This window comes from Bubalus kerabau, chromosome 19 (genome assembly GCF_029407905.1).
Source record: "Bubalus kerabau isolate K-KA32 ecotype Philippines breed swamp buffalo chromosome 19, PCC_UOA_SB_1v2, whole genome shotgun sequence".
Taxonomy (NCBI): Eukaryota; Metazoa; Chordata; class Mammalia; order Artiodactyla; family Bovidae; genus Bubalus; species Bubalus kerabau.
The window spans coordinates 34,418,031-34,537,500 of record NC_073642.1 but is presented as its reverse complement, the minus strand read 5'-3'; the positions used below and the strand labels follow the sequence as shown (position 1 = coordinate 34,537,500).

Genomic DNA, 119,470 nt, shown 5'->3' with positions numbered 1-119,470 from the left:
AGGAAGAAGCCAGGCGAGTTCTCAGTGGATGGGGCTGGTCTTAGTGATCTCTGACCCCTTCCCCCATCCTGGCCCCCCGTCTGGTGGATAATGGGTGCTCAGGGTTTGTTGAATCACACTGAACACATCAGTGCACAGCTGTGAGCCGAGGTCAGCCTCCTTCCCAATGTGACCCCTCTTCCCTGAGAGCAGAGCGAGCTGGGGAAGTGAAGTGAGTCAGTGGAGAAAGCAAGTGATAGGATATTGACCAGCCTGGGTCTCCTGCCAGACCTTACGCTCGAGAAGGTTACACGGGTGCTTTCTAACTCTGGGAGGCCTCAGCCTGCTGCGGCCGGGCTGGGAGGGTGGCCAAGCCTCATAGGGGGTGACAGAAATGCCCAAGGGCTTGACCGGGCCTGCCGTCTCCCTTGTCCCCAGCAGAGGACAGAGCAGAGGCCTCGGCGGCAGCACTGAACCTAACCACAAGCAGCATTGGGAGCATCAGCATGTCTGTGGACATCGATGGTACCACTTATGCAGGTAAGGGAGGTGCAGGCTGGCAGCCAGTCTCGGTGCGGCTCCCTGCAAGGCCCCCTCGCCCCACTCCTGTCTGAACACCTTCTCAGGGGGCCTTCCTTTCATGTTGTCTCAAAGTTCTAAAGGTAAAGTAGTTCTGAATGAGGAGGACTGAGGACTGCCAACAGGATGGCAGGTCCCCCTCCACCTGTGACGGAGTCATAGAGACCCCTTGTCTAACCCTTTTTTGACCAATGGTTGGCTCGCTCATTAAAAGAAAGTCATTGAATGTAAGGAATCATAATCAGCTCCATCCATGTCTTTAATATTGTATTGTAAACTAAATCGGGGTTTCCCAATGGCACTAGTGGTAAAGAACCCTCCTGCCAATGCAGGAGACATAAGAAACATCAGTTCGATCCCTGGGTCGGGAAGATCCCCTGGAGGAGGGCATGGCTGTCTGCTCCAGTAATCTTGCCTGGAGAATCCCTTGGACAGAGGAGCCTGGTGGGCTACACAGTCCATAGGGTCACCAAGAGTCAGACACCACTGAAGCGACTTAGCACACATGCATGCATAAGTTAAATGTGTCCACCATTACAGTCTTCCTAAGCACAGGTCTCCTTTCTTTGACGGGTTCATCTCTAATCTTCCTAAACATGGTCTAGGAACACTTCCCTTAGAGCCTTTGGGGCCTTTCAGCAAATTGACTGCCTGCCTCAGCAACTTAGACACACCTGCTGGCAGGGCAGTGTCAGCACCAAGCGCACCACCCCGCCTGGAGCCTCACCCAGAGTTAGGCAGCAGTGAGATGGTGAGGGACTGAACCCCTGCACCTGTCTCTGCTCTCGCCATCTGCTCACACTGCCTTCTCCCCTCCCCCGCTCACTCAGGTGTGCTGTTTGCCCAGAAACCTGCAGTCCACCTCATCACAGGATCTGCCCCCCAGAGCATCAGCAGCAGCTCCAGCAGCAGCAGCAGTTCTCACTGCTCACCAAGTCCTACCTCATCCCGGGGCACCCCCAGTGCAGAGCCCTCCACCAGCTGGTCCCTCTGAGGGGCAGGACCCAGCTCCGCACTCCCCACTCTTCCTTCGAGAGTGGCGGAAGTTGATGCACAGAATTTACCTCATCTCACGGAGCCCACATCAGACACCATTTGGCCAGATGTTGAGAGTTTGGACGTGTCCGTCTGCCCAGGCTCCATCAGGTCCTGCTGTACTCTAGAGGCAGGGAGAGGCTGGAGGGGCCTGACCGGGCAGTGTTGTCCAATCAGGGATTGTCCTGGAGAACTGGGTGGGGTCTGTGGGCGTCCAGCTTCCTCCAGGGCTCCCAGGCCCCCTCCCATCCCGGGCACAGTGTATCGACAATCTGTAAGCTGACACAGGGCTGGAGGCTCTCCACACCCTTTCCCCTTTAATTTATTTCTCTTCCCCTGCCTTCTGCTGTGACTCCAGGGTCACTGGTGTCTCCCTGCTCAGCTCCCCAATCTTTAACTCCCAGGTGGGGCTGCTTGGAGCCAAGAGCACACCTCTGCGGCCCTTCTCTGCTGAGCATGGGATGGGGTCCTCCCAGTCCACCTTGCCTATACCATGTTTGGTTCCCGGAGTGTGGGTCCCTCAAATTCATGTCTTGAAGCAGTCCTCAGGGCCCCATATCCCTTTTTAATGGTTCCGAGCAAGGGCTGATAAGGGCAGTCCTCAGGACCCAGGGCCTGCTGGGGATCTGCCAGGGGAGAGGCAGTGCCCCAGGGGCGGCTCTATCAGGCCCTGGCACCCACTCCACTGGCCCTTGTCTGACCCACCCAGACCTCAGGCCCCTGCCCCGCCCCCGCCACCCTCCATTGGTCCCTGTTGGCCAGCTCTCCCAGGAAACAGCCCGCTTGTCCCTCAGGCCCCGCCTCTTCTCGGCGGGGGGCCATCTCAGCCCCTCCATCCCCAAACCTGCCAGTGTCAGGTTCATTGAAATACCTCAGATTTGTAATTGTTGATGTTTGACTCTTCAGGAAGTATTTGCATCTCTGAAATCTTTTTTATATGTGTTTGCTGACTTTTGTGGGTTTTTTTTACTTTAAAATTTTTATTGTTACTGTAGCACCAAAGAAATGAAAGCAGATGTCCCCCAAAGCCGAGCAAATGGTTTGGTACCCCAGCCCCTCTGGCCCTTCCCTAAGATCCCCCAGTGAGGAGGAGGGGGAGGCGGCAGGAGAGATGACTCAGGGATCACAGCGGCGGGAGGAGGTGGAACGGAGGGACCCCTCACGCAGGTTGGGTCCTGAAACCACACTGGTTGTCAGGATGGCCCTTGACCCATTTCCCACCAGAGCGGGGCAGTCCCTCACCGGGCTAGGGGCAGGGCATCTCCCCTTCACTCAGCGTTCCCACCTCAGGGCAGGTGCAGACCATGGAGGCCATGAAGCCTGCAGGGGTCAAGCTGCCCCAGAGGGTGAGGAGATGCTGAGAGAGCTCTGTTCTTCCTCTTGGACACTGGGGTGAAACAGGCTGCTCCTGTGTCATAAAGAAGAGGTGATTCTCACACACGGCTCACCTCTCAGTCAAGTTCGCTCTGCAGTGTTCACTAGAACCCCGCCCACTGTGACATTATCCGGCGGTAGCGGTGGGAGGCTGAGGTGGACCCAAGCCCACACAAGCCCCACGCTCAGTCTGGCTAGGAAAGGGAAATCAGACACGAGCACAGAACACATACCTCAGCCCAGTGAACTGCAGCGCCACCAACTCCATCTCCTTTCTCTCCCCTAGCCCCCAACACCGTCACACACACGCGCGCACACACACACACACAGCCCCATCCGCTGGGGGCTGACCCTCTCCTGGCCTCACCAGGCCGGCACAGGGCTGGGCAGAGAGGGGCATCTGGTGTCTGTGTCAGGGAGGAGCCTGGTTGGCTGGTGCTGGGCCCACTTGAAGGCATCACAGACATTTGGCCAGTGTGTCTTTCTCAGGACTTTGGTCACGAAGGATGGACCCTTGCCACCCGGAGGACACAGGGACCATGTGCTGTGTCTTCCTGGTTGTTGGATCCTCTCCTTTCCCCGGGCAGCTTGCCCAGCCTCACCCTGTCATCAAGGCCTTGCTGCCCTGAGGGGCAGCAGCAGGGTCTCAACCTGAAAGCCAGAGGGTAGGCATGCCGGCCAGTGCCCCCAGAATGAGGCCCTGGGCCAAGAAGAGCTCTCCGGACGGTGCAGCCCTGAGGTCACATGGCAGCCATTGACTGGGGCACTCGGTCCCCTCCCCTTCCCCATCTTGTATTTAACCAGGAAAAAAATGTGATAGCACATGGGTAGCCTAGGCAGTGGATGAATACCTCAGAAGTCCTCTTGCAGCAAGTGTCTGTATATGTTGTGGTTATTTTCTATCTTACATGTTCTCGAATGTTTATATTTCAATAAACCTCTACCTCTTCACACAAGCAGGACACAGGTGCTTTGGCTCTTTTATTTGACAGTAACAGGAAGAGGGCAAGGGACTTCCAAATAAAAGGGGCTAAATAAACTATTCCTCTGATCCCTTGATTTTTCCTAAACTTTCTCTTCACTGCTCACTCACTGTTTCCCCAAAGCACTTACTCTCAGCCTGTCTTCTGTATTAGCTGGGTGCCTCTGATACTGCATGACCACCCGCACTGACCCCTGCATCACATCAAGGTCCCAGCAGACACAGGGCCACGAGCAAGCCCTCTTTCAACTCCTGCTAAGTACAGTCCCCACACTTAGAGAGCTCACACTCTTGTCTGGAAGGCACACACGACTCTCGACAAAACATGGTTGGAACCCATGGGCAGATAAATGCTGGAGCAGCTCACTAGGGAATCCCTGGAAGGCTTCCTCAGATCAGATCAGATCAGATCAGTAGCTCAGTCGTGTCCGACTCTCTGCGACCCCATGAATTGCAACACCACAGGACATTTCAGCAGGAAGAATGAAGTTGCAAACAAGACATGAGGAAAAGTGGACGAACTGACCCATGTGGTATCAAAGGATCTGGCATTGGGGAACTGGATAGTACTGGTAGACAAAAGTGTGGCTGGGGCCAGGATGGAGCCCAGGCTGAGGGATTTGGGCACTGTCCTCAGCATCAGGACACTACTGCCATGTTTTGAGGAGGGCATAGGCTTAGAGGCGTTTCTAGAAGGGTGACCTGGAACTGGGAGACATTGTAGATGTGGACACCCTGGGACACTGCCACTGAAACTTAGGCCTAGACCCAGGCTGCTCAGCATTTTTCTCTACCGCAGTGCACATCCTATGGGCACAACACTAAGAGAACAGGCAGAGAGGACTAACAACACTAAGAGAAACGGGCAGAGAGGTAAAGCACTGGGCAGGTTTGTGATTGTCCTCCTCCATCCATAACAGACACCTCGCCTGTCTGAGACCTTTCTCTGCCATTTTGAAGTGCTGGAAAATGAGAGTGACATTGGGACAGTCTCGAACCTCTCTCTGATATTTAAAAAAAATTTTTTGAAAGAAATAACCAACCCTTTAGTACTTTACTTATTTACCCATAATTGGGATAACACGTCACAACTTCCAGTGACACATCACAGGGCTGCCACGTGGAGGAGATTCAGCGGGCCTGTTACAGGAGGAGGCCACCAGATGAGAAGCAGCATGGTCCAAAGACATTGAAATAGAAACAGCATGGAGTGAATGTGAGGTGACATTGAGGGAGAAGTGGCAGCTGAATAAGGGTCCAGTGAGAAATGGAGAATCTGGGAAGAACAAGGCACCAGGCCTGCAGTTCCATTCCACTCTCAATTAACAGGGGGGGGGGGGGGGAAATATATATATATATAGAGAGAGAGAGAGAGAGAGAGAATATCTAAGACCTTGAGAAAAGAAGAGTTCTTCAAACTAGACCCTCCAAAAAAAAAGTTCATCAAAAGATACCAAAAAATAAAAAACTGGCAGGAGATACTTGCAATACAGAACTGACAAAGGAGTAGTGGTCAGAATTTTTTTAAAATGTTTAAGATAAAAGCAGTCTTAAGATCAAACCAGTCAATCCTAAAGGAAATCAGGCCCTTATTAAGTCAGAAAAACACTAATACAGTATATCAATGCATATATATGGAATTTACAAAGACGGGAACGATGACCCTATATGCGAGACAGCGAAAGAGACACAGATGTAAAGAACAGACTTTTGGACTCTGTGGGAGAAGGTGAGGGTGGGATGATTTGAGAGAATAGCATTGAAACATGTATATTATCATATGTGAAATAGATCGCCAGTTCGGGTTCAATGCATCAAACAGGGTGCTCAGGGCGGGTGCACTGGGATGACCCTGAGGGTTGGGATGGGGAGGGAGGGTCAAGATGGGGAACACATGTACATCCATGGCTGATTCATGTGAATGTATGGTAAAAACCACCACAACATTGTAAAGTAATTAGCCTCCAATTAAAAAAAGAAATCAGGCCTGAATATTCATTGGAAGGACTGATGCTAAAGCTAAAACTCCCAATACTTTGGCCACCTGATGCGAAGAACTAACTCACTGGAAAAGACCCTGATGCTGGGAAAGATTGAAGGCAGGAGGAGAAGAGGATGACAGAGGATGAGGTGGTTGGATGGCATCACCGACTGGATGGAGATGAGTTTGAGCAAGCTTTGGGTGTTGGTGATAGACAGTGAAGCCTGGTGTGCTGCAGTCCATGGGGTTGCAAAGAGTCAGATACGACTGAGCAACTGAACTGAACTAAAGACAAAAGCAAAAAAGAAAAATTGAGCAGATGGGGCAAAGTCATAAACAGATGTTCTGCAGAAGGGGAAATAAAATGACTGGACATCAGTGATCAGGGAAACATACAGAAAAAACATTCACTGTCATCAGATTGTCACAAGCTGTAGTCTTAAAATACCAGGCCTTGTATTCCCTGATGGTCCAGTGGTCCAAAAGAAGGGACATTTGATCCCTGGTCTAGGAAGAGTACACACACTAAGGAACAAATAGACCTTTGCACCACAACTATGGAGCCCTTACGCTATGGAGTGTGAGCACTGCAACAAGAAAAGTCACCGCAGGAGTGGCCTCTGATCGCGGCAACTAGAGAAAGCCCGCCAGCAGCAATGAAGACCTAGTATGGCCAAAAAAAATACACCAGGCCAAGATGGAGAGCTATGGGAGCTCTCAGACTGCTGAGGGGAGTGTAAATCAGCCTAACTCTGAAAGACACTTTGGCTTTTCCTAGCAAAGTGGAACATGAACATGGCGTGGGGCCCAGCAATTCTGCTACCAGATTTGTACCCCAGAGGAAATCTGCACGTGTGCCCCAGAACGTGGGATGTGTGTAGCTGGCAGTGATAAGGAGGCTGTAAAAGTCCCAATTACTGAACGGTGTGGGCCAGGTGTGCTTTTAAGTTCTTTGCAGGAATTAGCTCGTTTGCTCCTCTACACGTATATGAGACGGGAGGTACGGAGAGGCTGAGTAACTAGCAATGAGGTCCCAGAGCGGAGAGAGGAGCAGTCAGTGGTAACGGAACCCAGGGTCTGTGCCCTAACCACAAGCAAGGCAAAGCACTCTGTACTCAAGTGTCTCATGTAACACTAAACCCACAGACGTGTGAGGCAGTGACTTTGTTCATTCTGCGGATGAAGAAACTAAAGGGCAGAAATGTGCACGAGGTCACATGTAGTGAACGGCAGACTGGGAACAGACTCTTAACGCAGTTGTCCCACCTCTCCCTCATGTGCATTTTTCACTTAGGGCCGGGGTAACCCAGCGCGGTGATGAGAAGGAAGCAGACCGTAGAGAGTGGGTCTGATTATCGCTCTGGCCCAATCGTCCCCACGCCGCGCACAGCAGGGAATCACCTGAGGGACTCCAGCATCCCGGGGACCAGCTTTCCCGGCCACTAGCCGCAGCCTCCCTCACCTCATTGGCCAGGGCTGGGTATGTGCCTTCCGCGCAGCCAATGGGGCGAGGGGGCGGGGCGACTGGGAAAGTCGCTCGGCGAGAGGAGGGAAGTCCCCCAGCGCAGACTGCGTCTCCTCCCGCGTCCCTGAGAAATGGAGTGCAAGTTACTGCCCGCAGAGAAGGAGGAGTTGGTGGCCTGGGGCTTCTGGAAGAGAAGGTTTGTAACCACCGCCGGAAGGAAGGGGAGAGGGAACCGACCAGACCAGCAGGACTGGGAAGCGTGGGGCCACCCGTCTGCGCTTGGAGACGGTGAGTACAAAGCCCCGCAGCAGCCGGGACACAGGGACACACAAGAAGGCCAAGGGTGGTGGGGTGGTCTGTGCCGAGGGAACAAGCCGGAGCCGGGTCTAAGATAAGCCAGTGGAGGGCAATGCTCGGCCTCCAGGGAGGACCTTTGGGACAGGGGGCAGTCCTCTGGTTTGGAGGCATTGACGGTGTTTTCCCTGGTAAGGGATCCAAAAAGGTCCATGTGAGCAGAAAGGATGGGTATTTACTGTCCGACTCCAGAATGTGTGGAGGAGCCCTAGGGCAGTGGGACCTCAGGCTGGCCCCAGGAAGGGTCTGGAACCCAGAAGCACTGCCCATGGAAGGTATTTTTGCCCTCCCAAAGACCAGCCCAACCTGCTGCCTGAGCTACAGAGCAAAACGAGAGGACCAAACCAAAGGTCAAGTTTATGTCTTCTGCATGCATGAGACCCCCTGGTGTGTGTTCTTAGTCGCTAAGTCTGTCAACTCTGCGACCCCATGGACTGTAGCCCACCAGGCTCCTCTGTTCATGGGGATTCTCCAGGCAAGAATACTGGAGTGGGTTGCCATGCCCTCCTGCAGGGGATCTTCCCAACCCAGGGATGGAACCCGGATCTCCCACATTGCAGGCGGATTCTTTACCATCTGAACCACTAAGGAAGCCCGAGACCCCTTGGGCTGAAGCAAAATCTCTCTGTCCCAGTTTAACTTTCTGGGACTTGTCAGCTCCATTTGCTCTTACTGAAATCCAGCTTTTTCCACAGAGAAAAGCAGGGTCCCCAGTTTAGTTTTATGTGTCCAGTCTTCAGCCTTGGATGGATTACTGTTTTGTCCCAAGTCAGGCGGCCCTAGGAAGGAGACCGTTGATTCAGTTGGGTTCGGTATCCAGTGCTGGATCTCTCAATGGAGAATTTGACAGCCCCCACAGTGGCCTGTTTATGTCAGGGATGGCAGAGAACATTTTGCAGAGGACGATGCTGGGGTAACAACCCCAGAGATGTTCTGTCCTGTCACCCTGCCAGAGTCCCTCTCAGCAAAACCCTGCTTCACTTAAGGCAGTTGATGGGGTTGGAGTGTTCAGTGACGGCATCGAGGAAGATTCTGGGGGCATGTGGCCCAGCTGACAGAGCTCTTTGAGAGAAGGAAGAATATAAGAAGGTAGGGAGGGAAGTTCAGAAAAAGAAAAAACAGCCAGATGACCTCGAGGGGGATGTAATCCTGAGCGGTCTGGCCCGTGGGCATTGAAGGTGGCCCTGCTCTCAAGCTCAGAATAGACAGTGTGAAATAAGAAACCACCCTTCCGGGACAGGTTAGGGAACCAGGGGGCTGACCTGCTGTTTTGCTGTGTGACCTCAGGCAAGTTACTGCCCTTCTCTGGGCAGTTCCTTGTCTGTGAAATGGACACTGTAGAGCACAAGTAAATGAAAACTCACTGTGAAAAGTCAAAAGCCCAGTGCCAAGGCAGTGAGTTAGAGGGTCCTAGCTGGCACAGGGGCAATCAGTGAGCCACCAAAGCCCCACAAGGATCCCAGCATCCCCACTGGCCACTCCCTGCCCAGCTCTACTCTGAGCCACAGGGTCCCTTTGGGAAAGGGCCAGGCAGTCCCACCCACAAAGAGTCAGGAACCTTATGCCACATGAGCACTGCAAGCCCCATGGCAGGTAGGGGACAAAGACAGCCTCTGACTGTAGCTACCTACAATAGACTGACAGAGAGCTTGTCCTTGGGAGCTAAAGGCATAGCCACAGGGTCCTCCCCTCTCCCCAAGAGTCCTTGTCCCCGCTCCTTGGTTTCCTGAGGCCTGTCAGTCCAGATCCTCTGTGCTAGGACTGCCCGGCTTACTGGGGCTGGGCCGGGGGCTGACCTCAATCGTGTGCTGTAGGGCGAGGCTGTGAACCTGTTCCCTGGTGGCTCTGGGCCTCAGTCTCCGCACTACTTTTCTTCCCCAGCCTGGGCACTGGCCCTGGCCGCCAGCTTTTCTGAGATACTCCTCTCCTCTGTGGTTCCAGGGCTGTGGCTGAGGTCTGGGAGTGGATAAGGCAGAGGCTTCCCCCGACAGAGGGCACAGGGGCAGGGCAGGTACCAGGTATGAAGGCCAGGCAGCTGAGGAAGCCAGGTGAACTAGCCAAGGCCCACACTGGAAGGACCCTTCAGGCCCCTGATTCTCCCTCCAGTTTGCAGATGGAGAGACAAGGGCAGAGAGAGAAACTGGGCCTGGATCGCACAGAGAGGTAGGGAGTGCCCCTCTGGAGAATCCCCAAATGATGCCTTCAGCTGAGAGCTGGCTGGAGGTGCCTGTCTTCCCAGCACTGGAGCCCTTGATGCTCGGAGCTGCATCAGCTCCTGTTTCCTGAGGACACAGTTCCCAGCCTGAGGGTCCACTGATGGACCTGCCCTGCTTTGCTCAGGATCCCCAGAGAGCAGCTGAGGCAAAGGACGGGAGCCTTCACCCAGCTCCTCCACGCAGAGTCATAAGGATGAGGCCCGATCACTGTTAGTGCGGTATCCAAGCATGAACAGTACGTAAGCTCCAGGCTGTGAACATGCTACATTGTCTGTCATTGGTGGCTGCTCATTATATCCGATTGTTTCCTGAACTTAATAAGAAGTGGGAACAATGCCTTGTTGGTGGGACAATGGATAGATTATGTGGCTAAAGCCCCCCTACACAGTTGATCTTGGGTCTGTCTCTGGTTTTATGACCTTAATACTGATACCCAAACTGGACCCCAGGTATAAAGAAGCTCAGGGGCACCAGAAATAGGCACGGTGCCCCAGGTCTTGTGTGATCCTAATATCTTCCTTTGAAGTAGGTACTATCAGTATCCCCATTTTGCAGATGAAGAAACAGAGGTTTAGAGAAGGCAGACTTGTTCATGCTAACCTAGTCAGTTGGTGGTGGTCAGTTTTCTTCCCCTCCAAATTTTTCAGTGACTAAAAATTTCCCTGAATCCAAAAATATTGATGGGTGATACTCCCTCAGTGCTTCCTGTATGACTGATTCCACCCCACCGGAGAGCTGCCTGAGGGCAAGCCCAAGTCCCTAATCCCCTTCAGTCTCCATATCCTTCCCCGTCTCCCCGCATGCAGTCCCTATGCACCAGGTCGGGCCCACAGAGCCTTGACCCTGAGGCATTTGCTTTGTGCCAGTGAGGACTGAGTGCCTGGTCCCCACCCAGGGCCACCCCAAGATGGAGCAAGGGCCCCAAGGCTCAGATCTTGGCCCTCACTGGAGACATCCTGATTCTGATGCACAAGCCTTCTTCTCGCCACCTCCAGAGATCACCCTACCTTCACCTCCCGGGTGGCCTTGGCCTCTTTCCCAGACCCTCTGTTTCCTGGGCACAAGGACCCAGGGTTGTCTTAGAGGGCCTGGCCCACACCATTGCATCCTCTGTCTGGGAGGCCCTACTTCCAGCCCCATCCCCAGCCTGAGGGAGGGCAGCCAGGACCAGCCAGGCCAGCCGTCACCTTCTGTGAGGGTGGGTGGGGGCCTGCTCCCAAGCTCTCCTCTCTGTCTCTGGGGGGGCCCACCCTGGACACTCCTTGGGTTCCATTGTGGGCCTCGGCTCTGGCAGCACCTGGGGCCTGGTGGGGACGGCAGGACCCTGGCCCCTTGCCCTCATCCCATTCTGAACCTCATTAACCCAACCAAGGCCAGTGGGCCACTCCACTGGGAAGCAGGCCATAAAGAGTTGGAGAGAGCATGACCGAGGGACAGCAACCCAATGGTAAACCACATAGGGTCATGGTATCACCAAAGGCCAGAACCCCTGAGTCCTGCCAGCCCACTCCCAGTGCACAGATGGGGACCTGAGTCCAGAGTCAGCAGAGGGATTGTCCAAGGCCAGCAGGCCACAACCCATCTCTGTGTTCTTGAAAGCCTGCTGCCAAGAGACCCAGGGAGGATTCCACAATGGCCTGCCCCACAGACAGTGGACTGGAGGCTGAGGGGAGCGGGCTTTGCTGGTGCCCACTCAGTAAATGCCAGTCTGGTCCCCAAAGAGAAGCCAAGCTGGGCCCAGACCTCCAACAGGCCTGGAGCCCACCTTGCCTGCACAGACTCTGGGAGGTTGCCTGGGTTCTCTGCTGGGTGGGGCCTGCGCCTGTGGGAAGGGGGCATGTGCGGAAGACTCGGGAACACCTGGGTTGCTGGCCTCCCTTCTTGGCCGGCCGCACTGTCCCGGTTCTCACATTCCCGTCCTCAGGTGTGGGCAGACCTAGGTCATGCTCACCTGAGGGCACGGACCCTTGCCCCTAGTAGCTCTCATTGCAGCTTCCAGGGCCAGCTAGACCCGGAGTCCCGCTCCTGCCCCCAGTCATCCCATTCAGCCTGGAGTGCGAAGCCCTTGTCCATTTGTGAGCAGAAGGGCTGCCTCAGCCCAGGAGGTTCCACACCCTGGACCTGAGCCCCTAGCTCTACAGAGGCCCAGACAGGGAGTTTGGGACCTATTATACAGACAGAAAATCTGAGGCCCCGTGAGGGGAAGGGGTTAGTCCCTATGACAGAGCTGGGGCTGCTTGCTTTTTTGTACCAGGTCCCTGGTTTCTGGCTTGGGGAAGACTCTAGGGTCTTCAGGAAGGGCTTCTTGGGAGTCCTGACTCCAGATGGGCCCCTCTTCCCCTGACCCTGGACAGCTCCCAGTTCCTTCCATTTTCCACCTGGATCCTGGCAGCCCTCTGGTTGTTTTTCTTCTCCAAAGCCTGCATCTTGCTCCTGTCACTAACCAGGGCCAGGCAAGGAAGGACAGATTGCAGCCCCATCTGAGAGGAACCTCACCCCCATCCTTTAATGCCAACAGACACCCCCACACAGGCTCCTCCATCTGGGCAGGGCCTGGCATGCAGAGAGAAGCCCAATTTCCAACCTGGACCCCAATCTGCCTCCCCCACCCCTATGTGGATGAGGTGTCTGGGGGCTCACTAAGTGGCCCCTCCTGGGGACATGCCAGCCTCTGCAGCTGTGTCAGTGTCCTGGAATTAAAGGAGGGGAAAAACAAGACTAAGAACATCTGGGTCCCCAAGATCCCAAGTCACATCCAACCCACCCAGCAAGAAGACAGCAGGGGGACTTCCCTGGTGGTCCAGGGCGAAGACTCCGAACTCCCAGTGCACAGGGCCCAGATTCCATCCCTGGTCAGGGGGCTGGATCTCACTGCTGCAACTAAGACCCAGCACAGCCAAATAAGCAATTTTTTTTTTTAAACAAAAGGAAGAAGAAGAATGAAAAAGATTTTAAAAAGAAGGTAGCAGGAAGCACATTAGAAGGTGTCATGGGTTGAACTGTGCCCCCCGAAAGAAAAAGGTGTTTGCATTCTAACCCCCAGTGCCCCAGAGTGGGACTTCAGTTGGAGTTGGGGTCTGTATGGAAGTAAATTAAAAATGAGCTCACTAGAGTGGGCCCTGTGCTGTGCTCAGATACTCAGTCGTGTCTGACTCTTTGCAACCCCATGGACTGTAAGCCAAAGAGGTTCCTCTGTCTATGGGATTTCCAGGCAAGAATGCTGGAGTGGGTTGCCATTTCCTCTCCAGGGGATCTTCCTGACCTAGGGATCCAACCCTATAAATAGGGGAAATCTGAAAACACGGGTGCAGAGAGAGTGCCTTGTTCACATGAAGGCAGAGGCTGGGGTGATGCCTCTATGAGCTAGAGTCTCAAAGATTGTCAGCATCCATCAGGAGCTGGGGGAGAAGTGGGAACAGAGGGCCCCTCACAGCCTCAGAAGGAACCAACCCTGCTGACACCTTGATCTCAGACTCCAGCCTCCAGCACTAAGACAGCAAGTTTCTGTAGGTTAAGTCCCACCTTGTACTGGGTTATGGCAGCTCTTGGGGCTTCCCCCGGGGTTCAACAGTAAAGAATTTGCCTACCATGCAGTAACCACAGGAGGTGCTAGTTTGATCCCTGGGTCGGGAAGATCCCCTGGAGGAGGACGTGGCAACCCACTCCAGTATTCTTGCCTGGAGAATCCCATAGACAGAGGAGCCTGGCGGGTTATAGTTCATAGGGTCACAAAGAGTCAGGCACAACTGAAGCAACTTAGGAGGGAGGGTGGCAGCCCTAACAGGCTAACGCAGAGGGTATGTAAGATCAAAGCCCCATGGCAGCTCTTTGGCCCTAAAGGGACCCTGATTCAGAAGGGGGACTTCTGCCTCTAAGCGGCCAGGCCTGCAGGAGCGTGAAGTAACGCTAGTAGTAGTGAAGTGTAACAATAGCAGCTAACATATTAGGACCATGTGCCACGTGTCCAGCACAGCACCGAGCCTTTTACAGGCTTGTCCAGTTTAACCCTCACAGCCAGCTGCTGAGGGAGGAAACTATTACTCTTCTTGATTTTTACAGATGAGGCCCAAAGAGGCTTCCCTGGTAGCTCAGTTGGTAAAGAATCCCGCCTGCAATGCGGGAGACCTGGGTTCGATCCCTGGGTTGGGAAGATCCCCTGAAGAAGGGAAAGGCTACCCACTCCAGTATTCTGGCCTGGAGAATTCCATGGACTATAGTCCATGGGGTCATAAAGACTCAGACACAACTGAGCGACTTTCACTTCACTTCACTTCCCAGAGAGGTGGCGTACACAATGTGGGCACACAATAGTGTAATGTGGGGTCAGGATTTAATGAGCTAGTGGTCAGGTTCCATAGCCCACAGTCTTTTTTTTTTTTTTTTTTGCCTAATTGGGCTTTTATTGTTGTGGTGCACGGATTTAGTCGCCCTGTGGCATGTGGCGTCATAGTTCCCTGACCAGGGATCGAACCCGTGTCCCCTGCATTGGAAGGTGGATTCTTAAGCTCTATTTGGGGGATGGTGAAGCCCACAGAATCCTGGGATTGAAAAGGAAGACAGACTGAGGTAGAGACTCTGAGAAGAGGAGGGTGGAAGGAGCCTGAGGTGGGGGGTGGGACTAGAGCTGGAGAGTGCTGGAGGCCCCAGGCGCCCCTTGCGCCCCCTGCAGCCAGCCGCTGGAGCAGCGGCAGCCCCTGTCCAGCTGCTGCCCCTCTCCCTGCTGTGCTTGGCCCATTGGCTGCTCCACACAGGACCCCAAGATGCAGGACCAACTTCTAAGTCACCCCCTCTGCACAAGCACAGGGCCTGGGGCTCACATTCACTCACAGGTGAGTCATTGGAGGGGCTCCCAGGGACTGGAGAGAGGGGGATATCACAGGACATAGGCACGAGGCTGGGAGACCCTCGCGCTGGGGCCCACATCTACACTGGTTACAGGCCATCCGCATAGTGTTTGCACGTGGCTCCTCAGGGTCCGTCTCCTTCCTTCCCAGAGCCTGAATCTGCCCACAGGGCCCAGCCCTTGGTCACTGTGTTCTCTTGGACATGGGCCACCACACGCCCCATAAAGAGGAGAGTCCCTCCAGGCCCCCACGGAGACCTCTCTGGCCTTCAGTAATCTGGGCTGAGAAACAGACAAAAGCAGAGATTTTTTTTTTTTGTACACACGTGCGGAGGCAGAACTGGTACTGCAAAATTCCTTCCTTTAGCCCTCCCAGAGCCCAGCTCTGGACCCCAGTTTGAGATCCACTGATTTAGACCAACTCCACCTTCTCTGGGGCTTCCCTGGTGGCTCAGACGGTAAAGAATCTGCCTGCAGTGCGGGATACCTGGGTTCGATCCCTGAGTTGGGAAGATCCCCCAGAAGAGGGCATGGCAACCCACTCCAGTATTCTTTTCTGGAGAATCTCCATGGACAGAGGAACCTGGCGGGCTACAGTCCACGGGGTTGCAAAGAGTCAGACACGACTGAATGACTAAGCACAGCACACAGCACAGCCACCTTCTCTGGGGCCTGAGGCCAGCTCAGCGCTGCGGCTGAGACCCCCTGTCCCTCTGCTTCAGTCACAGCAGTCGAGCGACTCTGGTCAGGGTCCTGTTGCACAGCACACATCCCATCCGGGTCCTTACAGTGCTCCACCCCGTGGCTCTCAGCCGTCTCCTCAACGTCTGTCTCTATTGCTCTGTGTCTGTGTGTGCGCACATCTGGGACGATGTGCATGTGTCTCTGGGTGAGTGTCTGAGGTGTGTCTTGGTATGTGCACGTGTCCCACTGTCTGTCCGCCTGTGCACGTGTGCATTTGGCCAGGAGACTAAGGGAGGATGCTGGTCAGGAAGAGGCCCCCTCCAGGAGGAGCTGGAGTGGAAGTCAGGTGGACAGAGCCTGGGACCCCCAGGAGGAGCTGGAGTGGAAGTCAAGTGGACAGGGCCTGGGACCCCCAAGCCCATGCTCTGGCCCCGCCCCACCTTCACAGCAACTCCTCACTCCACTTTTCATCTGGATCAGGGACTATTCACAACACGCCCAGCTCCATGTCTCTCCTCTCTGGGCCTTTTCAATAGTTCTTCCTTCTTGTTGAAATGCTCTTAAAAAGATAAAAAGGTTTCTGGCCATGCTTCATAGCATGTGGGCTCTTAGTTCCCCAACCAAGGGTCAAACCCACGCCCCCTGGATTGCACTCAGAGTCTTAACCTCTGGACTACCCTTTGAAGTCCTGAAATGCCCTTTTTTCTTTTGCTCCTTGAAGATGCCTAGTCATCCCTCAGTGAAGATTTTGAAGCCCAGAAGCCCCTTCTCTGGGGAAGACTTTGCTGTCTGCCGCCCCACCCGCAGCTCTCAGAGTGCCTCTCCCCTCATCAGGCACGTTAAATTCTAACTGCCTGCCTGATGTGTGCCCCCTCCCATACCACAAGCTTTGGGGGGCAGGGAGTGGTCTGCTCTGACTTCGATTCTTCTGTGTATGAGAGAGGGCACGTATGTAGTGCGTGGTTAGTGCATGCACGCTGCATGAGAGAGCAGAGAATGGCAGAGCACGAGCGTGACGAGGAAGAGACAGAGGGAAAGAAGTGGAGGACAAAGCCAGGGGCATCCTGAGAAGGGGGAAGAGATTCATCATGCCAGGGGAGAGACAGGACGGTGGAGATGAGAATGGAGAGGGAGAGGAAAGGGGTGGACAGATTGCATGGACCCGGGGAGGCCAGACCTTATTCTGCCTCTGAAGCCTCTCGGTTCTTCCTCTGTAAATTTCAGGGCCGCTGCTCTGTGCTGCCAGCATGCCCTCCAGTACTCAGCCACCTTCTCGTGAAGCCTGGGATGTGATTCTTCCTCCTGCAACTCTTTCCTGAGGGCACAGGTACCTGCTAGACCTGGAGTGTGCTGGTAGTAGGGATGGGGCGTTCTGGGCGCCGCATGGACCTCAGATCACCTCGTTTTCACCTATGTTCAGTGATTGCTGTCCCAGTTGCATGGATGTTCTCACTATGTTCTGATGGCGGGGATGGGGAGTGGGGCAGACAGCTCCATGACGCCTCCCCGCACACATGAAGCCCTCTGTCCTGAGCACTTCCACTCCCAAGCATCCTGACTTGAGCTCAGCAGCTAAGGTTACCTCACCTCCCTCTGGCCTAGCCCTAGGTTGGCAGGTGGGGCTCAGCCATGAGGAGGGGATCCAGGACTTGTTGGCACTGACAGGTTTCCCACATGCTCCCAAGAATGATCCAGAATGTGGTATCCAGGAGTATTAATACCTGGGAAAGGGCATCTGGCCTTGGCCACATGATTTGGGGTTTGGGACTCTAGTCTCCTCTCCTTTACCTGTGGTGACAGAGGCTGGCCCACCTCCTGCCCACAGGCCATCCCACCAGTGTGAGAACAGCACCCCCTTCCCCAGCCCAGCTTGGACACTGAGGGGTGGGCCAGCCTCCTGGCCCAGGGCTGCCCCCAGTGCGGCTAGCAGCAGCAACTTCTCCCCAAGCAGCCAGACATGCTCTGCTTCCAGGGCCACACAAGGCTGTCTTTTCACCTCGCAGCTGCTCTAAGCAGGCTCCTAGATGTTGGTGGCCCTGGCCCAGTTCCTCTGAGAGTCTCTTGTTCACCTGTGTAGACCCCCACTCTGCCCTGAGTCATGATTCAGCCTCAGGGCCGGTGAGGGGCTCCCCTGCCTGGGATCTGTCTGCTCAGGCTAGCCCTTGGGCCTTTACCCCTTCAGCTCCCTCCTCCTGGGTTCCTGACCTCCACATCCTCTGAGACTCAACCCTTCCAGGGCCCTCCTCTGACCATCACAGCCCACAGAGGCTTCTCAGAACTCCAGGCTTCGACTCTGGACCAAATGATTTAAGGCTGGACAGTTCCTCGATGCCCACCAGCAGAGGGTGCTGTTTCAGTGGACCTACAATGTGAAAAAGACCAGGAGCTGACTGTGGCTCAGATCATGAACTCCTTATTACCAAATTCAGACTTAAATTGAAGAAAGTAGGGAAAACCACTAGACCATTCAGGTATGACCTAAATCAAATCCCTTATGATTATACAGTGGAAGTGAGAAATAGATTTAAGGGCCTAGATCTGATAGATAGAGTGCCTGATGAACTATGGACTGAGGTTCGTGACATTGTACAGGAGACAGGGATCAAGACCATCCCCATGGAAAAGAAATGCAAAAAAGCAAAATGGCTGTCTGGGGAGGCCTTACAAATAGCTGTGAAAAGAAGAGAAGTGAAAAGCAAAGGAGAAAAGGAAAGATATAAACATCTGAATGCAGAGTTCCAAAAAATAGCAAGAAGAGATAAGAAAGCCTTCCTCAGCGATCAATGCAAAGAAATAGAGGAAAACAACAGAATGGGAAAGACTAGAGATCTCTTCAAGAAAATTAGAGATACCAAGGGAACATTTCATGCAAAGATGGGCTCGATAAAGGACAGAAATGGTATGGACCTAACAGAAGCAGAAGATATTAAGAAGAGGTGGCAAGAATACACAGAAGAACTGTACAAAAAAGATCTTCACAACCCAGATAATCACGATGGTGTGATCACTCACCTAGAGCCAGACGTCCTGGAATGTGAAGTCAAGTGGGCCTTAGAAAGCATCACTACGAACAAAGCTAGTGGAGGTGATGGAATTCAAGTTGAGCTACTTCAAATCCGGAAAGATGATGCTGTGAAAGTGCTGCACTCAATATGCCAGCACATTTGGAAAACTCAGCAGTGGCCACAGGACTGGAAAAGGTCAGTTTTCATTCCAAGCCCAAAGAAAGGCAATGCCAAAGAATGCTCAAACTACCGCACAATTGCACTCATCTCACACGCTAGTAAAGTAATGCTCAAAATTCTCCAAGCCAGGTTTCAGCAATATGTGAACCGTGAACTTCCTGATGTTCAAGCTGGTTTTAGAAAAGGCAGAGGAACCAGAGATCAAATTGCCAACATCCGCTGGATCATCGAAAAAGCAAGAGAGTTCCAGAAAAACATCTATTTCTGCTTTATTGACTATGCCAAAGCCTTTGACTGTGTGGATCACAATAGACTGTGGAAAATTCTGAAAGAGATGGGAATACCAGACCACCTGACCTGCCTCTTGAGAAATCTGTATGCAGGTCAGGAAGCAACAGTTAGAACTGGACATGGAACAACAGACTGGTTCCAAATAGGAAAAGGAGTACATCAAGGCTGTATATTGTCACCCTGCTTATTTAACTTCTGTGCAGAGTACATCATGAGAAACACTGGACTGGAAGAAACAGAAGCTGGAATCAAGATTGCTGGGAGAAATATCAATAACCTCAGATATGCAGATGACACCACCCTTATGGCAGAAAGTGAAGAGGAACTAAAAAGTCTCTTGATGAAAGTGAAAGAGGAGAGTGAAAAAGTTGGCTTAAAGCTCAACATTCAGAAAACGAAGATCATGGCATCCGGTCCCATCACTTCATGGGAAATAGACGGGGAAACAGTGGAAACAGTGTCAAACTTTATTTTTTGGGGCTCCTAAATCACTGCAGGTGGTGACTGCAGCCATGAAATTAAAAGACGCTTACTTCTTGGAAGGAAAGTTATGACCAACCTAGATAGCATATTCAAAAGCAGAGACATTACTTTGACAACAAAGGTCTGTCTAGTCAAGGCTATGGTTTTTCCTATGGTCATGTATGGATGTGAGAGTTGGACTGTGAAGAAGGCTGAGCGCCGAAGAATTGATGCTTTTGAACTGTGGTGTTGGAGAAGACTCTTGAGAGTCCCTTGGACTGCAAGGAGATCCAACCTGTCCATTCTGAAGGAGATCAGCCCTGGGATTTCTTTGGAAGGAATGATGCTAAAGCTGAAACTCCAGTACTTTGGCCACCTCGTGCGAAGAGTTGACTCATTGGAAAAGACTCTGATGCTGGGAAGGATTGGGGGCAGGAGGAGAAGGGGACGACAGAGGATGAGATGGCTGGATGGCATCACCGACTCGATGGATGTGAGTCTGAGTGAACTCCGGGAGTTGGTGATGGACAGGGAGGCCTGGCGTGCTGCGAATCATGGGGTCGGAAAGAGTCGGACAGGACTGAGCGACTGAACTGAACTGAACTGAACAATGTGAATGGTGCTCACCAGAGTAGAGCTGTGTGGGGACCCTGCTCCAAGCTATCCCTCCTGATCATTCTTTTCCATCGTGTCCTTAGGGCCCCTCAACCTCAGGATCCCCAAAGACAGGGCCCAGGCCCCCCTGCTTCTCTGCCTCAGCACAGGTGGGCACAGCCTGGCTGAGTTAGTATCTGGATTCCCTGCAGGGCTGACAAGTTCCCTGTTGTGGCCCCCCAGGGTGAGCATCAACAGCGGCTTCTGCAGGAAAGTTGAGCCCATGCAGACATCTCAGCTGCCCCCATCAAGACTCTGTCTGGGCCCTGAGGCCATCCCACCATGGCTCCTGGCCTAGTACCAGCATCTCCTGCAGGTACACTCAGTCTAGGGGCCCCTCCCAGTCTTCAGACCCACTGTTAGGACCCTGAACAAGCTCTTCCCTGCCCTCTCGACTGTTTTCCCATCTGAACCTGGAGAGGAGTCACGTCTTCCCAAATGTAGGGAGAGGGTGTCCAGCATCTCCTGTACCGCCCTCCTTCCCTAGCTACTGCTCCAAGAATGAAGACCTGGGAATGAAGTAGAGGGAGGGCTGAAGGTGTAGGAGGGCTAGTGTTCAGGGCCATACCAGGCTCCCACTTGAAGGGGGCCTCTGGTCATCACTACCTCAGGGGCCCCCAGGGCCAGGGGACTGTTGGCTCATCCAACAGTCGGGCTCATCCGGTCCAGACACAGCTGGGCCTTTTCCACTTCTGTCTGCAGTAGCAGGAAAGTGGGAACAAAAGGGACTCTGCCCATCCTCTGCCACTCCACCCTCTGCCATCTCCTGGCACCATCACTTGTCTTCTGTGTCCTTGTCTGGCCTCCTCCACTCCTCTGTCCCTGTGATTCCTACAGCTGGTGCCTCTCCTGCTCCAGGCCACAGAGCATTCCACCTGCTGGGTTGGTGGGGGAGTGGAGGGGAAGGGCTGAAGGCAGCACCAACCCCTGGAGAGGGCAGGTTCAGCCTCACCACACACATCCCCCACCCCCGGCAGGGCAGTGTCTGTAGCCCCTGATAAAGCAGGCCCTGCTTACCCCACCAGCTGCGATAAGCCTAGCTGAGGGCCCAGTAGGGACCTGTGCCCTGAGGCTCTGAGGAGCTGCCCAACCGTTGTCACTGCCAGCTCCAGATGTGAAACCCTCCACCTCCATTTGGACTCAAGACACATCCCCTTCTCCACCCGGCTCCTCATGGTTCTGGAGCTCCAGCAAAAATACAGGGGATGCTGTTGTGGGATGCTGGAGAGTTGACAGGCAGGTCAACTGGGTCCCCAGGGTCCCTCCTGGTCTGGTAGGGAGCCATGGCTCTAGAAGGGTCAGTTGTGGGCTGAGACCCCCAGACCACTAGAGGCTTAGGTACCTAGGCCATTGTAGGTGGCTCCCATGGGGCAGGGATGCTGGATATCTCCCCTAGAAGCCTCAGTTTGCATAACCCTCTCTCCCTCCCTGGGGATTGAAGCTTCACCAGGGGTGCCTGGGCTTCTGGGGAAACCCTCCTGTCCACTGAGCTAAAACCAACTACCTCCCTCCCTCTTACTCTCCTCGGGAGGGGAGGGGCAGAGGTTCCCCAGTCCATCCTTTGCATCTGTCTGCTGCTCCCAGCCTCAGCAGGCAATGCACCAGACACCTCCGAGGGGTCTGTTCACAGATGACACATTCAACATGGTAGCCCTGCTGAGGACACCATTTTCCTCTGTCTCCTTTGGACGCCCTAGACCCTGACAAGATTTCTTCCTGAGAATATGACATCAGATGTGGGCCCCAGCCCTGAGCATTCTGGGGTTTTCAGTCTAGTAAGGGGAGTTTGTTTGCTCAGGCGAGCTTGGGGCTCTGGACCAGCAAGGAGGATCAGGGGGAGACGACCAGAGTTTTACCTTCTGCTTCAGAGCCAGCAGCTCACTGGGCCCTGCTGAGTCCCAGCTCACATTCCCAGCTCTGCAGCACCTGTGCTTGCTCAGACGGGCTTCCAGTGCTGCCCGTGGGCAGCCAGCTAGCTTGGCCCACTGCCACCTGCTCTCTGCCAACCACACCTTTCTCTGCCTCCAGGCTTGCTCAGGGGCCCTGTCTGAGCACCTGCCAGGAAAAGAGCAGCCAGGCTTCGGCAGGGGCGCCAGAGACTGCCAAGCCCACCTCCCATACATTCACTTGCATCCTTCAGTGGGGCTCAGTGGCAAGCACACTCCAGTGGCCAGGGGCGATGGGTGTGATGGGGACAGCAGGCAAGGCCAGGCATCAGTTCATGGGGTTCTGCTTACGTGGGTCCTAACAGCAGGACAGAGGGGAGGCCCTTCCTCAGATGTGGAAACTGAGGCCCTGGGGCTGAGCAGGCACTTAAACCCTTCAACCCCAACCTTTCACCCAGTATGCTCCCTGGTGATTCAGATTTCAAATAAACACCAGCCTCAACCTCCTGAACAGTTTCTCAGTTCCAACAGATTCCATGATCTGTGAGTGCTGACTATGGCCTGGCCAATGCTGAACAACTGCGGGTTCATTTGATCCTCCCGGGTTTGGGGTGGGGGGGTGGAAGTTCAGAGTTTGGGATTCATTTGCCCAAGGGCACACAGACAGTCAGTCAGTCCACTGTGACCTGGACCCACGTTCCCCCACTCTGCTGCTCTCCTTCCTAGTGTGGGAGTATAGCAGTGGCAGGGGGCAAGGGAACATTTGGGGAGATGCTATATTTTAGCTCTGATATAGGGGGTCAGAAGCCCTCAGTTCAAGTCCCTGCTTCAGCACCTCTCTGGCTTTCATGGCTTCAACTGTAAGATGGGGGCCTTACCCACAACTGACCTGCCTACTTCTCCCATACATTCCCAACCTGCCCTCGCTCTGGATGTACCTCCACCCACCAGGCCCTCTCCCTTCTAGACTCCTTGACTCTCCTCTCCCAACTTCAGGCTTAGGTTCCTATAGCTCCCTCCTCAGCTGTCCCCCTCGGGTTCACCATCACACAAATCATCTTCAAAATGGACCATGAGGACCAGCTCCTGCCCCCACCTCCCCCTGGCACAGCACCCATAACTCCACCCTGGCTGGGTGCTCTGTCTTTCCCACTTAGAGGCAGGGACTCTCTATGGGCAGCCCCCAGCCCTTACTGAGACCTTGAGCTTGCCTGGCTTGGTTTGAGGGTGAGACTGAGGATTTATCACAGTGGGGAGTGGCACGGGCCAGACTGTTGAGCTTGTGTGGCCAGCGCAGAGAAAAGCATGGCCACCAATGGCTGTGGGAGCAGACAGAAGGGCGCTTGACCCTCCCTGGGAACTCCCAGGAAGGCTTTCCCGAGGTGACCCTTGGGCTAAGGCCTGAAGGTGAATTAACTGTCCTGGAAAGGGCAAAGATGGATGTGGCAGACAGAGCAAGAACAGCAGGACAAGGAGGGGATCAGAAAAGCTGGGGTCTGGAGAGAGAGGTAAGCTGAGCCAAGAGCCCAGAGGGGCACAGGGGAGATGAGAGGGGCTGGAGTTGCTGTGGGGCTCAGGTGGCTAGTGGCAGAGTGCGGGGCAGAGGCATGTCCTTGGTGTGGCACAGAAAAGACTTGGCCGGGCACATGGGCTGAGGCTCGAGAAAGAGCTTGGACGTAAGGGGTGGAGGATGTGGAGTGAATCGTCTCTGCAGGTGGCCCAGGCCCTGAGCTTCTCAGCCATCCATTGCCAAGGTCTCAGCCATCCAGCACTGGAGGAATAAGGGGTGTGGGTGGGTGAACCAGGGGTGAAGGAGTTGCCCATACTTTATTTTTTCCAAGTGCCTGATACTCTGCCTCTCTTTCCTCTAGGTGCGAGTTCTTTTAGGAACAAAGAAACAAAAGAATGAGGCTCTAAGGTAGAATTTCAGGCAGGACAGCTGCTGGACTTAAGATTTTCAAGAGGGAGTGACTCCATGGACTAGCCCACCAGGCTCCTCTGTCCATGGGATTTTTCAGGCAAGAATACTGGAGTCGGTTGCCATTTCCTTCTCCAGGGGATCTTCCCGACCCAGGGATTGAACCCATGTTTCCTGCGTCTCCTGCGTTGGCAGGCAGATTCTTTACCACTGAGTCACCTGGGAAGCCCTCCTTTAAGTTCATTGCCTTCAATACTGCTAACAGAAAGCCACATTCTGTTTGGCTGGGGGAGAATGGACACATGTATACATGGCTGAATCCCTTGTTGTTCACCTGAAAGTGGCACAGCACTGTTCATTGGCTATACACCAATACAAAAGAAAAAGTTAAAAAATAAATTATAATGCCAACCCTCTCCAAAAGTATAACCAGAAATTGAAAAGAGAAAAGAATTTTCTTATTTTTTAATTCTTTGGTTGCGCTGGGGTCTTGGTTGCTGCATTTGGGCTTTCTCTAGTTGTGGTGAGTGGGGGCTGCTCTTCCTTGGGGTGCACGGTCTTCTCATTGCTTGGCTTCTCTTGCAGAGCAAAGGCTCTAGGTGCCCAGGTTTCCGTAGTTGCAGTTCTGGGGTTCTAGAGATCTGGCTCTAGCTCCAAGACATGTGGAATCTTCCTGGACCAGGGATTGAACCTATGTCCCCTGCATTGGCAGACGGATTCTTATCCACCCTGCCACCAGGGAGGTCCTCTATTTTACTTTTGAAAAAGAAAGCTCTGCCTTTTTCCTGGGTTCTCCATGGTAGGAGGGCTAGTGGGAAGAGGGCCCGACTTACCACTCAGAGCCTGGGCTAGGGACAGGAACCTCTCTGAGCTGCTCCTCCCTCAGTTGCCAATGTGATCCCGGCTTCCAGGAACCACAGGATCTGCGGGCAACACGAAGAGGTGGGAGGAGATACCAGAGTCCTCCCACCGCGACTGAGTGGATGAAACCCCTAGATGAAACCTGGCTGTTGTGGCCACAGGCCATGGGCCAAGCTTCGAGGCCCAGGCAAGAATGGCAATTCGTACTCCTAAAAGAGCAGGATCTAGGGGCGCAGGCTTCCGGGCTCTCGGGCACCAACTGCACACTAGAAGCGGTTCCTGAATTTCTATAGTGGGGAGTTGGGTGCATTTGGTTGGAGGGGGACCGGGAGCCGGTTTCAGACTGCAGTAGTGTAGCAAGCACCCCGTTTTTGCTTAACTTCGGTTGTTTACTTCCAGTAGGGATGGTGGAACTAGTGGAGAGTTTGGGGGTACTAAGCACTCGCTCAAGCCACGCCGTCAGACGCCAGTTTAAAGAAGAGCCAGAGGTTAGCCACTGGAGAGCTCCTTACTCCGAGGGGGCGGTTCCGCTCCTACCCTTGGTTGGCGGGGAGGCTAAACCTCGCGTCAGGGGCGTGCCCAGCTCTCATTGGGGCGGGACCGGGATTGGGCCAGGGAAAGGCTGGCAGGTACCCGGCTTCCGCGGTGTGGTCTGCCGGGGAGGGGCGGGGTCTGCAGGGATGCTCTGTCCCTGGCGTGGCGCGGGGACAATTAGATGCCGCTTCGCTTAGCGACGCCAGCGAGAGCCCGAGGGCGGGGAGTGCACGCTTGCAAACCCAAAGACCCGACCTCACTTTTGTCTTCTGGAAAACAGGGCCTCGTTAACCCGCCCTGGCCGAGAGCGGAACTGTAGGTGGGCAGGGCTTTGGTGAGCCGCGGTAGAGAGGTTCACCGAGACTCTCCTGGCGAAACTGCAGCCCAGTCTGGCCGCGGCGGGGCGCAGGGCTTTTCTTTCGTGGGGGTGGGGTGGGGGGAGCTTATGAACTGAGAAACAATGCTGGTCCACTTACTGCCATCCTCCAAGGATGCTCTAGGAAAAGGACACACACACCACCACCCCCTTTCTTCCAGACCCCGTCCTATCAGAGACCCCGCGTACAAGACTGTCCGGTACCAGCTCAAACTGCTGTGCACCTGCACTGGGGTTTGGGTGTGCCGCCATGGCTTAAAAAAAATAAAAAACCTGCACAAAGAATAAGGTCTCATTTGCTTCTTCCACATAACCGGTAGTTGGGACCGTCTGCTCGAGTCTCCGTGATCTTTAGCGCCCTCCTGGGCCCCGGAGCCAGGCGTTGCGCTCAAGCCCCGCCTGGTTTTCACGGAGGCGACAGCGAAACAATGCCCTCCTCCCGGCGCGCAGGAAGGGACAGACGGGCACGGGCGAGGTTGGGGCTCCACCTTTGGGCTCTCCGCGCCGTCCGCCGCGGGTCGGGCCCCCGTCGCGTCTTTAAGGCCTACGTGCGACGCGACACGGTGGGAGGGCGGACCGCGGTCAAGGACTTCCCCTCGACCCTACAGGAACCAGGTTCTGTCGCTGCCCCACGGAGCCGTACAGAGAAGACAGGTCCTCCAGAGCCTTCGAGTCGGGGGTTAGAGCGGCCTGGGGGCTGAGCCAGGTCTACCCGGGCTGAGGACGGCTGCGTCACGCGAGGGGCGGGGCTGCCACGGGCGGAGGCCGGAGCCGGAAGCGGAAGAGGCGCTCCGAGCGGGGAGTGGGGCCTAGCAGCAGCCTGAGCCTGGGAGACCGTGAGTGTGGGGCCCGGGCCCGCGACGGGAGCAGTGGCGGGCGGTGAGTCGGCGGGGAGGGCGCGCTAGGTGTGGGTCCCGGGGCTTTTGGTTCGGTCTCGGGCTACCCCCTTTCGTTTTCTTCTCGGCCTACCTCAGGCCGCGGCCCCGACCTCTCACCCCTGACCCGCCGCTTCTTCCCCAGAGGGCGATTACCACAGACCCCGACCGCTCGCTCCCGCGTGTCGACGTCCGAGCATGAGAGGCCTCTGAGGCCCCTGCAGAGATCCGTCCAGTTTTGGCCCTGTAGCCTGCCCGCGGAATGGGGTCGGGGCCCTACCTGGGATACCCTGGAGGGGCTTTCAGACCCTCCCCTTCCCCGGCTCGAGGCTTAGTTCTCAGACACCTTCCCCGCGCGGCTTGGAGTTTGATTCCGGCCCAAGCTGGCCTGCCTCCCCCGCCCCCCCACCCGCCCACCCCAGGTCTCCCCTCGCCTCCACTGGCGGCGGTTACGGGGGACGGGGCTCTGAGATCTCTGGGACCCGAGCGACAGGAAGGGACGCGAGCGAGGGCCGCAGGCCCCCTGCTTGTTTTGTTGTGATGGATCCGCTCCAGCCCTGAGGAGGGGCCAGGCCAAGCTGACAGTACAAATGCCCGGGCTGCTCCTCGCTCCGGGAGTCTCTGTGCTTTAGTTCCGGGTGCGGGTGTCCTGGCGTGGGGGCTGGGGTGGGAATCGCCTGAGCCAGGGCTCCGTCGAAGCGGAGTTGGCAGCCTTCCAGCTTCCCTCCTCCATGCCCTTGAAAAGGAGGAGCGTTTCACCCGGTGGTGGCGGCTTGCAAGGTGGCAGGTTTGAGGTTGCCGTGGTGGGGCAGCGTCAGCCAAAAATAACCGTGGGGCGCGGGGTGGCAGGGACCCGGGAGGGCAGCCGCTGACCTGGCTGGCTGCTCTTGTCAGCCCAGTTCTCTGGCCGGGAGCAGCAAATGAGATGTAAGCCTGTGCTCAGAAAAAAGCTGGCATCCTCTGCCTGGTTTTCTTCGCATTACCTTTTTCTTCATTGTGCAGAGCAGAGCCTTCCAGAGCATAATTGTGGCCCTTACCTTCTTTTAACAACCTGTTTGCAGAGGTCTAAGAATTAGAGATAATTGATGAGAAATGGGCCCTAGAGCCCTAGCTGGAAATAATGAGCATCTGGTATTTCCAATATTTCAGCTGCCTAGAATGTGTTAAAGGGAGTTATATTCTCTATGATTGCCTTGTGTGTGGTGTTTTATATAGCTCTTATACTTGTCCTCTCCTTTGCCAAGTTGGCCGGGAGGTCGTGTTATCTCCATTTTCCAGATACGGTAACCAAGGCCCAGAGTGACTTGTAAAAGGTTAAGAGACCAGTAAGCACCAGCACTGGGATTTTGTTCAGGGTTTTCTACCCAGAGCTCTCTCCCCCCTGGTTCCTTGGAAGGGACTTTTAAAATGTCCTTAGGTGGCGCTAATGGTAAAGAACCTGCCTGCCAATGCAGGAGATGTAAGAGATGCAGGTTCCATCCCTGGGTCGAGAGGATCCCCTGGAGGAGGGCATGGCAACCACTCCAGTATTCTTGCCTGGAGAATCCCGTGGACAGAACAGCCTGGCAAGCTACAGCCCATAGGGTCACAGAGTCAGACATGACTGAATTGACTTAGCATGCACACATGCAATGCTCTTAAGGCATTTAACACAGACCCAGAGGTGTTACCCGGAACCTTTTTAATGTTGTTAGTGAAAAGCTGCCTTCAGTACATCTTGTGAACCCAGACCTGTGCTAGGCATTTGACCTTAAGGCGTGTACTAGGCATGTTACTTACAAGATGGCATAATTTAATTCTCACAGAGCTATCCCCGTGTTGCAAGAGGAAGCTGAAGGTTGGAGTTGTTTAATAACTTGCCTAAAGGCACAAGCTGGAAATGGCAGTGCCAGGATTCAGATCGACTTCTCTCTGACTTTGAAGCTGTGCTGTTTCCATTAACAGGACCATGTCTGTACATGAATCTTGTAGGTCCCAGGAGGAAGTCTTTGGCCTGTTGTGAGCTAGACCAGGTCTTCCAGGTCTGATGCTTTGCCCAGTGCGGATGGCCTTTGTTCTGGTCACTGGAGCATCTTCCGTGTCACTTAGTGAGATGTGAGATACTGCCTTCATTCCATTACTTGGGGACCTAACCCAGCCATAATGGCAGGGAAACAGTGAAACATTAATCTGCTCATCACCAAAACAGAACTGCAGTCTGAGCTCTTGAGCTGTTACAAAATATTTATCCCCAAGGGTTGCTGGGGCCTAGACTTTCAGGTAGAGGGCAGAAGACAGCCGCTAGCCGGGAGACTGAGGGCAGTGACTTTCTTGGGGTCCCAGGAAAGCTCCCAGGTGTTTTGTCAGATATGCTTTGGTGACCTGCTCATTCAAGGAGAGCTGTTTCATCCTTTTCTTCTCCATACAGACCCTTCTCATGAGATGGGGCAGCCTCAATGGATTTGTCAAAAATGTGCTTCATCAGGCAAGCCCAGGACTGACCACCGTAGGTTGGCTATGGCCAAGTGAAGGATTGGGAGGGAGGCCAGCTATAGTCTCTGACCGAGCCCTCCCAAGGAGGCAGTGTCAGGTTTTGGGGTATGGGTGGAACAGGGAGCTGGCCTCACATAGCACATGGCTGAACCAACCTGGCAATTTCCTGTGGTGAACGTAAATTCCCACTGAACTAGGAATAGTGAGGTGGGGCCCTTTTGGCCTGCCTCTGTGAACACAGAGCCTGCCAGACAGACAGCCTTCTGGCTCCTTCTGAGATGGGCACAGAAGAGGGTACTGGAGCAGGGGATTTAGAAGAGGGAACAATAATGGTCCTGTTGGGGGTGAGGCACTGCCTGGGCATGGCACCAGTGGCAGGTGGTCTAAGGGTGTAAAACAGGCCTCAGGCAACTAACTTGGTTGCTCTGAAGATGCCTGGCATCTTTACTGATTCTGAGACTGAATTTAGACCAACAAAGGCTGGATAAACCCCCATGTCTGCTTGACCAGACCCTCAAGTGTGCTCGGGAATGTTTTGGGGCCCCTCTTTGTCCGAGGGCTAGTCTGCTCATTTCTGCCTGTGGCTCCTCACACTGATTTGTGGTCCTTACTCCGTTGAGTGGGGTACAATTCAGGGCCTCAGCCAGGCAACTTGGCTTCTGAAACTCGAGGTCTTTTACCCCTTGCTCCTGTGTGTTGGCTCCCTGCCAGCAGCCTTTTGACTCTGACCTCTGGCTCAACAGAACAGGCCCTTCCTAGGACCCTACAGACGAGCAGGAGGGAGCTGAGCACAAGAGGCTCCCTTTCTTCCTGGGGGTCTTCCGTGGTGGTGCTCACCAGCCCCTTCATGCGTTCGGCCTCAACACCGGTCCTGGCTCACCTGGTTCCCTGAGTGCTCAGGCCACCAGGCCAAAGCTGTGCTGGGGAGGCAGCTCTTTGTTTGTTCACCAGCAGAGAAGGGTGTTACCCATTGTCTGCTGTTTGACCAGTGTGACCTCAGAGTTCTTCATCACTTCATAAACCCCTGGGAGGGGCTGCCCCCAAACAGAACAATGGGCCTCTTCTTCAGGAGCACCGAGGCAGCCCAGTGGCTGGCTGCATGTTCAGCAGGGCTTTCTGTTTCTGTGGCCTAGATGCATCACTGTAAGCGATACCGCTCCCCTGAGCCAGACCCGTACCTGAGCTACCGATGGAAGAGGAGGCGGTCTTACAGTCGGGAGCATGAAGGGAGATTGCGATACCCGTCTCGAAGGGAGCCACCGCCACGGAGATCTCGGTCTAGAAGGTGAGAGGGAGTTAGGTGGGAAGGGAGGACCCCTTCCACCTTGGGCTGGGGAGATGGTCTGGAGGCTTGTGGCGCCTGGGCCTGTTCAGGCAGCTGCGCCTCTGCCTGGCTGCGCCTGGGTCACCACCCTGTCCTCTCCTGCCTCCTCCTCTGATCTCAGCTGCATCCCCTGGCCTCCGTTCACCACCTCCTGCCCCTTCTTTCTCTGTCCTTGAGTCTTTCTTCTCCTAACATGCTCCCCCGCTTTGTAGGCCAGCATCTCCCCTGCTAACCTCTGAGCCTTCCTCAGTGTGGGTTAAGAACATAATCTCAGCCCTTTCCAGAGGTTGGTCTCTGGTCTTATCTCAGCCCCTAGGCCTAACTTACAGCCTTAGCAGGCCACCGAGAGCTCTGTGATAGGGGAGCGCTCAGAGGCCCTCTGCCACGCCCACCTCCCGTGCTCTGCCTCCTGCGGCCCCGGAAGGATGCCGTCAGGACCACCGGTCTGGAGACTGGGGTTCACATACCGGTGCTACCCTCCCCACCTCCCGTAGTCCGGATACCTCTGCTCCAACAGACGACCCTTGTGAGCCCTTTGCAAGGACCCCACCATACAAGTCTTGCCTGGCAGCAGGAGCCTGCTTGGGGGGAGGAAATTCTGACCAGTGACTTTTGGCAGCCATGACCGCTTGCCCTACCAGAGGAGATACCGGGAGCACCGTGACAGCGACACTTACCGGTGTGAAGACCGGAGCCCATCCTTTGGGGAGGACTACTACGGATCTTCACGTTGCCATCATCGCCGGCGATCACGGGAGAGGGAGCCATACCGGACCCGCAAGCACGCCCACCACTGCCACAAACGCCGCACCAGGTCTTGTAGCAGCGCCTCCTCGGTGAGTGGTGGCCGAGTGTGCTGGCTGGGGCTTGAAGGCCTCGTCTCTTTCTAGCCTTCTCTCAGGTGGCTGGTCTGGGTGAGTACTGCCAGCCGTACGCACGCGCATTTGGTGTGTGTGTGTGTGTGTGTGTGTGTGTGTGTGTGTATGTGTTGTCTGGTCCAGTTGCAGGGCTGAGCAGGGGCCCAGTTCCTCTGTCTTCTGGCCCACTGGAAATGGCAACTTAGGGGTTCTGGTTCCGGCGCTGGCTGGCCTCTGGCCTCCCTGTCTCCACACTGCTCCAGGCACAGGCCATGTGTGTGAGTGGCCAGGGACACTTCTTCAGGATCCTTAATAGGGTTGCTGGTATGTGGTCTGGAGCTGTTTGACCTGGTCCTTCCCACCCAGAGATTGCCCCGCCACACAGCTGAGTGCTCTGACTGGTGTGGACTGCATCCACTTCTGCAGTCTCCTCTCTACACCCCTCACCAGAGGCCTGGAGGCTGGAGTGCCCATGGGTGGGGGGGCGGGGTCCGTCCGTCAATGAGCTTGGACTGGGACCTGCCCTCTGACCTTCAGGCACACCCTCTTCAGTCTAGCCTCTTCATGTGAGGGGCAGTCAAGGTGAGGGGCATGAGCTGCCTGTGGGGTGGGGCATGTGAAGAAGTGGCAGAAAGGCCCCCAGCTCCAGGCCGTGTCCAGTTGCAGGTCACATGCCCAGAGCAGGGCCTGGAAGCATTCTTCTTGTGGAGTGTTGTACAGATCTCTGCTGAGACCAGGAACCTGCTCTGCGCTCAGCTCTCTGGGAAGGAAGGCCAGTTGTGTGTCTCGGAGGGTATATGCTGTCTTCTCTTCCCTTCCCAGCCCTCTGCCCTCCCTCCATGGCTCCCGGCCACGAGGCCCCAGGGAGTAGTGGTGCTGCAGTGGAGGGGGGCCAGGTGTCTCTCTGCCGAGTTTTCCTGTGACTTCTCTGAGTGGCCGTGGGTTGAGGGTTGACCGGGCACGCGGCATGGCCTGGTGCCCTCTCTGCACACTGCCACAGGTGTGTGGCTCTGCTTCTTCTCTTTTTGGTGCCCTTTGTTGTCATGAGGCTCAGGTTGGGTCTGGCCTGTGAGTCGCCTCAGTGCCAAGGCCAGGGCAGGAGCTGGCTTGGGGCCTGTGTGGGCCGTTGTGGTGGTAGGCCTTGGAGAGTCGACCGGCCCAGAGGATCCAGCGCTCCTTCTCTGCTCGAGGCTGGTGGTGCAAGGGCTGCCGACGGAAGGCTGGTTCTGCTGGTGATGCTGAGTCTGGCCACAGATGCTGTCTAGGGGCAGGTGGCAGCTGTCGGGCATGTGCAGGACTGCGTGGGCAGACAGACTGGGCATTCTGCAGCTGAACCAGAGTGGCCTCTGACCATTCTGGATGATCTGACCTAGGCTCGGCCCGCCGTCTTCTTGTACCCTTCTCACTGCGTCTTCACCCTGGCTGAAGCCGACATGGGAGGGTCGGGAGGGGGAGACTCAGTGGAGGAGGGAGTCAGGCCTGCGACTCTCCACGTGGCCCAGCCCCTTAGCAGCAGAGGCTGGGCGTCTTTCTGAGCATTTGCGGCGCCTTTCTTTTAGATAATGTCCGAGTTTTCTTTACATACCTGTAGCTGTTTTTACTTTTCTGTTTTTGAAGTCAGTTTGTGTCTTGACGTGTCCCTTGCAATATCCCTATCGTTATATATGCTGTGTGCCTTATGAAATGCTGGGATCTGGAAAATCCAATCAACCAACCCACCGGCTCCTCACCGTCTCCACCTCTGCCTTTGACTGACATCTCAATCTGTCAATCGGAACCGCCTACCATGCGATTGGTCGGATGGCGTTTCGGGGGGCGGTGCATGCAGAGAAGCCAACAGAGCAGTAAGCGCAGCAGCCGGAGTGTGGAAGATGACAAGGAGGGCCACCTGGTGTGCCGGATCGGCGATTGGCTCCAAGAGCGATGTACAGCCACCTTTCGTAAAACTTTACCTCTCTACTTTCTATCCCCCTTGTTAGACGAGACCTCTCCTGCCCGAGGGGCCTCTATTGCGCGTGGTGCCTTAGAGGGGCCACCAGTAATTGCCTGAATGACACAGACTCTAGCAACTTCTGTTTTTAAGAGTGTAGCAGTGAGAAAGAAACCTTTTATGTTTTTGAGAATTTGAATGCTGTGAACTTGCAGGAGCTGCCAGCCCTCTGTCCTCCAGGCTCTCATGCCCTGTTTCTTTTCTCTCCTAGATGAGATCGTGGGGAACCTGGGTGAAGGCACCTTTGGCAAGGTGGTGGAGTGCTTGGACCATGCCAGGTGAGCTCTCTTCCTGAGAAGAGCTGGCCCAAGGTTCTTGAAGGTGGTGGCAGAGCTTAACCTTTTTCTCTTCTAAGAGTAGCACCAAACTCCAGTGCATGTTGGGTTTTTGCTGATCCCCTAAAATAGGGAGAAATTCCTGGGATCCATGGGCATGTGGCATCTCTGCCTAAGAACTGGTGGTCACTAAATGGTGCTGTTCCAGTTTCCCCACTTCCTCAGGGCTGTGGTGGAGATCAGAACAGGGCAAGATCCTGGCCCCTCCATGGTCTGGATCTGCTTCCTGTGAGCTCTTTTTAGGGGCCTGGCAGGGGTTTGAGCGTACTGCTGAGCCCAACTCAAGCCTGAGCCTCCACCCTCTGGAAGTCTGCCTGAGAGGTCATGCAGGCCCCCATTGAGAGGAGCAAGACCCTGGGCTTTCTTACCAAGTGGGCTGCTGCCATCTGCAGCGTGGCTAGGGGTTGGGCCCCTTTGAATGTGCTCAGGTAGAGCGGGGGTACACCTGTGTGTGTTGGGATCCTGCTAGGGGTTCCTTGCTCCCTTATAGGCTGAACAGTGAAAAACTTTTTTGTCCCTTGCCATTCCTTGAGACCAGAACCCTTGCCTCCTCTCCCTTAGGCTGGGAGGCTGCCGCCTGCGAACCCACTGCCTTCGAGCCTTAAATGGCCCCTCTTTGGTGTGGCACTTTGGCCAGAAAGTTCTTGTGTCCTTGCTGTCTCATTTGAGCCACGTGTTGCCTGTACGTGACTCTCGTATGATTTTAGGGATGAAGAAATATGCTCAGGGTCTGTCTGTATCCCCCAGCTCTCGAACGGAGGAGCTGGGTACTGCTCTACTTGGCGCTCCCATGTTGAGGGGTGCCTGGAAAGGACAGTTAAACCTAGCAATTCAGCCCACCATGTGACCCCAATTTAAGGTAGTGATTATTACCAATGAAGCCTCCCTGGGCACCCAGTTCCCATTTAAACACCCTTCAGACCCCTTGTGGCCCAAGAAGTTAGGGCTGGGACCAGTGGGCATAGGGACATGTAGACTGTACAGTGGTGAGAGGTGGCAGATCTGAGAGCTATCCCACCTGGGGCTCTCTGGGCTGTCACTCTGAGCAGCTAGATGGGAAGCGAGCCTTTGAAGTCACTAAAGGCAGGCCCAGGGTTCAGGGAACCTTTAGGGAGTCCAGAGGGAGTTGGCCAATGGGCTTATTGTGAGAAGGCAGAATTCAGTTCCACAAAAGGAAGGGCCGCCCAACTCGGTCAGTAGCTGTGTGGATGTGATGAGCTCATCTCAAGGGTCGGAATGCTCTTGAGGGATGCTGTTCCAGGAGTCTGGAGTTATGTCTTTTCCTCTGAGGTCCTTTCCTACCCTGAAAATCTGGAAAAATGGGATGAGAAAAATGCACTGTGTTCTAGAAGATGCCTCTGCCCTTCAACCTGTGAACCTTTCTGGCACCAAGGCCAGCTTCCCAGAGGCCTTAGGCCACACCCTTGTGGGCCAGGGCTTATCACTCTAATTTCCCGCTGGGCATCTGAGCACTGGCTCTCCCTTCCTGAGAGTGTTGTGCCTGGCAGCCTAACCTCCCCCAGTTATTCTTTGCTGGGCACCTGCTCGTGGCATACAGGGGTGGTGCTGGGGGCAAGGTGGGAGGTGTGGAGCAGGAATTATTAAAATCCTCATTGGACGCTGAATAAGGGTTCCTGGCACTTGGGGGTCTCTGACAAATGCCATCGCTGGTACTGAGGCAGGTGGGGCCAAGAGGTGTGCTGAGGGATCGGTCCTGGGGTTCAGTGAGGGGAAGAGCCTCTGCTGGCACCTTCCCTCCTGCCAGGCTCTCACTCCCTTCTGGAAGCCCAGGAGGAACAGTTTGTGTAGAGTAGGTGATGTGCTCAGGAAAGTCAGCAGGTGCTGCAGAGGGTTCTGAGTGGGATGGCCTGGCCAGGGTCAGGACTGACGGGCCTCCAGGTCAGGTAACTGAGCAAGCTCTAGGGCTGGTGCTGGTCAGCAGGATGGGGCTCTGCTCCTCTGCCCACTCCCCCCAGGAGCTGGCAGCAGCTGAGATCATAAAAACCTAAGACTGGCACGGTTGTCAACAGCAGCTCCGTACTGCACAGTAGAGGCCTGGGGTTGTGTGGGGCAGGCTGAGCATCAGGAATCTGCTGTCTTCAGGGCAGCCCTGTTCCTGGAGTCCTATGTAGCATTTGCCAGGAGTTGCTGGGTTGGGGTGGAGGGTGGGGGAAGGGCTGCATAGCTTTTCATGAGGACTGCTGCTGCTTTCCCCGGTCCAGAGGGAAGTCTCAGGTTGCCCTGAAGATCATCCGCAATGTAGGCAAGTACCGAGAGGCCGCCCGGCTAGAAATCAACGTTCTCAAGAAGATCAAGGAGAAGGACAAAGAGAACAAGTTGTGAGTGTTGGCAGGGAATGGGCGGGAAGCTTCCTAGGGGTCAGTGTCTGTCCAGTCCAGTGGCCCAGACCCACTGGGACTGAGCAGTGCCCTTTTGCCAGGTTGGCACCATGCCTTCTCCTGGCAGCCAGAGCCGGGGGAGTCTGGCGAGTGAGTCTTGCTGGAAGGAACATCTGGGTTTCAGTCTAGGCTCCACTGCAACCAGCATTGTGTTCTGAGGTGGCCTCCTCGCCCTGCATTTGTAAATTAGAGGCTTCACTGGGTTGTGGTGGGCATTAGACAAGATATAAACCCAAAACTGTTCAGGTGCTCACGTAGTCAGCCATATCCCAAGGAGCGCACAGACATGGAGCATTCCTCTCCGCCAAGCGCTGTGCTGAGCCCTGCAGGCTCAGGAAGCTCGGCAGAGGGCACTTGTCCTGTGGAGTGGCCTGCTTACGCCACCTTTCTCTGAGAGCAGGGACTGTGCCCATAGTTTTCTTTCTCTTTGTAAATCTGCATCCTGTGTGTGACCCAGCAGCCTGGGAGGGAGTGGGGACGGTCTTCACCTGAGGGAGCCGGTGGGCAGCCAGCCCCCAGCACAGACCCTGAGCCCCATCCATCCTTCTCCAGCCTGTGCGTCTTGATGTCTGACTGGTTCAACTTCCACGGTCACATGTGCATCGCCTTTGAGCTCCTGGGCAAGAACACCTTTGAGTTCCTAAAGGAGAATAACTTCCAGCCTTACCCTCTACCACATGTTCGGCACATGGCCTACCAGCTCTGCCACGCCCTTAGATGTAAGTTCCTACCCTCAAGCGGAGCAGGGGGAGCCTCCTGTCTGCAGCAAAGGCACCTGGCGGCCCTGCCCTCCCATCAGGTTCTCCAGCACATTGCTGACTGTTCTGCTGGGCCCCAAGACATTAGGGCCCCTCTGGCTGAAAGGCCTTCAAGTAGGAACCTGTGATGACAGAGAGGCTGCAGTCCCCTCCAGGGGCCTGTGGAGCTGGCCTCTGACCCCAGGCTCTCCAGAAGAGAAGGGAGAGAGCTGCTCTAGGATTAGCCCCGTACCATCCCCATGCCTACCTTCCTGGATAGGGTGAAGAGGTCGCAGACTGACCTGGTAGATCCCACCCACAGATCCTGTCAGCAAGACGCCATGTCTCACCATCATTTCCCATCTGTCTGCCAGTCTCTAAGGTGGTGCCTGTGCTCAGTGCTGCAGGATTTGTAGTGGTTGAAACAGGTTGGAAAGGCTCACTGGAGAGGTGGCTGGAGCTAGACTGGCAGGGCCTGCATAGATGACGGGACTGGGGAGAGCGTTCCAAGCCAGGTGAGCCACCCAGTGCTGGCCCAGAGCCTGGCATGTGCAGCAGCTCGCTGTGGTGGAGAGCGGGCCCATGTCAAGACAGATGGGCTACATTGTTGGGAGGTCTTGAGTGCCAGATGGGAAAAGGGATGAGTGGCAGGGTACAACCATCGGTGGGACAGGGTTGGAGGGAAAAGGCAGGCGTCCCCCTGCTTGGGGCTGGGGGTGAGGGGAGAAAGGCGGCACTGGCTTCCCTGTTTCATAGGGAGCCCTGTGCTTGGTTTAATGCTCTCCTACTCCTATCTTTAGATTTTAAGTAACTTTTGAATAAGGACACCTACATTTTCATTTTGCCTTGGGCCTTGCAAATTATGTAGCAGGTGCTTGGGAGAGGGAATCACCCCAAGACTGATACTGCAGCTTTGGTGAGAGACCTGGTCCCCTGTAGACAAGTGGAAGGTTTTCTAAATGGAAGGCATCTCCCCTGCCCCCTCAAGAATTAGAACCCTCTGAGTTCATAAATACAGAGCACTCTTGAGAGAGAAGCCATAGCAGAGGCAGTGTGGTCTTCTCCCTGTGCCACTGCTGAGCTTAGGGGCTGAGGGTTCTAGCAGGCTGGCCCTGGAGGAGGGAGCTGGCCTAGCGCTGGCAGGCGGGCCAGAGAGGAAGCCCAGGTTTTCAGTGTCTGCTTCCCTCCTCTCCTGCTCCCCCAGTTCTACATGAGAACCAACTGACCCACACAGACTTGAAGCCAGAGAACATCCTGTTTGTGAATTCTGAGTTTGAAACCCTCTACAATGAGCACAAGGTATTTATTGGTGGGGTAAAGATCAAGGCCCTGTTCCAGGAGTTGGTTACCCACCAGTACAGACTTCTGACCTGGCTCCCCTTCCCTGCCCTTCAGAGCTGTGAGGAGAAGTCAGTGAAGAACACCAGCATCCGAGTGGCTGACTTCGGCAGTGCTACCTTTGACCATGAGCATCACACGACCATCGTGGCCACCCGTCACTATCGTCCACCTGAGGTGATCCTTGGTGAGTGACTGCAGCTCTGAGCCCGATAAAGCAGGCAGTTGTTGGCAGGAATGAAGACAGGGAGTGTAGTGCCTGTCCACACCTGGAGCCAGTGTCTTGAGTCTCTGTGGTTGTTGACTTGGTCTTAAGAAAGGGACTTCTACTGGGTCCAAACCCAGTAGACAGCGTGGTAGCTGCCCTGTGACCTCTAGGCTGGGAGCATAGAGCTGAGTCTCATAGCCTACCCCATCTTGGCTTTCAGAGCTGGGCTGGGCACAGCCCTGCGATGTCTGGAGCATCGGCTGCATTCTCTTTGAGTACTACCGGGGCTTCACACTCTTCCAGGTAAGGCCTCTCCCTCATCACCCCCCTACCGTAAGCTGCAGAGGCCTAGTGTGGGAAGGACCCCCACCCACCCATCAGCATGTTGTGAGATTAGACTCCTGAGGGTTGTAGGTGCTTGGGAAGGAAGAGGTCAGTCAGGGTAGCTGGAACACTCAGGGACTCTTGCAGTCAGTCATCAGGGATGGAGGATTGGGGTGGGAGGAGTGTTCCAGGCAAGGGGCACAGCGTGAGTGAGGGCACAGAGATGGGCCAGGGCAGGGCACTTTCTGGGGGGAGAGAGGAACTAGCCAGAATGAGGTGTCATCATGCAGTACACTTGAAGGGTCGAGAAGTCACCAAGGGAACAGGCTGGCTTCCTCCCTGGTCCCAGGCTGCCACCACATCACAAAGGCTGGGGCTGTTATCCCATTGCTGGGTTTGCATCTCCTGGGGCAGGGAGAGACCTTGACCATCTTTCTTATCCCTTATTCTCCGAGGGACCTTGAGGGGGCGGAGGCTGTCATGATTCCCACTTGCTGTGTCCCTCACCCTTCCACAGACCCACGAGAACCGAGAGCATTTGGTGATGATGGAGAAGATCCTAGGGCCCATCCCATCACACATGATCCACCGGACAAGGTAAGGATTGCTCCCTCAGGGCTTTCCTGTCTTGGAGTGACCTGGCAGAGCTGTTGCCCAGACCTCCCTGCTGGGTCAGGCCGGGGTCCCCTGCCTTGCTTCGCTGCTGTTCTCCGCGTTGCTGCTGTCTTTCCCATTTTGACTCCACCCTTCCTGTCTTTTGTTTTCAGGAAGCAGAAATATTTCTACAAAGGGGGCCTGGTTTGGGATGAGAACAGTTCTGACGGCCGGTATGTGAAGGAGAACTGCAAACCTCTGAAGGTCAGTTTCTGGCTTCCCCCAGCTCAACTCATGCCAAGGAGACCCCAGGCCTTGGGCAAATACACAGCAGAGGCCAGGCAGCTAACAATGGCCTCCTCGTTCCGGCTCTGTGGGAGCCTGTGCCCAAGGCTGCCGGGTGCTGGCAGTGAGGCTTCTTGCAAACTGCCCTAGAGGGGCCCTTAGCTCTTCCCCTTCCCCACAGGGTGGCTCTGATGTACTCAGGGGCATCCGAAGAGCCAGATATCTGAGACCCTGCTACTTCCCGCTCCCTATTTTCTCACTAGGCAGGACTGAGGGGAGGGTGGGGGAAGACCTAGACATGGCCAGGAAGCCTCTGTCAACTGCATTTGGTGCTTGGACAAGTGAATTTCACAGAGGTGCTGTGTACCCACCTGTCAGAAGTTTGCACATGGGGGCAGAGGCATCAAGCCAGCAGGACACCTGGTAGCCTGACAAAGTTCAGAGCAGACATGATTACAGGCACGAAAAGCAGACCTGCTCCTTGTCAGGGAGGGCAGCAGTAGTCCTCCAGGGGGCATCCTGCCTCCTCAGCCATGCAGCAAGGCTGCCCAGAGGCAAGGGGGCCGGCTGTGGCTTCCCAGGGCCCGCCGTCACACTGAGGCACCTGTGTCCCTGAGCAGAGTTACATGCTCCAAGACACGCTGGAGCACGTGCAGCTGTTTGACCTGATGAGGAGGATGTTAGAATTTGACCCTGCCCAGCGCATCACACTGGCGGAGGCCCTGCTGCACCCCTTCTTTGCTGGTCTGACCCCTGAGGAGCGGTCCTTCCACACCAGCCGCAACCCAAGCAGATGACAGGCGTGCGGCCACTGCACCGGAGATGGAGAGCGGGACTGGGCTGCCCGGCCCCTTTCCTCCAACCTCTACCACCGGCCCCAGGGCCAGAGCCACGCAGTGAACAGTGCAATGTGAAGGAAGGCAGGAGCCTGCAGGGGAAGAGACCTGATGCCCAGCTGCCAGAAAGCACAGATTTGACCCAAGCTATTTATATGTTGTAAAGTTATAATAAAGTGTTTCTTACTGTTTGTAACCCCTGGTACCAGTGTGTCCATCTCCAGGCTCCTTGCCTTCTCCCCTCCCTACTTTATTAATAAAGTCTTTCTTAGCGGTGCCGCTTGTGGAGAGCTACGTGTGAACTGGGCCAGGCCCGGAAAGGCTAGCCAGAAGCTCGGGTGTCCCCCTGAGCCCAGGAAAGCAGTGGTAGGTCTGCTCAACAGTCCGGAAAGGCACCTGGGCCTGTCCTGCGCCCACTTCCCTGCTGGCCCCTGTGCCTCTCAGCCCCAGAGAACATGCCAGGACTGGCCCACCGGGTTTATCTTTCCTTCCAGCCCTGTCTCTGGCCGAGACATCAGGCTGTGTATGCCCAGTAACTGGCTTGTTGAGATCAAGTGTGAGGATCAAGGCAGGTTCCCAGGGCTGGGGATGCAGTGCCTCAGCACACTGCAGCCCACAGAGCAATGTACCACAGCACACAGGATTCCTGTTGTCAGCTTTATTTTAGTGCTGGTTTTTGGTTCCCCAAGAGCTGCATGAATGAGTTTTGGCCACCTGACTGGGGCCCCGTGGGAACTGGGCACTGTGGGTAGGATGCCTCTGAAAAGAGGTGAAGATGGAGGAATCATGCTATCTTTACCACCTGGGAAGGCCCAGGCTGAGGGCAGGAAGAGGCTCCAGTGCCACCTGGGGAGAAAATAGAGGCTTGGGCACCAACTCCCAGTAGCCCCTCAACACAAGGCCATCACCCACAGGGTCACCATGACTTACTGGAGCAAGTAGAGTCTTTTGGGCCAGGGTTCTAGCTTGTTTTTCACTGGACCCAATGAGGAGACCTCACCGCATTAACAGGCAGCCAGAGCCTGTTGAGTGGTTGCTTACTAAAATGCCTGTAACCCAGCATTGCTCCTCAAACTATGGCCCCACCTTTAGAGACAGGGCCTCATTCAGGAGCTTCTCGGCCCTGAGAGTGAGCAGAGGTTCAGGAAAGGTACACAGCACGGGATTCACAGTCGCTGGGTGCCCTCCACTGCTGGAGACACTTTAACATCTGAGGGAGGCTGGGAGGAAAGGAGGGACCAGCCCTCTCTGCCCTGCCTAATCTGCCCCAGCTATGCTCCTATAAGGAAAGTGATAAGTATCCTGAAACCCAGGGTACCAGGGCCTATCCTGCATCCATCAAGCCCTTCCACTCACCCCCTTAACCATACTGGGTGGGCACAGAGCAGAAGGAAGCCTGAAGCCCTAAAAAAGGCTTTAAAGCACAAGCCTCTGCAAGGGCCCCTCTCGGGAACTTCCAGGGCCTGTGAACATCTTGGGGCTCAGTGCCTTAGGATCTGAGCAGCACTGTGTTCCTAAGGCTGAGGCCCACCAGCTAGCTCATCCAGAACTAGCCTCATTTTGGCATCTTTGAGACAGGGTGCTGGCCCTGAGCCTATACATCTAGAGAGGACCATCAAAGGGTTCAAGGCCCAGACACTGTAGGGTGGGAGGGACATGCGCCCACAGCTGCAAGGGACCATTTCAGGGGAAGGGCAGAGGGGGCAGGAGAGCAGGGGTATGTGTGCAGGCAAAGAGGAAGCGGGAATGGTGGCTTAGGACAGAAGCACCAGGGAGCCTCTTCTGGTTCAGCACCAGGCTCCCCCAGGGGCCTCCCCAATACTGAACATTAAAGCTGCACCCTGAGGGGTCTGGCCCCAGACTAGGCAAAGGCTCAGTCCCCAGCTAGAGAGTATGGGATTCGGGGGCACTGCTGGCAAGATGGGCACTGTGGTTCTACAGTAACATAAGCTTATACTACCTGTGCTGAAGACAACAGAAAAACAGTTAAAAAAAAAAGAATCCCAATACAGTAACACCATTCAGATGCCACCCTGCCCCCCTTCCCTGCCTCAGAGTGATGGAGTGGAAAGGAGGAAGGACCCTCTGGAAAAAAAAAAGCTAGCATAAACCTTGATCAGCTCAGGAGAAAGGGTCAAAGCCCCCATCATCTTGCGGTGGGGCTCAGGGAAGGCCTCAAAGCCCTCAAACTGAACCGAGAATGCAAGTCTGCCCTCTAGCGGACAGCGGCAGCGCAGCCAGTTCTACATGATCAGAGGAAGGGCTGCTTGGCTGGAGGAAGCAGGGGAGACAAAGCCACAAGCTCTGAACCAGAGCCAGCACAGACCCCCAACCAGGGCTGACCCACCCCGTGAGGCGTCGGCCCAGGCCCAGTGGCTGTAACCTGACATACGGTCTGTGAGCTGCCTATGTCTGTAAACAAAGCCCCACCTGACCATGCAGGGGGCCGAGTGTAGAGATGCCTGGAGCCACTGTGCACTTAAGCCTGCCACTTGCCCCGTGCCCTCAAGGGGAAAGCCTTCCCTGGCTCAGGGCACATGACAGGTCAGTTTTAAATATGATCTGTTCTTTCAAAGAAACAAAATGAAAAGAGAAAAAATTTAACAACAGGTCCATGAAGCTTCACATCCTTAAGGCGTTCGCTGTCAAGTTCAGTGTCAGGAGCAGCAGGGGACTACGAGATCCAGCCCACCCAGAGCCCTTCTAGGCAGAGTGCAGTGGGATGACAAACTTGCAGCCGAAGGGCGAGTGGTAGCTGATGCCCACCTCCTGGAAGACCTGCTGGGGAATGCCGATGTCGCACAAATAGACACGGCCCGCGTGCTCCCCCAGAGGCAGAGGTAGGCCCAGAGCCAGTGACCACTTGGCATCGATGCCCTGTTCACCGTCATGCACAGGCGGGTCTATGCTGAGTACTGGTGCCCGGTTCTGGTTGGCCCAGGCCACAGCTGCCTTGTACCAGGGCTGATCCCGCAGGAAGGCATTCTCGGGGCAATCCAGACAGTTGATCACCAGGTCCACCGGGCTAGTGGGCAGATCTGCAGGTGGAAAGAGTGCCATCTGTAACCCCTATAAAGTAGAGAGCAGGCCAGGCTGGGACAAGAACCTCGGTGACCCCAACCAAGAGTGTCTTATTCAGACACCACTCCAATGCCTCTGCAGAGGCCAGGCTTTTCAAGGTTGGGCCAGGACTCAGGCTCCGGGAGTTCCAAGACCTGGTTGGGCTAGGTGCTGGAGACCAAGGGTATGTCAGCCCGATGGACCACTGTCCTCGTGGAGCTCCCAGGCTGAAGCACTGTCGTGCTGCTGGGTGAGCAGAGCTTCTCAGGACATGATGCCCCTGCCTCCTCTGCACATCTAACTTCCTAGTAAATTATAAGCTCTGGGAAGGTGGGCTCTATTACCAAGTCAGCCTTTAGGGGGAGGATGTGACCAGGGCCCAGGAGAATTGGGCTGACTGCCATTTGCTGCCTGGCCCAAGAAGTGTGAATAGGCAAGAGCGTGCTCACTCTACACCAGGCTGGCCTGCTTCCACAGCCTGGCCTTGCTGGTCCCCTATTACAGAAATGAGTCCTTCTTGCAGCCCAAACTTAAGAATGGGGAAGGAATCTCTCACTTCTCCCAGGTGTGTAAAAAGGCTTCTCTGCTCTCACCAAGCCTCTGGCACAGTGTAAGAACAGATGGCTCAATAAGCACGTAAGTCCTGACCAGCCTAAGAGGTTAAACTGAGACTAGTGGAAATCAGACCAAACTCAAGGGTAAACATCCTGGAGCAACTGGGATAGGAAGCCTTGTGGGCAGCTAAGGAAGAATAACTGCCTGGAAAAGGGCATCATATTACAGATCTTAAGAGGGGGAACCCACATATGAGAATCCCTCCCCAGGTCTCAGCCTTAAGTACTGACATACCTCAATTAGAGTCTCAGAACAGGCCACCACAGGTGGGGATGGGGGTGTCCCTGTGAGCCCTGAGGCTTTTGAGAGTGGGAATGGCATCTTCCCTTCGAGTTAAGACAGGTTCTGGCCCCATCTTGCCATCTGATCCCTGGAAAGGCCCTTTCTCTGCGCCGCATTTGCTTGCTCCACTTCTCCCCTGTTCTCACTTCAACCCACTCCAATCAGACCACGCTTCACCATACCACTCGAAACTGCTCCTGTCAAGATCACTAGGGGCTTCCACACTGCTGGATCCAGCAGTCAAGTCTTTGAGTCTGAGTGAGATGGAGAGTCACTTTAGGAATAAGTAGCAGAAAGATATAATGCAGCTCGGGTTCCAGGTGATCATTACGTCTATTGTTTGAGTGCAGACTGTAGACGTACACAGAATTATCAAGGCTGTGGTAATAATTGGAACGAGAAGTGATGGTGGCTGAAGACTTCAGATGAAGTCTCAATCTTCATCTGAACTCAACCTAGAAAGGCTTGCTGACACAGCTGCTCACACCCTCTTTTCTTTACTTGTCTTTCAGGTACCAAACTCTCCAGGCTTTCCTTCTCCTTCAGTGACCACTCTTTCCCTGTCTTAGTTGGTCCCTTAAACTTCTATCCAAAGAACTCACTCTAACAACCTATCTATTCTCTCTTCCTAAAAGATACCTTATCCAGGCTCATTACAGCTTTAAATACCACCTCCCCACACTTGTAACTCCAGACTGGATCCCTTCACTTAACTCCAGACTCATCTCCATCAATCAACATTTCCGCCTGCCTATCCAATGGGCATCTCCAACTGAGCTTCTGCTCTTCTTCCCCAAACCTCCCCCAGCTCTTCCCATCTCTGTGATGGCACCTCCATCCTTCCAGTTACTCAGGTCAAGAACCTTGGAGTCATTCCTTACCCTTCTCTCTCTCTTATTCTTTACATCCAATCTATAAACTCTTATCTTCAATACTGCTTCAGAAACTAACCACCTTTCATCACTTCCATGCTGTCTGAGCCACCATCACTTCTCGTTCCAATTATTACCACAGCCTTGATAATTCTGTGTACGTCTACAGTCTGCGCTCAAACAACAGACGTAATGATCGTCTGGAACCCGAGCTGCATTAAATCTTTCTGCTACTTATTCCTAAAGTGACTCTCCATCTCAAAGTTCAAACCTTACATAAAGACCCACAGGCCCTGTATGACAGACCCTGAAATGTCTAAGTCTACTGCTTCCCTCCACCCAACCCTCCAACATTCTCGAGCTCCCTTCCCTGTTGTATTTGTCTCCATAACACTTACTACCATCTGACCTGAGAGAAATGTCACTTGTCATCTGTCCTAACCAGAATGTAAGCTCCACAAAAGCATGGATTAAGAAAAAATAAAAATCTATCGCCATATCCCCAGTGTCAGCAACAGCACCCATTCAGTACTTACCTGTGAAACGAATAAATGGATACCCACCTCTCCATCTGAGTGGTGGGAGGAGGAAGAAGGTGAAGGGATGGGAAGTAGGCAAGTCGACACCAAAGGTATTTATTTCCTTAAGACTCTAATACTCAGATCAGATCAGACTCTAATACTACTCATGAGCAAAGCGCTCTTTACTCTTTTTCTGCCTGTCGCCACTGGGCGGCGCCACCAGACCAAGAAAGCACCGAGGGCTCCCCAACCCTGTGCGAGGGCTCACCTTTGAGGCTAGACACTTGTTGGCCCTGGGTCTTGCTGAAGAGAGACAGCTCATTGGTAATGGATTCCAGCATCTTCACGAAGTTGGGCAGAAAGAGGATGACCTGGACATCGTGGTTGGCTAGGTGCCTTCCACAACTGATACCCTGAGCCCCCTTCACGTGAGGCCCACATAGCAGGGCCACTGTAGGCCTCTGGTGAACATTCTTGGGATTCAGCCTGGAACAGAAGGTAAAGAAACGTCATCAGCCGAGACTTGCCAAACCTTTGCCCCCTATACCAGACACCCCCTGGCACCTGCTGCTCTCAGGGCCAAGGTTCTAGAGGGGATGGACAAAATCCACTACAGGCCAAGCTCACAGGGTGGCCTTCCCACTGGCCCACACTTCATCTTTGTGTCCTCTTAGGTGGCGCTAGTGGTAAAGAACCCACCTGCCAATTCAGGAGACATGAGACCTGGGTTCGATCCCTGGGTCGGGAAGATCCCCTGGAGGAGGGCATGGCAACCCACTCCAGTATTCTTGCCTGGAGAATCCCGTGGACAGAAGAGCCTGGCAGGCTACAGTCCACAGAGTCGCAAAGAGTCAGACACGACTGAGGCGGCTTAGCACACACTAGGCGGTTCACTTGACCTTGTTCCGTAAACCACCAGCACCAGAACACTGCTTGCTAACCACGAACACTTTGTTCTCACTGTAGGACCCATTACATCAAACACTTCTCGGCGAAGAGGTTTTCCACCTCTACAGCCTTCTTGACTCTTCTTCCCCAATGTGCCTGCTCTGCTGCAGCAAGACTGGTCTCATCACTCTCTCTTGCACCTGAAGGTTCTTTCTTGGTTCTGCTCAAACTACTTCACCTGCCCAGAGAGCCCTTCACTTACGAATCTCTGACCCACTCCTTCTAGGACTACTCTGGCTCAACTCCTGAGAGACCCACAGCAAGTACCAAAGAGGGTAGTTGTAAATCATACTCAATTAGTTGCCAGTCCAAGTTCTCGTCTCTGAGCTGCCAGTAAGCTAATAAGGGCAACGCTGGAGCTACTTTATTTCATAGACTGCTGAGTAGATGAATGGATGTAAAGCACTCTGAACAGGAACCGACACAGAAAGGGCTCAACTGATGCTGGTATCATTATAGTTCTGGTCACAGAGAAGGCAGATGGCTAAGGGCTTCCCGGCTGGGACCTGCCTTGGACACTCCCTTCTGATGAAGTCACTTTCAGCTTTATGCCATTCAAAGTGGAGACACCCCCCCAACCCAAAAGAAAGGCTGAGACCCCTCTGGTCTCAGAGAAGCCATAAATAAGGGGGTTAAAATTAGCCCTAGAGCTATGCCCAACTCCCAGACAGTGCTGTCTGCCTCCGGGCAGGAAGGCAAGGGAGATGAACAGCCAGAAAGAGGCTTAGGTCCCTGCTTGGGGTGGAGCAGGGACAGTCACTTATGGGTTTTCTCCAAAGAGAGGAAGACAGATGTTGTCAAGCCAAAGAGGAAACCCTCACTCTCCAAATAAATTCAGGGGAATTTGGTAGTGTACTTTCATATACACCAAGTCATTCATTTCTCCCCACCATGTTTGCATCCTAAGGCAATATGGTAAGTACTTCTCCCTGCTCACAGATAACCGCAGAGTTCATCTGACTCCCCTGGGTTTATTCCCTAAATGAACTCTTCCTCTCACAGAGGCATGCCCCATCCGAGAACTCAAAACAGACCACGACACCCACAGACCCAACAGCAGGGCTCCGAGTCCAGGTGCTGGGACCGAGCTTCCCCGCGCACCACCAGCGTCACGTGGCCAAGTCTTTCTGCTCTCTTGAGCCCTAGCTTGCTCATTTTAAAACCCAGTCTACTATTTACCTTCGAGGTGAAGCAATGAGGAGCAAATTAAATGCTATTGTGAAGGCACAGTGAAAAAATGCATGATACTTAACATACCATGGTACTTAACATGACTCAGCAGATGATGCTGTTCAAGTGCTGCGCTCAATATGCCAGCAAATTTGGAAAACTCAGCAGTGGCCACAGGACTGGAAAAGGTCAGTTTTCATTCCAATCCCAAAGAAAGGCAGTGCCAAAGAATGCTCAAACTACCACACAATTGCACTCATCTCACAGGCTAGCAAAGTAATGCTCAAAATTCTCCAAGCAAGGCTTCAACAGTATGTGAACTGAGAACTTCCAGATGTTCAAGCTGGATTTAGAAAAGGCAGAGGAACCAGAGATCAAATCACCAACATCCACTGGATCATAGAAAAAGCAAGAGAGTTCCAGAAAAACATCTACTTCTGCTTCATTGACTACACCAAAGCTACACTTCACTAACTACACTGTGTGGATTACAACAAACTGTGGAAAATTCTTAGAGAGATGGGAATAGCAGACCACCTGACCTGCCTCCTGAGAAACCTGTATGCAGGTCAGGAAGCAACAGTTAGAGCTGGACATGGAACAACGGACTGGTTCCAAATTGGAAAAGGAGTACGTCAAGGCTGTATACTGTCACCCTGCTTATTTAACTTATATGCAGAGTACATCATGCGAAATGCTGGGTTGGTAAGTACAAGCTGGAATCAAGACTGCTGGGAGAAATATCAATAACCTCAGGTATGCAGATGATACCACCCTTATGGCAAAGAAAGCAAAGAGGAACTAAAGAGCCTCTTGATGAACGTGAAAGAGGAGAGTGAAAAAGCTGACTTAAAACTCAACATTCAAAAAACTAAGATCATGGCATCTGGTCCCATTACGTCATGGCAAATAGATGGGGAAATAATGGAAACAGTGAGACTTTATTCTCTTGGGCTCCAAAATCACTGCAGATAGTGACTGCAGCCATGAAATTAAAAGACGCTTGCTCCTTGGAACAAAAGCTATGACAAACCTAGACAGTGTACTAAAAAGCAGACATTACTTTGCCAACAAAGGTCTGTCTAGTCAGCTATGGTTTTTCCAGTAGTCATGTATGGATGTGAGCATTGGACCGACCATAAAGAAGGTGCCAAAGAACTCATGTTTTTGAACTGTGGTATTGGAGAAGACTTTTGAGAGTCCCTTGGACTGCAAGGAGATCAAACCAGTCAATCCTAAAGGAAATCAACCCTGAATATTCATTGGAAGGACTGATGCTGAAGCTGAAGTTCCAATATTTTGGCCACCCGATGTAAGAGCCAACTCATTAGAAAAGACAGATGCTGGGAAAGATTGAAGGCAGGAGGAGAAGGGGACAACAGAGGACGAGATGGTTGGATGGCACCACCAACTCAATGAACAAGAGTTTGAGCAAGCTCCAGGAGTCGGTGAAGGACAGGGAAGCTTGGTGTGCTGCAGTCCATGGGTCTCAAAGAGACGGACATGACTGAACAACAATTAACATACGTGAAAGTGATTACGGAGGTATCTTCCTCAAAGGAAAGCCAGCAACTGTTGCAAAGAACAGTACTGTTGACCCTTCTGAGAGCTCTGACACTGAAAGAACAGACAGGCACAAGGACAGTCAACCACAAGAAGCTGACCCAAGAGGAATGGACTTGAGAAGGACATTCAGGTCCTGCCCCCAAACTGCTATTTCTGGGAAGCCACTTAATGGCCTCAAATACTTCCAGGAATTCCAAGGGTTGCCCCAGTGGCTGCTCTGGGAGGAGGTTCAACGGTCAGCAGACCCAAGAGCATGATATACTACAGAGGGCAACTTGCACTATTTCCTCCTTTGCAGTCTCCATTGGCTCTTCCCCAGGCCAGGCCAGAGATCCGGGTGGGAAAGCAGGCCTACGTCAAGGGGCAAGGTGGATGAACACAACTCTACAGGGAGAGGGGTGGAGAAGCAAGGAGGGGAACCTCACTGTCAGTGTGGATCACCTTAGCCATAACTCTCCCACAAGACTAGCAATGTCCTCCTCTTCGCTGACAAATCCAGCAGACACCTGTCAACCTTAAATGTGCTTGCTCGCTGAGCATCACCACTGCTAACCATTCTTTTATTCCTTAAACACTATTTCTTTGGTTCTTAAGCCTTGCCCTCTTGGTTCTCTTACCTCTCTGGCTTTAAACTTTCTTAGCTATTCTGGAAGGCTCATCTCTTAACTAGGCTTTAATGCTGATGTTTCCCAGAATTCCACCCCAGGCCCTTTCCGCTCTTCACACCTTCTCCTTAACGGAGCCTGCCTATTCTTATACCACGTACCAGCTGATGACTTCTGATCTCTATCTTCTGCTCAGACCTTTTTCTAAACTTCAGATCCAGATTGCTAATAGTCCTTCTGCATGTCTCACAGTCCTAAACTCAACATATCCAAAACAAAACCTACCACCTCCTCCATGCCTGCTCCTCTTCCCACGTTCCTTATCATAGTGGCTGCTGTCGCTGTCTAGCCCAGCGTCCAGGCTAGGACGCTTTAAGCTCAGTGATCCCTGACACTTTATTTTCAATCACCTTTCATATCCACTCAATACCCTGCCTCTTGATTTTACCTTAAAAAGCTCCCTCATCTATCCACTCCTCTGATCCCCTCTTCCCTACTTGGGACTATCATCACCTGGCCCCTGGCTCAGTTTTCTGTTACCATTTTCTAACTGGTCTCATGGCCTCCAATCTTGTCTCTGCTAATCTACTCAGCCAAAGTTTTTAAAACACAAAACTAATCATGTTATAGCAATGGCACCCCACTCCAGTACTCTTGCCTGGAAAATCCCATGGACAGAGGGGCCTGGTGGGCTGCAGTCCATGGTGTCACTAGGAGTCAGACACAACTGAGCGACTTCACTTTCACTTTTCACTTTCATGCATTGGAGAAGGAAATGGCAACCCACTCCAGTGTTCTTGCCTGGAGAATCCCAGAGATGGGGGAGCCTGGTGGGCTGCTGTCTATGGGGTCGCACAGAGTCGGACACGACTGAAGCGACTTAGCAGTAGCAGCACCAGCATTACTGAAGTACCCTCAGCAGTTCCCTATCACTCAGCTGTACCAAAACTGGGTCTCTGGAGGTTCTTAGAAGGCAAGCCTCTGCTAGTTGGCAGGAGTCTTAGAGTCAACTGCTTCCAGGAAGGAAGAATCAAAGAGTGGTTTGCTGGAGAAGAGGCTTCCCAGGTGGTGCTAGTGGTAAAAAAAAATCCACCTGCCAACAATGCAGGAGACATTAAGAGACACGGGTTCAATCCCTGGGTCGGGAAGATCCCCTGGAGGAGGGCATGGCAACCCACTCCAGTATTTTTGCCTGGAGAATCCTCATGGACAGAGGAGCTGGAGGGGGGCTATAGTCCATGGGGTCACAAAGAATCAGACACAACTGAGCATGCGTAAGCGCTGGAAGAATAACAAGGACTCCCAGGACAGGATGAGAGTGGCAAACAAACGCTGTGTAGCGTCCCGGCAAGTGACTTTACAGAGACTCGCGTTAGAGGAGCAGCAGCGGAACCCCTGCGTGTGTGAGGCACCATGGTGGCGCCGAGGCAGAGTAGCGTCATCACCCCCCACCCTCCTGTGGGCATTTACCTGTTGGGTCCTCCGAGCAGGGTCAATGCCATCTGACTGGCACACACGCCTGTCATCTCCAGTCTCCGCTCCAGAGTTAAGCCATGCTTCTCAGCCACAGCCAACAGCTTTTTATGCAGCTCGTAGGAAATACTTGGGACAACCAGGCCAGAGTCTGCAGTTTGAAAGGAGGTGAGGAAAAACGCAAAGTGATTATAGGAAACCAGTTCTTCAAATAGTGAAGTTGATCCAAGAAAGCCAAGACTTTAAGACTGACCCTCTTCAGCCCATTTGCATAGTCCAAGACAAAGGCATGCTATGCAGCTCTCCAGAGCTCAAGCAGTCGATATGGAACTACGTACAACCTGTTCAGGCTACCACAGAGCCGGGGTGAACTTAACCTCTCTTATAAGTTTACCTTTAGACCATGAAGAGGCCAAATCCACCAACATGTACCTGGTACTATCAAGAAAAGGCTGCCAACCACATTACAACACGCTTTTCTCAAAGTAGGGGAAATGCCCCTCATGGCTGTGAGGTTTTTCCTCATAAGCAGACCCCTTATTCTTGCCTAGAGTGGAAAAGACACTCACTAACCCTCCTGACCCTCTGGTCCCCGCTATTCAATTTTCAGGCAGGATGACCTATTCACCCCACCTGCTCCCCACATCCTCTTCCTCCTACTCTCCTCTACTTAGCCCTTCTGTTTAGCCAAAGAAATTCAACTAGAAACTTGCTTTCTCGAATAATTTGTTGTTTTCTCCCCCTTTGGGTGACTGTAACCTAAAACTCTGGAAGAGAAAGAGTACATGGAAAGTAACCTATGGTTTGCTTTAAGCTACTCAGAAGAAATCTTTTACTCACTATAAACGAATTGCAACTCTATAAAGGTTAGGGAAAACACAGTCACTGAAAGTACACCATCAAAAATACTTGGTTTTACGAGGTCAAAGTCTTCAGCAGCTCGGTACACTTGAAGAAGTCTATAGCATTACATGTCCAGTAGCAAGGTGCTGTTTCAGAGCCCAGAAAACCAGGATAGGAAAGAAACAGCAAAGTCAAAAACTGTGATCTTTTGCCTTGACATCCAATGCCACCTTACAAAGGTTAAAGACACTGGACTGCCAAGGGAGCAAACTCTCTGCCAGTGAGCCCTGGGCTCACAGACAGAAACACAGGTTCCAATCAGCAAGCTATCAAGGGATTTTGCATGTATCTAGTTTTGTCTGGATGGATCACATGCCCCCCACACCACTTTAAAAATTTATTTGGCTGCTGGCATGTGGGATCTAGTTCCTTGACCAGGGATGTACTCTGGGGCCCCTGGATTGGATGCGTGGAGTCTTAACCACTGGACCCTCACGGAAGTCCCTCAGGTGCCTTTTTAGATCCTGTGTCCTCATCTGTACTGGACTGTAAACCCCTCAAAGTAGAGATATAAGCCTCTTCCTTCCTCGACCCCCACCTCAGTTCTGTCATCTCAGCTGTATTTATTTACCAATAGAGGCAAGATCTCATCAGGTACTCAAACGTATAAATGATGCCAATCTACCGTTTCTTGTGTGACTGAACTCTAAGGCAGAAGTTTTCATCAGAAAGTTCATCACCATCCTGTTGGTTCCAGAGCCCTCTATAGAAAAATTTCTCTTCCTCACTGATGATTTCAGGAGAAATGTCCTGAGGTTCTATCAGTTATCCAGTCCTGCCTACATAGATCCCTAAAACCACAGAGAATCAGGCTGTGGCTATACATTTTAACAACAGAAACCCAAGCATAAAGACTGAACTTACAGTACCCATGTCTGTATTCTCTCAAGGAAAGGCAAAATAATAATGTAATAATAAAAACCATCTCCATGTCAAAACAAACACTGTCCTGTTGGTTAACTGGGCTCCTCCACCTGTCTGAGTCCTAATCCTGCTGGGAGCAGACATGACAGGCAGTGAGCCGAGCCTCGCCCCTTGCCCCTTCTGAAAAGTGAGCCGTTGACACCCCAGATGCTGATGCTGGGGGCTGTAGCCTGATTGCATGTCAACAGCTGATTAAACAGCCATTTATTATGGTCGGTTTCAGACATGCACATATTATCAGAACTAATTGGGAACCACTGATAGCAGTGTGAAAAAGGGTGAATGAATTCTCAGGAATCCTAAGACACTAACAACCCTAAACCTGTCAGACAAGTCACGCACCTGCCTACTTCAAACACCCTCTTCACCTGCAGAGTCACGCAAGGCGAGCTTTCCCTCCAGTCCGTGCAGCTCTTTGCCTACTTATTCCCTTTCTGGTGAATCTGAAACAGGCCAGGGCAGTGCATCCTGTGCCTGCCACTCCACTGATCAAACTTTCTTTCTGGAACTAGGTCTGGTGCTACACGTGCAGGTGCCTCCTCTCCAGTTCTGAGGGCTCTCCAAGGGCAGGCTGAGCATTTGCTGCTTTCTCCTCACAGTTCCTAGAGGTACAAGGCTGATGGCACAGCGGGAGGAGAGCTTTCCCTAGACGGCTGGCTACTGCAGCCGGAGACCGTGTCTATTACATCTCACTGATTTGTGCCAAGGAGAAGGGGCCCTGATGAACTGGCCCATTTTGTAGCCCAGGGAAAGATCTGGCCAGGAACCCTTTCTGTTCAGTCTACCAGTCACAGCGTCCAGGACTTCACTGTACCCTACTCTGTTTCTCTAAAAGGAACATGCCAGCACCACAAAATGTTCCTTTTCAACATTTACGCACAAAGTCCAACAGGCAGACTGGCTTATCAGAAACAAGCAGAGGGAATAAAATAAACTCCGAAGGAAGGACACCAAGAACCTAGCGTGTGAAGTGCGAACAAGAACACTGCCGAAGCCTGAACACGGGCCAAGCCCAATTATGTTTGGGTTGGAAGGTGGATGTTAATTGTTTGGGAACCAAGGCAATAACAGTAGTGGGTAGGGCTTCTCTTAATATTAATATGTTCTTTACAGCTGTCGGTGAAATAAGAGAGAGATAATTATAGCCAGTTCGTGACAAGCAGAGCCCTTCTTAGGATCTGATTAACCTTAGGGTATCAAGGAAAACGGCTTAAGCACACCCAGTACAGGCCAGGAGAGAAGACACTTCCTTCCCGCACAGCTCGCCCCACAGACGGAGGCAGGGCCGTGAAGCCCTGAGGCCCAGCGTCATGTACGCTGCCCCTTCTTCATGTCTCTGTCCCTTTCACACTGCTCCTTTCAGCACACATCATCTGGGGCCTTTCCCTCCCTTAAGGACACGCGGACATGTCCTCACACCCTCCATGTACTTTCCCACCCTCAGAAGCCTTCCAGTGCCATGTCAGGTCTTCCTCCACAGCCTCTGCACGTACATCCCTCCCACTCCTTCAAACCTCCCAGCCTTTCTGTTGCGTAACAGAAAAGTGTTACCCACGGCAAAGTGTCCTCTCCAATCCAAACTCAATCCTCACACTGGCAGGGCCTCATACTTGGAAAGGCTGTGTGTATCCCATGTCTTATCAATGAGGAGCAGAGCTCAGTTAGGGCACAGGGATTTCTCTAGGAGTATGAATTCTTATTCCACCCTGTGGTGGTCACATAACTGGGTGGCGATATCATGAGCTCTTTTTTGGAGTATAAAACCACTGGTAAATTCACACCTTCAGACCCACAATGTACAGACAGCCCCTGAAGACGTATATTAAGGCTGCCATAAAACGCAATTTGGTGTCAGGTGTATCTTTGAAAGAAGAATTTGTTACAAGAAAGCAAAGTACTCCTAATATTCTTTATGAGAGTCCACAAGGCCTCCCATGATCTGGCCCCACATACTACAGCTCCTTTACCTTGGAACTCAACCCCAGAGGCTCCAGGCATCTGGCTGCCTTCTGGGTCCTGAGTATTCCAGGTTCCTTGTGGGCCTAGGAAGCTCGTTCCCTCACATGCTTTCCCTCTTCTGGCATTCTCCTCTCTCTTTCAATGCTCCTCCACACCAAACATGGCTGATTCTTCCTTCTTCAGGTCTCAGTTTAAATATCCCCCAGTCTCAGCTTGGTGCTTACTTCCTTCATTGCGCTTAATACAATTTGTAAGTAACTTTTGCCTTCCTTTTGGACTATCTACTCTGCTAGACTGTAAGCTCCACGAGGGCAGTGACATCATCTGCCTTGTTCACTGCCATATCCCCTTTCCCACTGTGCCTTCAGCACTAGCACAGTGCCTAGTGGAGGGGCTACAGAAGTGTGTGTTGAATTCACGAATGAATGGGAAGGAAACCTGTGCAACAGCCTTGGGGCATTCCATTCTGCAGCTGGATAAGAGTCCAGCTGTAACCAAAGGCAAATGTGGGTAAGATGTTTCTGACTCCCCACTTGTTCCTTCCCCCATTAACAACAAGACCAACCTCCTAGACTCACTGGACCTCATTCCTTCAGGTTAAAGCTCTAGTGGAACAAGCTTTGGACTCAAGAGGTAAAGGACTTCCTGACAAAGATGACTCACTGATTACAAAGGGGAAGTATCTTTACAAAGAAGAAATCTGTTGGACAACACCTTACCAAGTGATCAAACTTGCCTCAGGGAAGGACAAACGGATGCTGTGTCCTCTTATGATGTGACACCCCACAAGAGACAGAGCGCCACCGAACTCTGGGAAAAATGTTTAACACGAAACACATCGGAATGAAACAATATATCAAAACTAAGGGGTATTCTACAAATCCACTGGTCTAGACTCTTCATAAATGTCAGTATCACAAAAGACAACAAAAGTTGTGGGAACTATCCTGATTAAAGGACATGAAAGAGATCTGACAAATAAATGTAACACGCAACGGCTGATTAAAAATACAACTATAAAGGACATAATTGGGACAACAGGAAAGCTTTGCATACTAGATAATATGTCTGTATTAATTTTAAATTTTCTGAGAGCAATCTTGTAGTGTGACTGAAGAGAGCAACATCCTGTTGAATACATAGGTAAGTAGGGGTGAAATGTAAAAAACATAATATAATGAACTAAATCTCAAGTTGTTCAGGGGTGTGTGTTTATGTATTTCTATAAAGTAAATGTAGCAAAATGTTAACTGGTGCATCTAAATGAAGGACACACATTTGTTCATTATATTATTCTAGTAACTTCTCTGAAATTTTGATTTTTTTTCAATATAAAAAGTTGGGGAGGGACTTCCCTAGTGGTCCAGTGTGGCTGGGACTCCATGCTCCATGCTCCCAATGAAGAGCATGATCAGAGAACTAGATGCCACATGGCCACAACCAAGATCCAGCACAACCACAAATAAATTAAAAAAAATTTTTTTAAGTTGGGGAGAAAAAATAAAGATCCAAATATGATCAACAAATGTTTACAAATGTAATAATACATTAAGCCAGTGGTAGGGTGGAGAACAGCAGGAAACAGAATAAATAAAAAGAATATGAGAACAAACCACATTCTTAGTCTTACAATCTAGCTGGAAGAAAAAAAATATATGTACAAATATCAGAGAACACAATCCTGACCACAAGTGTAAAATGTGGATTACAAGCCAGGAGTTGCAGGAAGTGTCAAATCCTCAATCTGAACCACACTTGAAAGACAGGCAGAATCCTAGTCACAAAGATAAAAAAGAGAGCACACTCAGGGTGGGGGAGGGGCTATGAACAAAGTTCCATGGGCTGGAATGGGTGTGGCAGGAGCAGACGAAAATTCCCTGCCGGGAGCCCTAGGCCTACAGCAGGACTCACTTAGAATGGTAGGCGGGCCAGACTTCAGGTTGTTTCATACAGGATGACGTTATGCAGAACTGATTTCAAGAGACAAAGGGAGCCTGCAGGGTAGCACCATAAACTAGAAGATCATGACAATTTCAAGGGCCACACATGAAGAAGAGAATCTGGAGTCAATGAATACTGAGGATACAGGTAAACTCCTTGTCAAAACTGCTGCAGAAGGAATCAGTGTGCTATTAAATTAGAAAAAAATGGCCTCCAGGGTTCTTTCTAGTCATGAATTTTTATGAGAAGGAAGAGGCAAAGATGGCCACAAAGTTTCACACTGGACACTTAAAAGAATAGTGATTCCACTGAAAGAAATGGGAATACTAAGGAGTAAAAGATATGGGTGGGAGTGAATAACTAACTTAGCTTTGATACACTGAATTCAAGCGGGATGGTGGATACACTGAAATCAAACTCGTTCCTTGCTCTGGTTAGACACTTGGGGCTGTGAAATGGCAAAGAGCATATAATAGCAAAAAAGTCACATTTGCAGAGACCAATTCAGTTTTTAAAATGACAAACTGGTACCTTGATCAAAACTCAGGTGTCAGACGGTAATGTGATGGCTCCAGATCCCCCAGCCCTTAGTTTGAACTTAAACTCTTAAAACTCTGGGACTTCCCTGGCGGCACAGGGGATAGGAATCTGCCTGCCAGTGTTGGGGACATGCGTTCGACCCCTGGTCTGGGAAGATCCCACATGCTACAGAGCAACTAAGCCCACACTATTGACGTCTGCATGCCTAGAGCCCATGGTCTACGAAAAACCACCCAACGAGAAGCTTGCACATTGCAAGAGTAGCCCCTGCTTGCCACGGCTACAGAAGGCCTGCACACAGCAATGAAGACCCAGCGCAGCCAAAAACAAATAAACTTTAAAATATATACATAAAAAGGGTATAACAGTGTAACCCCAGAGATGCTACGAAAACTGTGATAAGCATATGAAGAGCTTAGAATGGTGCCCAGGATAGTTGATACCCCTGAACATCCAATACTATGACATCGATCATAATGTTTCTCCTTCCCCTCCCCTTTCTGCCACCTCTAAATCTTGCATACACCTCCATAATTTACTTGTTTACACATCTGGTTACCCTATATCCTAAGGCCCCTGACGGACAATGACTTACCCAGAGGATCCAGAAAAATTAGTGCCTAGTAAAAATTTTATAAATGTTGATGCTTTGAAGTAACTTTACTGCGAATGTCTCTGCAATTCACACTACTGACTGAACAATAATTGGAAGCTGGGCACGGCACTAGCTGCTTTCTACATTTCCTTGACAGGAAAGCAGGAGCTACTGGTGAGCATGAGTAAGGAGGGGCAGCGCCAAGGCTCTCGTGAGTGCACGGCCCACCACTTGTCCAGAGGGCCACCATTAGGGATGTAGTTAGATGTATCTAACTACAACCATTCAAGAGCCGCTTTTCTGCCACCATGTTTTCAATTTCATCCACATTAAACTTAGCAAGTCCCTAATTCTTGGAGATATGGATCTTCTGGCGGCCAAGGAACTTGAACTTGGTCCTGCAGAGGGCCTCAATCACATGCTCCTTGTTCTGAAGCCTGGTATGAATGGACATTATGACTTGGCCAGTGTGGACCCTGGTCACTGTGCCCTGGGGCTTTCCAAAGGCACCTAACATACAAGTCTGGAGCCTAGACTGATGACAGCGTGGCAGTCATGAACGTCCACTGGCAAGGGCTATCTCCAGGTCCATCAGGGCGACCTGTGCAGGCAACACACTGCATACACTACCGAGGAGGGTGCTATTGGCAGCCACCGCACACCAGGCCCCCGTGGGGAAGAGGGGAAGACGGCACAGTCAGCTTAACTGGCTGCAATCACATGACCTTATTTAAATGACAAGAATTATCCCTTTGTAGATAAGGAAATAGGTTCAGGAGTCCCCACGCGGCTACATAACTCAATTCTCTGACCCTACAGAAGCCCCTTCATGGAAGCCTTTAATGGTTATTAAGTCCCTTGGTGTGGCAACACTACTATTTGCTTTCTTAGGGCTCAGCCAAAAAGCAGTACAGGAAGAAAATCACAAAACATGTAGACTTGGCCTATTCTAAATTCATGCAATCTAACTACAAGTAGACTCTCATCGCCATTCATGCCCTGCAAACACTATGCCTTTGAATCCTCTTGCTCATTCAACCCTTTTCAGTCTTCAATCATGAAATCCTATCAAATTCCCCTTTGTCACTTCTCTCATATGTTTGTCTTCTTTTCTACTCAGAAGTCCACACCCCTGACACGCGAGTTGTGTCATCAGCCTCACTTTTCTTCCTGCTCTGGTCTCTCTCCTTAAATTCTAACCTAAATTCTATATAAGACCTGTCTTCCTAAAGACTAATCTTTCTAAAACAGATTTTGGATCATGTCTTTTTCAGAATCCTTCAGTTGCTCTTCATGGCCAGAAAACAGGGGACAGCCTTAGCACACGAGGCTCTCTGTGCTCTGGTCTAAAGCTGTTTATAACTCCCACTCCTTCCTCCACCCCCAACAAAAATCTCTACCCTGGTCAAACCAGCCAACAGCCAATCTCCCACACAGCCCTTTACTCACACTCTGCACCAGCATCTGCCCAGCCTACCCATAAATATCTTCCTCTTCCTCTCTGATGAAATCTTGCCCATGTTTCAAGGCTTCTGCCCTGCTCCCTCTGTGAAGCTTTCCCTGATCACCCACCTTCAGGACCTCTCCTGCCTCTCAACACCCCATGGATTTAATGTCCACATTCTCACTGGATTTCAGGTATATATGGTATCTTTCCATTTCCCAGTACATCTTAATAACATGGGTGCAAAGACTGTCTTAGAGTGACTTACACATAATAAGCACAGCATTTTGACTGGCCCAAACTATCTTAAATATTACTTTTACAATATTATTAATGTTGAGCAAAGATTCTTCTCTGAAGACTTATCACTCTCCTAACTGGTGTTCTTTGGGGACCTCTCACCTCTGAACGTAAGAGTGCTCACACACATGTTGCATTTTATAGCCAAACTTAACTAACATGTCTGCAACCACTGGATACTATTATTCAGCAGGGGAGGTCCAAGCTGGAGGAATCTCCGACAATCTGCTGGAGACAGCAGCATAGTTCCAAGACCCAGAGGGGCTTTCCAGAGAGAAAAGACTTGGGTTAAACAAAGAGCTAAATTTAGTTGCTTCCTGAATGTGTTTTCCCAATCAATAGACCTTTCATAACACTGCCCCCACCACACACACATTTGGCAAGGAGTATTGCCAAGAGGAATATGAGCAATGAGAGAATAACAGCTTAGAAGCTGTTGACACCACTTAGCGTGCAGCCAGTGTGTAGGATACCAGCAGCAAGCCGCCCGATTCCTGACACCCAAACCATTACCAAGTGGGTAGTAAACATTTGTTCTTTTGCAACTCTGGGTATTAGCAGAAAATAGGTTTGCAGTTCTAGGACATGAATGCCACAAGGCTAGACTGGGGAGCAAGCCAAGCCACTCTCCATAACTGCTAATCTAAGTTGGTCTACTTATAAGGGAAGTAAAGAGAGAAGACTATATTATAACCTAAGTGCCATTAAACTATCCTTCTCATATCCTTCTTTCTCTTTTAACTTATCTACATTCAGAAAAGGAAAAGAAAAGTGACAGATAAGGTTTGTGAGTGCCTTTGCCTCTCTGGACCTCAACGTCCTCAATCTGCAAAAATGAGAAAATTACATTCAGTGATCAAGTAACCTAACTTTTTTGGTCCTAGCTTGTTTCCCTACATTTTCCAGATAGTTTGCCTTATTCTTGTACTAACATTTGAATAGGAGAGCCAACTGGAAAAGTGCCCCCATCCAAGCACTATGTGAATAATACTGAGACAAAATCACTCGTGGGAGAAGTTGCTCAGCAAGGTAACTGCGTGCTCGCTGTTTCCAGCACAGACCCTGCATGACAAAAGGACTTCAATTCCACTCCTTATCACTGCTGAGAACAAAGAGAAAAACAAGACAGATGACGCTACAGGACCTCTTCTCCCCTCACTGTCAACGCTCCAGTGAAATCCAACTGGCTGCGACACACCACAAGCCGCCATACCTGAGTTCTTGGCCAACGTCTGGCACATGTGCTTTGCAGTATATCTGTTAATCACAATTGTGATTAAAAAATATGAGAGGAGGGAACTTTCATTTCTTTCATTAAATTAAACAAAATGTGAAGACTAAGCTGGGGAAATGGAGTACATAGTAAGAAAAAGTTCCCACCTCTCCTGTTGTCTACTTTGGCAAATGTTTTTTTAGGTTCTTTTGGTTCTGAGAATCTTTCCTGATTCTTGCTGCTACTGTCTCCCTTTTAGAAACTTCACTTTGAGGCAGGCCATAATCTCCCCAAGCTTAGGAACCTCAGGGAAGTCACATACAGCATGAGCCAACCACCTCAGCTTCCAGAGAGTTACCAGTAGAAGCAGCTTATTTTGTCACTGAGGGCAGTAAAAAGGAGAGCAGTCAAAAGTGGATGGGTAGCAGGATCTGAGTATACTACCAGCCTGCTGAATGAAGTTATTTGCCTTAACACAGGTGGTTAAAAAAAAAAAAAAATTAAAGGAATCCATCAAGTCACACTGCCAGTATCACTTAAGTAATCTACGTTAGCAAAGAGGCATGCCTATCAGGGTCTGAAAGGTTAAGAAAGACTACTAATTTCTGTCTTTTACTGACAATCTGCTTATTTTCTTTTTACATGGAACCTTTTACACACAGCAAAACCAAATACAACAGAGCCCCGCTGATGTCTACAAAAATGCCATGCCGTATTTGATTTTCCCTAAAATGAAATTATGCTGTCTCCATAAATCTCCCATAACTGCTACTAGCTTTCAAGCTACTGCTACCCTATTTTTAAGACTTCAAGCCAAAATGATTATTATCCTTATTAAAATGAATATGATTCCCCCTTTAGCTCCCAAATCACTCAATAACAATAGTTTCTATTTGTATTCCAAGAAGCCCAGTTAATAAGTTTGGGGGGAAGGGACAGAGACAGGGATGACACAGACCACCTGTCCCACAGCTGCCTCAAAGGCTACATTTGAAGAAAAGATTCTTACACTAAAAAAGACAGAAAGACTTTAAAATTACTGAGCCAACAGACACAGTGACCTATACATAACTACCAAGGTACCACTGTCATTGAACTTTATGACTAGCTCCTCAATGACCAGGCTAGCAGGAGATGAGGACAGTATAGCAAACAAATGTAACTTATGGAAACCCTAATTTTAGCCAATGGTTTCAACCACTCAGCTCTGACTATTTCTTACCCCAGCAAACAACCAGTGCAACAGAGCTGAACTTATGGTAAAATCTACAGGCAGTAATAGGAAAGCCAAAGTGAAAACAGATCTAATTATGTCAAGCTAGAGAGTTAGCCTCTATGCCTTTAACTGTTAACCATAACCTACTTAATAAACAGCAGACCAGATCCTGCCAGGCGCAGGATATAAATGGATATGTAGAAAAATCAGCCCCCATCCCAATCGAGTGGTAAGCAGGATATCAACTGGCCACATCTCTAAAAGACAATATAATGGGCCAATGACCATGCCACTTAACCTACTTCCTACTCCAACACTCTGACTCAGAATCTGGATCATTCTGTTTCAAGTACCAAAATAAAGTGGGGCGGCGGAGGAGGCGGGGGGATAGCCAGCGGGATGTGGGGTTAACTTACCTGTGCAGAACTCCTTGCTCACATTGTGGGGCACTGTGATCCGACGGTAGACAATGGGCTCTGACTCCAGAATGTTCTCATCGTGGCGGTACCGAGTAGGCCTCTCGTTTGGGATGCCCCGGGAACGGGTACCACTTCTCCTCTCATAGGTATCAATTTCCTCAAACACAGCTGCCTTGTCAAAAAGGGCCAGGTTCCCTTCAAAATCAAAATCTGTGTCTGGGATCTCCTCAATATCATCCCCAAAACACTCATCATCTTTATTCTTCATCTGGCCATTCTTTAAGCCACTTTTCTTTGGAGTTGCCTGATTTGGGTGCCTGCTACTAGATGACCCTGCAGAAAAAAACAGGGACTAAAGTCAGTATGCTCACAGAAAGTGCTCAGTGGGGAGCACAAATTACCACAAATCTCATGGAATAGTAGATTTCATAAAGTGCCCAAGTAACAGTGAATATGAAATAAGCAGTACTCCTGAAAATCTGAAGCTCTGCCCTTCATAAGGGAATTGGTAATGATCAAGGCTTTTTTGACAACTGACTATATCAAAAAAGTGGAGGGCAAGAACACAGAGTCTCTCCACACAAGTCCAGGTGGTCTGATTCTGAATGTCCAGCCACTGATTAAGAGAGAAATAACCAGAGTAAAAGAAGGCCAAGTCCTCGTAACTTGAGGTTCAAAGAAAGATTTGCCCAAGTGGCTCTGAATTCCATGCTTACCAAGCAAGCCATTTTCTGATTTTTTAACTCAGTCTCAGGCTAGACCTCAGTAGGAAGGGAATCCCTGGGTTTAGACAGATTCCAGATCTTGAGACGGATATACATCTGCCACTATAAGTTGATATATTTTGACTTACAGGCCTGTTTTTAGATCTTCTGGTTAATGTGACCTCTTTTCTTAAAATTTTATCACTCTGGGTTAGCAATTTCTGAACCATCAAATGATGACAAGGACCACACTGACATAATCCTGTAGAGGCCACACCAAGGTGCGTACCAACACCACAGCACTGAGGTCACTCTCTGTCTCTGAGACTCTCTGGCCACCACATGTCAATAAACTACTCCTCCAGCAGCAAAGACCCCACAGAATTCTCCAAACCACGCCTTTCCAGAGAATCCTGAACTGAATTTATAGTTTGATCCCCATCTGACCACCCCGAAATGATGAAGCAGGTGACTGGTATGCCAAACGGAACCTTCAACATAGTCTGAATAAACATAATGTATTTCCTTTTGTAAGACTGAGCTTCTCAATTTTTAAAACACTCAAGTAGAGGTTGGGATGATCATGAGCAAACCCCTCATTCAGATCACCCCAACTATACTGCTCTAACTTCTCACAGCAACTCCCTTCTATCCAGTGGACCATGGGTCAGGAGACCTAGGACCTAGTTTCAGTTCTGTTATTAACATGTTATATAATCTTATATCTATCATCCAACTTCTCAATTTGCTTGTATGTAAAATGCTCACTGTGGTGCCCCTAACAGGGTTTCTAGTACACAGCAGTCCGTCAATAAATATTAAACGAATAACTCAACATCAGCAAGATTAATTACAATAATTATTCTGAAAGATGTATACTATACATATGTAACTCACGTCTAAATCTTCCTTATGCCAAATATTGATATGGAAAAGGACTATGCTGGCAGTAAAGATGAGATTTAGGCCTCAGAGAAAAATCTAAGGCTGACCAAAATTATAAAAGGAAAGAAGAGTTGGCTGAGTCACTATAAAAAGCTGAGATTATGAACCACTGAGAAGCTTGTCAAAGTGTGGGTGAAGTTCTAGTTTCAATAATTTGACAAAAACATTTAATGAGAGCATTTTGTGCACCACAGCTAAGTACCTGGAATACAGTACATAATCAAGACAAGTAACCCAAAGGAAGGAGAGATATAATAATTAAAATACAATATAATGAGAAGTTTATATAAAGTGCTATAGAAACACGGATGAGAAAACAGAGCCGGATTAGGAATGGGAGAACAAGCATGAAAATACACGGTCAGGATAACACATTAGCAATATATGCAGGCAAGGGAAGAAACAGAGAAAAAGTCCAGTTTGCAAGATTATCATTGTACTGCCTCAATATTAAGTCAATATTATTAAATCAATATTAGGAAACAGGTCTTTGGCCCAGTGGTCTCTCTCCAGTGGTTGTGTGCACACCCAGGAGGGCAAAGGATGCCCCACAAAGGATGATGTGGGGAAAAGATACTGAGTATTTTATTTACTTTTTCTAACCAAAAAGAGGAAGAATTTAAGCCTTATGAACTTAAGGCACGGATGGAAATCAGCACCCTTAAGAAGTTTCATACTACCCAATCACTGGCAGTATTTGAGCTACCTGAAGAATGAGTGATGTTCCATAACAACAAGTGGATTTACATTGAAATGTTTAAACTGTTGTAAAATATACATTACCATTTAAACCATTCTGAGTGTACAGTTCAACAGTATTAAGTACATTCATGTTGTACAACTATATACATTTTTAACTGCTGAAGCATACAAAAGTAAGTAAGTGGCTTTAAAAGATACCTTAAGAAAAAAACTATGCAATAAAGATAATGCCAATAATGCAATCATAAGTGAACAAAAGAATGGCAGAGATAACACTTCCTCTATTCCTCTTACAGGTCTTCTTTAACCAGAGTGTTTTTAAAAATTAAGATAGCCTCCAAAATTAAAAAATAAACAAAGTTATTCCAAACATGAATCGATATGGATTACCACTTCACCCTAAGTGTATACTCTTTATCATAGCCCTGGGGCCAAATCCAGCCCAACCATCACCTGCTTCTGTAAATAATGTTTTATGGGTATATGGTCACATTCCTTTGTTTACATATTGTCTAAGGCTACAAAGACAAAGTTAAATGCTTGAGACAGAGACCTTATGGCCTATAAACCCTAAAATATTTAATATCTCACCCTTTACAGAAGAAGTTTGCTCACTCTGCTCTACATCATGCCTCTCAGAGGTATTTTCTACAGCTAAGACTGCCATTAAAATTAAAAATAAAAAATATTTTTTTCTTGAAATTAACTGAACTTAACCAGAATTCTCTGACTCTCTGTTTTACTCAAGGTGTTAAGTCTGTCACTCGTCATTCAGATCTGCCAGCCAGCACCATGCCTACACCAGAAGCACACACACACACAAAAAAAACACCTCTGATGAATTAAAAATTCAAAACAACCACATCAAAAAACAAAAACCCCCAAACAAACAAAAAAAACTAAAGAGGTTATAAAAGAAAGGGCAACTTAAGACTAACTTATGAGAAAGAAAGGGAATCATCAAAACTATGCCAAGCGTGTTGCATGACTAAAAAGGACAGGAAGATGAAGTTGTCAACAACAATACAAGAGGGAGCATGAGGCAAGGACTTCAGAGGAAAGGAGTTCAGTCAAGTGCAGCATGAACTGATATTAAACTGTCCTGAACCTATCGCAATGAAGACAAGCGATTAATCAATGGGCAAGAAGACAGAGGAAAAGAAACAAAATGGGAGATCATTTGTGGCTTGACCACAAACTACAAACATAACTCACAAACCCACAGTTCTTACTTTAGAAAGTATCAGGTATTTTCTCATGTTCCCGCTGAATACAGAACTTCCATTCATTCATTTGACAAAGATACACTAAGGATCAGCTATGCTCCAAATGCTTTTAAAAGAGCAGAGAGCAAAAAAATAATTTCCTTCTAAGAGGAAATACTGACATCACATATCAGCAAGAAAAAGATAAAGAGAATGTAAGGTAAATTAAAGGCAGGCTAACATGCTTAGTTGTCTCTTATTCTTCCCTTTCCTCATACTTAAAAAAAATACTGGGAAGTCCTAGGTGAATAAGCTATCTCAAAGTTTGGCTTACTCATCCCAAAGGGTCTGGCTCTGTATTAAACTGGCCTTTGGCCCCTGGGAGAGAAAAGCACTTCCCTTGGAAAAGATAAACAGTGCTTCCCAGATTTCTTTACCTTTCAATTACCAGGGCCAAGTGTGTGTTAAGACTAGAGGCTGGCCGCCTTCCTGTGCCATTTTGCTGCCAGCCTTTGGCACAGAGGCTCTTTGGCCAGGAGAACTTATAACAAACCCATTGTTGTGTAACACTCAGTGCTACTTATTTATTGGAGCTTGTCACACACATATTGTACAGGGGAACTCTGTCCTGCACTTAGCACGCTAACGGGCACTTGAAGGTCAAATCACAAACGTTTTGGTGCCAGTCTCAATGGGGTTTATGAGGAGGTTCCTGAGAGTATCTAGTACCTTCTTTTCAACTCCCAAATTCTAGACCCTAGTAATCAATCAACCTTGGGTTCCAGCAGCAGCACCAGGGTTTTCAAGTTTGCTGGATATATGAAGCACATCCAAGGAGGTAATGAAGTCACATTAGGACCTCAGAAGGACCATGAAAACTTGGCAAAAAATAATCTTAGGACCTTAGATGGTGGGATCACTGTTACATTAAACAGACCATATAAGAGGACTCAAGAGGTTTCCCTCTGCTCCCTGGAACTAATGCTCCATTTACCTACTTGACAAATACTCTTGAGTGTTAGTTCAGTGACCACGGTTATAGGAACTATTCTTTATAACCATCCTCTCAACTCCCAACCTAAAAGAAGAGATTAAAATCTGCCTGTGCTAAATCTCTCATCAATGTTGGATTAGGTAACCAGAACCAACAAATCCTTCAACAACTCATTACTAACTTTGAAAGACAATTAAAAGCCAGAATTTACGAGAAATTATATTCTTATAGCTTTATCAATCTACTAGTCTCAACATCAATCTACACACACCAGAGAAAATATGATTTATAGCTCTCTAATGAAAAAAATACTTAATCTCCATTTCTCATCCATCAATGGAAAAAACCATTAATAATCTACATTACAACTGTGATGGGAAGAAACCAATATACTTCCTTGGGATCCTTAAAATGCTACATAAATGCTAGATCAGTCCATTCCAAGCAGACCTTTCTTCTTATTTTACAGGGTTCACTGATCAAATAAATAAATTTACTCTGCTTTCCATCACAAACCAATTCTGAGTCACATCCAATCACCAAACTCCCAGGCCATGGCCATCTTCCACACAAATCTGGATTCAAAAGAAATTTTTGAAAAGAGAACCCAACATTTTACTGTCCATGATCTCTTAACCTTATTTACATGCAGTAATAATCTAGGAAATGAGAATGGATCAACCAGCAAAAGCAAAAGAAGCATCAACCAACCACAGTATACTTCTGAGAGTGACCCTACTTTTTACTAGATCAGAGTGACTTGTTAAAGATCAAATAAATTACTTGTTTTGAAGTTAACTGTACTCTTTCAAAAGAGTTGCTATAAATGTTAGTATCAGGGCAAAAAAGAAACAAACTGATAGTTTCACCATATATCCAGCAATCATACTCATGGGTATTTACCCAACTCATCTAAAAAGTCCTGTCCACATAAAACCTGCACACAAATATTTACAGCAGCTTTGTTCATAATCACCAAAAGCTAGAAGCAACCAAGATGTCCTTCAAAAGGTAAATGGATAAACAAACTGTGTTATACCCATACAATGGAATATTATTCATCAGTAAAAGGAAATGAGCTATCATGCCACAAAAAGACATGGATGAATCTTAAATAAATAATGTTAAGTGAAAGAAGCTACTCTGAAAAGGCTATATACTGTGTGATTTTAATTATGTGATTAGAAAAGGCAAAACTACAGAGGTAGATGGTAAAAAGATCAGTAGCTGTTTGGAGAGGGGTTACGGCAGGCAGTCAGGGAGGGGAAAAAAGGAAGGACTAAATAGGTGAAACATAGGGAATTCTGCTTAGTACTGTAAAGATATTAGATATAAGATATGTATTTGTTAAAACCCACAGAACTTTTTATAGAGTACAGGGTGAGCCTTAATGTATGCAAAAGAGTGAGGAATTTGGAGGATCCCCAGATGGGATGCAGAATGCAAGGAAACAACCTGTTATAAATACATGAAACAAATCAATGAAGGGAATGGGGATATCCCTTAGGGTTAGTACTGTAATTCTGCTACGTATACTGGAATTGAATGATTTAAGTCAGATGGCAGATAGTATGGGTTTCTCACAGCTGGAGGGAGAGGTTACAGATGAGGAGGAGCCTAGAATGATCCATGGATTAGACCTGGTCACATCATGAACTCATTTAGCTTAATCTAGTAGTGATGGTTTCCCTCGTGGCTCAGACGGTAAAGCGTCTGCCTCAATGCGGGAGACCCGGGTCCGATTCCTGGGTCGGGAAGATCCCCTGGAGAAGGAAATGGCAATCCACTCCAGCACTCTTGCCTGGAAAATCCCATGGACGGAGGAGCCTGATAGGCTACAGTCCATGGGGTCACAAAGAGTCGGACACGACTGAGCGACTTTAGCTAGCTTAGCTGAGTAGTGATGGTTACATATAGAAGTATTTATAGACATATGTATCTATGCTGGTTAAGTATATACATATATATTTTCCTGCTCTGTCAGCTTTTGAAAGGGTGACACCCAGTAGCAAGGAGCACATCTAGTACCTAGACAGCAGTTTGTAATACCATTCTCCAATAAAAGGAGACAGGACTCCTTGGAGACATGGCTGAGTCTAGGGCTGGGGCAGGAAATACAGAAGATAAACCTGAAGCATCTTGCAGTGCTAGATAGTAAGGAAGGCCTGGGGGAGGGGGAACCCATCCACAATGATGGGAGCATGTCCAAGGGACACAGGAGCCAACTGCAAGAGTTCACAGTGGCCAAAGTTGAAACAATTTGATTACCAAAATAAAGCGGTATTGAATTATAAACCAAAGCATAAAATAAACACTTGTAAGTCCATGTTGTTGTAGTTCAGTTGCTAAGTCATGTCCGACTCTTAGCCACCCAAAGAACTGCAGCCAACCAGGCTCCTTCCGACCATGGGATTTCCCAGGCAAGAACACTAGAGTGGATTACAGTTTGTTTCTCCAGGGGATCTTCTCCACCCAGGGATCGAACCTATGTCTCCTGCACTGCAGGTGGATTCTTTACCACTTAGCCACTAGAGAAGCCCTCTAAGTCCATACTGATAAAAATAAATAACGGAACAAATAAATGAGAAAGAAGAGACCTATCTCTAGTAGAGAAGGATTCCAAGTAACTTATGTAGCTACTCTGCATAACTCTCCACTCCTTAGGTGGGAGCTGCACATACTGACTTCAGAAGAGAAATCTGACACACAGCACCTCAATCAGGCAATCAACGTCAGCGTCAAAAGAAATACAATGTGGGACTTCCCTGGTGGTCCAGTGGTTAAGAATCCACCTGGCAATGCAGGGCACATCAGTTCTACCCCTGGTCCAGGAAGACCCCTCAAGCCACGGGGAAACTAAGCCTGCGAGCAGCAACTATGAGCCCATGCGCTGCAACTACTGAAGCCTGCACGCCCAAGAGCCTGTGCTTCACAAGACAAGCCACCACAGTGAGAAGCCGGCGCAAAGAAACAGAGTAGCCCCCATGCTCTGCAACCAGAGAAAGCCTACATGCAGCGACCAGACCGAGGGCAGCCAAGAAAAAAAGTCGTATCATGCTGATGGTACATACTATTGATATGATGCAATGAAAACGACACTATCTCTGTGTGTCTTCCTCCCCAAAACACATAACCCCAGTCTAATCATGACAAAAAAACATCAAATACCAATTGAGGAATATGCTACAAAATATCTAACTAGTACTCATCAAAACTGTCTAGATCATCAAAAACAGTGAAAGTCTGAGAAACAGTAAGAGCCAAGAGAAGACATGACTACTAAATGTAGCATGGCATGCTGGATGAAGCCTGTAACAAAGACAGTAGGTAAAAACTAGGGGAATCTGAAGAAAATATAGACTTTGGTTAATGTATCAAAACTGGTTCATTAAATGTAACAAACGTACCATAGTAATGTAAGATATTACTAACGGGGAAAATATGTAGGAAAAAATAAGTTTCAAATTGCTAATGAAGATTATCTTCCTGCATGAGAGATTATAAACTGCTTGAACATTCAAACTTTTAACAAACAAGTCAATTTTTTGGTAAAGAAAAAAGGTGTTTTTTGTGTTTTGTTTTAAAGAAAGAATAAAGAAACAGAGAGAAGGTTAAAGTCTAAATGGAAAAACGTCCTTTTCTATCCAAGCATTCGACAGTTTTGCAAAGGATAGAGAAGAATTAATAATTCAATTTCAGTCTCAGGTCAATTCAAATAGTTATTTAAGAAGCACTAAAGGAAAAGTGCCTTGAAATACCTTTTTTTTTTTTAATTTTTTTTCCAAAATTGCAATAGTTTATACTCATGGAAATCAGGCATCCTCAAAACTTTAAAAATGTTGGCTTCTGAAGGGCCACATAAATCTCTAGTGAATCTGTTATAATTCACTGCTATAACATTATTCCAGTAAATATGTTAAAGAGCACACCTGACTAGTGAATTAACTACGCTTCTGTAATAAGCAAACGGCACTCAACCATTTGTCAGTACCACACAGAACTGGGCATCAGCACACCTCAGTGTATGCTCTCCTTGGTGGGCTGGCAGGGACAGTGAACACAATAAATTTAAAACGGTCAGTCTGTCAGAAACTGTAAGATCACAGAGATGTCTAGGCCCATCCCTTCCTCTCCTCTGGGGATGGGAGTTAAACCACAAGAACAAAACATATTCAAGAATCCCCTAGAACAGCCTGAATGCAGGTTTAACTTAGATATCGCTACTACCACCATTTACCAGATCAAAAACAACATCACTTTTGTCTATGCGAACTCGAGCCAGATCACTGACATTTTTTGAAGGAAAAGAAGTGTTGGGAGAGGGCAGGGAGCGGGTGTGAGTCTCAAGCAGCTTATTTCCTTTCCCTTTAACATCTTGAGGAAATAGCACGGGAATAAAAGAACCATGCTATATTTTTGCAAAACCCTTCCAGGATCTTTTTTCATTAGGGTAATAAAGGACTTATTTAAAGAACAGCAGTGGATAAGTGGACATGGAACACCAAGTTAAGAAAACACATTAACTTAATCCAACTTACAAGAGTTGTGCCGACGACGGAAGCTTTTGGACTGACTCAAGGATTCCGTGTGCCTGTCCACGTAGCTCTTTGAGCACTGTTGCTGCTGGGGAGAGATGGCAACATCTTGGCTCTTCACATCTGTCCTCTTAGGGATGTTCTGAGGGACACTGCTCGAAGAGGCTGGCTTCTTGACCAACTTGCCTGTGCCATTTTGATTGATACCAACTTGGCAACCAACACCAGAGGAGCCTAATTCTGTCTGATGAAGGTCTCCAAAATGTTGGGTTTCTCCAGGGCCTGGTATCTCCAGAATTTTTAATTCTGTAATGTCACCTGCCCTGAAATACATAAAAGAGTCCAAGTCTCAAAACTATAACAGTGATAACAGTGATGAAACTGAGATCCACAGCAAAAGCCACACCTTTGGAGGGCTTCATTTCAATGAGTAGTCAGAGGCAAAACCTAAAAGAGATGGTGGCGTACTTAAAGACAAGACTTAGCCACCAACATTCAATAGACACAGCACTGACCTTTAAAAGAGACCTGTTGTTATATCGTATACTAATTCATGTATATGGAATCTAGAAAGATGGTACTGATGAACCTATTTGCAGAGACACAGACACTGAGAACAGGCATATGGACACGGCTGGGGCGGGGAGGGAGGAGAGGGGGGGACGTATGGAGACAGTAACATGGAAACACACACTACCATATGTAAAACAGATAGCCGATGGGAACGTGCTGTATGACTCAGGGAACTCAAACCGGGGCTCTGTAAAACCTAGAGGGGTGGGATGGGGAGGGAAGTCGGTGAGAGGTTCAGGTGGAAGGGGACATAGGTAAACCTATGGCTGATTTATGTTGACATTTGGTAGAAACCAATATAATACTGTAAAGCAATTATTCTTCAATTAAAAATAAATAAAGATTTTTAAAAAGAAACAAAAAATAAATTAAAAACTTAGAAAAGGAAAACAAAAGAGACCTATTGTTAAGGGAGTGGGAGACGGATGGACTGGGCATTTCAGGTTAGTAGATACAAACTATTACATGTGGATGGATGGACAACAAGGTCCTACTGTACAGCACAGGGAACTACAGTCAAGATCCTGGGATAAACCATCATAGAAAAGAACACAGAAAAGAATGTGTGTGTGTAACTGAGTCACTTTGCTGTACAGCAGAAATTAACACAACACTGCAAATCAACTATACTTCAATAAAGAGTAAAGAGACCCACTGTTAATCATAAAACCATCATTAATATCTTAGATTTCTATAATGCTTAATGGCTTTTTTCATTCATTTACTTACCTGCTCACTCAAAAGGTATACACAGAGTACTTACTATGTATGTGGTAACCCCTGTAGCAGGAGTTGGGTATATAAAGATGAAAAGCAATATATGCTCACACAGAACTCTAAGTCTAGTCAGCAGAAAATTCAAGTAGGTAATCAAAAATCTTGAATACTATGACAGAGGTGTGTACTGGGGACTAGAGCCCCCAAAGCAAAATACATGTTAGTCTGCTAGAGATGGATGAAGCACTTAAGCTGAGTCTGGTTGGGAAGGGAAAATAAGAGTTGGCCAAGCAGAGTATGGGAGGGAGAGGGGCACCTTAAGCCAAGGCTCAGAGACTGAGGCCATGTAAGGAACTGCCAATGTTACTGTTGTTACTGTAAATGTTATAGTGTTACTAAAGAGACAAATGCTTGTAGAGGGCCACCAGGAGGTAAGGCTGCAGAGAAAATTAGGGATCAGATCATAGTCACACTGGATTTTTCTGGTGGCTATAAGAACAGTGAAGAAACTAGAGACAGGGGCACCAGTTAGGAGATGAGGCAGAAATAAGAGGGGATGTATACAGCAAGTGACAATGCAAAGAGAGAAAGGAGCATGGAACCAAAAAAACATTTAGAATCCAAAGAATTTGGTGACTAACTGAACATGAAGATCAAGAGAATGAAGAATTCATTACGATTCCTAAGTTTCTAACCTGGGTGAAAGGTGTCATTAGGGCAATACCGAGTGGCAAATGCAAGGCGTGTGCGGTAAGGGGAGGAGTGTTTTTACTATGGGGGAGGCCTCAGAAAGTTAGAAAGTGATGAGAAGAGAGACAGCATAAAGGCTGAAAGTGAAGACACAAAAGAAAGGGGCAGGGTCTCAAAGGATATAGAAAACGATAACACATAAAGCATGTGTGATAAGGTTAGCCCTGAACATAAAGGGTATATCTTCTGTGACGACTTCAGAGGAGGTAAGCAATAAGGATGGATACACACCTACAGAAAAGGTTAGGTCTGGGTGTTGTTTAGGAAGTCAAGGAAGCTCTTGCCAGAAAGTCTTTTTTTAAAAAAACGTTAAGAAAGGAAGGTTTCTGTGAAACTTGTGAAAAGAGGGATGTGAAGACAACATCTAAGCTTGAGCTCTGTTGGCAAACACTAAAGAAAAATACATTCCTAGAGCTAAGGACTTTAGCTACTAGCTAGAGTGTGTCTCTGGAGATAAATTATAATACAAATCTACAAAGAGAGATAGTTATGTGGGGGGACAGGGTGTCGGGGGGGGGGGGGATCAATAAAGGCCTCACATATAAGAAAGAACAAATAATACAAAACTGAGAAAGGAAATCTGAAACCGTAGAAGAAAACAGAAAGATGATTCTAAATTTGACACATTTAAATATGATATTGCATGTCTGACAGAGATAAGAAAAATGTTTCACAAACCCTGAATTATCAGCTGAAAGCTAGTTACTACACAAAGTCTCTGCTGAAACAGCAGTAGAACTAGAAGATCTAAGGTTGTAAAATCTCTCCCCTGACAAAAGTAGTCCTATGCAAGAGAATACTGGCGATGAGACCTAGGTCAAGCTTCACAGACCACCAGACTGGATTTGAAGAGTCAGTCAGGACACTCACCTGAAAGTGACTTCTGGCACAAGGCACTTCACTCCATTGTGGAAAGGCCGGGTGAGAGAGATGGTCTGGCTGACCTGATCCACTGCTGACACTCTTCCCTGATAGACACCCAAGCTATCTCCACAGTTGATGGACACAATACTGCCCAGCCAATCTGTAGCCATGTTTCAGATGTGAGATTGCCGTGTAGAGAAGGAATCATGCAGTGTACCTTGAGAAACAGACAAATCTTCAGTAAAATTTAGAAAACATTATATCAGGTTATGTAATAGGTGCTGCTTAATAACACATATTCTATCACAACCTTAACTGAGGTAATAAAGCAGTAAAAATAAAGTGTTTTTTTTTCCCACTAGGAGTAAGCATACTGATGAATAAGCAATATTGTTATATATATAGTTCTTTTAAGTACTTTCAACCATATGTACTAGCCATTTACCTAGACATCACTTAAATGATAATGAAAAATCCTGGACAAAATTTTTTTTGAAAAGTTGACTGAAGACATTACAGAACACTAAACCTAACAACTATGGGACATACATTCTTTTCCAGTTCACCAACATATGCTGGGCCTTAAACTAGTATCAATTCATTTCAAAGGACTGAAATCTGACAGAGTATACTTTTTGTTCAAAACCAGAATTAAATTTGAATTTGATAATAAGAGATAGGGGCACCAGTTAGGAGATGAGGCAGGTTTTAAGGCAGATAATGAGGTTTTTCAAATCTCTCCAAATCACTGTAAATTAAGCAAAACACCTCTATACAACCAATGAGTCAAAGAAGAAATCAAAAGGACAGTTAGAAAATAGTCCAAAGTCAAGGAAAATGAAAATAGAACATATCAACATTTGTGGGATGTGCTTAAAAAAGTGTTTGAAAAGAAATTTATTGGGAGAGGGAGAAGGTGGGATGATTTGGAAGAATGGCATTGTAACATGTATAATATCATATAAGAAACAAATCGCCAGTCCAGGTTCGATGCAGGATACAGGATGCTTGGGGCTGGTGCACTGGGATGACCCAGAGGGATGGTACGGGGAGGGAGGTGGGAGGGGGGTTCAGGATGGGGAACACATGTACACCCATGGCAGATTCATGTTGATGTATGGCAAAACCAATACAATATTGTAAAGTAATTAGCCACCAATTAAAATAAATAAATTTAAATTAAAAAAAAAACAAAAATTAAAATATGCAGAAAAAAATTTATGTATTTATATTTTCTAATATAAATGCTTATATCAGAAAGTAAGAAAGGTTTAAAACCAATGATTGAAGCTTCCATCTTAAGAAGCTAGGCAAAAAGGAGCAAATTAACCAAAGGTATTAGAAAGAAACCAAAGAGTAGAAATCAATGAAATAAGAAACAATAAAAATACACAAAACCAAAAATCTGTTCTCTTGAAAATATCAATGAGGCTGATAAATCCCTACTAGACTAACCAAGAAAAAGAGAGAGAACATATATTGTCAATATCAGGAATGAACAACAGACATCACAGGCATTAAAAAGATAGTTTTATGCCAGTAAATTTGACAACTCAGATGAAACAAAGAAATTCCTTGAAAAACAAGTTACAAAAGTGATACAAGTGTAAAATAGACACAATCACTAACACAAAAAAGCTAGAAATAGACCCACACAAATATGCCTAACTGATTTTTGACAAAGTGGAAAAGTAATTCAAAGGAGGTACTGTAGCTTTTAACAACAAATGGTAATGGACAAAAACTACCAGAACTGATAAAACAAATTCAGCAAGGTCACAAGATACAATTAACATACAGAAACTGGCTGCATTTCTTTACACTAACAGTGAAATATCAGAAAGGGATGTAAACAGACGATCGTTTTTAAAAATCACATCAAAAAAGACTAAAAAAAAAAAAAGGAATAAACCTCACCAAGGAAGTGAAAGATGCTGAGAACTTACAGAACACTAATAAGGTAACTGAAGATGATTCAAAGAAATAGAAAGATATCCCATGCTCTTAGACTGAAAGAATTCATATTGTTAAAATGGCCATAATTATCCAAAACAATCTACAAATTTAACGTGATACCTATCAAGTTACTCATGACGTTTTTCACAGAACTAGAACAAATAATCCTAAAATTTATATGGAACCATAAGAGATCCCAAATTGCCAAAGCAATCCTGAGGAATAAGAATAAAGGAAGAAGCATAACCTCCCAGACTTCAGATAATACGATGAAGCTACAGTAACCAAAACAGTGTGGTACTGGCACAGAAACAGACATATGAATCAATGGAAAAAAAGGCAGCCCAGCAAAAACCCACACCTATACTCAATTAATCTTTGACAAAGGAGGCAAGAATATACAACAGGGAAAAAACAATCTCTCTGGCAAGTGGTGTTGGAAAAATTGGACAGCCGCATGTAAATCAATGAAGTTAGAACACACCCTCACATCATACACAAAAATAAACTTGAAATGGCTTGAAGACTTAAACATAAGGCATGACACCATAAAACTTCTAGAAGAGAACACAGGCAAAACATCCTCTGACATAAATCATACATTCTTAGGTCAGTCTTCAAGGCAATAGAAATAAAAGCAAAAATAAACACGTGGGACCTATCAAAGCTTTTGTACAGCAAAGGAAACCATAAACAAAACAAAAAGATGACATACAAACTGGGAGAAAATATTTGCAAATGATGTGACTGATAACAGCTTAATTTCCAAAATATACAGACAGTTCATACAACTCAGTAACAAAAACCAAACAACCCAATCAAAAAATGGGCAGAAGACCTAAATAGACATTTATCCAAAGAAGAAAGAGAAATAACCAACAGGCACATGAAAAGATACTCAATATCACTAACTGAGACATGCAAATCAGAACTACAAGAAGTATCGCTTCACATCAGTCAGAATGGTCATCTTCAAAAAATCCACAAACAATAAATCCTGGAGAGGGTATGGAGAGACAGTAACCCTCCTATACTGTTGGTGGGAATGCGCATTAGTACAGCCACTATGGAAAACAGTATGGAGGTTCCTTAAAAAACTAAAAATAGACCTACTGTATGACCCTGCAATCCCACTCCTGGGCATGTAACTGGAGAAAAACATGATCTGAAAAGAAGCATGCACCCCAATGGTCACAGCACTGTTTACAATAGCCAAGACATGGAAGCAACCTAAATGTCCATCGACAGAGGAATGGATAAAAAAGATGTGGTACAAAAATACAATATATTAATCCGCCATAAAAAAATAAAATAATGCAGTTTGCAGCAACAAGGATGGCCCTAGAAAGTGCCACACTGAGTGAAGTAAGTCACACAGAGAAGGAGAAATATATGACAGCCCTTATATGTGGAATCTGAAAAGAAATGGTTCAGATAAACGTACTTAAAAACAGAAACAGACTCACAGACTTTGAGAACGAGCTTACGATTGCCAAGGGCAAGGATGAGGGGAAGGGATAGTTAGGGAGTTTGAGATAGGCATGTACACACTGCTATTTTAAAATGGATAACCAACAAGGACCTATTGTACAGCACATGGAACCCTGTACAAAGTTATGTGGCAGCCTGGATGGGAGGGGGGTTTGGGGAAGAATGGATACATGTATATGTGTGGCTGAGTCCCTTTGCTGTTCAACAGAGACATCACAACATTGTTTGTTAATCCACTATACCCCAATACAAAATAAAAAGTTTAAAAAAAAAAAAAACCCAATTGAAAAATGGGCAGAAGATCTAAATAGACATTTCTTCAAAGAAGAAATCGAGATGGCCAACAGGCACAAGAAAAGATGCTCAACATCACTAATTAGAGAAATGCAAATCAAAACTACACTGAGGTAACACCTCACATTAGTCAGAATGGCCATGATTTAAAAGTTAACAAAAAATTAGATGCTGGAGAGGATATGGAGAAAAGGGAACCCTCTTGCACTGTTAGTGGAAACATAAGTTGATACAGCCACTATACAGAACAGTATGGTGATTTCTTTAAAAACTAAGACTAAAACTACCATATGACTCAGCAATCCCACTATGGGTATATACTCTGAGAAAACCATAATTTATAAACACACACGTACCCCAATGTTCACTGCAGCACTATTGACAATAGCCAAGACATGGAAGCAACCTAGATCCATCAACAGATGAATGGATAAAGAAGTTGTGGTACGTACACACTATGGAATATTACTCAGCCATTAAAAGGAACAAATTTGAATCCGTTGAACTGAGGTAGACAAACCTAGAGCCTATTCTACAGAGTCAAGTAAGACAGAAAGAGAAAAACAAATATTTTATATTAATACATATCTGTATGTAATCCTGAAAATGAAAGAGGAGAGTGAAAGAGCTGGCTTAAAGTTCAACATTCAGAAAACTAAGATCATGGCATCCGGTGCCATCACTTATGGCAAATAGATGGGAAAACTGTGGAAACAGTGGCTGACTTTATTTTTCTAGGTTCCAAAATCACTGCAGATGGTGACTGCAGCCATGAAATTAAAAGACGCATACTCTTTGGAAGGAAAGTTATGACCAACCTAGACAGCATATTGAAAAGCAGAGACATTACTTTGTCAACAAAGGTCCGTCTAGTCAAGGTTATTATTTCCAGTGGTCATGTATGGATGTGAGAGTTGGACTCTAAACAAAGCTGAGGGCCAAAGAATTGATGCTTTTGAACTGTGGTGTTGGAGAAGACTCTTGAGGGTCCCTTGGACTGCAAGATCCAACCAGTCCATCCTAAAGGAGATCAGTCCTGGGTATTCATTGGAAGGACTGATGTTGAAGCTGAAACTCCAATACTTTGGCCACCTGATACGAAGAGCGGACTCGTCTGAAAAGACCCTGATGCTGGGAAAGACTGAGGGCAGGAAGAGAAGGGGATGACAGAGGATGAGAGGGCTGGATGGCATCACCGTCTCAATGCACATGGGTTTGGGTGGACTCCAGGAGTTGGTGATGGACAGGGAGGTCTGGTGTGCTGCGGTTCATGGGGTCGCAAAGAGTCACACATGACTGAGCGACTGAACTAAACTGATACGGAATCCAGAAAAATAGTACTAATGAACCTACATGCAGGGCAGGAACAGAGACACAAACATGGAGAACAGACTCGTGGACACAGGAGGGGAAGGAATTGGTGCGAATTGAGACAGTAGCAGTAAAACATTTACACTACCATATGTAAAATAGTGGAAACTTGCTGTGTAACACAGGGAGCTTATCCTGGTTCAGTTCAATTCAGTCGCTCAGTCGTGTCCAACTCTTTGCAACCCCATGGACTGCAGCACACCAGGCCTCCCTGTCCATCACCAACTCCCAGAGTTTATTCAAACTCATTTCCATTAAGTCAGTGATGCCATCCAGCCATCTCATCCTGTTGTCCCCTTGTCCTCCCACCTTCAGTCTTTGCCAGCATCAGGGTCTTTTCCAATGAGTCAGTTCTTTGCATCAGGTGGCCACAATATTGGAGCTTCAGCTTCAGCATCAGTCCTTCCAATGAATATTCAGAACTGACTTCCTTTAGGATGGACCGGTTGGATCTCCTTGCAGTCCAAGGGACTCTCAAGAGTCTTCTCCAACACCACATTTCAAAAGCATCAATTCTTCGGCACTCAGCTTTCTTCACAGTCCAACTCTCACATCCATACATGACTACTAGAAAAACCACAACTTTGACTAGATGGACCTTTGCTGGCAAAGTAATGTCTCTGCTTTTTAATATGCTGTCTAGGTTGGTCATAACTTTTCTTCCAAGGAGCAAGCGTCTTTCAATTTCATGGCTGCAGTCACCATCTACAGTGATTTTGGAGTCCAAGAAAATAAAGTCTGTCACTGTTTCCATTGCTTCCCCATCTATTTGCCATGAAGTGATGGGACCAGATGCCATGATCTTAAGTTTTCTGAATGTTGAGTTTTAAGCCAACTTTTTCACTCTCCTCTTTCACTTTTATCAGAGTCTCTTTAGTTCTTCTTCGCTTTCTGCCATAAGGGTGGTGTCATCTGCAGTTCTGAGGTTATTGATATTTCTCCCAGCAATCTTGATTCCAGCTTTTGCTTCATCTAGTCTGGCATTTCGCATGATGTACTGTGCATATAAGTTAAATAAGCAGGCAATTGCAGCCTTGACATATTCCTCTCCCAATTTGGAACCAGTGTGTTGTTCCATGTCCAGTTCTAACTGTTGCTTCCTGATCTGCATATTTCCTAAGATTTCTCAGAAGGCAGCTCAGGTGGTCTGGTATTCCCATCTCTTTAAGAATTTTCCACAATTTGTTGTGATCCACACAAAGGCTTTGGCATAGTCAATAAAGCAGAAGAAGTTTTTCTGGAACTCTCTTGGTTTTTTGATGATCCAACAGTCATTGGTGATTTGATCTCTGGTTCCTCTTGCCTTTTCTAAATCCAGCTTGAACATCTGGACGTTCACAGTTCACATACTGTTGAAGCCTGGCTTGGAGAATTTTGAGCATTACTTTGCTAGCATGTGAGATGAGTGCAAACGTGCAGTAGTTTGAACATTCTTTGGTATCGCCTTTCTTTGGGATTAGAATGAAAACTGACCTTTCCCAGTCCTCTAGCCACTGCTGAGTTTTCCAAACTTGCTGGCATATTGAGTGCACTACTTCCACAGCATCATCTTTTAGGATGTGAAATAGCTCAACTGGAATTCCATCACCTCCACTAGCTTTGTTTGTAGTGATGCTTCCTAAGGCCCACTTGACTTCACATTCCAGGATGTCTGGCTCTAGGTGAGTGATCACACCATCGTGGTTATCTGGGTCATGAAGATCTTTTTTGTATAGTTCTGCTGGGTATTCTTGCCACCTCTTCTGAATATCTTCTGCTTCTGTTAGGTCCATACAATTTCTGTCCTTATTGTGCCCATCTTTGCATGAAAAGTCCCTTGGTATCTCTAATTTTCTTGAAGAGATCTCTAGTCTTTCCCATTCTATTGTTTGCCTCTATTTCTTTGCTTTGATCGTTGAGGAAGGCTTTTGTATCTCTCCTGCTATTCTTTGGAACTCTGCATTCAAATGGGTTTATGTTTCCTTTTCTCCTTTGCCTTTAGCTTCTCTTCTTTTCTCAGCTATTTATAAGACTTCCTCAGACAACCATTTTGCCTTTTTGCATTTCTTTTTCTTGGGGATGGTCTTGATTACTGCCTCTTGCACAATGTCATGAATGTTAGGTCCATGAATCAAGGCAAATTGGAAGTGGTCAAACAGGAGATAGCAAGAGCAAACATCAACATTTTAGGAATCAGAGAACTAAAATGGACTGGAATGGGTGAATTTAACTCAGATGACCATTATATCTATTACTGTGGGCAAGAATCCCTTAGAAGAAATGGAATAGCCATCACAGAAACAAAAGAGTCCAAAATGCAGTCTTGCATGCAATCTCAGACAGACAGAATGATCTCTGTTCCTTTTCAAGGCGTAACCTGGTACTGTCACAACAGGCGGGGTAGGGGTGGTGGGATGTTCAAGAGGGAGGAGACATTTTGGGAGTTTAACCTGGTCTTCTGTCAAAAATTAGGGTTAGGGTTGGGGGTGGGGGTGGGGTGGGCAGGAGGTTCAAGAGGAGGGGATATATGTATAACAGATGATTTATGCTGTTGTATGGCAGAGACCAACACAATATTGTAAAGCAGTTATCCTCCAATTAAAAACAAATTTTTAAAGAAGCACTTCCAATATTATCTCCTAGAAACAGTATTATCTCTATCAGATTACTTATCACATTTTCTTTATTGACTGCTTTTTGTTCCTATCTGCGCACTGCACACATCATCTCCCAATGTGAGATGATGCATGAGAAACTCCTTTAAGGACTTAATGTTATTACTAATGTGAATGACTAAATTTCTGATTATTTTGTTAAAATGTTATGGGTAATAACCAAATTATCCATATTATCTTCGGGTATAAAATGCACATTTGTGCTCCATCTGTGTTTCTACTTTTTTGCATTAAAATTTCAAAAGAAAAAAAAGATGTTTAAATATATGTTTGTGTATATATATATATATATATATACACACACACACACACACACACATACACATTACTCATATACAGTTGAATGCTACTCAGCCACAAAAAGAATGGAATAATGACATTTGCAGCTACATGGATGGACCTCGAGATGATCATACTAAGCAAGTAAGTCAGAGAGAGAGACAAATACCATGTGATATCACTTGAATGTGGAATCTAAAATACGCTACAAATGAACATATCTATGAAACAGAAATAAACTCACAGACACAGAGAACAGCCTTGTGTTTGCCAAGGAGGAGAGCAGGTGGAGCAGGGAGGAACTGGGAATTTAGGATGAGCAGATGCAAACTATTATATATAGCATAGATAAACAACTAGCTCCTACTGTACAGCAAAGGAACCATATTCAGTGCCCTGTGATAACCGTAACAGAAAGTGAAAAAGAATGTACATGTGACTGAATCACTTTGCTGTATAGCAAAAATCAACACAACACTATAAATCAACTCTAAATAAAATTTTTTTAAGTTGAACAAATTATATAAATAAAAGAAATGAAAGGGCTGCAGTAAAAATGTCAGATAAAAGATTAAGGCAAAAACATTAAAAGAGTTAATTCATGCCTAAACAATACATATTATTACTGAGGGTACAACTCACTAATAATATATATTGCTATAATTTTCCATTTAGGTAATTTGATTATGTCAAAACACAATATAGAACATAAAACAGGTATATAAAATATATTTAGAGAATTAAATTAGAGAATATTAGAGAATTAAACAGTTTTGTATATGCCTTTGTAGTGGACAAATGTACCCATTTATGCTGGGCATATTACAAAGCAGTAGACATAGGTTCAATCCCTGGGTTAGGAAGATCCCCTGGAGGAGGAAACAGCAACCCAGTCCAGTATTCTTGCCTGGAAAATTCCATGGAAAGAGGAGCCTGGCAGGCGACAGTCCATGGGTCACAATGAGTTGGGCACGACTGAGCAACTGAGCACACTAGACACAGGCTGATCCTGCTCAAACGCTATCAGGATTTCCAGACTACCAAATGTCGCACTATGAGACGCTACCGAATCACTTCTCTTGTAAGAAGCCTTTAGATAACCAAGTCAGGTAGACCGAAATGGTCTTCCACTCATCATGCAATTAAAGTAGTTGTCAGAAATGATTCAAAAGCAATCAGCTGATTACAGAGCTACAAACTTTCATCTCATCCACATCTGACAGAACTCTTCAGCATTCAGATCCAATCCTTTGATCTGCTAAGGACAATTAAATCGACAATTACGGATAAGTGGTTAGTTATGGATTTCTGAAAAACTAGATATCTATGTAGAAATGTGTCTATAGAATAAAAAGCTTGGAAATGACAGAGATCTTGAAAGAAAACATCTACTAGTATAATCCTAGTACTAAGTCCCTATCTTCCACAAAAGGCAGCATAGTGAAAAAGCCATGGACTTCTGAAGTCACACATTAAAGGCCAGAATTATGAGCAAATTATCCTAATCTGAGTCTCAACTGTCTCAATTATAAAATGGGAAGTAGAGTTGACACTCGAACAACATGGGCTTGAATGGTACAGGTCCACTCAAAACACCTATTTCCTTCACCAAATACAACAGTACTACATGATGGGCAGTTGCCTGAATGTGAGATGCAGAACCGCAGATACAGAAGAACCATGTATAAGGAGGGCCGACTATAAGTTATTCTCAGATTTTCAACTTTGCAGACAGTTGGAGGCCCTGGCCCCCAATTGTTCAAGAGTCAACTGCATACCAATTAAACGATCTCATAGAACCACTGTGAAGATTAAATGAGATAATCTATATAATTTTTACCATATACCAAATTTTATTTCAAATGTCTCTCTTTTTTTTTTTGGTGCAGCTTGCAGGATTTTTGTTCCCTGACCAGGGATCGAACCCATGCCCCCTGCAGTGGAAGAGCAGAGTCTTAACCACTGGGTCACTAGGGAAGTCCTACAAACACCTCCTTTTCACAGAAGGAATACTGGCCAAATAGAGGATTCAAGTCATGGCCCTAGAAAATTATACCATGAGGGTCACCTTCCGTCTCACCTGAACAAAACTACAAAAATGCCTAAATTACCTCTACAACATCTTGGAAATGAAGTCTCAACCTTCAAAGTGGAATACACACATCCTTAGGGGTACACAAAGACATGCAAGCAAGGAAATCAACTTCCACCCTACTCTATTATAAAGCTGATCTGCCCAGATATCAAATAAAGACTTTCAACCATAAAATTTATTACTTTAAAACTGGAGTCAGAAAACTACACCCATGTACCAAATCTGGCCCACTACTAACAAAGCAGTACTGGAACAGAACCTCGTAAGCTCTTTGCTTACTGTCTGGGGCTGTTTCTGCACGTCAATGAGAGAACTGAGTAGTACTAACAGGGACCATACAGCCCGCAAAGCCTACCAGCAAGCCCTTTACATAAGAAAAAGTTTGCTGACTCCTGTTTTAGGATACAATTCTGTGGGGTGGATACAAGTTCAAAAAGAAAAATAAGAAATGGACAAATTCCAAGAAGGATAAAATTACCAAAACTGACTCAAAAAATAAAAAAAAATCCAGACAGACCTACACCAAGTAAAGAAATTGAATAAGTAATTTTAAAATCTTCCCACAAAGAAAAGCCCAGGCCCAGAGGACTTTGCTGGTAAACTCTATCAAACGTTAAGAAATAATTACCAATTCTACATAAATTCTTTCAGAAAACAGCAGAATAACGTTTTCCAACTCATATTATGAGGGTAATTTTACTCTTGATACTGAGTCTAGTCCAAAGACATCACAAGAAAAGGAAACCTCAGACCAATATTCCTCACAAAAATTTTTATTATTAGCAAATTGAATTCAGTAATATATAGAAAGTAGAATACACCAAGATTCAACAGAATCCATTCTAGGAACACAAGACTGGCCTAACATCTGAAAATCAGGTAACGTAATACATCATTTATACACAGCCATATCTTCGAGGGCTTTTATATATAAAAAAGGTTATCTATATACTTTTAAAGCATCAAATTACTATTAGATTTAGAAAACTTTGTATTTATTTTTCAAAAGTCAATAGTTACAACCTAACAGAAATTACATACTAAACCATTTTCAATTAAATGTTTAAATTACTTAAATTTGATGACCCTTCCATTTCATTAAACTACACTGGGCAAATCTTGAGATTAACCAGATGATACTCTCTCTTCACTTCATTAGGCAACAAATTTGATAAGAACACTTCAGATAAGGCTTCAAATACATACTGCATATAAAAAAGTGACAGACCCTCAACACCGATCACCAAATTCCCAGCTGTAATTGTATCCATAAAACAAATTCCTACAGACACAGATGCCCAAAGTCATGACGTCACCTAATTTAACCACAATAGGGCAAATCTCCCACCCCATCTCACCCACCAGGTCACCAGAAAAGACTCAAATGCCTTGCCAAAATTCGGACACATTATCATAACAGATATTGTACTCCTTTGGGATACTAATATGGACGTCGTGTCCTGTTGTTCTGATTGAAGAATTCCAATAACCCTGTTCCTGTAGTTGATAACAGAAAAATGCCGTATTTTCCACCTTGCATTACTTACAAATCTTGGACTCTCAAGAATCTTAATTAAACATTTTCTAGTCCAACGTTTTTCAAACTACAGGTCTTTAGTAGTCAGACCCATTACAGGTCAGAATCAGTTTAGTGAGTTACAATCAACTTTTTTTTTTTCTTTCAATGAAATAGAAAATGTCAGAGGGTACCACATACATAGAAGGCAAACTTTTGTTTCCTGTGTACACACTCTACACATGCAGGGGTCACAAAGAGTCAGCATGCAAAATACATTAACTGTGGGTCATAGGTCAAAAAACTTAGAGACACTCTTATTAGTCCCACAGTCCTCAAGAAGGCTTCAACAAAAGATTCTTAGCACTCAAAGAGTTATGTTTTTTGTAACCATTTCCAATTCATACAGAGAAACCAAAAAATAGGAATTCTATGCTCAGTACACTTAATCTTCCATTCATAAATAAAAGACTAGAACCTATCTGAGGTTTCCAGTTGAAATAGTGACCTGCTCAGAGGCAGTCACTTAAGTTTTGATGGGATTACGACCTTTATTTGACAGAGCGCAAACTGAAATCAGTTCAGTCTGTGGCTAGGAAAGAGAACAAAAACCAATCTGGGTCTCGAGATCCACATCTGTAACGGCAGGAGAGGGCTGTCTGGACTCCTTCTACCTCTGAAATTGGGAGGTTTGTTGACAACCAACTGGCCAAGCAGGTGAGGACTATGCCTCCCCCACACCAAAACACGAACCATTCAACAAGTCAATTACTGATCAATTCAACCAATATCACACAAAGAGTACTGATAATAAGAAACTAAGACTTACACTAACAACAGTAAAGAATCAAGGGGAAGTAAGTCTCCAGGAATAGCAGAAGCTGCCCCCTGCCAGTTATCACTAATTTCTCAGCTACCCTCTCCTCTCAGACTCCAGTTCATCTCCGGCACCCCCCTCCCCACCCCCGCTATCTGTCATGGATGTGGTACTCGCGTTCTTCCCTGCCACCGTTCTCCACTGTGCAAAAGGAAACACGCAGGGAGCAATGAGGGGGTGGGCTGCAGAAGCCATTAACAAAGCTAAACTAAGAGCCTAGGCCGCTAATGCCTCACACCTCCCGCAATTCCTCGACTGCTGAGAGTCCCGTTCCCTCGACCTCCACCTCAAACGATACCCCGGAGGCAAGTCCTAGTAATGGGTCCCCGCGCACCCGAAGAGGCCCCCATCTCGAACCCACCGCTCTAGAAGTCTGCCAGGCCTGGAAGCACGAAGCCTAAAAGCAAACTCTCCGGCAACCCCGGAAGACCCCTGCCACGAGCGCCCACCAGCCACCCGCCCCCTCGTCGCGCCTACCTCTACGCCACCGAGCCTACGCCTCCTCGTTCACCACACCAAGCCTGCCCCGAAGCACCGCAAGACCCTGAGACTAAGGGTCTTCTTCACACCCACCCCCACAGCCGCGGCCGCCGCCGGAAGCGCCCTGCGTCTCCACGCCACCGTCGTGAGGTCACTTCCGGCGCGACGCTTCGGAACCTGGGGGCGGGGCGCCCGGGAAATTTGAGAATTTGGAAACAATAACTACTGGGACCAGCTGTGTGGCCTTCCAGAACCGCGCCTGCTAGGCCTGGTTCCCTGTGTCCCGGCTACCTATATCGGGTAGAGTCTGGGTTCGAGTTGGAGTCCTGCCTGCGTCCCAGGCTCGGTTGCTGGGGAGCTCTCTTCCCTCTCGTAGTACTGATGGAAAGCTCCGACTTTCCTTCCAGTTCCTCTTATGCTAATCGCCGAACCAGAGCGGAAGACTTTGGCTAGGAGACTGCCTCTGTTCTCATGGCCCCTATCTCGATCAGTTGTAGCTGTGGGATGCAATTAGTAGGCCCCCGTGACGGATTAAAGGGAAAAAAAATTCTCTTCGTGGTCTTCGTGGTTGATCTTCAAAGTTTATCAGCTTCAGCTCGTTTTGGGCTTAGTGTCAGCCAATCTGTGCTTGAATACCTTTCCCCACTCCCACCCCTAGTACTCAGTACATGGGAAAGTGCCACTCTCCTTCCTGTGGCATTTTAGAGTCTCGGTCGCCTTGATTTTGAAAAAAACAGCCGTTTAGGATCAAGACTGAATGTAATGAGGAAGTTTATAGTTGGCAAGGTCGTCTTGAAGCCTGACACCTGGTTTAGGAACCACTGCTTGAGCAGGCAGCATAGAGGAGGGCAGGGGTTCCAAATTTGGCTCTGCAAAATAAGTCGAAGAACTTTAAATTTTTTTCTGTTTTCAAGAACTGTCCCTTTCCTTCCTCCAACACTAAAGATTTTGTTTTAGTAGGTCCGGAGAGTCCATGGCATCTGTTATTTTAAAGGTTTCTTCCAGTCAATTTTTAGCAAACCAAAGTTTGGGAACCCCTGGTGTATCAGACTCAGAGTTGAGTCTTTGCTCTACCTTTTCTTTTTAATTATTATTATCATTTTACAAAGGAGCTGTGCCTCTCTGGAAATAATAGCTAACAGTTACTGTGAAATTAATGAGATTTGCTGACCATGATTGATATTCCACATACACACACCCAAAGGTTGTTAATTCTCTTGTGCCTCCCTTCGGTTATGGTTCTATGCATGTGTGCTACGTCGCTTCAGTATAATCCACTCCAAATTATTTTTAAACGCACAGGAGAATCAAACTTTCATCTTGTTCTCTGTAGCAAACACTGCTGTAACCCCAGAGGTAGCAAACACTGCTGTAACCCCAGAGGTCAGTTGGATATTATGCTTACTCTTGCATCACCATCACCTTGCACTGCTGCTGCTAAGTCGCTTCAGTCGTGTCCGACTCTGTGCGACCCCATAGACGGCAGCCCACCAAGCTCTGCCATCCCTGGGATTCTCCAGGCAAGAGCACTGGAGTGGGTTGCCATTTCCTTCTCCAATGCATGAAAGTGAAAAGTGAAAGTTAAGTCGCTCAGTCGTGTCCGACTCTTAGCGACCCCATGGACTGCAGCCTATCAGGCTCCTCCATCCATGGGATTTTCCAGGCAAGAGTTCTGGAGTGGGTTGCCATTGCCTTCTCCGATCATCTTGCACAGTGCCTGCCAAATACTAGGTGCTGAAATAAGTGTGTATTGAATGAATTAAAGGATTGTCCAGAGATCCTCTATATAGACTTTCCCTGGAGCTCAAACTGGGAGTCTCTAGTCAGATCTGAAGTCTGAATTTGTCAGCCACTAAACTTTGGAAAAGATCAACAACTGCCTTAATTCTACTAAATGAACTGCTCTGCTTAGAGAATTCTGCTGTATTGTTTTGGAACTTTGACCTCATGGAAAGATCAATCACACAGACTTTTAAGTTTCTTAAAGCTTGTAAGAATTCTTGAGTTTCTCCTTGGATCTACAGAGAATGCTAAATACATTCAGAATTGGAATGGAGAATCGTTGTTTCACACAGTTTTACACAAATGGTATGTTTTCTCAGCAGAATTGGGGATGTTCATTAATTGCACAAAAAATTCAGACTAAAGATCAGCATCTTATAGAGTTAGGGAAGCCGGGGAGTCATGCTATAAAGTCCTTCCAAACTCCTTGTCCTTGCTACAACCACCATATATACAGACTGACTCAGTGTGTTAAAACTGAACGCTAATTGGGACAAGAAATACACACTATGTGCCTGAAACATACTGTTGTACAAGATAGCAAAGAAGCTATCAAAGACTACTACATTTTTGTTAAAATAACTCAATGCCAACTTGAAGAGGCTCCCATTGGTCAAAAGTAGGACAGTTTGGACATCAATAATAACAATAGAAATTCATCAAATATATTAAGATCCATGTGTCACTAATGATCATTTTTGAAAACTTAATTGGAAACATATTTAACTGTACACCTGATGCTCTCACTCCTATTCAAGAGAAATGAAAAATCTATATTTAAAAAAAAAATAGTACACGAATGTGCTTGGCAGCCTGAGACTGGCAGTAGGCATTGCCATCCCAGGACAACATTTTGGCATCCAGAAAAAGTTACATAGAGTTTGGAAGAGGAGGAATCCAGGCTGATTACAATAGAGGCACTTTTTATGGTTATACCCATTTGAGGATTATAATCTGCAAAAACCATGCTAGAAATTGATTTCAGAACTCCTCTACCTTATGGCAATTGATAGCATATAAAATTGCTTATTAATAGCATAGAGAAACAGTATTTTTTTTTAAGTACAGAGACTTTCCTGGTGGTTCAGTGGTTAAGAATCAGCCTGCCAATTCAGGAGATAAGGGCTCGAACGATTCCAGGTCTGGGAAGATTCCACATGCTGTGGGACGACTAAGCCCATGCACCACAACTACTGAGCCCACACTATAGAGCCTCATGCTCCTTAGCAAGAGAAGCCCACGTGCTGCCACTAGAGAGTAGCCTCTACTTGCCACAACCAGAGAAAGCCCACACACAGCCATGAGGACCCAGCACAACCAAAAATAAAATAAATTTAAAAATATAAATAAAATTTTCATTCCATAGTTCTTTGATTGGTTCAGTAAACATTTGTAGAGGAGCTGCCTACTAAGTATCCTGCACTGTGCTAGGTACTGGGATAGGAATAAAGCACTGCTTTCAAGGTGCTTACATTCTAGAAGGAAAAACAAAGAATTACAGATAAGCATGATACAAAAGCACAGAGCACCAAGAAAGCACATAAAACAAGGAAGTGGGAGAAGCAGACACAGTCAGGGGAGCACAGAGTTTCCTAGATGTGACATCTAAGCTGATGTACAAAGGATGAACAGGGATTAATTAGGTGAAACTTGGAGAAAGATCATTTCAGTAAAGGGAGAGTTACATAGAAGGCCAAGGAAATGTGTGTTAGCACAGCCCACCAGGGAAACACGGGGAGTTCAGCTTGGAAGGAGCATCAGTGTAAAGGGAGGGAGTGATGATAGGTAGATCCAGAAAGTTAGACAGGAGACAGATCCAAGAGAGCCTTCCATGCCATCAGGAGCTTGGATTTATGCCAAGAGCAATGGGAAACAAATGCAGAATTTTAAGCAAAGAAATGCCCTGGTAGGACTTATGTTATGGAGAATAGACTTAAGAGAAACAAAACTGGTGGGAGTGATATCAGATGAGAAATGGCAATAATTCACACTAAGGCATTAGCAAGTCAGGCTGATAAGGAGAAGACAGTTTAGGAGATGCACCTAGAAGAAGACGTTTAGGAGAAGTAGAATCAATGCCTAGGTTTATGGCCAAGACAGAAGACTGTTTGATGGTGCTGTTTGTTCAAATACTGAACAGAAGAGGATGACAATCTTATAGATATGCAGTAAGATGATAAATTCTGGTCTGCTTATGTCGTGTTTAAGGTACTGTGGGAGCAGCTGAAATCCTTAGATTTGGGACACTGGCGGCCTTGCCCTTGACTCACTCTGGAGGTAGCTTCCACTTTGATTTTCCTTGAGCCAAGACTTTTCTGTGGTGTTCAAGTGACAGACTGCTCAGAGCTCACACCCCTCCTCCCAGACCTGCTCCATTTTGCCTTCATAGGATTCCCTAACTGTCTCCCAAATGGCTCCAAGCCCACTTTCAGCCTGTAGACAAGCCTCTTCCCCAGGCCTGTCCTCCTGATGGTGAACCTCACCATCATACAATGTCCCCAAGCCCAAGGAGTAGCCAGAAATGGGACTACTTGGGAGGAGTGAGGCTGAAGAGTGGAAATTCAGGCTGAGATGAACACACCTGTGAACCTGAGAAACCCTCACCATAGAAGGGAGCTGGAAGGAAGAGGAGGGGGATAGGGACCTCCATGTGTCCTCTGGCCCTGGCCATGTGCATGCCAGGAGTAGGTCATTTTACAGTCTGGAACGTGTGGCCATCTGGTGGGAAACTGGATATATATATCTGGAGCTCAGGAGACAGATACAAGGTTTAGAATTCATCAATAATCAGGCAGTAATTGAATTTCCAATAATGGAGTATCCAAGGATAACACATAGCATAAAGAGGGTCAAAGGCCAAAGACAGAACTTCGAAGCACACCAACATTTACAGGATATACACAGGAAGTAAGTGTTTTGGGGATAATGTTTTGTAGGTAAAACCAGTGAACAGCACCCACTTGCCTTTCCTGACTATAGGAAGGAGCGATTGACTCGCTTCTGCCTTAATGTGCTTTTGGCCACCCTAACAGTCTCTATCAAGGATATCAACCATCAGAGAATTAAACGAAGTCTTAGGTCAGTAACAGCACAATACTCATCTATAGTTCTTGACTTGACAGTACCTATCATGGAGTTCTAGAATGGTAGAGATGAAAGGAAACCTTTGAAATTATCTACTTCATCCCCCATTGTATGGGTAAGGGCTTAGCAAATTAATGGTGGATTCAACATTGGGACTCGGGTCTCCATGACTTATAGGTAGGCAGAACATGTCCCAGTCTGCCTAAAACAGTCCCAGTTCACCCCTGTTACTCATAATAATTATTATCACCTACCTTTATCCTTAAATATGTTCTGGTTAGGCAAAAAATTCCATAGTCACCTGATTTATATAGCATAAATTTTAGGGCCAAGCAAGCATTGCTATTTATTTATATGATTATTTATCTTTTATGTGATCTCAAAGGTTTAAGTGTCTTAAACTCTTACACATCATTTTATAAGTGAGGTAACTAACATGTGAAAACAGGTTCCAGACCATAAAATGCCAAAAGATCAAGATTAAAAACACAAACCTTAGATTAGGCAAGAGTTTCTTAAATATGACACCAAAAGCCCAACAACAAAAGTCAGTCAGTTCAGTCACTCAGTCACATCCAACTCTGATTGCAGCACACCAGGCTTCCCTGTCTATCACCAACTCCTGGAGCTTGCTCAAACTCATGTCCATTGAGTCAGTGATGCCATACAACCATTTCATTCTCTGTCGTCCCCTTTTCCCCCCACCTTCAATCTTTCCCAGCATATGGCTAATGCTATATAAATGGGAAACTTAGTTATGGCCAGCCCACAAGGATTCCTTATAGTTCTACCTGTGTTCCTCCTTTCTTATCCCCATAATAAAAGGCTTTCTATGCTGCTTAGCAACTCATGCCCTGCTCTCTAAGGTCTCTATTATCATTACTACAATGTTGCCTTAAAATGATGACAAAAAGCCACAGAATCAATTGTTCTGCATTTTCTTAAATTCCATATCTTTCTATTTGGCATCCATTGGTTAATTACATTAACTGTGTTTTCTTCAGAGAAGGCGATGGCACCCCACTCCAGTACTCCTGCCTGGAAAATCCCATGGACGGAAGAGCCTGGTAGGCTGCAGTCCATGGGGTCGCTAGGAGTCGGACACGACCGAGCGACTTCACTTTCACTTTTCACTTTCATGCATTGGAGAAGGAAATGGCAACCCACTCCAGTGTTCTTGCCTGGAGAATCCCAGGGACGGGGGAGCCTGGTGGGCTGCCGTCTATGGGGTCGCACAGAGTCGGACACGACTGAAGTGACTTAGCAACAGTAGCAGCGTGGCCTCACCAGCTTTACCATAATATATCCAGTATATACATTCTTAGAATAGGCAAGAAGTATCTCATTTTGTAGTTAAGAAAATGTAACATGAGGGGACTTAAGTCACTTACTGAAGATCATACAGTGAGTGAAGGAGCTGAGGTTTGAACTCAATTCTCATGACCTGATCTTGGAAAAACCTTAAATTGTAGTTTAGAGGTATTTTCCCAACCCTCCTTATAGTATCACTTGACATCTTTACCTCAGAGTCTTAAAAGCTACTGTACAACCACTATTTTGAAAACTGATTCATCAAATGACATTGCAGAGATAGCAAAAAGATCAGTTATGGGATCATCTCAATATAAATACACCTGATGACACCTGGACAGACAGAAGGAAAATACAGAGCTGTGAAGCTCTGGGGGCCTAAAGCAGAATATTGTGGTCTTTTCTTCTGTTAGATTAAAAAGGTTCAAAAGGGAGATTTTAAGGCAATTCCCCGATGGTCCAGTGATTAGGATTCTGCACTTCCACTTCCAGGGGCCAGGGTTTGATCCCTGATTGAGGAACTAAGATCCCACAAGCCACATATGGCAAAAAAAAAAAGAGGGGGGGTGTTTAAAATGGACAGACGTGGTGCTTCTTATCAGTATCAAGGGTATGATATTAGAAATCATGTTCCTTGAAATTATATCAACATCAAGTACAGTGCTAAGGAATATTGTTCTTTTAAATAATAAGACCCTGAGAAATTTTGCTGTTGGAAGAGATGTTGAATGGCATCACTGACTCAAACTTTAGTTTGAGCAAACTCTGAGAGATGGTGAAGGACAGAGAAGCCTGGCATGCTGCAGTCCATGGGGTCACAAAGAGTCAGACACAACTGAGCGACTGAACAAAAGCAAAATCCTATTAGGGAAAGAGAAAAATAAAGTTGGAGGAATTACAGTTTCCAATTTCAGTACTTCCTATAAAACCACAATGATCAAAACCGTGTGTGCTGCCATAAAGACAGACATATAGGTCAATGGACTATACGTGAGGGTCCAGAAGTAAGTCCATACATCTCTTGTCAATGGATTTTCAACAAGGAAAGGGGAATGGCTACTTAACACACCAATGTACCTATGTGATACATTATAAAAAGCAATGTAATGCTTAAATAATAAAGCAATGTAATTTGTTGGAACTATTACAACCAACTAGTCTTATTTCCTCAATATAATCAACCTGTATTATATACTTTTTACATTAAAGTTATTAATTGTGCACCAATCTGATCCAGAAATTAATTTCCATGAATGAGCCTAATCATAATGGCAGCTGGTAGCAAGTTTAGTAGAATATACTAATAGAAGAGACCTCACCAGTATGTTTGGATAGACAAATGAGAAATCCAGCAGTAAGTTACATTTCCTGAACTAGCTGCTGAATCTAAAAAAAAAAGAGCTATCTCTATATAAAAAGTCAAGTTTTCTGACCATTAAAATGAAAAATAGTGAGAAAAATTAAAAATAGTTAAAAGAATTAAAAAGCTTCCCTGGTAGCTCAGTCGGTAAAAAAATCTGCCTGCAATGCAGGAGACCTGGATATGATTGTTGGGTCAGGAAGCTCCCCTGGAGAAGGAAATGGCAATCCACTCTAGTATTCATGCCTGGAGGATCCAATGGACAGAGAAGCCTGGCAGGCTACAGTCCATGGGGTCTCAAGAGTCGAACATGACTAGCAACTAAACCACCACCAAAAGAATTAAAAGGTAAATCAGTAGCCCTTTTCATAGGCATGATCTTGATTGAAAGGTCTTGCAGTTGAGGTGTCCACTTCCATGAAGTCCCTGCCTCCTGGATATCCTGACTTGGTCACTTGGTATATTCTGACAAGAGTTTGTGATGAAACTTTTTGATGTTCCTTCAAGAAGACTGAGTTTTGATCTATAACTTGGAGCTGGGACCTTTAGGTAAGTGCAAGGAAACAAAACAGAAACTACTTGAGCATGATAAGACTAAATGGCTCTAGTTAATTTATTTTAATACTCAACTATACTAGGATGAGGAAAGTAGAATCTCTGTTGAGAATAATACACATAAATCTATAATGCTTTCATCAGCCATTTATGCCATTAAGTATTTTTATGATTGTCCCCCTTTACCAGTGTTGTGTTATTATTGTCATATGTTTTCATGTTACTAATTGTCAGGTAACGTTCAACTTTAAGGAATCCAATATGTTGTACTTTTCTTTCTTTGTGTGCCATTTCTCAAGGATTCTCTGTTCCTTATCAGTTCCTATTCCGGGACCAAGTAGAGCTGCGTGCAGTTCTCAGGACTGAGATCATGGGAAAGGGTACCTGCATGGATTCCTTTCAGTAATTCCCTTCAATGACTCTTTTCAGTGTCAGCAACCTTGTATGTATTAGACTATTTTGTTTCAATTGATGGGATTTCATCCTTTGTAATGGCTGAGTAATCATTTTACTAAAGACATATAAGCCTGCATTTCTGCTAATAAAATACCGTTGTTCCACTAGAGACTTGGGTCCCTGTGTCGTTCTTTCTTTATCTTTCTCTCTGTCCCTCTGGCTAATTTTCTAGAGCGTAGAAACCTGCCGAGCTCACTTTCCTGCCTGGGTTTTCAAGACCTCTTCGAGAGGATGCCCTGTGCCTCCGTGAGCAGTACAAGCCCTGTCCTAGGGCTTTATTGGTTCTCTGCATAACCCAGGGATTGGAGAAGGAAATGGCAACCCACTCCAGTGTTCTTGCCTGGAGAATCCCAGGGACGAGGGAGCCTGGTGGGCTGCCATCTATGGGGTTGCACAGAGTCGGACACGACTAAAGTGACTTAGCAGCAGCAGCATAACCCAGGGAATACTAGTCTCTTTCTTTTGCTTTCTTATCATCGACTCCAGACCACCAGGTTCCGGTCCATTAGAGGACCGCAACAAGTGGTGCCCGAACAGGAAGGAACCTGGTATACATGACATTTTGGATGGAGTGACTCGGGACCTGTTGAGGTTGGGACCTAATGAGGTCAGTAAGTACTAAGACAACGGTCAAACGGCTGGAAAGCCCCATCATTTTTCTACTTTACTTCATCACTTATTTAAAGTTCAAAGACTTTCAGTTTCACGCAAACAAATAGCAGCTTATCTCCAAATGGTGGAAAACTATCTTGACTGTAATAATTGTAGTCGTCTTATTCTTGCTGTTTGCTTTTTATGTCTGTAACTATTAATGATTTTTATATCTAAATGGCTTAGACATTTAAGTTACAAATGATTATTCATGCTCCTGCAGTTTCCACTGCCTCCTCTAGCTATACTCAGGGCCCCTAGATCAGAGACCCTCTATATAAAGACAAGGAGAATATATTGCCTCAACAGTTTAAGGCCTATGCCCCTTCCCAGCAGGAAGAGATTATAAAATGATTTCTCCACACCTTTACCTGACAACCATATTCTCCTAAAAACAGGAGAAAATGAGACTCAAAGCTTAAGCAGACAGTCCAGGGCCCTATAAAAAAGAAGCAAACACTCCTACTCATGCTTTCCTTAAGCCCTGTGCAACAATGTATCTTACGAAAAACTGACCTTTCTTTAGGTCCAGAACTAATGATTACACAACACAATGTCTTACTCATAAAAATGCTTTTCTTAGGCTCTATGTTAATGATTATAATTGTAACAAATCTTGCCTAAAAACTTGTATCTCAAGACTTGCACCCCTGATTGCACAGCAACAATATATCTTGCCCAGAGACATTATCTAGAACCTGTTCTCCCTGGCTAATATTGTGCCAAAGTTATCTCTGGATGTATGTCTTGAGAAATGGCGTCGTAATAGAACTCTTACAGCATTGAGGTATTCTTTTTACCTATTCTCAACAACTAATTAAAAAATATATAAGGTCTCACTTAAACTAATGAGACAAGTACTCTTTCTACCCCCTTTTTGATATCTATGACAGAAGATTTCTCTGTTCTTTGAGACAATAGAAGCTCAAATACAATGCCCTCCTTTATTGCATGAACAATTAAAAGAAGTTACCCATGAAGCCTGAGATCAAATTACTCCTCAAGAAGAACCTAAAGGTAGTTACACTAAAATATTACAAGGACCTAATGAAATCTATTGGAGAAGGAAATGGCAACCCACTCCAGGGTTTTTGCCTGGAGAATCCCAGGGACACGGGAGCCTGGTGGGCTGCTGTCTATGGGGTCGCACAGAGTCGGACATGACTGAAGCAACTTAGCAGCAATGAAACCTATGCTGATTTTCTAGCTAGACTAAAAACTGCTATTTCCCATAGTGTGACTGGAAAAAAAAAAAAACCCAATATACAACTAGAAAAACTGCTTGCATATGAAAATACAAATAAAAAATGTCAAAAAGCTATAGCTCCAATTTGTGAGACTGGGACTATTATTGATTATTTGAAGGCTTGTCACAATCTAGGATCAAAAACTCAAGAAATGCAAATGCTAGCTGAAACAATGGCTGCTTACTTTAAAAGGGGAAATAAAAGATGTTTTACATGTGGAGGTAAGAACCATTTAAAAAAAGACTGCCCTAAGAAGGCTAATAAAAAACCTTCAAAAATCTGCCCTCGCTGCAGTAGGAAAATGCGTTGGGCCAAAGATTGTAAATCTAAATTTGATATTAAAGAAAAACCTATTCCGAGAAATTCCAAACAGGGGACCCCCCCAGGCTCCCTTCAACAAAAACCAGGGACAAATTCCATCTTCTCCCTCAAACCCTCAACGTCCGGCAGTGCTGCAGTCGATAGACCAGCCCTAAATGATTTTCTCCTTTACCCGTAAACAGTCCCTTCTAAAATACCTACCGGACTTTTTGGTCCCCTGCCCCTACAAACCTTCAGTCTTTTACTTGGCTAAGCTAGTTTGACTTCTAAAGGAATTACTGTTCACCCTGGAGTAATTGATTCAGATTATAAAGGAGAAATTCAAACTATGATGTCATCTCAGATTCTATGACAATTCAAAAAGGGGGACTTAGGGTAACTTCTTTCAATTCAAAAAAATTGCTCAATTACTTCTTTTACCTTACATTTCTATTAACTCCTCTGATACTGTACAGATAGACAAGGCTATCTGTACAGTAGTCTATCTGGTCCTAGTGTGATTAGATGTGAAGAAAGCTGAGCGCCGAAGAATTGATGCTTTTGAACTGTGGTCTTGGAGAAGACTCCTGAGAGTCCCTTGGACTGCAGGGAGATCCAACCAGTCCATTCTAAAGGAGATCAGCCCTGGGTGTTCTTTGGAAGGAATGATGCTAAAGCTGAAACTCCAGTATTTTGGCCACCTCATGCAAAGAGTTGACTCATTGGAAAAGATTCTGATGCTGGGAGGGATTGGGGGCAGGAGGAGAAGGGGATGACAGAGGATGAGATGGCTGGATGGTATCACCGACTCGATGGATGTGAGTTTGAGTGAACTCCGGGAGTTGGTGATGGACAGGGAGGCCTGGCGTGCTGCAATTCATGGGGTTGCAAAGAGCCGGACACGACTGAGGGACTGAACTGAACTGAACTGAACTGAATGCAGTACAGACAGGTGGATTCAAAAGTACAGATCAAAAATAATCGTTATGGACATCATTGGTATCTAAATATGCCCTACCAAATATAAATATCAAAATTAATGGTAAAAGATTTTCTGGCCTCCTCAACACTGGATCTGATATTACTATTATATCCAAACATTTATGGCCCAAATCCTGGCCTATACAAAAAAATCACTTGCCAAATTGCAGAAATTTCTCAAACCAAAGTACAAGAGGTTTATCAGAGTACTCGAATTTATCCATGTGAGAGGCCAGAAGGCCAACCTGCAACATTAAGACCTTATGTGATAGATACACCCCTTAAAGTAATAAAAAAAGATTTACTTATGCAATGACAAACTCATATATACATTCCACATTTTTCTTACGGGCCACTGCTCATTTAACAAACAAAACAATTATTAAAATAACTTAAAAAAATGACGAGCCTATTTAGACAGAACAATGGCCCCTTACAAAAGAGAAATTACACGCTGCTAAAAAAATTATAATTTCCTGACTTTCTTGTTATTCATTTTATAGATGATATATTGTTTTCACCTCCATCTGTTTTAAAAACTCAACACATGTTTGATATAGCTCAACAATGCTTAAACAACTTTGGGTTAATCATTGCCCCTGAAAAAATTCAAACTATGCCTTACCAGTACTTAGGATTTGTTGTTAATAGACAACATATTACTCCCCAACTAACACAGATTCGTACTGATAAATTATCCACCTTAAATGATTTTCAAAAACTTTTAGGCAATATAAATTGGATTAGGCCCTCTTTGGACATTGCTAATTATCAACTAACAAATCTATTTAATACTTTAAAAGGAGATCCTAATCTAAATAGCCCTCGATCACTTTCTCAAGAAGCATGAGAAAAACTCTATTTAGTGCAAAATAAACTACAAAAACATTTTCTTACCCACATTAGACTAGATTTACCTTTAAAATTATTTGTACTCCCCTCTCTTCATTCTCCCATGAGACTTCATGCCCAACAAAAACACCCAATAAAATGGATCTATACCCATTTTAGAAAAATAAAGTCACTTAACATCCTACATTGATTTAATTGTTCTAATCATTATCAATGAAAAAAATAAGACTAAAACTCCAGTTGGTTCTGATCCCCATAAAATTGTAATACTTATTAATAAATCTCAATTCAAAAATACATTACAAACTTCTACCGATTTCCAAATAGCTTTTCTAAAATATTTTGGGAAAATTTCATTTCATTATCCCTATAACAAGCTATAAAATTTCTTCAAAAATTCTAAATTTATTATTTCCCACATCATCAGCCCACAGCCTATACCTCAAGCTAAAGTTCTCTATATAGATGAGACTAAAAATGCCAAAGCCTCATTCTGGTCTCTCAAAAAATATAAAGTCTTTTACACTAAATTCCATTCTGCTCAAAAAAACAAATTATATGCCCTTATTCGAGTTATTTGCCTACATCCCTACCCCATTGATATAGTCTCTGATTCTTTATATTCAGTTTTTGTATTAATAGAACTGCCGTACGACCCAGCAATCCCACTGCTGGGCATACACACCGAGGAAACCAGAACTGAAAGAGACGCGTGTACCCCAGTGTTCATCGCAGCACTTTTTATAATAGCCAGGACATGGAAGCAACCTAGATGTCCATCAGCAGACGAATGTATAAGAAAGCTCTGGTACATATACACAATGGAGTATTCAGTTCAGTTCAGTCGCTCAGTCGTGTCTGACTCTCTGCGACCCCATGAATCGCAGCACGCCAGGCCTCCCTGACCATCACCAACTCCCAGAGTTCACCCAAACTCATGTCCATCGAGTCGGTGATGCCATCCAGCCATCTCATCCTCTGTCGTCCCCTTCTCCTGCCCCCAGTCCCTCCCAGCATCAGAGTCTTTTCCAATGAGTCAATTCTTTGCATCAGGTGGCCAAAATATTGGAGCTTCAACTTTAGCATCATTCCTTTCAAAGAACACCCAGGGCTGATCTCTTTCAGAATGGACTGGTTGGATCTCCTTGCAGTCCAAGGGACTCTCAAGAGTTTTCTCCAACACCACGGTTCAAAAGCATCAGTTCTTTGGCACTCAGCCTTCTTCACAGTCCAACTCTCACATCCATACATGACTAAAGGGAAAACCGTAGCCTTGACTAGACGAAACTTTGTTGGCAAAGTAATGTCTCTGCTTTTGAATATGCTATCTAGGTTGGTCATAACTTTCCTTCCAAGGAGTAAGCGTCTTTTAATTTCATGGCTGCAGTCACCATCTGCAGTGATTTTGGAGCCCAAAAAAATAAAATCTGACACTGTTTCCACTGTTTCCCCATCTATTTCCCATGAAGTGATGGGATCAGATGCCATGATCTTCGTTTTCTGAATGTTGAGCTTTAAGCCAACTTTTTCACTCTCCTCTTTCACTTTCATCAAGAGGCTTTTGAGTTCCTCTTCACTTTCTGCCATAAGGGTGGTGTCATCTGCATATCTGAGGTTATTGATATTTCTCCCGGCAATCTTGATTCCAGCTTGTGTTTCTTCCAGCCCAGCGTTTCTCATGATGTACTCTGCATAGAAGTTAAATAAGCAGGGTGACAATATACAGCCTTGATGTACTCCTTTTCCTATTTGGAACCAGTCTGTTGTTCCATGTCCAGTTCTAACTGTTGCTTCCTGACCTGCATATAGGTTTCTCAAGAGACAGGTCAGGTGGTCTGGTACTCCCATCTCTTGAAGAATTTTCCACAGTTTATTGTGATCCACACAAAGGCTTTGGCATAGTCAATAAAGAAGAAATAGATGTTTTTCTGGAACTTGCTTTGCTTTTTCGATGATCCAGAGGATGTTGGCAATTTGATCTCTGGTTCCTCTGCCTTTTCTAAAACCAGCTTGAACATCTGGAAGTTCATGGTTCATGTATTGCTGAAGCCTGGTTTGGAGAATTTTGAGCATTACTTTACTAGCGTGTGGGATGAGTGCAATTATGCAGTAGTTTGAGCATTCTTTGGCATTGCCTTTCTTTGGGATTGAAATGAAAACTGACCTTTTCCAGTCCTATGGCCACTGCTGAGTTTTCCAAATTTGCTGGCATATTGAGTGCAGCACTTTCACAGCATCATCTTTTAGGATTTGAAATAGCTCAACTGGAATTCCATCACCCCCACCAGCTTTACTCAACCTTTAATACATTTGAATCAGTTCTAATGAGGTGGATGAAACTGGAGCCTATTATACAGAGTGAAGTAAGCCAGAAAGAAAAACACCAATACAGTATACGAATGCATATATATGGAATTTAGAAAGATGATAACAATAACCCTGTATGTGAGACAGCAAAAGAGACACAGATGTATAGAACAGTCTTTTGGACTCGGTGGGAGAGGGCAAGGGTGGGATGATTTGGGAGAATGGCACTGAAACATGTATAATATCATATGTGAAATGAATCACCAGTCCAGGTTCAAGGCCTGATACAGGATGCTCGGGGCTGGTGCACTGGGATGACCCAGAGGGATGGTATGGGGGGGAGGTGGGAGGGGGGTTCAGGATGCGGAACACGTGTACACCAGTGGTGGATTCATGTTGATGTATGGCAAAACCAATACAATATTGAAAAGTAAAAATAAAATAAAAGTAAAACGGAATTACCATTAAAAAAATAAATAAAAATAAAAATTATAAAAACTTCCTCTATAAACTCCAATCAACCTATTATTCAACAACTTTTTTTTTCGAACTACAATCCATTATTAAAAACCACACTTCTCCCATTTATATTACACATATTCGAACACATTCCTGTCTTCCCAGTCCTATAACTCATGGTATTGAACAGGCTGATAAACTTGTTTCCTTTGCTACTCCGAAAAACAACATGCTCTGGTGCACAACAATGCTGGCTGTCTACACCAGCTATGAAAAATCCCATACCACCAGGCTAAAAAAATTTATTAATAATTGCTCTACTTGTAGACCCCTCCATCTTTGACCCATTGCACAAGATATTAATCCTCGGAGATTACAACCTAATGAACTATGACAGATGGATGTAACTCATTGCCCTAAACTTTTTCCTTCTTTCCTACACGTCTGTATCGACACAAATTCTTCTTTTTCTGGGCCACACCTCTTCGCGGTGAAGCTACACAACACGTTATAACTCACCTATTAGCTTGTTTTGCTACAATGGAAACTCCTAGTTCTATAAAAACAGACAATGGCCCTGCCTATACTTCAAGTTATTTCAAACAATTTTTACAAACATTTTCTATTAAACATATTACAGGTATTCCTTATAATCCATAGACACAAGACATAGTCAAACGAACACATCACACATTAAAACCACACATAAAAAAATTAAAAAAGAGAAAATACACGGGAACACTACTATCTTCCTTGTCTAAAACAGACTTTACTAGATTCCAACATAAGCTGTTCTTTGAACCTATAACTATTTGTTAATACAGCTTTATTTGTTTTAAATTTTTTAAACTTACCGCAGGGAGATATCGCGACAAGAGCAGAAAAACATTTTGAGGAACTGAGGACACTTCTCTTCCTCTGCCCATTTGGTACCAAGATGGGTTAACTAATCAATGGAAATCTGGGAAACTAATCTTACAGGGGAAGGGGTATGCTTATATTTCTCCAGACGGATCCAACGAAGTCAGTTGGCTCCTTCTTCAGAAGATCTGCCCCCGAGAAACCACCGGTGTTCATGATAGAGAGGAAAAGACCAAATCCATGGAAAGAAAAAATTCCAGTACAAGCCATGGCGGCTTTAGAGATTTCCAAAAAACGTCTCACTCAACGTCATCTACTTCATGATCTCCCTACTTGGGGACAGATTAAAAACCCTTACTAATCAAGCTGAAAATCTGATTTCTCAACAGGGAATGCCTCGGAGTCCTGAAAATATTTTTGTTGGTATGCTTGCTTTGCTTGCTTTCGCTTCCCTGGCTTGGGCTAAACTAACTACTTTCTGGGGTTACATACCCAACCCCCCTTTATTACATGTTGTAGAATGGACAGAAAAGGGACTGATCGTATCAACCAATGATTCCATACATATGGCTTCTCCCTGGAGCATGAAAGGGCCCTCACACCCTGAGGAGGAGGGAAGACTAATATTTCTCTAGGTTATGAAGTCCTTCCTTTGTGCATGGGCCCACTGGAATTATGCGTTAACATTAGCCGACTAACTTGGGCTTTCGTCCTGCCTCCAAAAAAGGACTTTCGGACATTTCTTGGATTATTTATTGCCCTTTCTTTTTATGAGAACCATGTCAACACTACTGAAACTCTAGGGAAAGGACAAAAAAACATTATTCAAAGGGTTTACTTATAAGAACTTTAAGTATATTCCTGTTCACTGGGACAGGTGTCAAGACAAATCAGGAAAATTAATGTTTGTGGCTAAGCACACCATTGTCAATTGGGGACCCCACGGTATGTAAACACATGTAAACACATAAACAGTTCATCTAACTGTTCAGATGATATTAACAGTACCGTGTGTGACTATGCTGCTCAAGAAGCATAGAAAGTTACTAATACTATGATGGAACATTACCATGACAAAGGACTTCTTGGCTGGCTTGACGGTGAAATGGTACCCCCTCGTTCTCGAATCGTCCTCAATAAACAGATTGGGCCTGAACCATGGGACATCTGGAAACCTGCTGCAAGCACTGAAGAACTTGGGACTTGGACCAGACATTTCACAGGACCAGTCTTAGTCATAGTAATTATTTCTTTCTCTATAATCAATCATATTTCATACAAGTTTGTGTTCCCCTTCCTTTTGTTATAGCTATACGAAACTTACAATTCAATAAGATTTTAAGTTCTGTAACTTGTATAAATTGCAAACTCCTCTATTTCCTTAAGAAATGAATCCCTTTTTATTCTTTGATCTCAAAGTAATTTGTGGTTACCAGTAAATCTCCAACGGCCCTGGGAAGAAGGCCCCATAGCCAGGCTTGCTTTCCCGTTACTTACTAAATTACTCCAACTCTCTAAAAGATGCATTGGATGCTGATTCTTGGCATTTGGGGATTAATAGCTATTTGCACCACTGCTGCTGTGGCCGGTGTTGCTTTACAAACTTCAATTCAAACCAAAATTTTATCCAAAATTGGACTAAAGATGTCCATACTATGTGGGCCACTCAGGCTCAGATAGATGAGGAAATTTAAAATGAAATACAGGAAGTAAAAACGGCCATCAAATGGGTTGGAGATCAATTAATAGATTTACAAAAACAGGCTTTGCTATAATGTGATTGAAATTCGACTCAATTTTGTATTACCCCTGTTCAATTCAACTATAGTGCCTACAATTGAAAACAAATTAAATTTCATTTGCAAGACTTACATGATAATGCTTCCTTAAATGTACAGTTATTACAAAAAGAAATCTTTGAAGCCTTCTCTAAGAGTCTTCCCTCTTCCACTAATTTGGAAATTTTACCTGAACAACTAGCTGATCAATTATTTGGGCTAGACCCTCGAGGATGGTTACAAAGCATTATACATAGTATTAGATCTGAAACTGTAATGCTAATAGTTGTCCTAATGGTTATATGTGTATTATACCGATGCCTTTCAACTAAAATTGTTCAAACTAAGCAAACTCATTTGGTCAGGACCTTTTTCACTCAAGTATCTACAGTCACCCCCAATTATGAAAAAATAAAAAAGGGGGAATTGTCAAGGGACGTTCAACTTTAAGGAATCCAATATGTTGCACTTTTCTTCCTTTGTGTGCCATTTCTCAAGGATTCTCTGTTCCTTATTAGTTCCTATTCCGGGAACGAGAAGAGCTGCACACAGTTCTCAAGACTGAGATCATGAGAAAGGGTACCTGCTTGGATTCCTTTCAGTAACTCCCTTCAATGACTCTTTTCAGCCTCAGCGAACTTGTATGTATTAGACTATCCATTTTGTTGCAATTGATGGGATTTCATCCTTTGTAATGGCTGAGTAATCATTTTACTAAAGATATATAAGCCTGCACTTCTGCTAATAAAATACCGTTGTTCCACTAGAGACTTGGGTCCCCATGTCGTTCTTTCTTTCTCTTTCTCTCTCTCCCTCTGGCTAATTCTCTGGAGCGTAGAAACCTGCCAGCTCACTTTCCTGCCCAGGCACTCAAGACCTCTTCGAGAGCACGCCCTGTGCCTCTGTGAGCAGTGCAAGCTCTATCCTAGGGCTTTATTGGTTCTCTGCATAACCCAGGGAATACTAGCTTCTTTCTCTCTTTTGCTTTCTTATCCTCGACTCCGGACCACCAGGTTCTGGTCCATTAAAGGACTGCAACAACTAATTAGCATCTTTTTGTTTCAGCTTGAAGAACTCCTTTTAGCATTTCTTTTGAGGCAAATCTAGTGATTATGAACTCCCTTAGCTTTTGTTTGTTATGAAAAGTCTTTATCTCACTTAGGGCTTAATATAAAATAGCAGTGCACGTGATTATATGCTCTCTGATAATATAGCCATAAAATTAATAAAATTAGTTAATAACATTAATTGTATTTTTAAATTTAAACTTTAAATAATATTGTCATCCAACATTGTAGTGTATGACTAAATCTTTACATGTATCCATATAATAATGTTACTAAGCAAAAAAATTTAAGTATGATAGGAAAAGGGGACTTATAACTAAGGGAAAATTATGACCTAGAATAAATAATAATCTTTGTCCTTTGTTTACTATTCAAGCTGAAACAGAAAGATGCTAATTAGTAAAAAATAGACTGTTAAATCTATAAGATGCTCTATGTCAGCCTCATGGTAACCACTAAATGAAAAGCTACAGTAGATTTAGAAAAGATAAAGAGAAGGGAATCAAAGCATACCATTATGGAAAATCATCAATTCACAAAAGAAGGCAACAAAAGAGGGAAAAAGGACAAGGGATATACAAAATAACCAGAAAACAGTTTTTAAGATTGCATTAGCAAGTCCCTGTGTGCATGCGTGCTCAGCTGCTTCAGTCATGTCCTACTTTTTGTGACCCTATGGACTGTAGCCCACCAGGCTTCTCTGTCCATGGAATTCTCCAGGGAAGAATACTGGAGTGGGTTGCCATTCCTCCTCCAGGGGATCTTCCTGACCCAGGAATGGAACCCAAATCTCTTATGTCTCCTGTACTGGCTGCTGCTGCTGCTAAGTCGCATCAGTCGTGTCCAAGTCCGTGCGACCCCGTAGACGGCAGCCCACCAGGCTCCTCCGTCCCTGGGATTCTCCAGGCAAGAACACTGGAGTGGGTTGCCATTTCCTTCTCCAATGCAGGAAAGTGAAAAGTGAAAGTGAAGTTTCTCAGTCCTGTCTGACTCTTAGCAACCCCATGGACTGTAGCCTACCAGGCTCCTCCGCCCATGGGATTCTCCAGGCAAGAGTACTGGAGTGGGGTGCCATCGCCTTCTCCACGTGTACTGGCAGGCAGGTTCTTTACCACTAGCTCTGCCTGGGAAGCCAATATACTACCTGTCAGTTACATCTCAATAAGGCTGGGGGGAAAGGTTAAGCTTTATAAAGGATAACTGTGTTTGTATGTAGCCATAGAATAAGAAAAAGCTCTTATCTTAACTTAGTACCTTTGTTCTTACTGTCCTTTAAATTCTAATTTTCTTGGGTAATCATATAATTGTTTGTTGTTGTTGTTTAGTCGCTAAATTGTCTGACCCTTTGTGACCCCATGAACTGTATCCCTCCAGGGCCCTCTGGCCATGGGATTCTCCAGGCAAGAACAAGCAGTGCGTTGTCATTTCCTTCTCCAGAGGATTTTCCCAAACCAGGGATTGAACCCACATCTCCTGCATTGGCAGGTGTATTCTTTACTGTTGAAGTACCAGGGAAGCCTTGTTTATTTTATAATTAATAGTAACTTTCAAGAGAGCAAATCAGTTATAGATCTTAAAAACTAAATTTGTTACTTAAAACAATTAATATAATGTGAAAAAATATTAATAAGAAAAATTACCAGAAAAAAGAAATTTTTAGAATTTACAGATAGCTCTATTTTTAAATTATTTTTTAAAATTATTTTTAATTGGAGGATAATTGCTTTACAATGTTGTGTTGGTTTCTGCAGTACAACAATGTGAGATGCCTCAAGTTTTTGAATTTTTTTAAATTTTTATTTTCTTTAATTATGAAAGTGTGATAACACATTTACAGGAGACTTGGAAAATACAGAACAAGGTTACATATAGTTCCACTATACATTACAATTTTAAGTACATAAATTAAGATTTTTAATTAGAGTTTCAATATCAAACTCTCAAAAATTAATAGAATAAATATACAGAGAAGTAGAAGGATATGGTCGGAGAAGGCAATGGCACCCCACTCCAGTACTCTTGCCTGGAAAATCCCATGGACGGAGGAGCCTCGTAGGCTGCAGTCCATGAGGTCACTAAAAGTCGGACACAACTGAGTGACTTCACTTTCACTTTTCACTTTCCTGCATTGGAGAAGGAAATGGCAACCCACTCCAGTGTTCTTGCCTGGAGAATCCCAGGGACAGAGGAGCCTGGTAGGAGGCCATCTATGGGGTCGCACAGAGTCGGACACAACTGAAACGACTTAGCAGCAGCAGCAGCAGAAGGATATAGTAGACCTGAAAAACACTGTAAACCAATTCAACATAATTAACATTTATACAATTTTCACAGAATCAGTTCAGTTCAGTTCAGTCTCTCAGTCATGTCCGACTCTGCGACCCCATGAATTGCAGCACGCCAGGCCTCCCTGTCCATCACCAACTCCCGGAGTTCACTCAGACTCATGTCCATCGAGTCAGTGATGCCATCCAGCCATCTCATCCTCTGTTGTTCTCTTCTCCTCCTGCCCGCAATCCCTCCCAGCATCAGAGTCTTTTCCAATGAGTCAACTCTTCGAATGAGGTGGCCAAAGTACTGGAGTTTCAGCTTTAGCATCATTGCTTCCAAAGAAATCCCAGGGCTGATCTCCTTCAGAATGGACTGGTTGGATCTCCTTGCAGTCCAAGGGACTCTCAAGAGTCTTCTCCAACACCACAGTTCAAAAGCATCAATTCTTCGGCACCCAGTCTTCTTCACAGTCCAACTCTCACATCCATACATGACCACAGGAAAAACCATAGGCTTGACTAGATGAACCTTTGTTGGCAAAGTATATATTATATTCTACATAATATATGTGTGTGTGTGTGTACAAAAGCTTTTTACTATGCTTGATAAAAACTTAAGAAAGAACAACAACAAAGAGATGGAGAAATAGGAAAACAAACTAAATGAAATGGGAGCTCTGAATAGGAAACAAAAAAGGTGAAACAAACTAGATAAAAGTAAGAGATCATCAGATAGTCCAGTTGTTTTTAAACATGGCTGCTCGTTAGAAATACATCTGGAGCTTTAGAGAAGAATAGCAATTCCTGGACATTTGTAGTTTTCAAAGAATTCCAAGATAATCTGCTATGCATCTGTATTTTAAAAAGTGATTACAAGTTTTTCTATTAAATGGTAGTTTTACTGATATAGAATTCTATTATCTTCTGTTGGCCAATCATGATACAATAGTGTTAAGCAAATGATAGTTGCATAATCACAATAGTAAAAGATGTTTATCAGTTTTCACAATCAATAACCAGACAAAAAATAAAAGGTTATTACAATTGCAACCCATAATGGGAACATGATTAACCTAACAATATAAAATAATTACACACAATTTGGGGAGTTAAGTAGAGTGACGTGGTAAATGAGTGATCTGTATTTAACCCTAAACAGCATATTAAAAAGCAGAGACATTACTTTGCCAACTAAGGTCCGTCTTGTCAAAGCTATGGTTTTTCCAGTAGTCATGTATGGATGTGAGAGTTGGACCATAAAAAAGGCTGAGCGCCAAGAATTGATGCTTTTGAACTGTGGTGTTGGAAAAGACTCTTGAGAGGTCCCTTGGCCTGCAAGGAGATCCAACCAGTCAATCCTGATGGAAATCAGTCCTGAATATTCATTGGAAGGACTGATGTTGAAGCTGAAACTCCAATACTTTGGCCACCGGATGAGAAGAACTGACTCCTTGGAAAAGACCCTGATTCTGGGAAAGATTGAAGGCAGGAGGAGAAGGGGATGACAGAGGATGAGATGGTTGGATGGTATTGCTGACTCGATGGGCATGAGTTTGAGCAAGTTCTGGGAGTTGGAGATAGAGAGGGAAGCCTGGTGTGCTGCAGTCCATGGGGTTGCAAAGAGGCAGACACAACTGAGCGACTAAACCACTGACTACAACTTATTAACCAAGGCCATTAACTTAATTATTCCCTTTTTTCCCCTTTGGAGTTCAGCTTCAGCTAGAAAGACAAATTTTTTTTTAAGTCTTTAAAGAATTAACATATTTAAAATGCTGTATGTTAAAATCTTCTCTTTCTTTTAGAAATTCTTTGAGTTTTCTTATTATACATTCACATGAGTCTGTAACAGATAACACAGAGCTCTTATGGATTCTAAGGGACCTTATAATCTGATTTAGTAGTTTTTTCTCTCTCTCTCTTTTTTTTTAAATGTTCAGTTCAGATCAGTTGCTCAGTCGTGTCCGACTCTTTGCGACCCCATGAATCGCAGCACGCCAGGCCTCCCTGTCCATCACCAACTCCCGGAGTTCACTCAGACTCACATCCATCGAGTCAGTGATGCCATCCAGCCATCTCATCCTCTGTCGTCCCCTTCTCCTCCTGCCCCCAATCCCTCCCAGCATCAGAGTCTTCTCCAATGAGTCAACTCTTCGCACGAGGTGGCCAAAGTACTGGAGTTTCAGCTTCAGCATTTTAAATGTTAGATTTGTGTAAATGGATTAGATATTCCTAAAGTGTACATTAAATGAAAGCCTTTCCAACAAAAAAACTTAAAAAACTGAGTTATTTTCCTTTTTGTTTTGAGGAAGATACTTATAAAATAAGAATCCACCTGCCAATGCAGGAGACACGAGCTCAATCCCTAGTCCAGGAAGATCCCATATGCCATGGAGCCCAAGGTCTAGAGCCCACAAGTCACAACTACTGAGGGCCCTGCGGCTGGAGCCCGTGCTCCACAACAAGAGAAGCCACCTCAATGAAAAGCCCACGCACACAGTGAATAGTAGCTCCCACTCGCCACAGCCAGAGAAAACCCTTGCAAAGCAATGAAGACTCGGCACAGCCGGAAACAGATAAATAAATAAGCAATTTTTTAAAGTCCACAAAAGTTCCCTAAAATGACCACTGTGATTCAAACAATCTTTTTTAAATTAATTTATTTATTTGACTGCATTGGGTCTTAGTTTCAGCACATGGGATCTTCCATCTTCGGCATGCAGGATTTTTTAGTTGTAGTGTATGGGATCTAGTTCCTTGATCAGGGGTCAAACCCAGGCCTGCTGCATTGGGAGTGCAGTGTCTTAGCCACTGACTGCTAACTGCTAAGTCACTTCAGTTGTGTCCGACTCTGTGCGACACCATAGACGGCAGCCCACCAGGCTCCCCCGTCCCTGGGATTCTCCAGGCAAGAACACCAGAGTGGGTTGCCATTTCCTTCTCCAATGCATGAAGGTGAAAAGTGAAAGTGAAGTAGCTCAGTCGTGTCCGACCCTCAGCAACCCCATGGAGTGCAGCCCTCCAGGCTCCTCCGTCCATGGGTTTTTCCAGGCAAGGGTACTGGAGTGGGTTGCCGTTGCCTTCTCCTGAACCACCAGGGAAATCCCTGATTCAAACTATCTTTAATGAAAAATTGCTATTTTAACCAAACAGGCTTAGGAATTAGGGTTACAAAGAGAAGTAGCATGAAGCAAGAATTTAACCCAAAGGAGTATGAGGTAAGATGCTGACAAACCCAAATAGGTAAGGGAAGAAAATAGCATGATTAGAACAAAATATGGAGGTTTGAACCTAGCGCACATCTGGGAAGTACCATACTGGTGCAGAGATCTCTGACTTCACTTCCAACAGCCACCATGTTATCCTGTAGCAAGGCTGTGGAGGCAGAAATACCATATTCCTGCCACCAAGGCACTGCTTTTCTCCAGACAAGACATAGAATGCCCAGCACTATTTGTCTATGAGTCTGATGAAGCTACAATCATTAAGATTGCTAGATTCAGCAAATAAAAACACAGGATGCCCAGCTGAATTTAGACTGCTGTAAACAATACATTTTTTTAAAGTATAAGTATGTCCCCAAAGTTATTAGAACTCTCAGGAGCCAGTGTGGAAAGGAACTTATTAGGTCTGTGCCTCTATTCCCTAAAAAAAAAAAAAAAAAAAAAAAAAAAAAAAGAACAAAAACAAACAGTGCTCCCTTATAACAATCAGAGCAAAATTACCAAGGAATGGGGAAAAATCATTTGACAAATCAAGTAAAAGTAACAGAAGACAAACAGGTTTAGTAAAAGATTGCCTAATGCTTTCCAAGGTATTAACCAGAGCGAGAACCACAAAGGAGCCTAGGATATCCTAGGATAATAGAATACAGCAATGAGAACTCAGTAGAAATACGTGAAGCTCAATATTGTCCTCAAGACATACCCAGCAACAAACCGGAAAACAATCAATGAAGGGTATACAATGAAGGGCTCTATTCTATCTGAATAGAGGGCTTAAGCACGGAAGGTTCTGTGGAGTTGCCACGATGTGAGGGCGTTCATTCTGATGAAATTTCCAAACTGTTAAAATAAGCAGATCAGCAGAAAGAGTAAGTTGAATTTATTTAACTTGCCAAGCAATGGAGTTGTGCGTTCATTTGGAAATACCATCTTTCCCAAACCTTTCAGCCAGGCCTCTAACTGTTAATAATACCCTGAATATGCAGAGAGAATTCTGATCGGCTCTTACACCGAATATGAACAGCTTCAACATTCTGTAAGATTGTTGATTCTGGCCTCCTGGTCCATTCGTTACATTGAGATATACGTAATATGTATACTGTAATAGTCATCCCTGTATTTATTTGGATGAGGTAGTATAGGCTTTTTTCTGTTACATTGAAATATAGCCAATTAACCATGTTGTGATAATTTCATGTGCACAGCAGAGCAATGGAGCCATACAGATACATGTATCCATTCTCCCCCAAACTCTGCTCTTATCCAGACTGCCACATAACATCAAGCAGAGTTCCTTGTGCTATACAGGAAGTCTTGTTTCTGCCCCTTTAAAGTGTGCAATTCAGTGGCTTTTACAATACTATATTCACAAACGTGCAGCCATCACTGCTAATTCCAGAACGCTTTCCTTACCCAACAAGAAACCCTATATGCATTACCAGTCACTCTCCATTCTTCCCTCTCCCCTGGCAACCACTAATCTACATTCTGCCTCCAGGGATTTGCCTATTCTGGATATTTCACGTAAATTGTATCAAACAATATGTGACCTGCATATAATGTGTGCTCTGGCTTCTTTCACTAAGCGTAATGTTTTCAAGGCACATTCATGTTATCTCACAAATTAGTGATTCATTCCTTTTTATGGTGAATAATATGGATATATCACATTATCTTATCCTTTCATCAATAATGAACATGTGAATTGTTTCCACTTTTTTAGCTGCTATGAATAACACTGTTATGAACATTTATGTGCAGATTTTTGTGTGATATTTTGTGTAATATTTTCACAACAATCATGTAAAAAAGTTTAAGAATGTTAGGCACAACTAAAAATGGAATTTCTGGGTCATATGGTAATTCTATGTTTAATCTTTTGAAGAACTGTTTTCCAAAGCAGCTACATCATTGTACATTTTCACAGTGATATATGAGTGTTTCTTTTTATGAACACTACAATATATGGACACAAGCCTCCATAATGAGGCAAGCACAGATTACTCAGGAGAACTTCCAAGAGGAATAACTGATTCCCTCTTCATACATACTCTGCCAATTACAGTTCCTTAAGTGGGAATAGCACAGCTAAAAAATGTTCAAAACTTGTCTCTGACGTACCAGAAATCATATAGGACCCCCCTTCTGCTCTGAAAGCCCACGAAATACTCTAAATCAATTAACAGGAGTTATCATGGACAATCATATACCCCATGGTTTTCTCTACTCCACCAAGTCAACACTGCTACACTTATGCAAATACTACAGGGCAAACAGAGAAAGCAACCTGGTTTTCTGAAATAGATCCAGTTGAATTCTGGGATATGTTTTGATTGCAAGTAGTTAATAATCTAGGTCCTTGGCTTCCAGACCTATCAAGAAAACTAATAGTCACCTTGATCTTGATAATTGCCTGTGTTCTAATACATAACAAACAGCCTATCCAAAATCTAAGTACCACTGAGGCACTACTTGTAGGGCAGCTATTGTCATATAGATAGTCCAGTTCAATGATTGATTGCATTCAGTGATGTCCTTCTTAATTAGCAAATTGATCTTAATCAGCAAAACCTTGGCAATGATGAAAATCTGAATATAATGTAGGTATGTCCTGAGACCTAGCTTTGTCTCTTCTTGACCAAAAAGGAGGATGGAGAAAGAGCAGCTCCTGACAGCTGGAACTGATGTGATGCTCCCAGCTAGACCACACAGTATTATTACAGACTGTTCTGGTGCTCCTAGGCTATTTTGTTCTCCCCTTCTCTGGTTCTTTCCTCACAGAACACCAGTCCCATACAGGTTATTCTGAGAACATATAAAATGAATTCTTCATAGACACAGAAGTAGAATGACTTCAGGAAGGAAAGAATAGGGAGTTATTGCTTAATGAGTATAGAGTTTCAGGGTTCTGATACTATGGATATGAATGATGCTGATGCCTGCCTAACATTACGAATGAATTTAAACACTTAAACTGGTTAAGATGGTTGATTTGAGCATAAGAGACATGAAGATGTGGCCATAAATGCATTCAGTTCAGTTCAGTTCAGTCGCTCAGTCGTGTCTAACTTTGCAACCCCATAGGCTGCAGCACACCAGGCTTCCCTGTCCTTCACTATCTCCTGGAGCTTGCTCAAACTCATATCCATGGAGTTGATGATTCCATCCAACCATCTCACCCTCTGTCGTCCCCTTCTCCTCCTGTCTTCAGTCTTTCTCAGCATCAGGGTCTTTTCCAGTGGGTCAGTTCTTCCCATCAGGTGGCCCAAGTATTGGAGCTTCAACTTCATCATCAGTCCTTCCAATGAATATTCAGGACTGATCTCCATTAGGATGGACTGGTTTGATCTTCTTGCAGTCCAAGGGACTCTAAACAGTCTTCTTTAATGTCACAGTTCAAAAGCATCAATTCTTTGGTGCTCAGCTTTCTTTATGGTCCATCTCTTACATCCATACATGACTACTGGAAAAACCTTAGCTTTGACTAGACAGAACTTTGTCAGTAAAATAGTATCTCTGCTTTTCAATATGCTGTCTAGGTTTGTCATAGCTTTTCTTCCAAGGAGCAAGCATCTTTTAATTGCATGGCTGCAGTCACCATCTGCATTTTGGAACCCAAGAAAATAAAGTCTGTCACTGTTTCCATTGTTTCCCCATCTATTTGCCATGAAGTGATGGGACTGGATGCCATGATCTTCATTTTTTGAATGTTGAGTTTTAAGCCAGTTTTTCACTCTCCTCTTTCATTTTCATCAAGAAGCTCTTTAGCTCCTCCATAAATACATTATGGATCAGTAACTAACTCATTGATGTTCACTTCTGCTGCCTTCCAGACCACTGAACTTAGCCAGGATCAAATTCACAATAAATCGCCTTCTACTCTCTGAAAAAAAAAATGGTCAAGATGGTAAATTTTATGCTATGTATATTTTAACAACATTGTTAATGGAGAAAAAAAAAAGCTACTTTATAATTTTGTCTAAGTACAAATAAAAGCAAGGTCACAGTGCTACCCACCAAATACCCTATTGTCCCCACTTTCTGACAACATCCAGTCTAGAGCTAACCCTCCCCTACATCACTCCACAAAGCCCAAATCATTTAATTCTTTCCTAACATCCTTTTATTGAGATCCTCCAGTTCCCCATGATGTGTTTTCTCTCTCACTGTGATGAATAAGAAACCCAGCTTGCTTAACTAGGTGTGTTCTTGGTGGCCTTTGACTGAAGGGCACTGACAACACATATAAATTATATTTCTGTTTGGTAAAAACCAACACAATACTGTGGAGCAATTATCCTTCATTAAAAAATAAATTTTAAAATGTTAAAAATTCTATTTCTAAAAAGCAATGAGCAATACAGATTATTTATATTATTTCCTTCATTTTTTAAAACAAGCACTCTTGAACCACACTCAGGTTAAGAAATAGAACTCTAGTGAAGGACAAGGAAGCCTGGCATGCTGCAGTCCATGGAGGTCTCAAAGAGTCAGACAGGACTTAGCGACTGAGCAACAAAAACAAGCCTTCTATATATCCGATTTCAGTTATAACTCATTCCCTCCCTGCAAAAGTAACCATTTTCCAAACTGTTATAGTAATTATTTCCTCATTCTTACAAGACTTGCAGCCAAGTGTGTATTTCCTAGACACCATAGTTTAGCATGGTTCATTTCTAAAAATCCAATATGTTGGGACTTCCCTGGTGGTCCAGTGGTTAAGACTCTGTGCTCACAATGCAGGAAGCCTAGATTCGATCCCTCATTAGGGAACCAGATCCCACATGCTGCACCTAAGACCTAATGTGGCCCCCCCAAAATTGATATGTCTTTTAAGTCGAGAAGTTTTCCTTCCATCTGCTTCTTTTCCTTACTCTTTTTCAGTTGAAGACCCCAGGGCTTTTGACCTGTAGATTTTCCCAAAGTCTGAATCTTACTGGTTATTCCCTGATATTTCCATTCAGCGTGTTTCTTCATCTCCTATATTAATTGCAAATTGGCAGCTGGATGCAGACAGTTGACCAGACTCTGGTTCAGTCCCTTGGGAAAGACCACGGGCAGTACTGGCTTCTTTTACCAGGAGGCACATATCTGGTTTTCTCTCCTTTTATGATGCTGGCATTTGTTGGAAGCAGTGGTGGATGCAAAATAGTGACATTCCAATTCCATTATTTCTTTTTTTTAGCATTTTATTTTGTATTGGAGTATAGCTAATTAACAATGTTGTGATAATCCAATTCTATTAATTCTTTTTCAATCATTAATTGGAATACTTTCATTAAGAGATGTTTCTTCTTGGTGTGAAAGGTGGAAGGGAGATTTAAAAGGGAGGGGACATACGTATACCTATGGCTGATTTATGTTGATATATGGCAGAAACCAACAAAATATTGTAAGGCAATTATCCTCCAATTAAAAATAAATAAATTTGTAAAAAGAGATGCTTCTTACGTACTATTTGATTATCTGCAAGTATAGTTCATATAGGAAAGATAGGATGAATGCTTGATTCTGTTTTTGTTTTTCATTTTTTAAGGTAATGAATTGGTTTTTCTGAAGATAAACAACTAGTCTAAACAGATATGTGTATATGTGCATGTATATATATATCCTTGTAGACTCATGGATTCAAAGATATTTGATAGGTTTTCATCCAGGGCAATTTTATTATTGACAGTCAAGTTGTCCAATCTTTGACCTGTTGGAGGCTCTTCTGTTGGGCTCCTGCATGGCTTGATCAACTTGATAGTATTTGTGGCTTCTTTGCTATCTGATATGAACAACTGTTTCAGGATTTGGAATAGCTCAACTGGAATTCCATCACCTCCACTAGCTTTGTTCGTAGTGATGCTTTCTAAGGCCCACTTGACTTCACATTCCAGGATGTCTGGCTCTAGGTCAGTGATCACACCATCGTGATTATCTGGGTCGTGAAGATCTTTTTTGTACAGTTCTTCTGTGTATTCTTGCCATTTCTTCTTAATATCTTCTGCTTCTGTTAGGTCCATCCCATTTCTGTCCTTTATCGAGCCCATCTTTGCATGAAATGTTCCTTTGGTATCTCTAATTTTCTTAAAGAGATCCCTAGTCTTTCCCATTCTGTTGTTTTCCTCTATTTCTTTGCATTGATCGCTGAAGAAGGCTTTCTTATCTCTTCTTGCTATTCTTTGGAACTCTGCATTCAGATGTTTATATCTTTCCTTTTCTCCTTTGCTTTTTGCTTCTCTTCTTTTCACAGCTATTTGTAAGGCCACTGATCTGATCTGATGAACAACTGTTTCAGGTCATCTTTTACATTTTCTGCCCTGGTTCTGTAGCCAGCATTTCTCCAAGAAGACTTGGATGGTAATTTAAGCATTCAGGATGCTCACTGTTGAATTGGTCATGGTTTCTAACATTTAGAAATATATATACATAAGATATATTATATATAATATGAAGTGAAGTGAAGTGAAAGTCGCTCAGTCATATCTGACTCTTTGCGACCCCATGGACTATACAGTCCATGGAATTCTCTAGGCCAGAATACTGGAGTGGGTAGCCTTTCCCTTCTCCAGGAGATGTTCCCAATCCAGGGATTGAACCAGGGTCTCCTGCGTTGCAGGCAGATTCTTTAGCAACTGAGCTATGATGTATAATACATAATACATATATACAATGTATTTTTAAAATTAACCTTTTGTATGTTACATGTGTACCTCCTTAACCCATAACACTCTATAGTCTCAAAATAAAAAATACTAATATTACCATTACCAATATAATTAGTGAGAACAGTTCCATAAATTGTTGTGCATATGCTGTCTCCATTCCGCCCCTTCTTTAGCATAAAGATTGGTATACATTTTCTTTTTTTCACTGTTTCAGCTATTTTAAACTGCATAATTTGGTGGATTTTAGTATATTCACAAATTTATACAACCATCATCACTATCTAATTTCAGAATATTTCCATCAAACCTAAAAAAAATCCTGTACCTTTCACTCTCCCCACCCCCTATCCCCTGGCAACCACTAGTTTATTCAAAACTTTCTGTCTCTCTGCATTTGCATGTTTTAGACATTTCATATAAATGGAAACATGCAATATGTAGCCTACTATCTCTGGCTTCTTCATTTAGCAT

At 46.3% G+C, this 119,470-nt stretch overlaps 3 protein-coding genes, 1 long non-coding RNA gene and 1 pseudogene across 10 annotated transcripts in view; 3 read left to right on the top strand and 2 right to left on the bottom strand.

The window, feature by feature from the left end:
- The window catches only part of ARID3B (AT-rich interaction domain 3B), a 48,481-nt gene extending 44,558 nt beyond the window's left edge, over positions 1-3,923 (top strand). For 2 of the 3 annotated variants that reach the window (XM_055555479.1, XM_055555477.1), the window contains 2 exons: positions 418-519; positions 1,389-3,923. In XM_055555479.1, coding sequence (XP_055411454.1) covers positions 418-519; positions 1,389-1,552 — 266 coding nt within the window. In that variant the 3' untranslated portion in view covers positions 1,553-3,923. The remainder of the gene's footprint in view (positions 1-417; positions 520-1,388) is intronic. The other variant, XM_055555478.1, reaches the window with a different exon arrangement.
- A 3,531-nt stretch (positions 3,924-7,454) lies between these two features.
- On the top strand, positions 7,455-24,566 carry LOC129634459 (uncharacterized). The gene is made up of 3 exons (XR_008705690.1): positions 7,455-7,683; positions 16,717-16,819; positions 23,842-24,566. It is a non-coding gene; the product is annotated as an uncharacterized LOC129634459 (long non-coding RNA).
- Positions 24,567-26,347: 1,781 nt separating this feature from the next.
- Positions 26,348-40,429, top strand: CLK3 (CDC like kinase 3). Of its 2 annotated transcripts, none has more exons than XM_055556709.1 (13): positions 26,348-26,495; positions 30,140-30,291; positions 30,950-31,166; positions 33,016-33,112; positions 33,389-33,455; positions 35,735-35,851; positions 36,464-36,630; positions 37,853-37,947; positions 38,044-38,173; positions 38,415-38,497; positions 39,036-39,115; positions 39,286-39,376; positions 40,018-40,429. In XM_055556709.1, the coding sequence occupies exons 2-13, from the start codon at positions 30,140-30,142 to the stop codon at positions 40,192-40,194; spliced, it is 1,473 nt and encodes a 490-aa protein (XP_055412684.1). In that variant the 5' UTR covers positions 26,348-26,495; the 3' UTR covers positions 40,195-40,429. The 2 variants fall into 2 exon arrangements, with proteins under 2 accessions (XP_055412684.1, XP_055412685.1); XM_055556710.1 differs by having other exon boundaries at positions 26,414-26,538.
- A 447-nt stretch (positions 40,430-40,876) lies between these two features.
- EDC3 (enhancer of mRNA decapping 3) lies at positions 40,877-88,766 on the bottom strand. Of its 4 annotated transcripts, none has more exons than XM_055556706.1 (7): positions 88,093-88,766; positions 74,795-75,005; positions 71,888-72,207; positions 62,797-63,132; positions 51,343-51,496; positions 45,852-46,069; positions 40,877-43,271 (listed from the first exon to the last, which is right to left on the bottom strand). In XM_055556706.1, the coding sequence occupies exons 2-7, from the start codon at positions 74,956-74,958 to the stop codon at positions 42,937-42,939; spliced, it is 1,527 nt and encodes a 508-aa protein (XP_055412681.1). In that variant the 5' UTR covers positions 74,959-75,005; positions 88,093-88,766; the 3' UTR covers positions 40,877-42,936. The 4 variants fall into 4 exon arrangements, with proteins under 4 accessions (XP_055412681.1, XP_055412682.1, XP_055412680.1 ...); XM_055556707.1 differs by lacking the exon at positions 88,093-88,766 and adding an exon at positions 87,895-87,968; XM_055556705.1 differs by lacking the exon at positions 88,093-88,766 and adding an exon at positions 87,799-87,962.
- On the bottom strand, positions 58,782-58,923 carry LOC129634589 (uncharacterized; annotated as a pseudogene).
- Positions 88,767-119,470: the final 30,704 nt, after the last annotated feature.

What these genes read in the sequence shown, in the direction of transcription:
- CLK3 (XM_055556709.1), top strand. Translation starts at nt 30,140, where the DNA reads ATGCATCACTGTAAGCGATACCGCTCCCCTGAGCCAGACCCGTACCTG. An exon ending in CCCTCTACAATGAGCACAAG is followed by an intron (nt 37,948 to 38,043) that starts GTATTTATTGGT and finishes CCTGCCCTTCAG; the next exon opens with AGCTGTGAGGAGAAGTCAGT. An exon ending in CACATGATCCACCGGACAAG is followed by an intron (nt 39,116 to 39,285) that starts GTAAGGATTGCT and finishes TTTTGTTTTCAG; the next exon opens with GAAGCAGAAATATTTCTACA.
- EDC3 (XM_055556706.1), bottom strand. Translation starts at nt 74,958, where the DNA reads ATGGCTACAGATTGGCTGGGCAGTATTGTGTCCATCAACTGTGGAGAT. An exon ending in GTGCCAGAAGTCACTTTCAG is followed by an intron (nt 72,208 to 74,794) that starts GTGAGTGTCCTG and finishes TATGTATTTCAG; the next exon opens with GGCAGGTGACATTACAGAAT. An exon ending in ACAAGTGTCTAGCCTCAAAG is followed by an intron (nt 43,272 to 45,851) that starts GTGAGCCCTCGC and finishes TTCCACCTGCAG; the next exon opens with ATCTGCCCACTAGCCCGGTG.